A 128,369-nucleotide genomic window follows, 5' to 3' on the forward strand; every position below is an offset into this window, starting at 1 on the left:
CCAAAGGTGTTATAAACCAAACGATAATTTACTCCCTCAAGAGAGGTCGCAAAAAATCTCCATTTATAAGTAAATGACACATCATTAATGCTTAGCCAAGATGTCAATACATCTATTTTGACTAGCCACCTTTTAAATTAGTTTGATCACTCACATCCTTTCGCAGAACCTCAAGGGAGGATTACTAGGGATTGAGCCTAAGTGTGCAACCAACCACTTAGTCCAAAAGATCAACTTTGAAAAACAATCCCCCAAGGGGAGGCCTTGTCATCATCGTCTCACTCTCGGACGTAGCTCATTGAGCAATGATCGAAGCAAGAACGCCTTGGAGTACTCCCATTTAAGTGAGGGTCGCAAGAGCGGCTCTTAGTCCCACGTTAATTGCTTCTTTCATTAGTGTCGGGAATCGCGGGTTACAAACAACAAATATAACCCTCCCACTTAGTTTTTGGAAGTGGTACATCGGCTCTTATAAGTTCGGAAACAGATTTCCTAGTTAGAGAGCGACAGAGCGGACAACTAGAAGAGAATCCTAGATTGTCATGTTCAGAGCAGTATTAGTGCATAAAGGCACAAGGTACATACTCGATCTTTTCCTATTTTCTATTTCGGGAAAGTGCATGAGGGAAGTGTGAACTTCAACTCACTCGAACACTTGAAAGTTTGAGATTACACATCTTTTTATTTTTCGGCTTGTCTACAAGGAGACCTCCCACTCAAATTTTTCAAGAGCATATAGATTTTGAACATATGTGATATAGATATAGTTTTGAAAACATTTTGAAAACTTATTTGATTTGGATGACAAAATATTTTCAAGTTTGAAAGTGAAAACGGTTTTTCAAAATTCAAACTAGTTTTGTAAAAACTCAATTTCAATTAATCTTTCAAAAATCAAAACTTCTTAATCTTACACATCATGTTTATAATCTTATAAAAAACAATTTTGCTCAAGAAAATTTTCTCGTTAGAGTTCTATAACTCATGGTAGTGGGGCTGAAAATCCGGAATTCTAAATTACCATGATGATGAGCGGATCCACTGAATATTATCTATGTTTACCCTTCATGAATGTCATCAGCTAGTCGGGATTTACTAAATTACCATTTTACCCTTCTAGCTGTTATTTCCTCAACTCCTTTGTCGCTTGTGAATAAGTTAGAAACAATGTATTGACGAGGAGCTAACAAGTCACATTGTTTCATCCAAAAGAGTCAGGACTCAATTTGGACACTGGCCAGTTCATTTATTCACACTCCAAGGAACAAAGCATGAGGTGACATACATTGCATTTCAGCAATCTTGTACATGAATTCCATATCTATGAGAACTTCACAAAGTTACTCATGACAGACTCACAACTTAGTACTTCACCAATAGGCCTTGTTCGGAATCACATAGTGAGTCCGAACTTTGACTTTCTCAAATGAGAATACTAAGGTGTGAAATGGCATGTCTCATATCAGGATTAAGGTAAGCATGATGCAATTCATACATAGTGACTTCGAGACATAAGAGGTTAAATGGTTTGTTCTTATATTGTCTCTAGAAGTGCACTGGTCAATTCAGTACATTCGGAAGATACCTAGAAGAACTATAGAGTCTCCAACTCTCAATGCCTCATAACCAGACATCATAGATTCTTCTAACAATCATACTGAGGTCAATAGTCATTTGACCCTAAGATTGCGAATATATCGTTTTAAGCAAACGACGAAGAGTTTGTTCATGCAAATCTACATTTGTCTCTTCGTAAGTTGTTAAGTTTGTTTATGGACTAAAAGACTAAGGTTTTATCATAAAGCTTCAAAAAAAAGAAAGAATGAATGAACGTTTCAACTTTATTAATGAATAGATAGGCAATTACAAGCAAGAGTCTTCATGAGACTTTATTACATCAAATGTACAAAATAAAGACTACAACTCTTCTTGTGGGCACCATTGACAACAAACTCCCACTTGACTCAAAGAAGGTGTGTGTAGTCCTTCATGCCTAATCCCTCACGATGTTGGTCGAAGACCTTGTTCGCTAGGGCCTTGGTGAATGGATCTGCGAGGTTGTCCACCGTTGAGATCTTCTTCACTTCCACGTCTCCACGCTGCACGATCTCTCGAATCAAATGGTGTTTCCTCTCAATATGCTTAGAGCGCTTATGGCTTCTAGGTTCCTTTGAGTTAGCGACAGCCCCACTATTATCACAATAAAGGGTCATGGGCTCGTCGACGTTTGGAACAACTTCCAAATACTTAAGGAATTTTCTAAGCCATACAGCCTCTTTGGATGCTTCACAAGCAGCCACATATTCTGCTTCCATTGTGGAGTCAGCAATGCAAGATTGCTTAATAGTTCTCCACACAACAGCTCCACCATTAAGGATGAACACAGATCCCGAAGTGGATTTCCTGGAATCCTTATCCGCTTGAAAATCGGAGTCGGTATATCCCGTCATAGTCAGGTCAGTACCTGAGTATGTAAGCATCAAGTTCCTAGTTCTTTGAAGATACTTAAGAACATGCTTAACAGCAATCCAGTGCTCGGGTCCAGGGTTGGATTGGAAACGGCTAACTACGCCAACGGCGAAACATATATCAGGTCTAGTGCAAAGCATAGCATACATGAGGCTTCCTACGGCAGAGGCGTAAGGAATCTTCCTCATGTCTTCAATCTCTTGTGCAGTCTTGGGAGACTGGTCCTTAGAGAGTGAAACTCCATGCCTAAAGGGTGTTTGACCCCTCTTGCAGTCTTGCATCGAGAAGCGATCCATCACCTTATCAATATAAGATGCTTGAGAGAGCCACAGGGTCCGTTTTTTCCTATCTCGAAAGATTTGGATCCCCAGAATGTACGCGGCTTCTCCTAGATCCTTCATATCGAATTGCTTTGCCAGCCAGACCTTAACCTTAGATAACTTACCCACGTCATTACCAATGAGCAGTATATCATCGACATATAGTACCAGAAACACAACTTTGCCTTCGTGTATTAACTTGTAAACACAAGGCTCATCTATTGACTGTTCAAAGCCAAAGCTCTTTACAGTTTCATCGAATCTAATATTCCATGACCTAGATGCTTGCTTTAGTCCATAAATGGATTTAAGCAACTCACAAACCTTGGTCTCTTGACCTTTATCCACGAAACCGTCTGGTTGAGCCATGTAAATGCGCTCGTCAAGATTGCCATTCAGAAAGGCTGTCTTGACATCCATTTGCCTGATCTCATAGTCGAGAGCTGCAGCTATGGATAGGAGTATGCGGATGGATTTAAGCATCGCGACTGGCGAGAAGGTTTCTTCATAGTCAATCCCTTCTTGTTGGGTATAACCCTTCGCCACAAGTCGTGCTTTGAACGTCTCGACGTTCCCATCAGGACCCCTTTTCTTCTTGTATATCCACTTACACCCTACGGGTTTAATCCCTTCAGGAAGGTCTACAAGTTTCCAGACTTTGTTGACATACATCGAGTGCATTTCAACTTTCATGGCGTCAAGCCAAAGGTTTGATTCAGAACAAGCCATCGCTTGGCTATAGGAAACAGGGTCATCCATGTTGGAGACGGCTACAAGAGAGTCTCCATAAGACATGTACCTGTCAGGCTGTTGAACAGCCCTCCCACTACGTCTAAGTACTACTTGACGAGATTCTGATGAGTCAGGTTGTGTTTCAGTTGGGGTAAGAACAGTTCTTACAGATGAGGTAGAAGCTTCCTCACCCAACTTTTCTTCAAGCACAATTTTGCTTCTAAGTTTTGCATCTTTCATAAAGTCCTCCTCGAGGAAACGAGCATTCGTGCTAACGAAAGTCTTATCGTCCTCGGGACTATAGAAAGTAAAACCTTTGGTTTCCTTTGGATATCCCACAAACAGGCACAATTCTGACCTACTAGCCAACTTGCTAGTCTTTTGCCTCAGCACGTGTGCAGGGCAACCCCAAATTCGGATGCGGCCAAGATTCACTTTACGGCCAGTCCATCGTTCATAAGGAGTACTAGGAACCGTTTTGGACGGAACTTGGTTCAGAATGTAGGCGGCTGTTTCGAGGGCATATCCCCAAAAGGAAAGCGGGAGTGATGAGTAACTCATCATTGATCTAACCATCTCCATAAGAGTTCGGTTTCTTCTCTCTGACACTCCGTTTTGTTGAGGTGTGCCAGGTGCGGTAAGCTGAGAAGCGATACCTTCTTCTTTAAGAAAGTCATCGAACTCTCCAGACATATACTCACCACCTCGATCAGATCGAAGGGTTTTGATCACTTTGTCAGTTTGCTTTTCCACTAAAGCCCTAAAGACCTTAAATACGTTAAAGGTCTCGGATTTGTGTTTAAGCAAATAGACAAACCCATATCTTGAGTAATCATCAGTGAAGGTAACGAAGTATTCGTATCCTCCACGTGCCTGTTGGTTGAGCGGACCACATACATCAGAATGTATTAGTTCCAGCAACTCAGTGGCTCTTCGACCCTTATCAGAGAAAGGTCGCTTAGTCATTTTTCCTTCTATACAGGATTCACAAGTAGGTAATGAACCTATTGCAGAGGCTTGGAGTGGACCATCCCTCACAAGTCTCTTAATCCTATCTAGACTGATATGACCAAGTCTCAAGTGTCAGAGGTATGTTGATTTTGTTAGATCGGAGGATTCAGAAAGTTTGATCCTCTTTGGCTCCCTAATTAGATCATTATCTATTTCGGTATCTAAAAGAGAAGGTTGAGTGGGATAGATGTAAAAAAGACCATTCTTCATACATGCATCAGTGACGAAAGAATTAGAAAAAGAAATACGAATTCCATTCTTTATAAACTTTAAATAATAATCTTGCTCGAAAAGTTGAGCAACAGATACTAGGTTTTTCCCAAAGGAAGGAACATAATACACATTATTCAAATTTAAAGTTCGATCTTCAAAAGATAGCGTCACGGATCCCACAGCCTTCGCAGACACCACGCTCTCATAACCCCACTTGAAGCAGAAGTCGCCATCCTCTAAGCTTTTTCTTTTCCTAAAACCAGTCAAGGAGCAGCAAATATGGTTAGTAGCAGCGGAGTCAATAATCCACGATGATACATTATCAGCTACTAAACAGGCTTCAATAACAAGTACAATACCTTTTGCTTTGGTTTTGAGGTAGGCAGGACAGTTCCTACGCCAGTGACCAGGCTCGTTGCAGTGGTGGCACTTGTCTTTAGACTTGTCCACCTTCGGAGCCTTTGGCGCCTTCTTCTTCGTTTGAACCTTAGGTTGGTTCTTCCTTTCGGCGTTGCGAGGTCTCTTCTTAGATCCAGAGGTGGAGGCAGTAGCATGTACTTCTCCTTGAGCCCTCTTTTTCTTAGTGAGTGCCTCAGCGGTTTGAAGTTCCTTCATGAGCTCGGTAACAGTGTACTCTAGCTTGTTCATGGAATAATTCAACTTGAAGGTATCAAAGGTTTCGGGGAGAGTTTCCAAGATCATATCTATTTTAGTCTCCCCATCAATCTGAGATCCAAGAATCTCCATTTCGTTTAGATAGCTAATGATCAGCATCATATGATCTCTAACGGGAGTTCCAGCCTTCATACGACAGTTCATGAATTGTCGGACCGCTTGTTGCCTAGCTTGACGTCCTTGCCCTCCAAACATCTCATGGAGATTGTAGAGCATATCGGTGGCAGTTTCGTAATCACGATGTTGTTGTTGCAACACATTGTTCATCGATGCCAAAATATAGCATCTCGCAATCTCATCGGATCGAAGCCAGGCCGCCAGGGCGTCTTTCTCCTCTTGCGTCGAATCTTTATTCGTTTGAGGACAGGGGGTGGTGAGAACCCATTTGTGCTTGTCGACAGTAAGGACTATGTCGAGGTTACGTTTCCAGTCGACGTAATTGTCGCCTTCGAGTTTATTCGAGGAAAGAATTGTAGAGAGAAGGTTGAGAGACATATTGCCTATAAAAGTTGAAACAAGTTTATGATTAGTCTTCGGTTTAGGATTTAAGTTTTATTAAGACTTTTGTAAAATCCAAAGGTGTTATAAACCAAACGATAATTTACTCCCTCAAGAGAAGGCCGCAAAAAATCTCCATTTATAAGTAAATGACACATCATTAATGCTAAGCCAAGATGTCAATACATCTATTTTGACTAGCCACCTTTTAAATTTGTTTGATCACTCACATCCTTTCGCAGAGCCTCAAGGGAGGATACTAGGGATTGAGCCTAAGTGTGCAACCAACCACTTAGTCCAAAAGATCAGCTTTGAAAAACAATCCCCCAAGGGGAGGCCTTGTCATCATTGCATCACTCTCGGACGTAGCTCATTGAGCAATGATCGAAGCAATAACGCCTTGGAGTACTCACATTTAAGTGAGGGTCGCAAGAGCGGCTCTTAGTCCCACGTTATTGCATCTTTCACTAGTGTTGGGGATCGCGGGTTACAAACAACGAATATAACCCTCCCACTTAGTTTTTGGAGATGGTTCATCGACTCTTATAAGTTCGGAAACAAATTTCCTAGTTAGAGAGCGACAAAGCGGACAACTAGAAGAGAATCCTAGATCGACATGTTCAGAGCAGTATTAGTGCATAAAGGCACAAGGTACATACTCGATCTTTTCCTATTTTCTATTTCGGGAAAGTGCGTGAGGGAAGTGTGAACTTCAACTCACTCGAACACTTGAAAGTTTGAGATTACACATCTTTTTATTTTTCGGCTTGTCTACAAGGAGACCTCCCACTCAAATTTTCAAGAGCATATAGATTTTGAACATATGTGATATAGATATAGTTTTGAAAACATTTTGAAAATTTATTTGATTTGGATGACAAAATATTTTCAAGTTTGAAAGTGAAAACGGTTTTTCAAAAATCAAACTAGTTTTGTAAAAATTCAATTTCAATTAAACTTTCAAAAATCAAAACATTTTAATCTTACACATCATGTTTATAATCATATGAAAAACATTTTTGCTCAAGAAAATTTTCTCATTAGAGTTCTATAACTCATGGTAGTGGGGTTTGAAAATCCGGATTTCTAAAAACTGGAGTTTCAGACAGCCGCGTACCTCGGAGTAAAATCGCCATATCTGGCGGCTCCGATGTCCTTTTGAGCCGAAACCGGTGGCATTGGACAGAGGACAGACAGAGCTTTAATTTGATTCAAGAATCATTGAATTTCGATTTCTGAGCAGAGAGTTATGCCACTTTTAATGCGGGTTTACTCCAGCTCGAAGAAAAAGAAATAAATTAAAGCTTGGTCCTATTTAGGTGCGAAAAAGAATCAAGTGTAACGGAACGTTTTAAGATGTTGTTTAAAGCTTTTATTTGTGTTTTATTAGCAGGGTAATAACATAGAATAAAAGAAAAAACAACAAGCATAAAACGAATACGGTAAATAAAAGAAACTAGAAAGACAAAGTAACTAGTTACAAAATTTACCGAAATTTCTCAAACCTTTAAAACACGTTTTTCAATATAAAAAATTAAAAACTTTTAGAACTGATTCTAATGTGTTTTAAAAACATCCCAAACTCATAGAAAATCAACACGCTTTTTAATTTAAAGACAAGAGCATTAAATTAAAAAAAAATCTAAGATTACAATTCTAACTTGTCACAAAATTAGTAAACTTTCGAAAACGATTTTCAAGCTCATAATTTAAAAACATGTACATGCATCTTTCACCATAGCTCTGATACCATTTGTTGGAATCGATCTAGGGTTTGAGAAAATAATTAACGCTTCGGTAAGCGGCGGAATTTTAAAAATTTTCTTTTACAAGTAAAACAGTTTTTACTAACCTAGACAAGTGCAAGTACATGTAATTAAAACCAATATGAGCTAGAAGTTTACTAACCTTTCTTGAAGCTTGAACTTTGAAGAAGCTTGTGGAAAGTTTGCAACGCTCGTCTCCCCTCGCAGCACGTCTCTCTTTCTTTCCTCGGCACCTCGAGCAACCACGAAAGTTTCTATCACTAAATCACTTGAAAAGAAGGAATCAGTGAGTGGGCACTTTTAAACACTACGACTTAAGAACGAGTCTCAAAGTCGCAGAGCTAAACACTAGGTCGAGTGAGGACCTAGGTGCCAAGACAAGAAAAAATCGAAAATAAACTAGAGAGAGAGAGAGGATTTTCCGCCAAAGTTCTAGAGAGAGAGTCTCTCAAATCTCTTAAACTTGGATGAATGAAATGTGAGGAAATGAGGCTCCTATTTATAGGAGAGGTCTCACCTTCAATAAGGTAGTTTCCTCTTCTATAGAATATCACATATTCATGAGCAATTTCCTCTTTTTTTCCCTTTGAGACACTCGGCCAACTCAAGGCTTCTAGAAGCCTTGATTTGTTTCCTATTTTGTTCAAGGCCTTGCCTTGTCTCTCACTTGGCCGATTTCCACTTTCCACTTGGAGGAAATTTGTTTCCTCTTTTTCTTTTGGCAAGTATCTAAATACATTTATGCACAAAATAAACTCTCCTATTTCTCTATTAGGGTAGGCGCCCAAGTCTCTCTAGAAGGAGCTTCTAGAAGCTTCTTCATTTGTTCATGACAACATGAGAAAGGCCCATTAAGAATTTTCAATAAAATTCTTATGAAATGAAATTAAATCACAAGGCCCAATTAATCATATTATGGCCGAGTGACATTAAGTCATCAAATGAACTTGTCAAAATTTATTGACATCCATTTCATCCTTATGTCTCAAAAGACAAAAATACCCTTTCGACAATTTTTGTTCTTGTTTTGACTTAGCTTCCAGTTTAACAATTCCTATCGATGTGATTCGTGACAGTGACCTCATGGACCCAAATGAACAAAGCTTGAGCTAAACACTTGGACTCAAAAGTTCACAAACCTTTTCCAAGTTTAGCTTAATGCCAACTGACTCCACTAAAGAGCTGACACTGAAAATCTCTCGGTTCAAATGAATTTATTTTCTACTCAAGAATTCGACCTAATTATGATGAGCGGATCCACTGAATATTATCTATGTTTACCCTTCATGAATGTCATCAGCTAGTCGGGATTTACTAAATTACCATTTTACCCTTCTAGCTGTTATTTCCTCAACTCCTTTGTCGCTTGTGAATAAGTTAGAAACAATGTATTGACGAGGAGCTAACAAGTCACATTCTTTCATCCAAAAGAGTCAGAACTCAATTTGGACACTGGCCAGTTCATTTATTCACACTCCAAGGAACAAAGCATGAGGTGACATACATTGCATTTCAGCAATCTTGTACATGAATTCCATATCTATGAGAACTTCACAAAGTTACTCATGACAGACTCACAACTTAGTACTTCACCAATAGGCCTTGTTCGGAATCACATAGTGAGTCCGAACTTTGACTTTCTCAAATGAGAATACTAAGGTGTGAAATGGCATGTCTCATATCAGGATTAAGGTAAGCATGATGCAATTCATACATAGTGACTTCGAGACATAAGAGGTTAAATGGTTTGTTCTTATATTGTCTCTAGAAGTGCACTGGTCAATTCAGTACCTTCGGAAGATACCTAGAAGAACTATAGAGTCTCCAACTCTCAATGCCTCATAACCAGACATCATAGATTCTTCTAACAATCATACTGAGGTCAATAGTCCTTTGACCCTAAGATTGCGAATATATCGTTTTAAGCAAACTACGAAGAGTTTGTTCATGCAAATCTACATTTGTCTCTTCGTAAGTTGTTAAGTTTGTTTATGGACTAAAAGACTAAGGTTTTATCATAAAGCTTCAAACAAAGAAAGAATGAATGAACGTTTCAACTTTATTAATGAATAGATAGGCAATTACAAGCAAGAGTCTTCATGAGACTTTATTACATCAAATGTACAAAATAAAGACTACAACTCTTCTTGTGGGCACCATTGACAACACAATGTTTGCATCAAACTTGGGCAATTCAAGTTAGTAGGCAATAAAAGTGCAAGAGTACCACCCTCTTGATATATGTCTGGTTGGACCCACTTACCACTATGCTTAGCATATAGACATATTTCCACCATCCTTGTATACGATTGGTCACATTAGATAAGTAAGGTTGTTAACATCGGTACGATGATTCACATTGAAATTATGTTTAGTTAGAGACAAGAGGTCGAACACAATGTAGAGTCAATATATGCGATAATCTGTTCTGATGCAAGGGATGGATAAATAAAGTAGTGCATAAAAGTAAATAACATGGAGAATGGTAACCCAGTTCGGTGCAGTGTCACCTACTTTGGGGGTAGTGTACCCAGTGGAAAGGAAATTCACTATATGAAAAGTAGTAAATAGTGCAATAATGGAGTTATATGAACGATCCCCGCTTCAAGGCCCTTTTCCTATTACTACTAGTGACTTCTAACTCAGGCTCCCACTAAATCTAAGATCCCATCACTTCTACTCTCAAACACTCTCCCAAGTGTTTGGTGTTCTTCGATGTCAACGCTCGTGAATCTTCAATCATGAAATCACAAAACGCAACAGATTCTCAAACGCTTAATAAGATGAATAGCGCATAGAGTATTACACCACATCCATTACACAATCAATTTCTCAATCCGCTGGTCTTGCACGTCTAAGAACCCTAATTGCGTGAATGAATACATCAAAGACCATTAAGGGCATAGATTATCTTTTATATTGGTCATACATCTCTGGAAGTCGAAATATGATTTTCTTACCCATTCACGTGAAGAAAATATATGAAGACAGTCTTCCTCTGGCAATTTTCGCGAAACAGAAAACTTGGCGAAATTACAATTCTGCGCACAATGGACAAGATATCCCAACACATTCTGGATCATGTTGTAAGACATCTTGCCGTAAAATATTAAGCCCACAACACGCGCAACAACACACATAATTTGCGTGACTGAGGTATCACAAAATGTATGTATTTTGCGACAAATTTGTCATGAAATAATAGTTTCCGTAACACATTAGTCATAAAAAATGCCATTGAGTGACATATCCCACTCTTTTCTAACACATCATTCAAAAACTTATTAGAACCACAATCAAATTGAACAAATCGCAATGTCAGTACTGAAATTGAACCAAATTCCTTACGAATGGAAAACTAACCCAAATCTGGTTGAGGAAAAATCGAATCTTAAACCAAAGTTCAAACTAGGCTTGAGACGATCCACGTGGATCCACGCTAAGATAATGACCAACAAAAAACACGATGAGCAATGCAAACATTGGACCTTACTCAAATTAGGTTCGACATTCAAACCTGAATCTTCGTCGAACAAAGGAGCTGCAACAAGGGTGTGCTAAAATGAGGAGGTCAACAAGTTCTTTTCCCGTTATTATGGTGAGCTTCACGACAGGATTTTAGCACCGTGAAATCGGATCTGAGTCTGAATGGAAAACGTGAAAACTGAAAGAAAAAAGAAACGAAAACATGAAAGAGAAATGAATTAAAGGATCAAATTTGTGTTTTTTGGCCTAAATTCTTCGTTGAGAAAAAAACTAATTTATCATGAATAGGTGTACATTGAAGAATCTATATATGTGTGGGAGAGAGGTTTTTCCCTTTAGTGGAAATTTTTCTCTCTCAAAGAAAGTAAATTTGTAGGTAGTACTTTTTAAGTTTTGGGGTCTTGTTGTTTAGGCTGAATCAAGGTTTTTCGTCTGAGTTTTGGGAAACACATGGTTGAGAGTTTTTCTTCGTGTGGGAAACACTAGAGAAGTCTGAGAGTAAGAAAGGTTAGGACACAGTGACAGGTGTGAGGTTATGTGTGAAGAAGTTATTTAGTTTCACTCTGTTTTATGGGTTTTGGGTTTGGGAGATAAGGAAGAAATGTTGGACGAACTAGCCTAAACGACATCTTTTTCTGGAAACAAACTTGGTTATATCGGAGAAATTTGATGCAGATCGAGAGTGTGAGGAACCACATCTATTGGCTAGGAAACTACTAAGAGAGAGATAAATAAGTGCTCAAAGAGTCTATGGCATGTTTATAGGAGTGTGGAGATGCATGAAGCCGTGGAAGCTGTAGGTGCTGGGAATTAGACATCCTTATAACCGTTGTAAAAAATAAATAACTACGCTAACAGACTAATTATTTATATGATTATAAAAACAATATCTAGATTTGCATATTTGAATAGATAAACTAGAGAGCGATGCAACCAACCGATTAAAAGATGAGTTTTACAAGATTGGCAATCTGCTATTGACTCTTCAATCGAGTTCTTCAAGATACCGTTATGAGCTCCAATAACTCGATCTTCTAGCTTTAGCTGTGCTTCAAGAGAAGATTATAGAAGGAAATAGAAGTATTGAGAGAGTTTGGCGCCGAAGGTCAAGGGAGGTGTGGATCAAGGATGGAGATGCAAATTTCTTTCACATGTTTACGGTGATGAAGCGGAAGCGAAATTACATTTGTCGCATTTTGAGAGATGTTTGAGAACCTTTTCACGAGCTTTATGACTGATCTTGAGGGCCTGATAACCCCGGTTATTGATGAAGAGGATAATGTCGAGTTGGAAATAATGCCAAGCAAAGAAGAGATCAAGAAGACCGTTTGGGAGATGCATGAGCTCAAAGCGCCCGGCCCGGATGGATTACAAGGTATATTCTATAAACAAAATTTGGGATATTTATGGGATATGCCCTCATCAAGAGTATCCATGATTTCTTTGTGATTAGGAGACTTGAGGATAAGATGAGTTATGTCGATTCGTTCTTATTCCAAAAAACGGAGGGGCGGATACTTTTAATAAGTTTAAATCGATTAGCCTTTGCAATTTCCACTTCAAAGTCATCACGAGAATCATCACCGCTAGGTTGATAAAGTATTTGGAAAGGATGATCTCACCTTTCAAATCGGATTTTGTCCCGAGGAGATGGATAGCCAAAAATTCGATCATGGCTAGGGAGGTCATGGCTACTATGAAGAAAAAGAAAGGGCGAGGTAGTCTTATGGAGATCAAGATAGATATGAGGAAGGTGTTGGCATTGCTGCCCACAAGAAGAGTAGTAGTCATAACTTCTATACATTTGATGTAATAAAGTCTTACGAAGACTCTTGCTTGTAACTGCTGAATAATTAATAAAAGTTGAAACTTTCGTTCATTCTTCCTTGTCTGTTTGAAGCTTTATGATAAACCATAGTCTTTAGTCCTTAAACAAACCTAACAACAAATGAAGAGTTAAATATAGATTTGCATGAACAAACTCTTCATGGTTTGCTTAAAACAACATATTCACAATCTAAGGATCAAAGGGCTATTGATCTCAGTATGATTGTTAGGAGAATCTATGATGTCTGGTTATGAGACATAGAGAGTTGGAGACTCTATAGTCATTCCTAAATATCTTATGAAGATACTGAATTGACCAGTGCACCTCTACAGACATAGTAAGAACAAACCATTTAATCTCTTCTCTCTCAGAGCCACTATGTATGAATTGCATCATGCTTACCTCAATCCTGAAATGAGACATGTCATTTCATAGCTTACGTATTCTCATTTGAGAAATTCAGAGTTCTAGATTCACTATTTGATATAGACAAGACTTATTGGTGAAGTACTAAGTTATGAAGATGTCATGAACAACTTTGTGAAGATCTCATATATATGAAATTCATGTACAAGATTGCTGAAATGCAATGTATATCACATCATGCTTTGTTGCTTGGACTGTGAGTAAATGAACTGGCCAGTGTCCAAATTGAGTCATGACACTTTTGGATGAATCATGTGACTTGTTAGCTCCTCGTCAATACATTGTTTCTAACTTATTCACAAGCGACAAAAGAGTCGAGGAAATAACAACTAAAATGGTAAAATGTTAATTTTGTAAATCCCATCTAGTTGATGATATTCATGAAGGGTAAACATAGACAATATTCAATGGATCCACTCATCACAATTAAGAAGAATTCTTGAGTAGAAAATATATTAATTTGAACCTAGAGATTTCCGTGTCAACTCTTTAGTGGAGTCAGTTGACATTAAGCTAGAACTTGGAAAAGGTTTGTGAAATTTTGAGTCCAAGTATGCTAGCTCAAGCTTTGTTCATTTGGATACATGAGGTCACTACCACAAGTCATTAGAGTAGGATTAGTTAAACTAGAAGCTAAGTTAAAACAAGTTCAAATGTTGAACTAGACAAGTTTTACGAAAATTATTTAAAGGGTAATTTTGTCCATTAGGACATAAGATGGTATGAATGTCAATAAATAAGTTTTTTTGACATTGTCATATGATGACAATGAAATAGTCTATACGGCCAACATTATTGAATTTGGGCCTTGAGGATTGAATTTTATTTCATGGAATTTTATGTGAAAATTGTACACGAGCGATACAACCTTTCTAAAATTTTCTCAACGCTCAAGCTTCTAACGAGGTTGGTACCGATTGAAAACTCAAAGTAGTTTTAAAATTTTAAATTATACGTTCATGCACTTTGTCTAGGTAATCGTTTTTCGAGTTTTTAAAGAAATTTTTATATTCCGCCGCTTGCTAGAAGCGATAATATTTTCTTAAATCCTAGATCTATTCCAACAGAAGGCTTATGATCGCATGGAATGGAGCTTCCTTTTTAAAGTCCTTGAAAAGTTCGGGTTCTCCGCTAGAATGAGAGAAATCATATGTGAATGTGTGTGCTCGGCAACAAGTTCCAATATTCTAAATGGGAGCCCTCTTTTTAAACTCAAACTCAAGAGGGGTCTTCGGCAAAGCGATCCTCTCTCTCCCTTCCTCTTTATTATTGCTTCTGAGTTGTTGAGTAGACTTCTTATTCGCGAAGAAAATAAAGGGAGATAGGGAAGGAAGTCACAATTATATCCCTCCTCATGTTCGCCGACGACACCATGTTGTTTTATAGAGCGACGGTTCGAGAATCAAAGGCTATTTGGATGTGTGTCGTGAAGTGGTCCGGGCAAAGGACCAACCTTGAGAAATTCGAGATTATTTTTTTTCAAGATTGCAAGGAAGAGGGTAAGAGAAGACTTATGTCTAGACTTAAAATGAAGGAATATCTCCCGGAAATCCTCTATTTAGGCAACCCTCTAGATTTGGGGAGGAACAAGTCTAGGCTTTGGTTTCTTAAAGAAGAAAATCTATGATCGGATTTAGGGGTGGATGGTGAAGTGTACATCCAAGTCCGGGAGAACTACTTTAGTCAAATCTGTGATTCAATGTATCCCGACCTATGCCATGGCGACTTTCAAGCTTCCCAAAACTTTTTGTAGATCAGTTCTATCCGGAGTTTCTTTCCTGTTTGCGTTGCGGACTTGAAGATCTTTTCTGCTCGTATCTCTTGAAAAAATCACATAAAAGTATTGATGGAGCGGAAAAAGCAAGAAAGGGAACTATCTTGCACTTAGGAAGTGACATCTAATTTGTAAGCCTAAAGGAGATGGTAGTCTTGGGTTCCGAAAATTTGAAGATGCGAACACGGCTCTCATGACTAAATTACTAAAATAGGGTGGCACATGGCTACCAATACAAACTTAATGTAGGTCAAATTCTGAAGGAAAAGTATAGTAAAGAAGTAGAGTTTATGGAAGTACCGCATAGAAGGAAATACTCTGCTGTTTGGCGGGAGATATTGGCCACAAGAAAGCTAATCAGGAATAATTCTTGCTACAATATTGAAAACGGGGAGCATATCAAAGTCATCGAGGATAATTGGGCTTTTAAGGATAAAATCATCGACGAGAGCCTGATTTGTCACTCGGCGTTCAAAAGTCTTCAAAATTTTGGGGGATGATATTTGGAAAAAGGTCACTTCGGTGCGTATTTCCCATATTCTCAACAATGATGAGCTTCACTGGACAGGTACTTTGAATGGAACCTACAGTGTCAAATCAGCGTTCAAGCTCATTCCCGGAGATCCCGTCGATCAAAAAGTCCCGGTGTGGAAGAAAGTTTGGAATCTCACGATCCAAGAGAGGCATCGTCAATTGTTGTGGAGGCTGGCCATGGAGATTTTTCCGATGGGGAACAAACTGAAGAGACGTAAGATGTCTAGCGAAGACACTTACATAATTTTTGGCAGTGCTGAGGAAAACATCTCACACCTGTTTTTCTTTTGCGATTGTTGTGGTTATCTGAAGAAGGTGGGCAAAGATGGACACAAATCAAACCTGGAATAGTGTGGATTGGGTGAAACGTCTGATTCTTCTCAATGAAGAATGGAATTGAAATGGCAATGGTGATGGATTTATCATTAGGGCATGTACAATTCTGGAAGAGGTGTGGAAGTGGAGGAATGATAAAACTTTCAAGGGCGTGACAGTTGGGGGGAGATAAAGTGGTGCTCATAAAAAACAGAGCTAGGGTTCAAGAGCAACTGAACTATAGGTACCGTGGTGAGATCAAAGCAAGTCCTCCGAGGTCGGCTGATCTAGGGAATCCGAGTTCTGTGGAAGGATGGGAACCTTGGACGTAGATGGTGCGTTTAAGATTGGTGAAGCTGCGATAGGGATTGTTGCTAAGAATATAGATGGAAGCATTGTTTGGTTATGGAGAAGCCCGGTCAATGCTCACTCGGTAGTGGAGGCTGAATTGGTTGCGATTTAGATGGCCATTCTTATAGCCAAGTTTAGAAATTTAAAGAAGGTCATCATCCTGGGCGACAACAAATTGTTGTTGGACTTGCTCAGAGACAAGGGTAAATGTCATGTATGGACTCTTGATTCCCTTTACGAGCTTGATCTGTCTTGTTTGGAAGTGTTCGAATTTGTTAGTTTTAAGTGGTGGTCTAGGAACTACAATGTTGTGGCTCATACTGTTTGTAAATGGGCTTGGCATACTAAAAGTTCCGGTTTTTGTGCTCTAATGGATTCTCCGTCCCTTGTGCGTGAGATTTTATCGGCGGAAGCCAAAGTTTCAATGAGATGATTGGGGTACTTTTCCTTATCCGTCGCACCTTTTTAGGAGATGGTAAGGTTTTGAATAGGCTTTTGAAATTTTCAAAAAAAAATGAATAGGAGGACATTCTATATACTACTATAGTAGAGTACATTATCACTGTAGCAACATTTTTTTTTTTTTTTGTGTTTTTATTCATATATACTCTGTGTACGTGTACGTTGAGAGAGAAAAATGGGCTCATTGAATTTCTAACATCTACAAATGCTAGCAAGTTTTCTGCAGTCCCCTTTTTTAGACGGCCTTTGAATCAATTTCGCTCTTAGAATTTGATTTGTCCTATCATATATAAATTTCTTAGCCGTTGGATCACAAATTGATTCTCCTTATATATTTTGTCAACCATACTGAATCAAAGTTAATAGTTTTTCAAAGTTATCTCAATTGTAGTATAGTATAGCTATAATACCTGGGCAAATGTTGTACACTAAACAAACCGACTTCAACCGATAGTTATCTCTAACTCATCATCAATCTAGCAAAATAATAAAAAGAGATTTTTTTAATAAAAATTAATATGATATGCACTAAGTTAAATAAAACTAAATATTAAATGGTTTAACTAATATATTATAGGAAGACAAAGGAAACAAGACAATAAAAATATATTTGACAATTCACCTAATCTTTTGAACATGCAACAGCCAGAAAAATTATAACACCGAAAGAGATAATAATTGTGTACAACAATTATTATCCTCAATATTTATTAATCAAGATTTCTGTTTTTTTGTAACGAATTATTTGAATAAATTCAAAGCTTATCAGATATTTTGAGATTATTTGTAAAAAATTTCTTCCACACAATCTTCGTCTCCGCATGCTTTACAATGTATTTTATAGAGTGTAGTTTAGAATTATGATATTTTAATTTTCCAGCTGATTCTTATTGCAAAAACAAAAAAAGGTTAGTTAATAGCCTATACCACGGAAAGATACGTATAAATTGGCTATATTTACATATGACCAATTAGTTTGTAGTACATTTTTCCGACTGAGATCTTCAAATTTTGTTTATGGATCAGTATTATTTATTTAATTTTTATTTTGGACAAATTTGGATCAATATTTAAAATTTGGGTGTTGATTAAAACTAAGTTATAAAAAATAATCATCATTTTGGTTGATCCAAAACCATAACGCACCACACCACACCATATCCAGATGTCTTATTCACATTTGTTGCTAAATATTTATATTTGTTGCAAGAAAATATATTGTTCACCGCATAATTTGGAAATAAAACTTAGTTATCAGAAACATTAAGGGATATGGTGGTCGATAACCGGCAAAGTAAAACTACACCAATTGTCTGGTGGCAGGTTACCGCGTCAACCTATATCATCGACGTAAACATAATCAACATGGAATTTTTTGAGCTCTTATAAAATTAATTTGATTTCTTTGGTTTCAACATTTTTTTTATTATAGGAGTAGTATCAATTACAATGACTCAAAAATTATTTGTTTCAATGAAATTTCATTATATGTCGTGTCTTCTTTATTGTTTCCTTAATTTTATTTTTATTTAATGTTACTATTGTTGGTTTAAGAAATTAATATATCTGTATTTGGTATTTTCCATGACTGTATTCAGTTCTAAACATGAATTGAAGAGTCATCGTGATCATTTATCTGTGCTACTAGTTTCTTTCTAGATAGTGAGCTCCAATTTGGTCGTTGGTTTTATAGTTCTGCTTACTCTAACACATCTCAGCAAAAATTCGTATGAAATTGTATCAATTAATTGTCTACATATTAAATAATTAAAAATAAATTGTAAATATATTTGCTATTATCAATTATTATATTTCACAGCCCTATTACATTTTAACTTATCTATTGTCATCAATACTTCCCCTAAAATAAAATGTCATCTATATGTTCCCGCGGCAAGGCGTGGGCAGTTCAACTCGTTGTTCTCCAAACATAAGAATCGAATGACGTGTACAAATTTCATAGATTGATTTGTCAATTTAAGAATGCTTATGTATCAAGGATAGTCTCACATCGACTGGGTATTACGATCCTAGGCTTTTTATAAGGCTTGTGGGTTACTCCTCTAATTACCAAGCTTGGTTTTAGATGGAACCCTATACCTTTAAGATGGTATCAGAGCGGGGCTCATTCTCGGTTGTGGGCTACCTGATCGGGCCTATACTTCACGCTTCCAGTGCCAGTGCCAATGTGTGCATGTGCCTGTGCGCGTGAGGGGGTGTATCAAGGATAGTCCCACATCGACTGAGTATTACAATACTGAGCTATTTATAAGGCTTGTGGGTTACTCCTCTAATTACCAAGCTTGATTTTAGATGGAACCCCACACCTTTAAGATAGTATCAGAGCGGGGCCCATTCTCGGTTGTGGGCTATCTGATCGGGCCTATATTTCACGCTTCCAGTGCATGTGCCTGTGTGCGTGAGGGGGTGTATCAAGGATAGTCCCACCTCGACTAGGTATTACGATCCTGGGCTCTTTATAAGGCTTGTGGGTTACTCCTCTAATTACCAAGCTTGGCTTTAGATGGAACCCCACACCTTTAAGATTATGGGATAGTCGGCTTATTTACCAGCATAATCTCAACTCAACTCTATTTATAAGGGTAAATTACAGAAACAATGAATTTTTATTGCTATTTTACAAAAAAAAAACAACGGACTTTTTAAAATTTTATGAAGATTGTCGATTTTACCTTTTTAGGACCAAAATGCCATTTTTTTAACGCGTTTAGTATACAAATCAATTCTATGAGATGCAAAAAATATGCTGAGCGCCGAGCTCAAACGTCCATGGGAGGCCGTCTCCTCTGTCGTCGTGGCTTCAACGCTAACAATATATATTAATTACATTATCAGTATATTGTATACAATATTTCCGCCGTCAACGTAACTCCAACACTCCAATATACAACAATCACATTATTTATATTTTGTATGGAATATCATATAATCAGTATATTGTATACAATAACCAGTATGTGATTGAATATAACATATATGATAGAGATTTATATATATATATATATATATATATATATATACACTACTGATTAAATATGTATCTGTATTGTATGTTAATCGTTTACTGTATACGTTGATTTTATTAAAAAAATGACAGTTAATGCGACAAAAGAAGTCATGACCGGAGCAAAACCTAAAAGCAACTGGAAAAAAAATCAGCGCAAAAATGATCATTCACATTTAAAATAAGTTATTTTATGAAGGTGCCTGCTCGATGGACGGTTGATTTTTCTGAATGTCTTATTTTCAGCTTTAATCATAATACTCGAGAGAGATTCATTCAACTCAACTAAAGGGATAAAATACAGAGTAAAGTCTACGTATACGCTAGGCAATGAAACAGTAAAGGTGATGCCACGTAGGACATAGTTGGATGAAACGAAAAAAAGAAAGAAAGAGCCAATAAGGAGATAATAAAGTGCCACCTCACACGCTATCTTTAACAGTTGGGAAGGTTTTCTCGATCGCCTCGATGGAGTTGAACACCATGAGAGGAAGCTCTAGGATGGCCTCGACCTTTTGTCCTCTTGCCAGACCATTAAAGGCACGGCGGAGGCGACGATCGCAGGAATGACGACTAATCGTTTCTGGTTTGTTTAGGTAAATGGTTTTATGTTTTTGAAAATGGGTTTGATTTTGGGTATCATTTCTATTGAGGTTAGTAGGAAATAAGAAAAAATTAGTCGAACTAAGCCACTTGAAACGTTGAAATTGTAATCTAGCCAACGTTTCGTCCAAATTTTCACTCTAGCAAAAAATGATGATGTGTCTTAATTATGTAAGATGTTAATTACTATAATATCCTCTACTAGAATTTGGCTTAAAAAACTTGTAGCCCACGTTTGATCATTCAAAATTTTCGAAGTTAATATACGTGTATATATTTCGAATTTAAAAAAAAATTATATATTTGGCAAAGTTGGTTATTGATCGTTTATTTCTTTAATGAACATTATAGCCGTGTAAGCAAATACAGTGTAAATGTTTGCAAATTTTTGTTAATCTCGGCTACTTTGTTAATTTCTGTTAATTATGATAAATTTACATATGTGCAGATAGAGCCGATTTATTTTCTTTCCTTTAATACGCATTTAATACGGTATTTTTGTTTTCCAAATTTATTTTCTAATTTTGAACGGGTCATGAGTAATTACGTGTATTCATTATCCTATTTTACTTATTCAATCAATAAATATTTCATTTCCCTTTTAATTATATCACCGAATCTCCTATTATGAATTCAAAAATCTGAAATTAAATTTCTGTATACAATATAAATACGTGTATATATTTCGAATTTAAAAAAAAAATCTATATTTGGAAAAGTTGGTTATTGAGTGTTTATTTCTTTAATGAACATTATAGCCGTGTAAGCAAATACAGTGTAAATGTTTGTAAAAAAATTTTGTTAATCTTCGCTGATTTGTTAATTTCTGTTAATTATAGTAAATTTTTTGTGCATTTATTGCATTACTAGATTCACACGCACAATATCAAATAAACCAATTTTTTTTTCCAAACTTTGAACGGTTCATGACTAATCCCGTGTATTCATTGACGTGTTTGACTTTGACTTATTCAATAAATAAATATTAGCTTTCTCTTTTAATTACATCACCGAATCTCCTATTAAATTAGCTAAATATCCAATTAAATTGCGAAAAATCTGAAATTAATTAGCTGTATACAATTCAAACCGGTCAAACGTGGGCTAGTGCTTTGATCAAGTAAGTATAAGAAAAAAGGGTAAATTAGGTATTTATATCCGTAAATTTCAGTAAATGACTAGATTGTAAAATTTATCAAACGATGGCTAGATTCCAAAAACCATGTTTCAAAATGGCTACGTTGTATATGTTGTTTAAATTGGCTATGTTTAAAATAAAAAAAATAAAACTAAATTATGAGTTATAAATTGAAAGAAAGTAGGTTATTTGGGCTACGTAAGTAACCGGCCCTTTAAAGATTCGATGAGTCGGGTAATTTACACAAAAATAGTTCGTTAGCAATTTCCATTTGCGACTCGAGCCCAAAATCGAAGACAAGGCAAGTATTGGTATTTTGGTAAATTAGCAACAATAGCAAGAAGAAAAGCCTTCGCTCTCACTCAAATATTCGAAAGTCGTACACTTTGCTCTCTTCCTCTCTTTCGGTTACATGCTAAGCAATGAATAGAATATCAGAGGCAGCGAGATCTCGCATACGGGTTTCAACGTCAACACATCCTCGGAAGTTGAGTTTTGCTAAAGGTACCAAAACACCATTCTCATCTTCGCTATAACAATCTTTCGCACGTACTAAAATTTGCTTTTAATATAATCGTAGGCTGTGATGATTCAGAGGACCTTTCTAATATCTCTGACGCCGAGGTATGAATAGTATGTTATTGTTCTTTTTTATTATTATTGATTTGTGTTCCAAATTTGGGTTTTTTGTTTTGTTTTTGTTTCCGTGGTTTAATGCAATATGGATATCGTGCTCTTTGTAAACCAGGTCCTCATTATTCTTAACAAAATTGAGAGACATAATTTTCAATATTTTTTCTTTAAACATATTTTTTGGGGGTTTGGGGAAAGTGCGAATTTTACGTTATTGATTTCTTCCTTTTTATTTTGAGGTTTGTTAGTAGTTTTTATTTTTATTTTTTTATTTTATTTATGCATCTCGGTCTGTTTCTAACCCATTCGAATATTGTAATTGGTTCAGTGATGCTAATTTGTAAACAAATATGTTTTGTTTTTACAGGTTTGGTCTTCACGATACTTTTCTTTATTTATATGTAAAAATTTACTTTTGTTGCAGATTTGTAAGTACATTAACAATAAGAAGGAGGTGCAGTATAAAAGGATCATTTGGGAAGCAATGAACCAAGATTATCTGAAGGTCATTATTTTGTATTTCATGTTTTTAAATGACTCTGATTTAGATATGTTACTACTAGCAAAACCTAAGCTATCTAGATTTGTTGTTTTTTTACAATAAAGATGAAACATTGGCTGAGTAGGTAATCCTAAGTTATTTAATCCGACGGAGTTATCCTCTGTTTCTCTTAGAAATATCAACATGTTTAACCAAAACTGAAGTACAAAGTCATCACTAGCATCAAACCTGACCAATTTTCTCTCGATTACATCTATTTCTTCACATCGGGACTTTTCTAACAGGTGGGAGTATTAATGCGATATAGTTTACCATTTCTAAAACATAATTTGTTATATGAGTTTGTAATGTCTTGCTACCATAATTTTCTTTGAGAAGTTAGTTTTGAAAACTTATCATTCTCATGTAGCAGACCTTGAATTCTAATTTTGTTCCCAGGTTTTAAAATTGTTTGCCAATGCAACACCATTTCTTCGCTCTTTTTTTTTAAGTAATAAAATTAATCAATTAATTAAGTTTCCTAATGGTATAATATAGTGAAATCAAACTCTCGAGGAGGGAATTCTGATTGGATGGACAGAACACATTTGATATAAGGATTGTTTGTTCCAGCTCATTATTGAGGTACCAAAGTACTCCTATCTTGGGATTAAAATTCTTAGTTGATCAAACCTGACACAAAGTCTGTTGCAGATATGAAATTAATCAAACTCCTACTCTTGATGGCGTGATTATCCTCTTCTGTTTGCAATACTTTTACGATGTGTAGGCATCAGCCTCGTGTAGAATATTTAGAAATTAGTTTGCTTATATATGAGATGTATTAGCAGAGAATAGGGGATGGAAATTCTGTTTGAGATTTAGTGAAGGAGAAATTTCTTTTGCATAGCACGGACTTCTAGAATTTCTAATATCAACATATGTAGTCCTTCGTTTATATTCTCAGTATTACAAAATTTATTATTTTGTAACAACTCGTTTTATCTTTTTCATAATCTTGCTGTTTTTTATGAAAGCTGTTTTTGAAGCATCTACTTTTGAGCTCTAGTTTTTGCTTCTACTGTCTTCGTGCTGCTTTAAATGTTTCATCTTTATCCCACCAAATTTTATTTCAAGTCTAGGAGTTCTATGCGCTGACATGTAAAAGTTCACAGGGGAATAAGCAGAAAAGAGCAAAAACAGTCAAGAAAGCTGATTCTACCACAAAAGACGCTAAAAAACATAGAGTTGATAAAGTGAAGGTAAATAACATGTATTTATTTATTTTATACAAGTTTCCATGTTTTCGTAAGTTGGTAAGTACGATCGGAATACAAAGACGATCTTAGAATCGCATAATTTTCCTATGTTGTTTTCTTTTTCTTTTCTTTTTTTTTACTTATTTTTTATGTTGCCCTGGTGTGACAACAATGTGATATGGGCATTTTTCTTTCTGCAGAAATTGAGTTCAAAGGTCAACTATAGTATGTTGAAGATGCAAAATACTGAGGTAGGTTTCCCATAGTTGTCCTTTCCTTTTCGTCTTCATCATAGCTCTAAGATTATACACTACTTATGGCCCCTCGATATTACCTTTATTTATTCTCATACAAGTCTTAAGTTCGATCTCCTACATCGTAATGCTGGCTTAAGTAATTCTCGTAGAACAGGATTGAAGGAGTAAATAAACATGCAGATACAAGTATAATTATGTTAATGTCTGAAAAAGTTCTATAAAAAAGTGTCTCACAAATTTGTAAAAGACTTTAAACAATGGAAGAGAGATTTTGAGAGGAAACCCTTAATTGAAGGCCGTGAATTTCTTAAGCAGCCTGTTAGGATCTAAGTATTAAATATTGTTAGTAGAAAGTGAGGGGTTGGATATAAAGCTGTTAGAATTTAGCCTATAAATGAGAGCGCTACGATGGTAGAGAGCGGACCTCACAGCATCTATCTTTGTATTTCGTTAATTGTATGTTCTATAAATGAAATGATGAGATTTTAACCCATGCATTCGCTGAGTGGCTGAATTTATTGTTCGTAGGATGATGAAGTTGACAAAATTTCCAGTGCTGAAGAATTGAACTCGCATCTTATTGATATCCGATCAAAGAATGAGGGTTTGAATTCTGAAGATAATAGCTCAGGAGACGACACTGAGGACGAGTTTGGGAATGAAGATACAGTTAGTAACAAGAATATCAATGCTATTCAAGATTGCCACGGAATTACAGATTTTGGACTTGATGATGATTACACGGGGTATGAAGAAGACCATGGTTTCGAGGAATACTAATAGCAGTACCTGTATAACTTATTAACAGCCAGGACTAAAATTTTGTTTAGTGTTTTCTTTTTAGTTCTCTTTGGGCGAGTCGTGAAATTTTTTACTTGAATGAAGAAGAAATGAAGTGCATGAGATGATAGTTCAATTAGAAAAATATCTCAATAATAAAAATTGAGAAAAGCAGATTTTAAATTATAAAACCCCTAAAGAGAAATATGAATATCAAATAAGTTTAACTCAACCTCAAATAACTTTTACGGAACTACAGACTATAGTACTTGTCATTATGGATGTGTTTGGTTTACATTTTATCAAAGTATTCACTAATTAACTTACCTCATACCAAAGAGTCTTTTTTTTTTGCCAAAGTGGAAATACTGTATTTTTAACTTTTTACCACTCAATGCTACTTGCATGAGATTGAATTTTGTTTTCTTATACACGTCTGTCTTAACGGCCGTTAGTTTGTGTGCATCTTAACTCCTCTACAAAATTGGATTACCCTTTATTTATAGTAAAAGTATTCACATATTACATTGCTTGAAGAGAAAATAAGTATATTGCGTCTCGAATGGTGTGTATGTCAGTGAAGAGTGAGTTTCTTAGGGCATGTTTGTTTCTTCATTTGAAAACTGTTTTTGACTTTTCTAACTTGAACAGTTTTTTGAAAAAACTGAATTGACTGTTTGTTTGATGATTCTCAGAATATAACTTAAAAAGTTTTCAAACTGTTTTCTGTTTTAATGAAGAAAATCAGAAAATTGTTTTTAGGTGTTTTCTAATTTTTTCACTCAACTTTTTGTAACCTTTTTTTTTTTTTTTTAATATATCCTATTGACATTTCTTTCTCTCCTATCAACATCATTTCATTTTCCTCACTTTTGATTATCAAATTTGTTTTCGTTCACTGGAAAACTTAAGTTTTACAATTATGACAAACTTTAAACAATCGGAACTCCATTTTACAAACTATTAATTGGTCGTGATCCTCTCGTCGAACACATGAGTTTTCACTATTTTTAGTCAACATTAGGTATCAAAATTTGATATTTGTTGTATTGACTACAAAGACAAACGGTGGTTTCCGATGAACTTGTGAACAATCATTATTATTAAAGGTACGACCATTATATTCGCAGCAAAGACTTTCAATTAGTATATATCTCGACGCCTGATTCTTATGTGAATTATTACACTACAATTACAAAAAACTAAAAAAAAAACTGAAATCCTTACCAAACAGTTATTTGAAAACAACTGCAAAAAAATTTTAGACTACAACTATATGAAAACAAAAACAGAAAACAAAAACAGTTTGAGTGAACTAACAAACAGGCCCTTAGTTGTCCCACATGGACAAGTAAGCTAAAATGATTTATCCCGCATGGACAAGAAAGCTAAAATGTGAAAGAAAAACAAGCATATAATGAAACCAAATAAGCCAAACACTTCATACCTTATTTTATTTCATAACTCGTGCATAATATATTCCTGTATAATTACATATTCCGATTTTATTTCATAAATAAGATGATATTCACACTAATCACATCTGATTATATAGACATGAGACATAATAGATCACTTAGGGACTGTATTAACCTAATCATTATTCTATAAATCAGAAAGGGACGATAAGGACAATTCAACACAAACTAAACCCAATCAGATGGTATAAACCTAATCAAATAAGGTGATTGCATTAACCTAATTAGACATGTGTTATGAAAAATTAAACTACTCGTATTGAATTACGCGAAGTAAATTGTAATTTTATTATGTTTACATGAGTTTATGCATAATTATCTTAGGAAACATGAAAACTACTAATTTATTGTTTGGAATTTGTCCTGGTGGAGAGACCTCGGTCTCATCGTGCTCGTGGGCTGGGCTGGATAACACTAGTGAGTTATGGTTTGGGCCCAATTGGAAAGTCTGGGTAATGAGATAGAACTTTACCCCCACAACTAGTTCGAACGTTCGATTTATAATGAAATTGCTAATTAAGATGGTGTGCCAGCAGACCTTTTGTTTTAAGGAAATAGACCTTTGTAATTCTGTTGCCCACGGGCTTGCGAAAAAAGCTATCCATCTTTTGTCCAATGAGGTTTGGGAGGAGGCTGTTCCTCCTGAACTCTCCAAAACTGTTTTGGCTGATATGCCTTAATGCCATCTTCCCTGGTGTACCAGGTTTTTTTCAAAAAAAAAAAAAATGAAGAAACACTAAAATATTGACACTAATATTGATGGACATGTCGCAATATAATGATATAATACATATAAAAGACCAATTAAATGAATAACACGATATTAGAAACAACCAAATGTGAGAAATCAAATGTGATAAATGAAGGAATATATATATATATATATATATATATATATATATATATATATATTCAATATGATCGCGATAATAGAGAGAAGACATTTGATTGAACTCAATGTATGTGTGTATATAAAAAAATGGGATTGATATCACTAGAATTTTGCAGGTCTACTTATCTACTAACTTACCAAAAAGAGCCTAAAATCAAAGGAGAAAAAATGTTTCGCCATCAGGATATTTGACACGTGGTCCTCCAATAACTTGATAGCTCGCAACATCTTTTTTTTTTTTTTTAATTCTCTCTCCTTGCATACTTTATAAGTGAGTGTCATCTCTCTCTCTCTCGCGACATTTTTTTCCCTCAAAATATTATTTCATATACATACTCTCTCACTCTCACACACACACGCGCGCACACACACAGACTTAATTATAAATGTGTTTTTTTTTGCAAGCTGAGTAATTATAAGTAATTGTTGCAATTAACCAATCTTCGACCTTCTTTTAAGGAGCTATCTTAAGTTTCATTTTATTAGAGAAATAGCCCATCAGACCTAATTTAATTAAATTAATAGTTCAGTTAATTAACTAACTTCGGCCTAGTGGACTATTTTCTTAATAAAATGAAACTTGGACTATTTTTTTAAAAAAGAGGATGAGCTATCGAGCACTAGGTTGATTGCCCTGAGTAATTATTCGCCTCATATTTTTGGGTATTGATTTATTTTAAAACATTATTTGGATGTAATTGAGATTTTATCACCAGAATTTGCTGATATAGAACCCCTCAAAGGGCCGAGTGCTACAAAAGACAGGGCCCATGGCCAGCTCGCAAAAAGAAAGAAAGACGGGCTTGAGTCGAGTTAGAAAATAGCCGAGGGAGAGAACCATACTAACAAGGCAAGTGTGGATGGAAGCATCGGTTATGTTGGCACGAAGGTGATACAGGAACTGGAGCTGATAGGGGCTAATACTTGTGTGCCAGGTTCGACGAAAGGAAAGGAAAAATTTGGGTCCGAGAAGACGCATAGTCAATCCTAAAAGAAAATAGGGAGAAAAGGCGGGGAAAGGAAAGAAAAGGAAAGGTGTGGACATAGGTGATGGTACTCTCCACACTCTCCACAATGTTGTTATCTCATCTAACATGGCTAAGGAGGCAGGCCTTAATAACCGCTTACCTCGTCAATGCTACTTCTCTCTTGAAATTTTCGGGGTCTCTATGGAGACACGGCGGGGGAGACTCTTCGAAGACTCAAAAGAGGGTAAGACCGGACATCATGATTCTTATGGAGACTAAAATGGAATATGGAAAGATGCAACAATTATAGTAGAGGTTGGGTTTTTGCGGAGGAGTCGCGTTGGCCACGGTCGGTTCGGCCGGTGGTATGTGCATTTGGCCGAGGAAGCGTATTGTGATTGACATTTGGAAAACGTCGAGTAACTTTATTTGGGCTATTGTTAAGAGCGATGAAGAAGCCGTAGATTGGGACTTGTTCGCGGTGTATGGTACCCCTGATAAAGAATAGATAGATGAGTTTCGGAGGAAGATGGAAGGGGTGGTTAGCCATTCTGGAAGACCTCGGTGACTTATTGGTGATCTTAACTCATCTTGTCGAAGCATGAGAAGCAACAGGACGCCCCGGCTAAGTGAAATTGTTGTAAGATACTACTGGGTTTTCTTGGAAACTCTGGGGAAATGGATCTTGGGGCGTATGGAGGGACCCTCACTTGGTCGAATAGCCAATCGGAGAATGAGATGATTTTTGAAAGGTTGGATAGGGTGTTTATGAGACGGATTGGCTTCATCGTTTTGGTAAAGTAGGGGTGAAACACTTTCTTATTGTGGATTCGGACCATGCTCCGATTATTTTGGTAAAGTATATTAATAATTTGTTGCAACCAGCCAATCATCTAACTTCTTCTAATATTATAAATCAAAGTTTTATTTTATTAAAAAAAGGGCAGTGTAGATTTATAGCCAATCTAAAACTATAGATTTTGTTTTTAGCCTATGTTTCACATTTTTTAGGGAAATAGCCAATAAGCTTAGGTGGCAATATTTATTAGACTAATTTGCCCTTTTATTTATACAAACAGAAATAATGAAAATATAAGGAAATTATAAAAAAAAACTGCATATTTTAAAAAAGAAACATGGTAATTAGAATTTGTCAATTTTGGAAACTTCCTCCCTAAATCACGTATATTAATTTCTGAAAAAATGATATTGAAAATATACGAGTTTAAAAAAAAATATAAAGAACATGATGAAGCTTGTCGAAGAAGATGAAGACGTCTTCATATTAACAATAATTAACAACTATTAACGAAGATTAACGTTAATTTACGTTAATTGTAAAAAAAAACGTTAATTTACGTTAATTTACGAAGATTAACGTTAATTTACGTTAATTTACGAAGATTAACGAAGATTAATGTTGAAGGTTAAAAAAAAAACTCAGATCTGGTTTTGTGGAGAGAGAAAGAGAAAGGCAGCGGCTGGAGTCGCAGGTGGAGTCGCATCCGGCAGGCGGAGGAGAACCGCACGACGCTACTGTGGGCCCACCGACAGCGGTGCGCCTCCCTCGGGGAGCAGTCGTCCCAGACGCTCCTGCGCAAGGCCGCCCGCGAGACCAAGTACAGGGAGCGCGTGCGCCCCGCCATCCACCAGAAGCGCGCCGCCGCCATCCACCAGAAGCGCGCCGCCGCCGACAAGAAGTGCCTCGCCCTCCTCGACATCGACCGCCGCCGCGCCCGCGTCTCCCGCGTCCTCCGCGTCGCCAAGTCCGTCTCCTCCCAGAGGGACCGCGACGCCCGCCGCTTGCGCGACCGCCTCGAGGACCGCCTTCAGCGAGCCCGCAGGACCAGGGCCGACTATTTGCACCGCAGAGGACCAGGGCCGACTATTTATTTTTCAAATTCCTATTTTGTAGAGAGAGAGAGAGAGAGAGAGAGAGAGAGAGATAACGTGGATACAAAAATCTGGTAACTACCTTCTACAAAATAGGAATTTAACATGCACAAAAAAAAGAAAAAAAAAACTTGATTCTAAAAAACTAAATTAATTATTGAATGACAAAAAAGTAAAAAATATTAGGCCACCTAATACGTTTGGCTATTTCCCTAAAAATCTCAAAACATAGGTTAGATCTCAAACCAAACGTTTTAGGTGGCCTAGTTAGTTATAAATCCCTTAAAAAAATAACCCACCAAATCTGCAGTAAATTAATTAACTAGAGAGTAAATTTAATTTACTATTTAAGTTAATTTAATTTACTTTTTAGTTAAGTAATTTACTGGAAGCCTGATGAATTATTATTTTAATAAAATGATACTTTTGCTGCCCTATATATATATATATATATATATATTATAAACAGTAGATTAATTTTGTGTTATTAATTAATTTATAATATCAACGTCAGTTTTAGTTTTTGAAAATTGTGCATATATAATATTTTATTAGAATAGTGAAGTTGACATGATAATACTCATGGGACGCGCACCTCGAAGGAGGAGGCGCGCTCCTCAAAAGGAGTGCGCGCAGAAGACTTGGTGCGCCGCGCGTGCTCGAAGCCCACGCGCGGTACGCTCCCCGAGGTGCATCTAAAGGCATTCCTAGGCCTCCACATCCACTATAAATATCCTCTCTCAGTGAGGGAGAGAGACACACTCATTCTTCCTCAAGATTCCACATCCACTATAAATATCCTCTCTCGGTGAGGGAGAGAGACATATTCATTCTTCCTCAAGATTACTCGTGCTCAGAGTTCTGAAACGCTGCCAGAGACTTTCTGAGCACAATTTCCTCAGATCGAGCGCTTAATCTAGGTACAAGCTGCGCCTGGGATTTTTTCTACTGAAAATTCCCTACGTCTCTAGCGCACAAGCTGAGCCCGAGATTTTATATAAAAAATCCCCTACGTGTCAAACGCACAAAGCTGATCCCGGAATTCTCCACTAAGAATCTCCTTCTCTCCAAAGAGAGAAAATACACATTCTCTCTCAGGTCACCTGATCCTAGAGTCCTGAGACATCGCCGAGGACTCCTCCGCGCTCTGTCTCATCTGTCGAGCACACTCTCTAGGCTTCGCGCCTCACACAGCGTTTACACACGCCTTGAACTACGTTTTGACTTGATCCCGCAACGCGGGTACGAAGGCAGCTCACAAGAAGCATAGTCACACCCCCCATTCAACCCCTTCTATCCTCAGGGAACGCCTCCGACTGGAGAGACCTCAACTCAAGACTTTCGAGTTCACACCCTCAACTCGGGTGCGGCCACTTGATCCGGCCTTGGGTTGAACCGCCCGAAGCTTTAAATCGTTGTTCATTTTTATACGAGAACATACACTATGCCGGGTTCACCCACTATGATCGGTGTCGTTGAAAGACAAAACATAATGCTTAAGCACATGGTAAAAAGTATGATTTGTCATTTTATTTTACTTGAATTGCTCAAGGAGAAGCACTTAAGACTGCAACATATATCTTTAATAGGGTTCCAACTAAGGCAGCAAATAAAACCCCTTACGAACTTTAGGCGGGCAAGAAATCTAGTTTGAAACATATGCACGTGTGGTGATGTCCAACTGCGGCAATTCCCTATAAACCTAATGAAAACAATTGGATTCAAAGACCGTGACTTGTTATTTTTTTGGATACTTTGAGAAGTCGCGGGGGTACAAGTTTTATGATTCCATAACTAGGTCAATTTTTTAGATGGGAAATAATCGGTCTTTAAGGATGTCGAGTTTCGGGGGGGAGGGGGGATGGAGTAAGACAATTTGTCTTGGAAGATGAATATGTTGATATTCCCGTAAGTATAATGATCAAGACTTAACTCTTCACATTGTTCAAGACAATATTAGAGAACTCATCACTTAATAAATTGTTTTAGAAGAACAAACTCCACCACCTCAATAACATACGCCATTAAGAAGATCCAGTAGAGAAAGAAGAAGTGCAATACCATATTATTATATTGAATTTCTTCAAGAATATAATGATGATATTGGAGGGAAGGAAGATAATCCTATCAACTTTCGTCAACCCATGAAAAGTTCATACTCTCAAATGTGGATTTACGTCATGAATGAAGAGATGAAATCTATGAAAGCCAATGACGTTTGGGACCTTGTTTCATTACCAAAAGGTGCGAAACCCATTTGTTGTAAATGGATATTTAAGACCAAAAATGATTCAAAAAGTGATGTGAAAATGTACAAACCTAGTCTTGTTGCAAAGGGTTCACACAAAAAGAAGGCCTCAACTATAAAGAAACTTTCTCCCTAGTTTTAACAAAAGTCTCTTTTAGAATCATAATGGAATTAGTGATGCATTTTGATCTTGAGCTACATCAGATGGATGTGAATATCACGTTCCACAATCGAGGAAATGATCTATATGGTGCAATCATAAAATTATGTGTCCAAAGACGCATTTGGTGTGCAAACTTAAGAAATATATCTACAGTCTTAAAGAAGCATCTCAACCAATGGTATTCCAAATTTCACCAAGTGATTATTTTTCGGTTTTGAAATGAACTTGGTAGATGAATGTATATGACCATAATTTCGGTGAGAGTAAGTGTAAGTTTATGTTTTTATATGTCGATGACATTTTACATTTAAACAACGATAGAGGCTTATTGTACAAAATCAATAGATTTCTAGCTAAGAATTTTGAGATGAAAGATCTTGGTGACACCTCTTTTGTATTAGAAATCCAGATACTCAGCTATCACTCTTGGGACATTCTTGGATTATCACAAAAGAGCTATATCAAAAATGTTCTCAAGAGATATGACATCCGTGAATGTCAGCCATGTGATAACCATGTTGCTAAGGGAGACAAATTCAGTCTCAATCAGTGCTCTAATAACGATTTGGCAAAAAATGAAATGTAAAAGACTCTCTATCAGTAGTACGAAGTCTAAAGTATGCTCAGGTTTGTATGTGTCTATATATTTGGTAAATTACAAGAATGTTGGACAGATATTTAAGCAACCGGGGAATGGACCATTGGTAATCAGCTAAACGGGTCGGGTCATGTGGTACTTACAAAGAACAAAGGACTACATGCTAGCATATAAGAGGTCAAATTGAGATCATCGGGTATACTGACATGCCAAGACAACATGAAATCTACATCAGTCCATATTTATTTGATAGCTAGAGGTAATACTGGAAGAATGCTAAACAAAATTGGTAGCTTGTTATGAGGGATCCAACCAGGGGATATAGTTGCAGACTTTTGTCATCAGACAGCGTGTAGTAGATGGTATTGAAAGACCATTCATGTTATTTCGTGACAATAAATATGTCGTACTATACTCCAACAACAGGAGCTCTATGAAGTGAAACACATCGACATCAAGTTTTTGGTTGTGAAAGAAAAAATTCAGAATAAACACTTGGCTATCGAGATCATCAAAACAAGATCCATGATGCAGATCCGTTTACTAAGGGACTACCACCCAAAAGTATTTCACGAGCATACTGCCCATATGAGTGTTATTTCAGCTCAGAACATTCAGTTCGAGTGGGAGTTTGTTGTTTTACTTTTATGTTATATATATATATATATGTGTGTGTGTGTGTGTGTGTGTGTGTGTGTGTGTGTGTGTGTGTGTGTGTGTGTTTCGATTATCTATGATTATTGAGGTTTTCTACATAAATAAAATTTTTGGTTTGTTTATACTCTATTTTCTAGTATGTTATTTTATCTTACTATGGTTTAAGGAGGACCAATTGGAACTAGGCATGTGTTGAGGTCACGTAACTTGAAATTTCTATACCACACATCAACTCCATGATTCATATCGTGTTGTTGAATCGATACGTGACCATTGATGGGTAAAGTTACGATAGATTAATGATTACTTTGATCATTATATGTTGGCGTAACCGATGGACCGGATTGGTTATGAGATACATTTTGGTAATGTAATTGTTAGAACTATATGTTAAATTATTATGTGTTGTGGATTGTCAAATAATATTGCTCGTTAAAAGTTATCTAATATGATTTACGGATATTAAGCTTTAATGTATCTAATAGGTTGTGGGCCTTTAATGTTTAGACTACAACGGGCTTCTATTTCTTTGATGGGCTTAAATAGAAAGCCTACTGGGTAAATATAATGATTGCCTATAAATACGACTGGTCCTCAAGTCATACGTATCACTTGTCATTTTTCGATATCTCATCGTCAGAGTGAAACAAGAGAGAAACAAAAGGGCTCTCTAGGGTATACGTGTTGATCTAGAAGATCAACTGTCATGGATTTATATTCCGTTATTGATATATGTTTTCTTAATTATTCAACGTGATTCGGTCATGAAATCAGGTGATAGTTTTCACCCGTGATATTCAGAGCTAACACGTGATTTGCTACCTCCTTCAAAAGGATTGTATAGCAAACGAGTTTAGTTGATGAACACCATGAGTGTTAAAATGAACTCATAAACAAATCCGAGCAATTTGATAAAACTCATACTGAATCGTGTTGTAGATTGTTGTGCGCCATCAAAATTTGTGGACATCATAAAATTAAACTTAAAACCTAGATTCTTGGAGATTATTTTTGTAAAACAACATGAAATCAATAGCTATATTCTACAATGTTTCAAACCTTAAAATACAATGTATATAGAAAGATTGCACGAGATAAATACTTGTCATTGACATGCACTACCAGAAATTTGGCCTCTAACTACTGCCGAACGTCGTAGTCATTTTAAGTCGACTACAGTTTACCGACTGTCATCTATTGCACTGGAGTCTTATCTCTTTGATTATGACTCCAGTTTTTGGCCGTAGTGTATCAGTTTTATAAGACTGTAGTTAAAATATATAACTACATTTTATAGATGTAGTCTTACTAGTCTCATCTATAAATACTACATCGTTATGATGTAGTTATATATAACTCAATTACATAAGAAAAAAACACTACAGTTTTAACAAGTAGTCTTAATTGATTTAATTAGACAGACTACGGCGTTTTTGTGTCATCTATTGCACTGGAGTCTTATCTCTTTGCCTATAACTCATGTCTTTTCTGTTGAAGACTACATTGTTTAGCTGTAGTTGTTCAAGTTGAGAGTCTATAAACACTACAGCTTTAAAGAGTAGTTATAATTAATTGATTTGAACAGACTACTGTGTTTTTGTGTCATCTATTGCATTGGAGTCTTATCTATTTGCCTATGACTCCAGTCTTTTATGTTGAAGACTACATTTTTTAATTGTAGTTTATATGTATGAAATTATATTTTAACAATATAGACTCCATCTTATTTGTGTAGAGCAATTTTTTAATAAAAATATATATTTATATAAATATAAAATAAAAAACATTTATAATAAAAAATAAAAAATAAAAAAAAAATAAAAAAACAACATATAATATCGCACCGATTTTAATTATTTATAATTTAATATAGCAAATAAAAAATATTAAATACAATCTTATACCCAAATCTTAAACCAATGCCATAAAAAAAATACCAAGTCATGAATTACAATGAAAATTATACTTAAACCTATGACACTACAAAATCATTACAAGAAATAAATCATATAATGATAACAAAGTTCTTGTTTGCTACCTCAAGAGACCCGAGCGATCTGTCCAAGGCTGATCACAAGAGCCCGACACCAAGCGATCGAGGCGTGCCTGCAAACTTTGGCGCAGTTGCTATTGGACAACTTTGGATTCTTGAAGCGCTTACGAAGCTTATCATTCATTGCTTCAAGTGCTTCCAGTTTTCCGTTTCTCTCAAAATATGTGATGTGCTCATGGAGATATCTGCATATTTTATAAAGTTTGATCATCATGACTTTAATTTGTATCAGTTATACACAGTATAACAGTTTCATTTACCTGTCTTTCCTCATAATCGGACAATGTCAAAGCCTTTGCCTCAAACACAAGGACAAGATAGCATTTACCATCTTCCACCCACACATTATCCTTGTTTCTCATCAGCAGCCCATCGACAAGACTTTCCAATGAGAACCCCAGCCTGCAATAACAGTTTCAGAAAATAAAGACAAAAAAAAACATGCCGAGTCGGTGTCGTCGCTGCGTAACTCACTATGCCTCAACACGCCGAGGTTTCGCAGCCCGTGTCCGCACCGTCGCTGCGAGCTGTCGCAGCCTCAAGACATCTCGCCGAGCCGTTGACTTGTCGCTGGAACTGAACAGCCCCTATTTGCCTCGTCGCTGAACCCGAACAGCCCTCGCTGCTCGCCCGCGACTCGCCGGAACCGTCCTCGCTGCACCCCCGTACCTGCGGTACGAGCTCGGAGAGGCACGCAACACCAACAAGAGAGCATGGTTAGAAGAAAAAGAAATCATGGGGCTCAAAAATAGGACCGAAATTAGGAGGCAAATCTTATAAGATGAAAAGAATTCAAAAAGTTTCATTGTTACCATCGTCGGAGACAAAGTTTCATTGTTACGAAAGTTAAAATGCTAAAATTTCACAAGATACAAAGCTTGAGTTATGAACTGTAGTTTTTTAAAACTAATTAATCCTTGCGAGAAATGAGATCATTTAGCACGAATTTAAAATAAATTATTAAAAAGGCTAATTACCCCTCTTCTAGACATTCAAATTCGAGAGTAGCTTTGTCGGTTTCGATTTCGCATAATATATCACCCACTTCAATCTGAGACCAAAGACAATAATCAGGAGAGCTGGTTACACAACATTGCAATCTTTGCCCGTCAGTCCAAAGTATCTAAAGTTCAATCGAGTCAACAACTCTTGGTGATCTAAAGACTTAACAGCTAACCTTATCTCCTTTCTTTTTCCACTTTGCAATATTTCCTTGATTCTGCAGAATATATATCGATAGACACGTTTGCTTATTTGAATCAAAAGAAAATAAAGCTCAAAATGTCCATTATGGTATCTAGGCACCGTTTCCTTACCATTGTAGGTGATAAAGCTGGCATCCCAATTACTTGATGTGAATCTGCACTAGCAATCAACTTCCTAAATCTGAAGTTGAGTAGGACTTGACACCAATCCATGGCTGAAAATTAAGACAAGGTCAGAGAACAAAATTTGCGCATGAATGATCTTGAAACTATATATGATTTAACATACTAACCTTGTAATCTGGAATATTATCATGAACTCTACCAAGTATAGGCAAAGATGAGGGCCTGAAAATATATCCATTAATTAACTTCTAAAAGATGCGAGACAATGAGAAGGAAAAAAATAAAGTACACAAGCTGCATTAGTAAAGATGTTGGGCTACACTACTGGGAGCTTATATGGGTTCCATCGTATATGTTTTCACCGGCACCTATGTGTGCATAAAAAAATTCTGGAAAGTAAAATCAAGATGGCAAGAGATCATCAATAATAATAAATACTAAATAATATATAAAAATAAATAAATGTAACTTTCACACCATAAGCTGATCCTGAAGCAAAGATGATTTCATGCTTTTACATCTCTGATAACTGGATCCGTTATAACAAAGTGTGAGTTAATAAAGAGAATAACAACTCTAAAAGGGTTTTTTTTCGGTTCAAGATTCAAGTACACTAGAGGGTTTTTTTTTATTTATATAAAATTTATTACTTTCTTTGATGGTGAACTTGTTTATGGCATCAATGATTACAAATAGTCAATCTGAATTCAAAGCACTAGAAATTTAATACACAAACCTCGTCACTGCGTCCAGGTCACGCACAGTTAGACATGCTGCATTAAAGTTGATACAAAATAAAAACAAAAGGTTATTGTAGTAGCAAGGATGAAAATAAACCATATTTTTTTTATATCAGAAAAAGCATGAAACCATTCTCGGTAATAGCAAGTATGAAGGTGATGACTCATCCTCAATAATACAAAAAAAAAAAGATCGAGGAATTATTGACGCAACAATGTTGTGTTCGTGATCTATAAAAGTATATCCTCTGTTACAATGCTGAAAATGACAACTGAGAGTACATAAGTTCAACTATATAACTTGCAGATTTTTTGTTCTTGTGTCTAATCCAAAATCAGTCATGTGATGATTATATGTAAATATGCTACCATGAATGCTAGCTATCACTGCAGTTGCTCGACTATCCAGATTTCTTACGCGAAATCAGAGATTCAGCTTTCCATTTTATTTCCTTGGAATTATAAGATTCAGCTATACTTAAAAAAGAGAAATGAAAAAGAACTACAAAGCCAATATACATAAATGGTCAAATACGTCAGAACTTTTTATTCACTTCTCTATACCGACCATGTTAGTTAATGTATATAGATGCTCAAATTGCCTATATCGGTATCGATTCGAAGCCCCTAGAATCAGTAATCGCACACCTATTTATGGCAAACAAAGAGATCTGAAATATTTACCAAATTTTTGAGCCCCATGGAATAAACCACTATTTGTTTACCTGAAATGAAGAGGAGCACAATCCTTCACTTTAAAATCAGTTTCTAAGGTAAGAGTCAAAACCTCCCAGAGATATATCGGCATACAAAAATTACATACACACATACATTTATCACATACAAAAATTAGAGAGAAATAGAGGGAGAGAACCTGAAAGAGTGGCAAACAGTGGGCCTTATGAACGGAGGGAGAGATAGAGCTATGGCTGTACATAGTACAAACACACAAACAAATTTAATCAAATCTTATTTCTGCTCTATTTCTACAGATTTGAACTACAAATTTAATCAAATCCTATTTCTGCTCTATCAAAAAAATTTATTCTAGGTTTGACAACCAGAAAAAAAAAAACAAAAAGCTTCTTTCTAGTACAGATAATGCCTAATTCTCTCGGGCTTCCTTCTCCAGTTATTGTCGCCGTTGAGGGGCTTCATCAAAACCCGCTGATCTTTCCCCGTTTCGGAGCGAAGCAGCGACTGAAGCCTCTTCAAATGGCCGTGGCACTGCTTGTGGCCAAAAGGGTTAGCTCGGGCATCGAAGCCGTCCTCGTCCGGGCACATCACTCTTTGGTACGGCGACTGCCATTTGGCTTGCAGATACGCGAGAGACCTCCATGGCGGGAGAGGCATCGAGTTCTGCTTCAGAGAGAATCGGGCTGCCTCGGCCATCACTTGGAGGTACTGGCTCAGCCTCACCGACAAACCCACAAACACCACCGGCAGAGAATTCAGAATCCTGTCGTACGAATCGATCGCTCGGGCGTCTCGAAATGGCTTCTGAAGTCTATATCGATGAGGAAGCGATCCGAATTTCCAGCGTTGGAGTTCTTCGCCAAATTTGGGGCTTTTCACATCGTGGTGGGTTTAGCGGTGGTCGGATGAATTTAGGGGTGCTGGAATTTCTATGTTTTAGCAGTGGTGGTGGTCTGGTGAATTTGGGTTAATTTATCGGTGGTGGTTGTCTGGTGGCTGTGGTGGAGCGCATCGCGGTGGTGGAGCAGTGGTAGTGATGGTCGTGGATTTGGCGGTGGTCGTGGATTTAGAGTGGCGATTTTTAAGGGAGAGAGAGAGAGAGTCGGCGAAAAAAAATAATGGGTTTAGAGTGATGGTCGTGGGTTTAGAGTGATGGTCGTGGATTTTTAAGGTAGTGATGGTCGTGGATTTGGCGGTGGTCGTGGATTTAGAGCGGCGATTTGAAGTATGTCTCCGAGTAATATTTGAGGAAGATAGTAAAAGAGTTGTGTACGTGTGAATATTGGTGTATTTCCAATACTTAGTCATTTTTACTTTATTTTCATATTGGTGGGAATATGAAAATTTCCAATACTTAATCTAATTTGTGAGTGGGAAATTTCCCTCCCACACTCAAATAGTAAAATTTTGTTAATTTTTTATATTTTCAGTATTATAACTCCTTCTTTACTTTTGACTGTAGTGTAAATGTACCAAAATTTTGTGGGAAATTTCCCTCCATTTAAAAATGGTGAAATTTTTATCATTTTTAATTTTTTGAGTATTACCACTACTTTTTTATATTAGCTGTAGAGAAAAATAGACCATTATCTACAGCTTTATATTCGACTGGAGTCTAATATAAACCTAAAAAAAGGTTACCGTAGTCTGTATTCAAAGACTCTATTAAAAGGCTAAACTGGAGTTAAAAAAAAAAAACTGTAGTTGTATCCCATATTTCTGGTAGTGATGGAAAAAAAACTTATCTTTGGCCCCGAGAAGAAAACAATGGTGTTGGAGGACTAACGTACGTTGTCATCGAGCATCCTCTGATGTTGCACACTTTGTTTCAGTATCACATTTTATCATCAGTGGGCGGCAGGGCCGAATGCAAGTAGAGAGGGGAAGAGTATAATTTTTGTTTCTAGAGTGGGAGTATTAATTTATTTTGCCTTATCTGATAATAAATGTAATTTTGTCCAAAAAATTTAGCTATGATTTTATGACAATGTGGTGCCTTTTCAAAATTATTGTGTCATTAAGGCTACATTATATGAAATTTGATTTTTTATTTATCACATCTCAATTAGCTACTCCAAAAATTTAGGTGGGTGACATTACCTACGGAGGTCTTTTTTTTGTTTTTTTGTTTGGCGAGAGCGTGAGTTCAATCTCTAATTTTGATGAAATTATCTTGAAAGTTTAAAGATTCCCTATCATTTGTTCTTCATGTCCCATGTAATAATTCTCATACACTATTATATGACATGAAAGAAGGTGAAAATAGTATTGAAAAAGATAATATAAATTAGGTTAATCACATTTTCATTACATTTGTTTTTTGAAAAAATGGCGGCATAAAGACCCAATGTTTTCGAGTTCTCTCACTTAAGTACCCTATGTCTAAAAGTGGCGGCTAAAGTTCCCAATGTCACTAAACTCTCCCTCCGTTGCAACCCAGGACGTTAAAATGGATGTCAAATACACGTGACTAAATCTTGAGCAACTGATACAAAAATAATAACAAAAGAATTCGGCTATACAAATAAAACAAGCAAATGGAAGAGCTGGCTATCGCCGACTGTCCTCTTCATGCTCCTCAACCTCATGATCGGCACTATCGCCATTTCTTCAAGTCTCGCCAAGTCGCAGAACAACAAGCAGCAGAAAATTTCTTCACAGGCTCAAATCCATCGGCCGCCACAACGCCGTCGAGGCTTCTCCGTCGGAGACTGAGCCAGCGCCAGAGCCGGATCAAGAACAAACGAGCTTCTTCAGTTCTCCCTCGGTGCTTCACAGGCTCAAATCCATCGGCCGCTATAGCTCCGCGGCCTCTCCGCCGGAGACTGAGCCAGAGATGGAGAAGGAACAAACGAGCTTCTTCAAATCTCCCTCGGTGCTTCAGAGGCTTAAATCCATTGGCCGGTACAACACGACGGAGCCGGAGTCGGAGCCGGAGCCTGAGCCGGAGGCGAAAGACGACATCGACGCTGACGAGGAAGCCGACGAGCTACGCAGCATCGACGAGATCTACAGCCAGCTGAAGTCCGACGGTGGCGGCCACGTCATCTGGAGCAATTCCAACACCGTGCCGAACGCCGGAAGTAAGGTGAAGCCGGTGAAGCTCGCGAAGAAGATGAAGAAATCGGCGGGCGCAAAGTCGGCGTTCGCGCACTTCGAGGAGGTGGAGACGGTTGAGGCGCGGCGTCCGGCGACGGTGAGAGAAGTTAGGACTCCGGCGAAGGACCAGGACGACGACGAAGAAGTTGACTCGAAGGCCGACGCCCGTACAATGGAGATCGTCTCCATGGTCTTGGGCGGGAAAGTGAACAAAGGGCTGGTCTCGCTCATCGACCGCGCCGGGGCCCGCGCGGTGGGGCTCTCCGGCGTGGACGGCCGCCTCATCACCGCCCCTCCCCTCGCCAACGCCCTGGGATTAATATTTCTGTTCAAATATTTCTTCTATTATACTGTATAATATTTCTTCTATTATACTGTAATAGATATTGGCCATCCATTTTAGTTGACATCCATTTTAACGCCCTGGGTTGTAACGGAGGGAGAGTTTAGTGACATTGGGAACTTTAGCCGCCACTTTTAGACATTGGGTACTTAAGTGGGAGAACCCGAAAACATTGGGTCTTTATGCCGCCATTTTTTTTTTTTTTTTTGTCTTTTTAGACCAACTAGAGAATTGAGTCATTTTAAATAAATGGCAATTTCATGAGCAATCCCATCCTCTATCTATCGAGCGAATGATCTCTGCCTTAAAAGTCAACTAGCTAGCCTCAATAAATAAAAAGGTACAAGGGTGCTCTTTCTATATTTACACGACATGCTAAGAAAGGATAAAGAAAAAGAAGGCTCACAGGTTAAGGATATGAAGCCTCCATTTCCTTGTTGCTTCTTTTTCGTCATCATCTTTTCACTTCTGAAATATTCTGCTGCTCAAAACGCAACAACAGATCCTTCAGAAGGTAATTCATTGGTTCTGTTCTATCAACATGATACGTACAAGCTCTACCCAAAAAAAAAAAAAAATTAATGTTTTATTAATGCTCATCAAGTAGCTTTATTTTCGTTTCTGCCTCCCAAATTGGATTCCCTGTATTTTTTGTTTGAAGCGTTTTCTTTTTATCAAAGAGAGAAGACTACAGACTCTTAAGTTTCGGGACATACATACAAATGACTTTCTTCCTCGCAATAATTTAAACCTTTTGTGTTCAGTGTACGGCTTCTCTGTTTATTCTTCCTATTTTTAGCAAACGCATGTGATATCCATAGCCGATATATATGTTGTGCTTCATTTCTTGAGTTTGATTTCCATGAAACTGGCCGACATTCATTCATCACAATACAATATAAAAAATATAAAGGTAAATGATAGCTGATAATTTATTTTATAATATGCCTTAGTAACGTATGTGTTCATGTGTGCACTATATGTTTATTTGGTATTAGTGGGAATGCGACATTGTTGGTAATATCATATATACACAAGATCACTTTCCGATAGGAAAAATAGAAGTTATTGTCGAGTGTGTGTGTGTATATATAATTCGTATTTGGTGTGATTTCTAATCACAATGCATTGACTTCAAATGAAAGATGTTAATAGTCTTTGTGATATAATATTTTTTTGGAAGAATTCGTTGCCAATCCGCACGTACGGTGGCTTGTTCCATTGATAGAAATATATGTCTTGGTCAACTTTTAATTATACTTATATAGGAGTCTATTTTGAGTGGTTAGTAGTGTTCTTTCTCTTTCAAAAGTTGACAATCCACCTACCCTCAACCAATTTTCAAATTCTAAAGCTCAATTTTTCTCCTATATATTTTTAAAAACAATTAAATTGACTCTTCTGTCACGAAATGAAAAATATAGCTCTTGAACAAGTCGTCCTTTTGCAATAGGTATTTAATTTACCATCACGAGTGACGTCTTTACCTGTTACATGCCATAGCTATATAAACTTAAATTATATCACCGCAAAGGACCAAGCTAATAATCTTCTTTTTGAGCAGTCGTCTTAAGTTATATAGAATCTTTGAGCAAAAAAAAAATATATATATATATATATATATATAATCCAATGAGTTATATATCTTTAATTTTTACACCCTTAAAGTTGGAATCTCCCCTCAAGTTGACCAAAGAGTGCACAACTTAGGTGAATGTTCTCATTAGTGTTTGAAAATTTCTTAACATTTTATTAATTGAAAAACTAAAATATTTTGAAGATATTTGCAAAAAATTTGGATTTCAATCATTACTAAACAGATAGCTTATTTAGACTCTTTATGTTAAGATTATATATAGCATTATTATCTAAAAATTGAGAAAATAACTCAACATAAGACAAGACGCATACGCCATATTATAAGTTAGACATGAGTTGAGTTATGATTTCAGTCGTATTTGAATAATTAAGCTATAATTTTAACTGAGGGCAATCATTTGGCTATTTCATATAATTTTGTTTGATTATAATTATGTTTTCAAGAAAATAACTGACCAACTTTATTAGTATTCTAAACTTAAAAATGATTTTTTGTTTTTTATTTTTTTAGATTTCTTACACACTCTTATAATTCGTGGTATTGTAAATAAAAATGAAGTTTGTTAATTATGTATAAAAAAAATTATAAATATGTCTTTTTCTCAATTTTAATAAATATGGAGGAATATATATATATATATATATATATATATATATATATATATATATATATATATATATTAACCCAATATATGCACGAAGCCAAATGAAGCTGGGCTATAACAGTCCTCACTTTTCTTAATTTATTTTTTATTTTTTTTCGCCCTAACAATTTATAAATCAGCCCTTCCTAATGTATTTTGCATATTAGCCCCTCTAGTTTATAAATCAGCCCTACCGTATTTTTGTTTTAGAGAATTGGCTCATTAACTTCTTTTTTTTTTTTTTTTTTTTTTGCAAACAAATCTAAAAATGGTAAATATTTATTAATATTTGGAGGTAAAACATGTGCTAATCTTGTGGCCTAACAAACTTTTCCTGTATTTCTAGGAGATTAGACTTGGTTAGTTAGTCAACTTTAAGAAATCAAGGAGTTGAGCCAAACTTGCCATCGTGATATAGGATTCTTGGAATAATATATGCATTTTTACTATTGCTATTATTACTTCGTCGTATGAGTAACTATATTATGAAACTACTCCACATAATTGCTGAGATATTTTAACATAATATATATAGCTTTTTTTTTAAAAAAAAAAAAAAAAAACGCTTTTAGATTCAGTTTTTGGAAAAAAACTGTTTTTTTTTTAACTGACAAGTGTTTGGTAAGTTGTTTATAAAACAGTTATTGCTGATAACAAAAGCTGATTTTGCGTTTGGCGTAAAATAAATATATTATAGTAACGCTTTTTCTAAAAGCTAAGATTCTTAGCTTTTGTGACTCATGTACAATTTTTAAAATCGTTTTTGAATTTTTTTATAAAAACTGTTTTACCAAACAGTAAAATTGCAGTTTGGTTTTTGGTAACAGCAAAAACAGACTTAAAAAAGCTATGTCAAACACGTCCATTACCCATTCTCTTTGTAATTACGATATTAAAATAAAAGAATGTTTACTTTTGACAGTGAGTGCATTAAGATCAATATTCAAAGAGTGGAACGCAGAAGCGGTGAAGTCATTGTGGAACATTAGTGGAGAGCCGTGCAGTGGATCTGCCATTGATGGCTCTGAGTTTGAGCGCTCTGAGAACAATCCTGCCATCGCTTGTGATTGTTCCTTTGACAACTTCACCACTTGCCACATCACCAAATTGTACGTACTTATTGCTTTCTCACATGCATGCATGCACGACACACACGCATATATATATATATATATATATATATATATATATATATATATATATTTGAGCATCTTATGATCTATCTGAATGCAATTAAAAAAGTTACATAACATTAAGTATTATCATCTAATGTTAGTTGTTTGTTTTTTTCCAGGAGGGTATTTGGCTTGAACAAAAGAGGAGTATTTCCACAAGAAATAACCAAATTAAAATTCCTCACTTTCATGTATAGCATTATTTCTTCTCGTTATTTTTTTAATAGTATATATTTATATTTTTGATCTTTGAAACGAGAAGGATAACTTCAACTTTTTGTCAATTATTATTATTATTTTTTTTTTTTTGGCAGCAAGATAGACCAGAACTTCTTTACTGGCCCTTTGCCTTCATTTATTGGTAATATGTCAGCGCTTCAGCTATTGTAAGTAGTAATTAATATATTAATTACCTTTCAAAATATAATAATTATAATATTTTATTAAATCAGTAAGCAGTGGTACAATAGCTCACATTTCGATCTCTTAAAAAAAGAGGAGTTACACAGCTCATTCAAATAATCTCCTACGTTAAAATTATAGTCAAACTATTTAAAAACTAAAAAAGTATTCAAAACTAAAACACGACGCATGCGTTATATAATGGAGATATAGACATACGTTGGGCTATTTCTTTAATTATTTAAATAATTTAGCTATAATTTTAACAGAGAATAACTATTTAGCTATTTGATATAGTTTTTTTTAAATAACCCAAATTTTATTTTATTAAAATATAACTCATCAGAGACCGAAATAAATTAATTAATTAAAAAGTAAATTAAATTTACTCTTTAATTAATTAATTTATTGCGGACTTAGTAGATTATTTTTTTAATAAAATAAACTTCGACAAAGATCTTAAAAATAATCAGGAAAATGACTTATTATAACAAATTCTTGTAACTAAAAATTATAATTATAATTCTAATTATTCCCTTTGGGAGTATATAATACTAGTTATAAGATAGCACAAAACTTACATTTGTTACTTATAGAGAAAATCACACAATTATTATCTTATTTAATTTTATAACGTACTTCGAATTATAATTTTATTTAGGGATTGAATCATGTCTACATTATACTCAAATTTAAAAATTATATATATATATATATATATATATATATATATATCAAACTTATAAGAACGACTATTCAGTGGATGATAATAAGGTCATTTAATATGTATTTTCTTTTAGGTCTATTGCTCATAATATGTTCTCTGGACCCATTCCAAAGGAGCTTGGAAACCTTAAGGACCTCAATCTGCTGTAAGCCATGACATTACAATTCATTAATTTAGACGATATGATAGACTGATCTCATCTTTGACCTGTCTTGAAGTAATACAACACTTAGACGTTATATCTTATATGTATGTATATTATATATAGGGACAATTAAACTAGTAACTCAATAATTTACCAAACTTTTAAAAATAGTCAAAATTTCATTTTATAAAAAATATATCTCAACAGGCCAAAGTAAATTAATTAAATAGTTAAGTTTGTGAAAGTATTATGGAATTACAGCTCAAAACCAATTGGTAATGAGAAGAGTAACTCATGACATTTATAAGTTCTTATTAGTTCTCATTCACTTTAAATGTGAGATTCCTAACAAAGTTAATTTAATTTACTTCGAAAAATAGACCATCAGACCAAAGTTAATTAAATTAACCTAATTAGTTAATTAATTTATTTCGGTCTACTTTGCTATTTTTTTAATAAATGAAACTTTGTCTAGAATTATAAACGAAACTAAAAAATTGACTAGTTGCAACAAATTCTTCATAATATATATATATATATATATATATATATATATATATATATATATATATATATATATATATATATACTCGCGCGCGCAGCAGTTTTTTTTGTAATTATATTATTTGATGTGGCAGCTCAATTTCATCAAATAGCTTCTCTGGAACTCTGCCACCAGAACTTGGTAATTTAGTCAAGCTGGAGCAAGTGTAAGTTATGCCACTTAGTATATTTATTGCATATTTGTTAATTTACAACAAGATACCACTAAAATAGCTTGTCAAAAACATATTAAGTCACGCTCAATTTTTTGTATTCGTCTCCTACTGCCAAAACATATACTTTTAAATGTCCAAAGAATGATTATTTTTTTTAATATTGTTTCCTATATTGCTTCCATAATTTTGCATTACCAAACTAACTAGAAACGTGATTTGCCTTTGTTTTTATGGGCAGGTACATGAATAGTTGTGGACTTAGGGGTGGAATTCCCTCCACATTTGCCAACTTTCAAAACATGAGAACCTGGTCAAACACACTTTCTTCTACGTGTTATTAAAAAAAAGGCCTACAAAATTACCTTATAAAAATACACACACTTGGTGAATTTTCAGGCGGTCATCGGATAATCAATTTACGGGCAAGATTCCTGGTTTTATTGGGAATTGGACAAAGCTGACTTCTCTGTAAGATCAACTTTACTGAAATTGTGTTCATGCGTTTTATTATGTTGTTACAAAGGAGGTCCATATTAAGAAACCTCAAATTAATTAAAAAGGTTTTATACAGAAGATTTCAAGGGAACAATTTTGAAGGTCCAATACCATCAAGTCTTTCTCAACTCACATCATTGAAATCTCTGTGAGTAACGAGTGTTATCCAAATTCGTCAAAATTTAGCTTCAAACACTCAACGTATCTGTATGTCTTTTATGCAGCCGAATAAGTGATATTTACAATGGAAGCTCTTCTCTTGATTTCATACAGAATATGAAGAACTTGACCGATTTGTGAGTTGCTAAATAATTTTTCTTTATTTTTTTGTTGTTTTGTTTTGGGAAGTGTGATGATCATAAACCATTTGTTATTGTCTTCCAACAGAACTCTAAGAAACGCATTGATATCAGGAAGCATTCCAACTTATATCAGGGAACTCACTAGTCTAGAAACGCTGTACGTACGCCCAAAATAAAATAAAAAATAAATAAAACTCGTCCTAATTTCATTTTATCTCTATATAATTTACAGTCTCTTATTTTCATAACTATGATTGCAGAGATCTGAGTTTCAATAACTTAGCAGGGCAATTACCATCTTCACTGTTTACGTTGAGCTCTCTCGCATCCTTGTAAGTGTTTCCGTTTAATTATCTTCCCATTTCCTTGTCCTTGAAGAATTTTTTTTTTTTCTTTATGTTATTTGGATTTGAGGGAAAGTAATTTAATTTCCTTCGGAAAAAATGAGTGGAAAACTAAAATATAAGAAAATTTTTCCAGTAGGAACTATAGGTGTGTCTCAATTATGTTCCTTCCAAACACAAAATTTTCTGAGATTTTCCTTTCAATTTTCACTTTCCTGCAAATGTTCATTTTCCATCATAAAATACGTGTTTAAAAAATAATGAATTATAATTGATTAACAGCTCCAAAATCTATCGAATTTTAAGTTTCAATATGTGTGCTATGCCTTCAAATTCCAAGGTTTCTTGGAAACAACAGCTTTCACGGAAACCTTCCAACCCAAAAGAGTGATAAGCTTCAGACCATGTAAGTCACAACATTGCGTTGAACATAGAAATGGAAACAATTGCCAAAAAAAACCTAGAAATTGAACAAATGAAAAATAGTAATGCCTTTACACTCACTATGCAGAGACTTGTCTTACAACTTTTTGTCCGGAAGTTTCCCTTCATGGGTTTCCTCAGCATCGCAACTGTATGTCTTTATTCACCCTTGTGTTCTCTCGAAGCTTGTATTACACGTTACTCATAATCATAGAGATAGGCTTGTGTGACGAAAGCGAAACATGTGCAGGAACTTAGTGGCCAACAACTTCACATTTGGCGCCACTAACACAACGTGAGTTTCAAAATCAAAGAATTAAAACTACATGATCTATCTGAATAACACCGACTCTTCACTTAAATGCCTCGCAGAGACTCTCGTGGATTAGACTGTCTTCAAAGAAACTTCCCGTGCAACAGAAACACCCCACGATGTAAGTCGATCTCTTCTTCAAACGTTGCAGTACTCAGGCTGTTTGGAATTCGTATATTACAATGGAAAAATAATTAGATTGAAGGAAATTTTTAGCAAAATTAACATTCTCTACTGCGTTTCAAAGTCAAGCAAAGAAAAGAGATAATGCATATGGGCCTTATTCTCAAAGTTAATTGAAACAATAAGATACAATTAGTTATCATTTTCTTTCCATTGTAAAATTCAGATGCAAATTTCTCAATTAAGTGCGGAGGGAGAGAGATGATAGGAAGTAACGGCATAGTGTACGAGGCAGAGAACTCAAGTCTTGGGCCGGCAACGTTCCACGTGACCGGCACCAAGAAATGGGCGGTCAGCAACGTCGGGATGTTCAACGAAAGACTAGGGCCAAGCTATGTCCAAAATACCCTTGCCCAAGCCCTTGGCACCAACTCACCCGAGCTCTTTCAAACCTCCAGAATGTCCCCCGGCTCGCTCAGGTACTACGGCCTCGGACTTGAGAACGGAGCGTACACAGTGACATTACAGTTCTCCGAGACCGGTTACGAGGACCCAAGCTCGCAAGTCTGGCAGAGCATAGGAAGGCGAGTGTTCAACATCTATATGCAGGTGATTGTTACCTATATATTTAGCCATTTTTAGTTATGGAATCAAACTAGTATTTTTAATCATGCGTTTTTGTTATTAATTTAGGATTTTGATTGGACAATTAGGGTTAATTATCTTATTGTCCCTAGACCTTATAACGTAATCGCTCTCAAAACGAGAAGAGGTTAGGTTCCGGTGGAGCTTTGCGTTCTAAGTATTCTTGTTAAGGACAACTAAGCCCAATGATTCCTCCCAGCACGAGATCGAAATCCCAAGTTCATAGCAATTTGGTATCGGAGCCACTCCTGTTGACGACTCAAACGAAGGAAAACTAATGAAGATGAAGAGCGTTTCTGGTGGGATTTAACAGTGAGGTTGAAGCTCATTTCTCATCTATGGACCAACGAGATGAGGAGCTAAGGGGCGCTGTGAGCCCGACAAGGCTAGCGGCGGGCGAAACGATCAGCAGAGACGAGCTGGGATCATCATGTGCCCCATTAGACTAGCTGACTGGGGAAACTTCCGGTTTGAGGTGCATTGAGATTACTGCTGCAGAGACGAGCTCGATGATCATTTGGGCGAAGATGTGTGGAACGGACCAACATGCTGAGACTATGACCGGGGAAGGATAGGCTTCCGAGGAATGTGGAAAGACCCGGTAGAGAGACGACAGACCTGAGGTGATACCATGGGAGCAAGAGGAAAAAAAGGGACGTCCCTCGATTCTGGAAGATGGATTTTCCGTCTTATGATGGAAAATGGGACTTGATCAGGCTGCACCAATGTGCGGAATATTTTTAGAATCAACGGACGCATGTCGAATCTAAACTGTGCCTCGCACCTTTTAGCTTGACTAGGCGAGCTCAACATACGCTCCGACACAAGGTCAGCGTAGAACTCTGACAAACTATTGTGATTAGTTTGTGTTCTTGTTGGGCTGTACCTCTTTCTTCCTGTGGAAATCGAGGTGTGACACTTTTTTGCCGATTTGTTTCCAACACTTGTCCTCAAACGGAGGTGCAGTGACCAGTTGATTTTGACATGAGATGAAACCTCGTTCGACAATACGAGCAGGCACCTTTGGAGTTTTGCCACAACATGCAGATAGGCCAAACGAATTAATGTCGAAGAACAATTCAAGAGGAGGACCAACGGCACCACGGAAACCTGGGCGTCGAAAAGCTGTTATGGAGAAGCTCATGAGTCACGAAAAGCTGTGATTTTAGAAACTGTTCTTGGCTTTCAATTTTGCTGGCTCCTATCAGTGACAAACTTGTGGTTTTTTAGCAAAAGAATGATACTAGAACACAACAAAACAGTTAAATAATGATCACAATGAACTAGCTACTCGATAAACACAACTTGATATTGCGGTTTAATTGATACGGCTTCTTTGGTTTTGAAGGGGCGTCTTGAGAGGAAGGACTTTGACATAGCAAAGGAGGCTGGTGGGGTCCAGAGGGCGATAGCTCGGAGGTTCAACGTGACGGTGTCGGAGAACTATCTCGAAGTTCATCTCTTCTGGGCCGGCAAAGGCACGTGTTGTGTGCCCGTCCAGGGCTATTATGGCCCCTTGATAGCCACACTCCATGCTGTTTCAGGTAATCCATTAACAAAGAGCAATTTCATTATAAATGTGTAATAATAAATCAAATTCTCAGAGTTGCCTAAATTCTAAAACTCTGCGCGGTTTTTTCCAAATTACTCTTAGAAACATTGTTGTATAATAAATCCTGATGGCACCGCAGGGCACCTCAAGCAACTTTTTTTTTTCAAAGAGTATTGTGCGGTACCGTGCGGTACAATAAGAAAATTTATTAGTTTTAACGGTAATTTAGTAAAAATGTGCGTAGTTTTAAAATTTGTACTGAATTTGGCTTTAAAATGAAATTTCTCATTAGCATTTATATTCCCATATTTTGGTCATATTTTTTTTCTTCTTCACATTGTTGTGATTCATGTCTCAGACTTTCCACCTACTGTTTCTGGGATTCCGCCGAGCACTAGAGGAGATGATAAGAAGGCACGAACAGGGTTGATCGTCGGGGTCGCAGTTCCTATTGCGGTTGTGTTCCTGATATTGGTCTCACTTGCAGCGTTTTATATGCGAAGAAAATCCGACGGTGATGAGGATGAGGAAGGTATGGAAATGCATGTGTTACTAAATTTCTGTTGAATTGCTTGACTTTCCTAAAATGACATGTAAAAACACTTCTGTTTATGCTTTTGTGAAATGCATAGAGATTCTCGAGTTAGACTCTCGGGTTGCTACGTTCAGTTACGCGGAACTAATAGCCGCCACTGATGATTTTAATCCTTCAAATAAGCTTGGAGAAGGCGGCTTCGGTTCAGTTTACAAGGTAAAGTGACTCGATGAAGATAATATATATTTCAATTCAAGTCCAAGCTGATCATTTTGTTTTCACTTTTGTAGGGAAAGGTTGCCGATGGTAGAGACGTGGCTGTCAAGAAACTTTCGAAAAGTTCCAATCAAGGAAAGAATCAATTTGTCAACGAGATCGCCGCAATATCTGCTGTGAGGCATCGCAACCTTGTGAGATTGTATGGTTGCTGTATCGAAGGAAATAGACGCGCTCTCGTTTACGAGTATCTCGAAAACAGAAGCCTTGATAAAGCACTCTTCGGTATCTTTTTTTTTTTTTTTTTTTTTTTGAAGTTTTTTCAAATTTCCGTCTCTGCTCTACTTTCTTTGTCGTGATGCTTTGTAACAACATTCATTCAGGTAACAGCAATTTGCGCTTAGACTGGCCTACTCGGTTCAACATATGCTCGGAGACAGCTAAAGTACTCTCTTACCTTCATGAAGAAATAAGTCCGAGGATCGTGCACCGAGACGTTAAAGCCAGCAATATTTTGCTCGACGCGTCGCTTGGTGCCAAGATATCAGATTTCGGATTGGCAAAACTCTATGATACCGACAAAACCCACATAAGTACCAGAGTCGCCGGCACAATGTGAGCAATAAAAAAAAAACAATCGATGCTTGAATAGGGACAATAATGATAACAATTTCAAAATAAACTACGTGACACTGGCTCATGCAGCGGCTATTTGGCACCAGAGTATGCGATGCGAGGACACCTCACGGAAAAAGTCGACGTCTTTAGCTTCGGTGTCGTCGCTTTAGAGATTATCAGCGGGAGACCAAATTCCAACGACAGCCTGGAAGATGAAAAGGCTTATCTTCTCGAATGGGTACTAAACGGAACATTAAATAGAACAAGAGAACGAGCACAACATTAAAGTACTTCATCGATCTCGGACTGTTTTGCAGGCTTGGAACTTGCACGAAAAGAGCAAAAGTCTTGAGTTGGTTGATCCGACTCTGACCAGCTTCGACGAACACGAGGCCTCGAGAGTGATCAAAGTGGCTCTTCTGTGCACTCAAGCTGCACCGATGGCCAGGCCTCCTATGTCACGGGTCGTGGCAATGCTCGCGGGTGATGCAGAGATCAGATGTGTTGTATCAAAGCCGAGCTATTTGACAGACTTAGATTTTAAGGACGTGACGAGCTGTTTCTCCACTGAGAATCTCGACACTCATTCAATTGCATCAAATATCGAAGACAAGAACGATAAACCCAATGAAGCGGATGAAAGCATGATAATAAGTCTTGGCTCGGGGGTCCTTCCGTTGTTGCCTTCTCCTGAACACGTGTCCGATTCAATGATATGTGAAGTACTCGGAGCTGGGAGATGAGAAGTGACATCTGGCGATCATATCCTTTTTGGTTTTGTTTCTTGAATCTCGAATATAGAAAGATACTCTATGAACAATGGAAACACAGATCCTCAAGACTCACACGGTTGATGTAATCATTTACTGGTTGGATGCCCTAGTTCAGTCAATAACTTCAACGTTGATTTCTAAAATACGAGAAGTTATAGAAAATGACCATTTCAAGCTAATAAAAAATTTGATTTTTTTATTGAAAAAAAAAAAAAACAAACAAACAAAACAAAAAAAAAACCTAATCGAAAATTGTAAATATCAGCGTTTTTATAAACTCAATACATAAACCCATTTCAGAACTCATTACTGATAAATAATAGTAGTAGTAATAATTTTATTATTAATATCTAACTAAAGTACTGTTATTAAACTTGTAAAGAGCAATCAAAATTACTAAAACTTACAGATCCTGAGACATTATTTGAGTTCACAAATACGAGCGCAAAAAAAATAAAAAAATTCCATGGAACACCAACTGCTTTTAGTCGTGCTTTAGTAGCGTAATCGAAGTTCGATTAGATGATTTCTACCACAGACATCTGACAGGTATCAATCTAATATCGACTTCAACGTTGTCTAACCCTGTCAAAATTCGCCGTTTTGTTTGTTAAGTTTTTCTTTCTTTCTTTTTTTTGACAAAGCGTAGTTTTTACATAGAAATCTATGTAGCTTAAGTCTAACATTTTATATCTACACAAGTAAATGATTTCCTCTTTTATGGCCAACCAAACATGCACAGTGTGTAAAATAGTTATTAACCATTGCTGTTAAGGATGCGTAACACTAGCGTTTCCAAAATTATTGTAAAAAAATTATAACACTATCTTTATCCATATTAAGAAGACACAAAATTTGCTGGCAAGCATCAATGCATGAACATCGCGTAGATTTCCGCATATGAAACTAGTCTTAGTATATAACCTCAGCCATAACTAACCAGCCAAAATATTGTGACTCTTTACAAACGTATTCAAGTTATTTTGACACTATCCACAAGAACACTGTCACCATTGGCTAACAAACAATGACAGCCTATCATAGACCACAGACGAAAGAGAGCACGAAAACTTCACCAGTAGCGCCGGGCTGTCTGCTTACTTGCTCAACCAGTAGATAAACATAAGGAACGTGCACACTGACGCAATTAGGGAAAGAATGATTGTATCCATTGACTTTTTCCTCTTTATCGCCGAAAGGATATGGTTTACCTGCATAGTATATAAAGGGCAGTAACACTGATTGGGACCTGTACCCTGACGAGCTAAATAGTTTGACAATGAAAGGAATTCTATGCTTTTGTCAAGAAGCTTCTTGAATATACTTCACCCTGGCTAGAGATATATCCCCGGTCTGGGCCTTAAAAATTACTGTCATGTTGTTTTATCAACTTCCACTCTATTCTAAGCAATTAGGAACTTGAAATTTCATTTTAGGAAATATGAGTAACCGAGTAAGTTCAATGTTATTTTGGGAATAAAATAAAAAAGCATATTAAAAAAAATAAAAAAATAAAAATAAAATAAATTATATACCGTTGGAAGGCGGCTGCCTACGTTGCTGAGCTTGAAATTGATGCCACCAAAAGTTGATCGTTGAAGGACAAGAGAACCAAGCGTTGCTTGGGCTTGTGAAATAACAGAATCCATCTGCAAACATTTGCAATTGAGCAACTCAAAAGCAGGCCAAACTGGAATTTGACAATTCTCCGTCTACAAAGGATTCGGTGACCGCTCGAGTACGATAGATTTTGAAACAAAAATGTTTCTAATTTTTTGTATTTAGTAAGCTGGTCACTCATAATTCATTACTAGAGAAATTAAAAAAAAATGTTAAAAAACAATTAATGGCAAAAGGCATAAAAAGTTATTAAAAATAGGATCCTTTGAACCTAGTATCAATTGGTGAATAAGCTAACATCATATGGATTCTGAGCCTAAGCTAGTGATAAGTATCCATGTGGTAACAAGATAAGAATACAAATATATTTACAATTTGATTTTAACAGTAACCATCCAACATTTGTCCCTTAGGCCTCCGAGATAGGATGCCATTGTTCAGTTAAAACTTAAAAGTGGGATAAAAGCACCACCAGTAAAAGGTATAAAAGATTTCAGATTGGTTTTACGTAAAAATTCATCCTTTATCCCTGCAAATACTCTTGCAGGAAAAAGTGCAAATAGACTTTTACTTGATGCCTCAACCACAATAAAAAATAAATTATCGTAATACAGCGGCAAAAATATAATTTTCAGCTCTGCTCCTTTTTTTTAACATACCTGTCCAGCACTACGGCTAATAGTTGCATTCTCTTTAAGTAGAACTTGCTCGGCAGAACCGCCACCCTCTTCTACGTCTAATCTTGTGCGATCAAACTCTCTGAAATCCTCAAGGAGTGAAGCGTGTTCTGTTTTTGCTCTAAGGCTCGAGCGGAGACGATAAAACTCCTGCACTTCGATGTTGTATGAGAACAGCTTAATATGTGGAATTTAACTGAAATAACAAATATAACCAGCCTATAGCATAAAATCAGAACTACGTCTCTTCTTCTTGATACATTAAGTTTATATATAACATAACAACAACGGCAACATTGAGGATATTACGTGGGTAAATTCAGTTCAAACTAGTACGTAGAGAAACATTCTAACTTAACCAAAACAAGGTTCTAAAACAAAGTACCTGAGTGATATCTTGAAGAATTTCTTGATGCCTAGTCAAGGTATGAGAAACCATTTCTGATCCACCAGATGAAACCCAAGCCTGCATCTGGGAGTTTACTTGTTGAAGGTGCTTCAATAATCGGTCTATCCCAGATTCAACACCATTCTCTGACGAGTCGAGTTTTGCAGAATCCTTTGATGAAACCAATTTACGATAAGAATTCATAAGATCGTCCAACTCAGCTTCGAGTTTCCTTGCCTAAAATAAGAGGGCGTGAGGAGGGGAATAATTAAATCACCATAGGTAAAACAATTAAAAGATTATAAGAGTCTTGAAAATATTCCAATATGTTCTACATCCATCTACAATTATCGAACTTGCACGTGATCAAACCCATTAGACTAACTCATCCAAAAAAGAACACAAGTAACCTTTGATGATGTTCCACAACCCATAAACACTTTCTAATTACATCGCCGTCGGATCAAACAATATATACCTTATTCTTCCAACTCTACGCAGATAAAGCCAAACGATGTGTAGCCTCATATTTCAGTTAATCAATACTACCGACAATAACCCCTTCAATAACATTATTCTGGTTTTTTTTTTTGTCACACTCCAGATCAATCAGACGGGCATGTAAAATCCTGCAACTTTGACGATTTTATGAACACGATTTAAGCTATGGCTTATAAATGTCGGAGGACGATTCAATCCCATAGATCAATTCGAAAACCTAACCAAAGAGAACTTCCCAACTTGCCTTATCTTCTCAAATTGACCATTGACCCAAAGAAAATGCAAAAAACATAAAATGACCTGTTTGCGAAGAGCGTCCCATGAGGTTGTAACTTCCATGGCGGTCAAGAAGAAGGAAAATTATGAAAAGACAGAGTTAAATTGATTGTTCTTCCTCTCCGGGAAATTGAGGAGTTGTTTGGCGACAGAGACGGTCGGTCCGATCTAACGCCCAATTCCGTTTACTTGGCTTTTACACTTTCTTCTTTTTTTATTTTTTTTATTTTTCTTTTCTGCGGACCAGAATTTCTATTGCCGACTAAGACATGTCGTTTATCACGGGCCTCGCACGACCAGAATTACTTAGCAGGAGTATTCTGGCTAATAAATTTACAAAGTTGTAAAATGTATATATTATTTATTTCGGTTGACTCAAAATTTATCTTTAGCTAGTTCAAATTAAAATTTTCTTCACATAAAAATATCAAGAAAATCTATATTTAAAGCTTAATTTTTGTTGATGTCGATTTCGGGATCGTCAACAATCACAAATAATTATACGATATATATTTGTCTTATTTAATAATAGGTCTCAAAAGACTTCGTATAAAAAACAAAATAAAACTCGATAAGTGCCGAGCTCAAGCAGGTGAACTCAACAAAAGACCAAAAGGATTTGAATAAAAATGCGAGACAAAGTGAAAACTTGTGTGTGCGAAAATAAATACAACAGTCGTTATTTATAAGCGAAGAAATGATCATCTCTTGGACACGTCTTGATCAGCTCGTCCTCGCCACGTCGCAAACTGGTCAAGTCTTAGATCCGGTCTTCTCGGTGAGGTTACAGCTTGACTACAACTTTGTTCCTTGATTGGACCAACGCGGGTGATCTGTTCACCTTTCAGTGAGCTGGGCTTGGGCTTTTCGCTTGGAGTCGCACTTAATCACTTATTGGGCTTTGACCGAACTTAAGCCCAATAAATAAAGAAAAATTTATTTTTATACTCCCACAATTAGCCCCCAAATATTTCCAAAATATTTCGAATATTTTGAAAATATTTAGCGCGAAGAATTCAAATTGTCTTGAATTTAAAGAAGGAACTTGGAAATTTTTTGACACGTGACTTCGTGTGAAGACGCGTTCCTTAGCACGTGGCGGGATTTAAGTACATTCCAGAAGTCGGAGTTGAAGAGAGTCGCGGCGAGCGCCTATTGATATCTTTCAAGATATCAAGAGTATATTCTTGATTTGATTTCATTTAATTTGAAATCATTAGATTTTCTCGGAATTCGGTTAAATGTAAATGTGTATAAATAAGTGCGCTGAAAAGGCACTCCTTTTCATTTATATTCTCGGCATTACAATGAAAATGTAACTTTTTTTTTACTTACTTCGAACTGGAATTTTCTCTCTGTATTCTTTGTTTCATATTAGACTTCGGCTAGTTTTTGTTCTTAGTTCGACCAACAAACTCAAACAAGTTTATATTTTTAGTCATTTCGTCCTCTACAAATTTTAGTTTTGATGTCGAACTCAGGAGTTCGTCCGTCAGGATCTGGCTTTCCAGGAAATGAAGATATTCTTATGCCTTCTGTTATAAATTCCATAGAATTGAGGGCAATTCGTAATAAATACCAGATAGGTCCAGATTCCAATCCTTCTTCCCCCTCCCGGAGCCACAACCGACACGATTATAGATGGTTTTTGTTGTTTCTATGAAATTTGGCTAGAGAAGTGTGGGTTAAGGTTTCCGATTCACCCCCTTTTATTTTATTTCATCGAAGCGCTAGGGTTAACCCTTCCTCAAATGTGCCCTAATTTCGTCAGGATGATGTTGGGTCTGTTAGTTGTCGCCCATGAGCAGGAGGTCGTCCTCACTCTGATGGGCTTAGTTCATCTCTGTGTTTTCAAGGCAAACTCGAAACACGATCCGAAGTGTTTTTATCTTTCGAAGGCCGCGGGTAGAGGAATGATCTCGGGCATCCCTTTGAAAGACAAGTATTGGGAGAGGCGATATTTTTACTTCGCCATTAATGAGCATTCTCTCGGGAACCGAGCTCAATCCTTCTCATCCAAGTATGCTTAGATTATATATCTTTTTTTTTAAATAGTTAGCGAGATGTGCTAAAAATTTATTATTATTATTTTTTAGGAAAGATCGGGGCGCCACCTCCAGGAGACGAGTTCGCCAAGAAACTTTCAAAGCTTCAAGAGGGTTCGGGCGAGTGGTCGAGCTTCATGCCGTACCGGTTCATTTCAGCCAAATTATGACCGCCTGCTCTGGACGTCCCAGATGATTTTGGAGAGGGTTAGTTCGATAAAATCGAGTTCGTCCTCGTGACTTTTATCATTATTATTTCTTGACCATTTTTTTATATTGTTTAGTCGTAGGAGATAACATGAACACTCAGGTAAGTGCTCGCGAAGCGAGGAAGAATAAGAAGGGGGCGCTGCCTCACTTCGACTCCGGCGCCATCGATGCCTACTGTTTACCCCGACGTCAAAGTGACTGGGGTTAGACTAGCATCTTCGATCCCGGTCGTCCCGGTGAATTCGGGCGCAGTGCTCGAGACGGTCGAGACCACGCAGATGGTCATTTCAGGAGCCGAAGCCCCCGAGTCCGCTGCTCCCGTGGTCGAGGGGGAGCGCGCCGCTGAGGGCGCCGGGATCGTGGCGGCGCCTAAGAAAATAAAGACGTCGGCGGGTCGAACTACTGAGGGCGGAGCGCCCGAGTAAGGAGAGAAGAAGAAGAAGAATAATAAGAAAAAGATTAACCAAGGCCCGAATCTTGCTGAAGGGGGCAAGAAAGAGCCAACTACCGAAGTCCCCGTGACCGCAGTGGTCCGGGCCGACAAGGGTAAGGCTGTTGCCGAGGGGAGCAAAGCCTCGTCGAAGTCCAGGAGTAGCGGTCGAGCCGACTCCGCCCCGTCTGCATCCCGGCGGAAGAAACATGTCATCAACTTCCACTACGCTCAAGATCACATGATGTGCGATGACATCTACTCTTCGGCGAAATTTCTCCGTCAGCTGACGTGCCCCGACATGGGCCTCCCGAAAGTACCCGAGCTCGCCGAGGCGGACTAGTACAGGATTATGGCTTCGGCCATCACCGGGGTAAGCATCTTATTTTTGTATTATTTTTTAGTAGTCGACTTGTTATACTTGGTAAAATTTTAGTTAGGAATTTTGTCAAGAAGTCGAACTTGATATTTTTAGTTAATTTTTTATGTTGTCGAGCTCTTATACTTGGTGAAATTTTGGGATTATCTAGTAGTCGAGCTGACATGATTTTTATTATTTTCAGTTGTCGACCCAACTGAACCGGGGTGTGTTTCGTTATGAGAAACACATCCTCGATGCTAAGGCCGAGCGGGACCAGCTGGCCGAGGTTCAGAAGGGGACGGAGTCCCTTCAAGCCGAGATCAGGGCGATGAACGACAAGTTCACCGTCCTTCAAGATGATCTCCTCGCCAAGGATACACTTTTGGAGAGGGCAAAGGAATATGATTGATAAGCTCGCCGGCGAGGCTCAATTCCTGCCCGTCAACCTCGATCACAAGAAGAATAAGATCAAAAAGTGGAGGGGTTTACGTTGATGGCTTGAAGAGGGACAATGAGGCTGCCAAGGCCAGTCTGGCTGATCGTGACAAAGAGCTGAAAGATGCTCTTGACAAGATCGCCTGGTTGAAGAAGACAGCCAAGGCAGATCGGGACCGGGCTGTTTTCGCGGCAAAGAAGGCGACTTTGCTGCGATATCGGGAGCAGATACTTAAGTATCGAGCGTAGAAGGACAAAACGGACAAGGCCACCCTCATCCTAAAAAGTTCGAGCAGTGTCAGGGAAACAAGGAATTGATCTTGGAGGCCCTAAGGGCGAGATCACAGACTGGGCGAGCGAAATGAAGGATACTGAGGATGACATCGCTCAATACGAGGCAGACTACGCGGCCATCGCTATCCCCGAGGTCGAGGACATCCCATTCACTCCATACTCGGACCGATTTCTTGCCGACGCCCCCGCGACCAAAGTCAAGACCACCGTCATTGATGAGCACGGCTCAATGCTTGGTCAGACTGACGAGGTCCTCAACTCGATCCCGGAGGAGAACGAGAACATGGCGGCGTTCACGCCAACTACTGAGCGAAGAGACGTCGAGGTCGAGCCTCGAGACCAAGCCTAAGCATTTCTTCACTTTGCCAGCATGAAGTTTATTTTTTATTTTATTTTATTTTATTTTATTTGGGCCCGTTTGTTTTGGGTGAAGTTTATATATATTTTTTGAGACAATTATAGGGGCTTTGGTACCCCTATTTTATTTTAATATTATTTTATTTTAATAATTTTATATGAATTCTGGTTATTAGTATTTCATGCTATTTATTGCCGAATTTTTCCAAGTCTTTTAGCTCGCCAAACTCTTTATGAATGCATGAATGTTTATGGATTTGACTAAGTCATTCAGGTCGCCCAATTGATCTGAGAATTTTCACTTATTCTTATTTAGTCAGAGTCTTAACAATTTAGACTTATAAAATCTGCTAAGTCTTTTAGATCGCCAAGATCCAAAATGTTTTCCTTAAGATTTTAGGCCGAAGTCATATGGAAGTGCTTTTTAAAAATTCGCTACGTCTTTTAGATCGTCGAAAATCTAAATTATTTCCCTTAGGCCGAAGTCGTAGAGGTATTTTTGAATTCGCTAAGTCTTTTAGATCGTCGAAAATCTAAAACGTTTCCCTTAGGCCGAAGTCGTAGAGTGGCTTAAATTTTATTTAAAATCTGACAAGTCTTTCGAACCACTTGTGATCCGAAATGTTTCCCTTAAGATTTTAAGCCGAGGTGAACAAATTAATTTTACCAAGATTTTGCTAAGTCTTTTAGATCGTCGGAGGTCTAAAAAATTTCCCTTAAGGCTTTTGGGTGAGGTCAAGCTTGTCGAAGTGTGAGCTCTAATTCAGATGTTTTCTAGAGATGACGTGGTGAGATGACGGATCTTGTCATAGGCGTCGTGAGGTGTTTGCACTGCCGGCCTAGTCCGAGGTTGAGATTGTTGGCCGAGGTGTGAGCTCCGAGGCTCTGATTGTGGTGGTTTTTTTACGTTTGTTGTCAAAATGGAGGATTAGAAATTCTAAGAGGGAAGGGGACTACGCCTTTGTAAAGAAAGGCTGCCTACGTACCCTTATGTAGGGATCAAGTCGGACGTAGTTCAATTCTTACTGGGTTAGCAGTAGTATTTTTTAGGTTTATCACGTTCCATGATCTCAAAACGTGGACTCCATTGAGTGTTTCGAGTTCATAGACACCAGCGTGTGCGACTTTGGTGACCCTCTTCCCAGTTCGCACCTAGTTTTCCGGCATTTGACTCGGCGGTGTTTTGAAAGACTTTTCGGAGAACTAGATCTCCTACCTCAAACTTTCTTGGATTGACGTTCTTATTATAAAATCTGGCGATAGACTGTTGTACTGGGTAGTCGTGTTAACGCTAGCTCCTGTTTTTTGTCTATGAAATCCAAGGCGTCATATAATGACTGTTCATTCTTTTGTTCATCTTCATGGGCGTGCATTGTCCTAAGAGTCTGCACTTGGTATTCGATCGGGATGACTAATTCGACTCTATGTGTTAGGGAGAATGGGGTTTCTCCGGTCAACCTCTGTGGGCTAGTCTGATAGGCCCAGAGTATACCTGGTAGCTCTTCCTCCCATCGTCCTTTTTTGGCCGTAAGCTTTTTCTTGATGGAGTTCACGATGGTCTTGTTTTCTTCTTCAGCGTGTCCGTTTCCCTGAGGATATCGTGGTGTCGACATCCTTAGTTCAACGTTGTTGTTGTAGCAAAACTTTCTTAGTCTTTTGGATAAGAATTGTGAGCCATTGTCCGTCACGATTTCGAGAGGTGTCCCGTGCCGACAGATTATATTTTGCCAGATAAAGGCCTCCACGTCGACGTCTTTAACTAAGACAAAAGCGCCTGCTTCAACCCATTTTGAAAAATAATCTGTCAAGATTAAGAGGAATCTTAATCCGCCTGAGGTGGCTGGCATTGGTCCCATAATGTCTATAGACCACTTCATGAAGGTGTATGGGGCCGAAATAGAGGACAACTCTTCTGCGGGTCTTTTTATGTTAGGGGCGTATCGTTCGCACCGGTCACAATGACGCGAGTATGCCTCACAATCAGCTAACATTGTAGGCCAGAAGTAGCCTTGTCGTTTTATTTTTATGGCGAGTGCTCTTCCACCTGCATGGCTTCTGCATTCTCCCTCGTATACGTCTTCAGAGATTTGCTTGGATTCAGCCAATCCGATGCATCTGAGGTACAGTCCTGCGAAGCTTCTTTTGAACAGGCTTCCACTTATTATGCAAAATCTCGCACTTCTCAGTATGACTTTGCGTTTAGCCATTTTTCAGTTAGGATTGTACCAGTGGTGATGTAGTTTATGATTTCATCTCTCCAATCCCCCCTTATATAGTTATTACTGCAGTAACAGTAGTGGCTATAGAATGTTGTTTGATTGTCTCGACTAGTATAATTCTTTTAAAGTCTGGATCCGAAGTGGATGCTAACGTGGAAAGAGCGTCTGCGGAGGTATTTTTGCCTCGAGGGATTCGTGTCAGAGTGAATTGTTTGAACTGCGCCATGAGGTCTTTTACGACCTTCAAATAGGCTTCCATTCGCTCGTCTCGCGTTTTGTATTCACCGGAGTATTGATTTGCTACGAGTTGCGAGTCGCAGAAATCTTGGACTTGCTTTGCTCCGACAGCTATAACTAATCGTAACCCGGCTATTAGCGCTTCGTACTCGGCTTCGTTGTTAGATGCGACGAAATCAAGTCTAAATGATTGTTCAATTATTTCGTCATGGGGGGATGTTAGGTGTATTCCTACCCCTGCCCCTTGTTTTGAGGACTCCCCCATCTACTTTCAGTATACAAGCGCCCTCAATTTATGTCACGACGGGATCTTCTCTAGGGAGTTCAACCAGGAAATCCGCCAAAACTTGCAATTTGGCGCATGTCTTAATTCGATACTCGATGTCGTATTCGCTTAGTTCTATAGCTCACTTGGTCGATCTCCCCGATTGGTTGGGACTATGCAGAAAACCTCTTAGCGGCTGGATCGTCATCACTATTATGGTGTCAGATTGGAAGTATGGTCGAAGTTTCCGTGCAGTGAAAACGACAGCCAATGCCAATTTTTCCATAATGGGATATCGTGTTTCGGCGTTGACTAACGATTTACTTACGTAAAATATTGTTAGTTGGTCCCCTTGATCTTCTCTGACGTGCACTCCGCTAACCGCCGCTTGGGATACAACGACATATAGATAGAGTGGTTCTCCCTTAACGGGTTTTACGAGAATGAGGGGTGTCGACAAGTATGTTTTTAATTATTTGAACGCTTCTTCGCACTTTTCGTCCCATTCGATCTTTTTATTTTATTTAAGGAGTCGATAGAATGGGAGGCATTTGTCCGTAGATCGAGAAATGAAGCGGTTGAGAGCGGCGATTCGGCCTGTCAATCTTTGCACCTCGCGCCTGTTACGAGGTGAGGGCATTTATCGTAGGGCATGCAATTGATCCGGGTTTGCTTCGATTCCTCGCTGGGTCACTAAGTATCCGAGGAACTTGCCGGATAATACCCCGAATGAACATTTGGTTGGGTTAAGCTTCATTTGGTATTTGTTGAGTACTTTGAAACATTCTTCCAAATGTTCGATGTGGTCGTTTTCCCTTTGGGATTATATGAGCATATCGTTGATATGCACTTCCATGGTTTTTCCTATTTTTTCAGCAAACATCTCGTTGACTAGCCTTTGATAGGTGACGCCAGCGTTTTTCAATCCGAACGGCATGACCTTATAGCAGTATGTGCCTCGGTCTGTTATGAATGTCGTTTTCTCTTGGTCGTCGGGATGTATTAGGATTTGGTTATATCATGAGAACGCATCCATGAACGACATGATATTGTGTCATGCGGTTACCTCGACTAGCCTGTCGATGTGCGGCAGCAAGAAACTTTCTTTTGGGCATGCTTTGTTTAGATCGGTGAAGTCGATGTACACCCTCCATTTTCCGTTTTTCTTTTTGACGACGATGGTGTTAGCCAGCTTATCCGGATATTTTACTTCACGGATGGAGCCGGCGGCTAGGAGTCTATCTACCTCGTCATTGACTACTCTTGCCCTATCGGAGCCAAGCTTGCGTCTTTTTTGTTTTACGAGTTTGAAACTAGGATCGACGTTGAGTTAGTGGGACATAACGTCGATGCTAATTCCCGGCATATCCTCCGTCGTCCATGCGAACGTAGATTTGTTTCATTTTATGAAGCAAATCAACTCTCGCCGTATATTTTCTTTGAGCTCGGCTCTGATCCCCATACACTTGGCGGGATCGAGGTCATCGAGCTGTATTTGTACTATCATTTCGGTACTCGGGGAGTCCAACCCTTCAGATTTTGGGTATTCTCCGTGAGTCGGCTCAATATTCATTAATTGCTAGTGTTTCTCATCGGATGCCTTAGTTTTCAACCTGTGGCTCGTGAGGTAATAACTACGAGAGATCGCCTGGTTTCCTCTAATCTCCCATATCCCTCCAGGCGTAGGAAAGTGGATACACTGAAGAAAGGTTGAAGGTACCGCCCTCATCCTGTGTATCCATAGTCTTCCTAGTATAATGTTGTAAAGGGAGAGACATTCCAGAACCTGGAATTCCACTATCTTGTTTATTCCTTCCATCTTCACAGGTAGCTTAATGGTTCCTATCGAATGAGTGGTTACCCCGTTGAAGCCTTTGAGTTGGGTTTTCTCCCTTTCGATCTCCGACTCTTCTATCCCCATTCTTGTTAGGGTGTCTTTGAAGATGAGATCCATAGAACTTCCACCGTCGATCAGGACTCTGGCGACTTAACAGTTGGACACGTCTTTCATGATAACGAGCGCGTCGTCGTGTGGGTCTGTTGCCCCGGAGGCTTCACTTTCCGAGAATGAGATTTGGACATCCTATTCTACTTCAGGCCTGGTGGTCTTGTTCATCAGCTGTCGCTGATGAGCTTTGATCGAGTTTACTGAGTTGCTACAAAATTTTGAGCCCCCTATTATGAAATCTACTCGATGCTTTACTACGGTCGGCGGGGAGTTGGGTTCGCCTTCTTCTGTTGGTCTTGACCTTTTAGGCGAATGATTACCTCTCTCTCGATTGTTAAAGACCTTCTTTTTAGGTGGAGAACCTAAGTCGACATTGTTTAGTTCCCCATTTGCATATTTTTCGGCCAAGACTTTCTGCATAGTCTCGCAGTTCACTGTGGCATGGCCGTTAGTTTGATGGAATTCACAATACGCGTTCGGATCTTCATCCATTTCTTCATTTGGGGTCCTCCCTCCTTGATTTCATCTTCAATGTTGAAAGCGAAACCCGGAGGGGCATGTTGTTTCCTAGCTAGCGGTCCAGCGTCTTGGGGATTGACCTTTCGGGGGTTGTTTCCACCATTTTCAGGTCGTACCCAGGTGTTTGAGTGTGGGTTCTTTTTTACCGTATGCTTTTTGGCCAAAGAGGTGAATTCCTCTTCAGCTCTAGCATAGTTTGCGGCCCTATGGATGGCGTCTTCTAGAGTTGGGGGTCTGTTGACGATCATCTCTAACCTGAATCTTGATTCATGCCATAGTTCGTTCTTCAGAGCGATCATGGAAGATTCAGGGTCGATGTTCGATATTTTGGATAGTACATCCTTGTAACGGACCATAAATCCTTCAAGAGTTAACTTTCTTTTTGATGGACTCCTCAGAGGTCGGCCATCGTCAGTTCGTCCTCGACGAACATCGAGTAGTGTTTCAGGAATGCTGCAGATAGTTTTGCGAAACTATCAATAGAGTTGTGCTCTAATATGGAAAACCACTCTTAAGCGGATCCAAATAGCCTTTCTGCGAACAATTGGCAATAACCTGCCTCTCGCTCTCTCTCTGTCAGCATGGCTCGTCTCATAGCTATTCTAAAGGATATAATATAGGCCTTCGGGTTCGAGGTGCCATTGTAGTGCAGGAGGCGAACTTTTCCGGCATCACCAATGAACACGTCGGTAATTTTTTAGCGAACGGAGTCCTTCTTGTTTCGGAGACGATTCGGTCTATTTCAGGGGCCGAACTGGTTGCACTGTGAAACTTTGAATGGACAGCCCTCAGCTCGGCTACCATAGACTCCTTAAATTTCTCAAACTCAGTCATGTTGGGTTTGCCATTCTGAGGATAGCGAAGTCATGTGTGCAGTAGTGTGATGATTGTGAGGTCATCGAGGGACGAGGTCCGGAGTTCGGTGGGAAGGACCCAAAGGGTGCTCCTGCCGGCGGGGGCGAGGGCAGCCCGATCAGATCATTTTGAGCCTCTGGGGTAACCTCATCTGAAGTCCCACCGAGCTGAAAGCTCGGACATGGGGTCTGGTCTAACACTCGGGAGACATGAATCTCACTAAAGTCCAGTTGGATGCCTGGAGGAAGAGATCGGCTAGTCTGTGCAGCTGACGCCGCATTCCGAGCCGACTCAGAGGTGGTCATTTCGTCGGATCCAGATTGTGGATCCGGAGTGTTCTAAGGGGTCGTGAGGGAGTCCAGCCGAGCGTTGAGAGCTTAGTTGGTTTCTTCCTGCTTTTCCAATCTCTTATCCAGCATATCCAGGATTGCCCTGATCCCTAGAGGGATTTCCTCTCCTAATTCATAATGAGTCGGTGGAAGACATGATATTTCTTTTTGGGAGAGTTGTTTCTTTCGATGTTGGTCTTTCTGAAGTTTCCCACAAACGGCGTCAAATTGTTGATGTCGATTTCGGGATCGTCAACAATCAAAAATAAAAAGTGAATTCCATGAGCGCTTTCATTCGATTGTATCTAAAGGTGTGATTGAGATTGAGATCGAATCTTTGTATCGAAGTTGTTAAAATTTTTTATTTAAAAAAAAAAAAGTGGATATGTTAGTATTAAATTATAAGTGTGCATTATTATTTTCTTAAACCTCCTTATTGTCTTGTCCTTTTTGGCTGTCTGAAAGCAATGTTTTAAATTCTAGCGAAATTCGTCGAAAATCGGCGACGACGCCGCTGTCGGCGTAAAAACGGCCGGTGAAAAGCATATTTTCTTTTTTGTCGTTGTTTTTCGTCGAAATCTATCGTTTTCGTTTTTCGCCGATTTTCGTTGATGGATTGTCGTTTTTTATACAAAAATTAAAAAAAAAATGCAATGGAGCTAAGTGGGAATGGATCCCGAGTCATCCAACACCAAAGCCTTTACCAATTAAACCAAGGACCAATTTTGTAATAGTATTGCTTACTTTTAATCATATATTATATTTATTTTATGATTTTAGACAAATACTATATATGAGATAAAAATTCATATATAAATGTAACAAATAAAACTTTACTAATAAAAATGATATATTTTCCATTAATTCTGCATTTTCAATAACGTATTTAATTATATTACTCGGTATAAAAAAATAAATGCATAAAAACAAAATAAAATGATGAAAACGGATGTTTATAGAAGATAAAGAATTTATACGTTATCATTGAATATTTATTACCCATTTTTAGTACATATATAAACACGGGTATTTTAAATTATATACTGGATATATAGAATATGTATTAAATAAAATAAAATTAGGATAAACATATATTAAATAATATGTACTAAATGTATTGCTATTACTATAACTTGTTGTATATATTACAATTTTAATAATTGAAAGATACGTGTGTGTGTGTGTATATATATATATATATATATATATATATATATATATATATATAAACATATTTTGCAACATTATTTCCATCGAAAACGGTATTTTAAAATGGTATATCAGTTGTATTTTTCCACAATTTTTCCGTTCGGTTTTCCGTTGGCGTGTCGATTTTCCGTAAATCAAAGGGCTCGAAACGGCATTTCGAACCTTGTCTGAAAGTGACCAAAACCAAACTGGTCTTATGAATTTCATCTTTATTAATAATTTTTTTTTTAAAAAGTAAAAACATTACAACAAAATTATGAGTAAAACATTAAAAGAAGACTATGTTTCATTAATAGTTATGTTTTTTGTTTTAAGTTTATATCAAAATTATCAACTTTTTTTAGATGATAACTATATACTTGTAGACAATATTGTAGAGATATATTTGTTGAGAATATAGTAAAGTAATGTTGTAGAATTGAAATGTGAGTTGTGAAAAATGAATTAAAATGAGGTCTATATATAGTGAATGTGTGGAAATAGGCTGAAAGTGTAAATAAAAGAATTATCAGCCAATGTCCAAAATTTTGTAACGGCCTTATAGAAGCAAATGCCCTGCCACTATCACCTTCTGCCACTGCCATTTCTGTAAGTGTATTGGAAAAAAAAAAATTTCTACTTTTAAGGCATACGAAAATTATTCATTTCTAGACATATAATAGTATACGAAAGACCTTCCTTTCAAGTGATTTTGTATTTTATATCACTATCATTTGGGAAGTGTGGAATCACAGGAACAATGTCGTCTCTGGGAAGAAAACATGGAATCATACTGAGCTTGTTCAGTGGACGGGGAGCTTCCTTGAAGAGTATAGAGGCGCGAATAAGGGAGTCGTACGGGTCAAAGAGAAAGAGAAGACCAAGCCAGGCGGACCCCTCCGACGCGAGGAACAATCTCGGTTACTTTGGATGCTGCTCTAGATTGGGACCATGGAGGTGTTTGCGGTCCTCCAAGGCATAAGTCAGGCTAGCAACATCGGAGGAACAAGATTGGAGCTTCATTCGGATTGCTCGGAGGTGGTGAATGCGGTGACCGGGGGACAATTCCCACGACTGAGCTCGGGACGATCTTACGTCATATCAAGAGAGAGGTAAGCAATCTAGATGAGTTTAAAATTATGTTTATCCCTCGTCTCTGTAACATTGCGGCTCACAACTTAGCCCGTTTTGCTGTTACCCAAAATTCTAACTCGAGATGGATGGGGCTTGTCCCTCCATGCTCCAATGAGGTTATAAGGGCCGATGACAGAGAGATTCATTCCCGTGCGTCGGGTTAGGGCCTTTTTAGCTGTTGTGTTTCTATTTTTGTTTGCGTGGTTTTTGTTTGTGCTTGTTCATCTCTTGTAACCACGGTTTTCTTCCGTCGTATGTGAAGGTTGTTATGCTATTTTTCCACGTTTCAATATATATATACACGCCAGCCACCGCCTTGTACATTTATTAAATAAATAATCAAACATCTGCTTGCTGACATATGTACATATTCGGAATGTATAGTATATTATTTTGGATGCACTTTGTTCTAGACCTTACCTCTTCGAGTACTTTTTAACCAAAGAAGCGGTGTACCTTACTCACCAACTCGTAATTTGTCTATACCTTGTTATGAAGATGTCAATGACAGAAGCAAGTTGCTCGGGGATTAGTGCGAAGACCCATAAACGTTCTATCATAAAAACCACAACCTAGTCTTCTCTCTCTCTCTCTCTGTCTCTCTCTCTCTCTCTCTCTCTCTCTCTCTTTATTTATTAATATTATGAGGTTTGACAAATTATAGCCATGAACATAACTGAAATGAATAAGAGGAAATAACTCATCCAAAATCTCTTTTCTTCTCTAGTGTTTTTCCTCTCTCTCGCGTGTTTTCTGGAAAAAGAGCAGAACATAAAAGAGCCCAAGTGAAATTGCTATATATGTAATTCAATTCTCTCTTTCCCTTTCACTCCCTGATTAAAAAGTTGAGAGATTTACAGCAAAAAAAAAAAAAAAAAAGAGAAGAAAAAACAGAAGAAGGGGTATGAATTGTGCTACAGATTGGAGATTCTTGTGCTTCTTCGTCTTCCAAGCAGGATCGTCGCTATTGCTCTATGAATCCATGGCCCAAAACGCCACTACAGACCCATCTGAAGGTATGTAAAAATACTCGTCTTTTTATACATTATTTAAAATAATATATCAATACAGCTACTACTCTAACCATCTTGTTTTCTTTTGGGTTTCTCGACCTGGAAATGAAAATCTGGGCAACGTTCTGTACCTTGTTACAAAATATTGAAATCCTATGCTTTCCCTTTTTTTTTTTTATTACTAACAACTGTAGTTTGGGTGTAGTTGGCTAAAGTATAATTGTTTATTTACTTCTTTACTTGCGTAAAAGCTAAGCTTACCGTGGAGGACAGGACTAACGTTTAGTCTTCCGCTTTTAGTTGGTGGAATCTTATCTGATGCCTGTCACAGTCTTAGACAAAGTTCGTAAGAAAAACAATAATAAACATATAACGAAAGCTTATCATATATCGTTCAATCTTAATGAAAATTTACTTTAAATGATATAGTTGCTGCTGTTAAACTGTAATTTTAAAATAAATAAAAAATCAAATTGTCCAATATGTGCTTTTTTGTGTTGATAATCTAACATTTTGGGTTAACTAAAAATTAAGTTGAAGAGTTAATTTAGATTAATTTTGTCCGATTGAAAAACAATTGAAAATAAATTAAAATTCTTAATTCAACCCAATCAACGCAGTTAAACAGCATCTTCGAAGTAATACATCTTACAGTTACATCTTCTCTAAAGTGGTTTAAAATTTTGTTCCATTCATAAAATATCATTACACAATTGAAAGTCTAATTCGTATACTATTGTATCACATTATAAAAAAAATATCTTAAAAGAATGTATTATATAGGTCTTATAATTAATATTAATATTAAAATGTATATTATATATTATATCGTCTTTTATGTATGCAAAATAAATAAATAAAAATATCTATTTTTAGATTATTCAATAAATACGGCACATCAGTCATTAAAATACACAATTAAAAAAAAAAACAGAAAATATGTGCTAAATTTTCAGTTCTATTTTTACCACAAAATTTAAGTTAGAATAAAACGAAGTTACTATTTAATCACTAATATTTGAATTCTATTCGATAACATATATATTTAGGTTAAATTAAAATAGCGTGACAAATTTTTTTAGAAGGATATATCATTGATAAAACAAATAAATACAACTACTCATTTTGATAAGCTATGTCACTTAAATAAGATAAAATACATAAAATTACATGGATATTCGGTGAGAGTTATCATAACTTCACATTAATTATTGTATTAAATGCGTCACATACCTATGTGTCGACCACAATGTACTCAATTTGAGCTAATGTTAACCATTTGATGAAGTATAGGTCGATATATCTAACTTGTCGATGGTCACGACGACTTAAAAATCGAGAAATTCCGTGTCACGACTCATTTGGTTTCGATCTTGCTCTCTCTCCCTTTGTCCTGCCAGGCCACCGCCGACCCACCTTTTTTTTCCTCTTCGCCGAAATGTTCGAGGCCCGACCTCCACCACAACCCGGCCAAACCCCCACCCTGATTCTCGACCATTATCAACACTGCCACGGCCCGGCCTCCACCACGGCCCTCCTAACTCAATCTGTTTGATGAAAATGTTGTTCGAAATGATACTTAAGGGTTATAAAAATGTTTGACATGACACATTAAGGAGAAATTAAAAAAAAAATCGTACTTCTTAAACAACATTTTAAAAAACCTAAGCAATGTGCATCATAATAATAAGTATATTGACCCATACCGAAGTTCAAGATTGAAGTATTGAACTCAAGAGTTCACAAATTTTTTCCAATCTTCTTTTCGAATGTGCCCCAATAAAATATTGATACTGAAAATCTCACGGTTCGTATGTTTAATGTTTTCTACTGTACGCACTACTTCTTAAATACAATGACCATTAAATATCTTTCAATGTTTAACATTCATTGTTGGAATTAAAAAAATTACAAGTTATCTTTTTAGTAGTTATTTCATTCAATTCTAAAATAAACAATATGCATGATAATATATCAATTGACACATATAAATAAAGTTTAAGATTGAAACATTGGACTCAAAAGTTTACAAACTTTTTTCAATCTTCATTTTTAATGTAAATTGGCTCCACTAAAAAATTAACATTGAAAATCTCTTGGTTCGTATCTTTTATGATTTCTACTATATGCACTACTTTAGCTACATTGGGTCCATTGATAATCTTTCAATGTTTAACTTTTAAAATTTACATTTTACCCGTTTAGTTATTATATCTACTAGCTTTTTTGTTGTTTGTGAATAAGTACAAGTATCTTAAGGAGATATAGTTAACATGTCACAATAATTGATTCAATAAGATCACTCAAGTAAAGGATTGACAATTTTACTCGTGTACCCGTTAGACCTTACCTGTTATAATAGGGTTTAACCAAAATAAATGGATAAAGAATGGATATAACCCGTTAAAAATTTATAAGTGCTCCACCTAAAACCCTACATATACTTTATCCATTTAAAATTATTGCTCATTGTATATATGTATCTTCGAGATTTCAAATATATTGTCCCTATAATAAACTTTTTACAAAAAGAATATGTACTATATATAATAATTTTTTTAGCAATATCACTCATTGTTTCAATTAAAAAAAACAATGCTATTAGAAACAAAAATACTATTCAATCTTCTAACTAAATTTAATCGTATTTTAACAGTACTTATATATATATATATATATATATATATATATATATTACTACATATTCGTGCTGTTAAAAAGGAAAAAGTACGAATACAGCGTGTTAAAAAAATTATTTTTAATTGGGTGATAATTATATTGTTATAATACACCTTAAAAATTATTTATAAGCTCGAAAATGTAATGTAAATTGAGAATATAAAGTAGGTGCTTATTAGGGCTAAACAAAACTCTAAAATTAAACATGTAGGGTCAATGAAAAAATATAAATAATCTAAAGTTGAAGTACATTACAAGATCTGATACAGAGATAAAATAATCTTTTCTTGAACGCCGTACTTATTATGCCAACGAACGTTTTTAATAAGTAGAAGACAAATAGGCATATTTGGCAAAAAAAAAAAAAGTATTTTATTCAATTACTTGAAATCCTCTAAAATTCTTAAATCAATGATGGGTATATTTGAATTTTCTTTTTAAACTCTTGCAAGAGGGGAAAAAATATGACATATTTGAATTTTGATATATTTCCCTATTTCATATCGGAATAAATTAGTTGGGATAATCGTTAAAAATGATAATAAGTTGTCAATGATAAAGATTCCCCAACAAATGTCTCCGGCTACTTGCTTTTGGCACTTGGGGACCAAAATGGTTCCAAAATGTCAAAAGTCGTTTCTCATTAATTGCGTAGAAAATCATAAAGTCGTAGTTAAACAGGTCAAAACAATTACACGCACGCCGTTTAAAAGTGTCTCACCTCAACAATTCTAGGTTGGCGAATCCTGAAGTTACATTGATCAGATTCATATTAGACTAAAAAACATTAAAAAAAATGCATTTTGTTTTTGTTGCGTCAAGCACAGTGAGGGCTCTGAATGCGATATTCCAAAGATGGGACGTAAGCTTATCAGAAAATGCCACGTGGAATATAAGCGGCGAGCCATGCAGTGGTTCTGCCCTTAGCAAGATGAGAGATGAGGATGACGTCATCGATCTGGGGATCAAATGTGACTGCTCATACGACGACAACAAGACTTGCCACATCACCCACTTGTATGTTCTCATTATTTCCCCCACACTTTTAACCTTATCCTCACATAATAATAATTTCTGATGTAATTGCCAGAAAATGGAATGGGAAGGAAAAAAAAAAAAAGCGGGGGAGTAGAAATAAACTTTAATTTAGTTACTCGATTGGGATTGGAGAAAAATGTAAAATTATTAATAAAAAAAATTCTCTCTTTTTTTTTTTTAGATATAGATTATGTATAGATCACAGTATACTAATTAATCATTTTCCATGTTTTCTTACATCCAAATAAGATTCTTTTTTCCCCTTGAAACCACGGAACAAAACGTTGACTAGAATTAATAAATGGGTGCTAAACAGTATTTGGTCGACACCGCTTAAACATCACGAGTTTTAGTAACGTTGAACTCTTTTTATTTTATATCAATTTATAGTATGAAAGCATCTTCTTTGACTTTAAATCTATTTTTGTAGTAAAGTGAAGTCTATGGACAAGCAAGGAGAAATTCCTGTTGAAGTTACAGCTTTTAAACATCTGACGTACTTGTAAGGCATTCCTTCATGTTTTTCCATTTGTTTGTTTTTACCTTTTCCCTTTCTCATTTTCCTACCCTTGGTTTAATTTGAGTTAAGCTTTGAGCATATAACTAATTATTCAAATCCGTGTAGCAAGATCCTGTTGAATTACTTCAGCGGCACTCTACCAGCATTTCTTGGAAATTTATCTGCACTGCAATATTTGTACGTATTTACTCAATATAAGACTCATTATTATTATTATTGAAATGGTCTGATCACACGTATATTATTGAAACCGCATTTTAAACCAGATCGGAACAGTTCCATTTTTATTTATTTTGAATCGTAGGACATTTAAGCTTTCCAAGGTGAAAAAAAACAAAAAAAAAACAAAAAACAAAACCTATTTGAGCCATTTCATCAAGTTAGATTTGTCAAAAGAATGGAGTGATAAAAAAATGTCCACAAAAGTTTGCTGCTGTGGTGGCAATTCAAACAATAAATCCTGCAAATGCAATACATTCCATGGGACTCAATATAAAAGCAATATATTGTGTGTTTCAGGGATGTTGGACACAATACATTCCATGGGACCATTCCAAAGGAGATTGGAGGCCTCAAAAACCTTATTATGTTGTAAGTCACTCGAGATCAGAACATAAATCATGTCTTATATTGTGTAAATGTCAAGTTTCGAGTGCTCGTAAACCTTTTCCATGTGGTTTCCAGGGCAGTGGGATCGAATAATTTCTCAGGATCGCTTCCCCCAGAACTCGGTAACCTTCTCAATCTCGAGCTAATGTAAGTTTAGTCATCTTTAATTCAAGGCAAATTTATGGGTCTTCAGTCTTAACATACATAGAACTCAGTTGCATAGGCAAAAATTCGCTTAAAATTGTTCTCTTTTAGTATTTCTCACTCCTAGTCCAACTCAACCTAACCATGGAAGAAGTTACACATTCTTTTAGTTATTTATTTATCAAGTATTTACTTATGTTAATTTTGACAGATACATTGATAGCTCTGGAATTAGCGGTGAAATACCGTCCACCTTTGCTAAACTTCGAAAAGTTCGAGTCATGTGAGAATATGATCTGAAAATCAAGCGTCGTTCTTCTTTTTCATTAAGATTGGTTTTTGTTATGCTTCTTAGCTACACTAAAGAATGATGTTTTCACTTCAGGAACGCTTTAGACACTCCTCTCTCTGGGAAAATACCAGACTTCATTGGGAATTGGACCCGCCTGACTAATTTGTAAGGATTCAATTTAATTTACTTATTTTCATATAGTGTTACTAAATATCAACACCAATGCGCATTTACTACATTGTTACATTTTATGATCAAATATGCTTCTGAAATGATTTTGCAGAACTTTAGTTGGAAACTCTCTTGAAGGTCCAATACCATCTAGTTTCTCCCAATTGACATCATTGGAATCCCTGTGAGTATATAAAATAATTTATAATGGAGATTCACATGGTTCTCTTTTCGTCATACGATTCAATATATTTTATCTATCAACAACTCTGTAGGAAGATCGGCGGTTTAGAAAATGGGACTAGCTCACTTGATTTTATTAAAAATCTGAAGAACTTGACCGAGTTGTAAGTGTTCTTCTTATTAATTTCTTTAGACTATTCCTTGATTCAGATTCTTATTTCATGGTGTCAGAATTCCAACAGAATTTTTCTTGCTGAAAGTGCAATCTCTTGTTTTCCTATCTCCCACAGAATTCTTAGAAATGTGCAACTTTCTGGCCCGATTCCAGCTGATATTGCCGAGCTTCATCCGCGTCTGTTCACATTGTATGTTCAAGCAAAGCAACTAACATAGATTAGGATTTTTTTTTTCTCAAATCAATATATTTGATGCTATTCGTTTCTATAATTGAATTTTTTTCTTGGGGTGGATTTTTGTTTTTTGCAGGGACTTGAGTTTCAACAATTTAACAGGCACAATCCCAAGCTCGCTGTTTAACATGAGCAATCTTGTATTCTTGTACATAACTGACCTATACTGTGCTCTTAGTTTTATTTAACTCTTTCAGTCAATAGGATTGAAACCTAAAACTTCATATCTTGGTCAATCTCAGCCTTATATTTATTTTATTTTATTATATTTTTAAATCTTCCTCTGCCACACTCCAATTTGACCAGATTCCTCGGAAACAATAGTCTGACTGGAACAATGCCTGATGACTGGACAAAAACGCTGAAAAACATGTAATCTCTTCTTTTATGAAAACTTATCAAATACAAATACTATATCTGTTTTTTTCCTTTTCGTGACAAATTGAACAAACACAGCTTATGTATCGATCTATTTTGCAGAGATCTATCTTACAATTTTCTATCTGGGAGTTTGCCAGCATGGGTATCCTTAATTAATCAACTGTACGTCATCTTCAATTTCACGGATTAAAGTGGAATTCATCTGCAATATTTTCCGTTCATTCTATGAAAGAAACATATTTGTGCAGGAACTTGGCAGCTAACAATTATACATCTATCGGCACAAACTCGTGAGTCAAATACCCACTTGCATAGCGCGATTATCTAACTTGACGTCCCTATTTTTATACAATCTTGCTTTTTTTTCTCAAGAGTTCTTCGCGGACTACATTGTCTTCAAAGAGACTTCCCATGCAATAGAAACAAAAACACCCCGCTTGGTAAATCCATTACATTTGAGTACTTACTTCATGGACAAGTTACATTTTAATTGTTACAGATTATTCGTTTGAATGATTCAGATACAAGCTTTGCAATCAAATGCGGTGGGCCTCGGATGAAGGGCAGCGATGATGTAGTGTATGAAAGTGAAGAGGACTTCTATCTTGGCCCAGCCATTTTTCACGTGGCCGGATCTGAGAAGTGGGCAGTGAGCAAAGTGGGTTTGTACGCCGACCAAACAGGTGATCTCGACATCGAAGGTACCAAAGCAGAGGTCACAGGAAGTAAGGAGGATCCAAAGTTTTTCCAGTCGTCAAGGATGTCGCCGGGATCGTTGAGGTACTACGGTTTCGGTCTTGAGAACGGGCCTTACACGGTGACACTGCATTTCGCAGAGATTGGTTTTCCGAATCGAGACTCTCACCTGTGGGATAGTCTAGCGAAACGCGTATTCGACATTTATATTCAGGTAGGTCGGCAATAAGAAAGGCAAATAAGTAGTTGTCCTCTGTCATTGGTGTACCTTAGAAGTGATCGACAATCTTCCACCTCAGAGCTAGCTTTTGGTGTGAGTTAGGCCCACAGTTCTAGCATGGTATCAGAGTCATACCCAGTTTCGATGTTGGAGTTGGACTACCCGTAGTTGTTAATTCCTCGATAACAAACCAATATGGGACTTTCTAATATCATTCATTTATTTTTTTTGGCTTTCAAGGGACATCGTGTAGAAAAGGACTTTGACATAGCTAAAGAAGCTGGTGGAGTGTTGAGAGCGATCCCGAAGAAATTCAATGCCACAGTGACCGATCACTATCTCGAGATTCATCTCTTCTGGGCCGGAAAAGGGACATGTTGCATACCTAAAGCGGGTTACTATGGTCCATTGATAGCGGGCCTTCATGCTTCTGCAAGTAATGTCTCTGCACACACTCGTGTTTCATATCAACTTCTTTAGTTCTGTAATACACTGACAAATCACCGCCTTTCGTGCCTCAGATTTCAAGCCCAGCCGTGAACTGAAGAATGACAACACTGGGTTGATTGCAGGCATTGTAGTCCCTGTCGTTGTTTTGGGTCTTTTAGCGTTGCTAATTGTGTTATACCTAAGAAGAAAATCGAAAAATGAAGACGAAGAAGGTAAATGGCACGCGTGACTAGGGTTGAATATAAATGAATAGTTTTTCTTGTTCATGTTATTATCATGATTTCAAATGAATTATGCAGATTTTCTTGGAATGACACGTCGACCAGATACTTTTAGCTACGCTGAACTAAAGGCTGCCACTGGAGACTTCAATTCTTCAAATAAGATTGGAGAAGGAGGATTCGGACATGTTTACAAGGTAATGAAGTCTATTACTTACTTAAACTCTCTATGGCTGACCAAAATGTATCGAACTTCGGCTTGACATTATTCGTAAGCGAGGAAAAATGAAATCCCCCGCTTTTTAAAAATCTTGTTTGTGTTGAAGAAAACTCGAGGGATAAAATATTTGAGGGATGCCAAGAACTCCACATTTTTCCCCCTCAAATTTTCGTTGATTCCCAAGCTCAATAAAGAATTTTGATTTTCACTCGACCTTTACTCACTATTTTCATTTTTTCAATAAATCTGGGTCCCAATTGGCACCTTAATTGGACTTGAGATTGTGAGACTGAAATTCATTCCTCGTGTCTATCAGGGTACGCTTTCTGACGGGAAGGTCGTGGCTGTTAAAGAACTTTCGGTGCCATCTCGACATGGGAAGGAACAATTCATAACCGAAATCTCCACCATATCTGTTGTGCAACATCGCAACCTGGTGAAGTTGTATGGATGTTGCATCGAAGGAAATCGCCGCATCCTTGTTTACGAATATCTTGAGAACAAAAGTCTTGATCAGGCACTATTCGGTACAGCACGGCTACTCTGTAAACCTATCGTTCAAATTCCTGCTGTACATATATAGTCATCCGTCTTTCACATTATATCACAGGGAAAAATGACTTGCACTTGGATTGGCCAACACGATTCAACATATGCTTGGGAACCGGTAGAGGGCTAGCTTATCTTCACGAAGAATCGAGACCGAGGATTGTACACCGAGATGTCAAAGCCAGCAATATTCTGCTCGATGAAACACTTTGTCCTAAAATATCAGATTTCGGACTGGCAAAGCTCTACGACGATAATAAAACTCACATGAGCACGCGAATCGCGGGAACATTGTAAGCTCTTTGAAAAACAATAAATAAGCAATACAAGAGTCTTAAAACTCCCATTATGATGTCTGCAGAGGCTACTTAGCTCCGGAATACGCATTGCGCGGCCACTTGACAGAAAAGGCCGATGTCTTTGGGTTCGGTATCGTCGCTTTGGAGATTGTCAGCGGTCGGCCAAACTTCTACACAGTCGACAACGAAAGGATTTATCTCCTTGACCGGGTATGCACAGAAAATCCTGTCACGCGACTTTGCTTGTTTACTGTTTCCCAGTCATAACCTTATAACTGTTTTCAGGCATGGAATTTACATGAAAACAACTTATGCCTGGAATTGGTGGATTCGATGCTGACAGAGTTTGACGAAAAGGAAGTTTTCCGGTTGATAAAAGTTGCGTTTCTATGTACTCAAGGGTCTCCGGCGATGCGACCCTCAATGTCGCGTGTGGTTGGAATGCTTGCGGGCGATATCGAGATAGAGGCTGCAGTGTCGAAGCCGAGTTACCTCACAGATTTGGAACTGAAAGACTCGAGTTTTGCGAGCTTTTCGACTGGAAATTATAACACTTCGTCCACTCTATCCAAGGAGAGTAGCTTTCAGTTCTCTGGCACTAGGTGATTCCTCACGTGTTTCTTCTGTAGACAATGTATTTCATTTCGGATTTTCAGCATACGTAATCGACCTTCAAAAATGAGAGAAGAAATATTTGAGTTCAATTCATTCTATACTGCTTCAAACTGTGTAAATAATTAGTAGAGTGTATAAAATACTAATACCATTACTCTTCCTTGCAGATTTGACAAGCCATTTGATTGATTCTAGGCCCTGTTTGATTATATTTTTGTTTGATTAATAAAAATGAGAGATGGTGTTAGAAACATGTTTAGAGTTACGTTTTTTTTTTTTTTTTTTTTTTAATTGTATCAAACATCTAATAAACTGAAAAAGAAATGAAAGAACGTCATGAAATGAATTAAAATTATAGTTACCACCAATATTAAATATATAGCACAGTTCGCCCCTAACTCTCTCATAGTAGGACACATTTGTATGGTCTTAAATGACCTATTTTCTTTATTATTAGATAGATAAACTAGAAATTTGATATAACTATTCCACATTAACCATATGACTAGCTTAGTAATTTGGTTCAGACACACGAAACATGAAACGGTCGCAACATGACTTTAAGCGACTTTAGATCTTAATATATGTTGATTCTTAATTGGATCGAAAATGCTAACACAATTAAATAATGGGTCAAAGCAAAGCAACACAATAATAGTAAAATGACTAAAATTTAATATGATTAGTAAATGATCGACATGAATCACGATTACGATCTGCAGGACCCAATTAAAATTATTACAGTTAATACGATCCAATGAAACACAACTATTATTAAAACATTGTACCCTTTTTTAAAAAGAATTAAAACATTGTACGTAAAAGTAGTTATTAAAGTTTAAAAAAAAAGTCTATAATTCTAACTCACTACTGCAAAAAAAAGGCCTTTAGAAGCGACAAAAGTTGCTTCTAAAAGTCAGTTGCTTCTAAAGTCACTTATAAAAACTAAAAGCGACATGCCGTCTCTAGGGTCGCTTCTAAATCCAAAAAATTGACACCGGAATTGGCTCCCGTGAAATGGCGGATAATATTTAGAAGCCATATTAGAAGCGGAATGTCGCTTCTAATGTTACTGTTTTATATTCTTTTAATATTATATTTTTTCTTATTCTAATTGAAATTTGCATATTTCACTTAATTTAATTTTTAAAAACAAGAAATTGTTATAAAGTAAAGAGCAAGAGAGCTTGAGAGAGGGAAATGGAGAATGTTATTGCTTGAGTGTATTTACAATGAGTCTTTTCATCCTCTATTTATAGGGTTTATAAGAATACAATTAGGGCAAGAATAAATCAAAAGAAGATTACAAGGAGATGATTGATATCAGTCATAAAGCCAATAGTTGACTAACACAATTGACATCCACAAATCTTGGTATTTATAACACTCCCCCTTGGATGTCATTGTCATCATAACACACATTTGAGTTTAAGCTGCCTCGTTAAAACCTTTCCAGGAAAACCCAACATGGGATAAAACCTTGGTAAAGGAAAAAGAGTACAACGCGTGTTACTCCCCCTGAAGACAACATCACTTAACTTCTCGGAGTCGTCGCATTCCAATCTTGTGAACCAGCTTCTCAAATGATGATGTGGGTAATGCCTTTGTGAACACGTCCACCAGATTATCGGTTGATCGAATCTGTTGAACATCGATATCACCGTTTTGTTGAAGATCGTGTGTGTAGAATAACTTTGGAGAAATGTGTTTCGTCTGGTCTCCTTTGATGTATCCTCGCTTCAGTTGCTCAATGCATGCATTGTTGTCTTCATACACCAAATTCGGTGTCTTCTTTGTCGAAGATAATCCACATGTCTCTTGGATGTGCTGAGTGACCAATCAAATCCAAACACATTCTCGACTTGCTTCATGAATCCCTATGATCTCTGAATGATTTGATGAAGTAGCTGCGTCGGTTTTGTAGAGCGCCATGAAATCGCAGTACCACCACTAGTAAACAAATTGCTGTCTGAGATCTACATTTGTGTGGATCGGGTAAATATCATGCGTCTGCATAACCAATTAACTGATGACCAGAATTGTTAGCATATAAACCTTTATCTATAGATCTTTGAAGATATCGAAATACATGTTTAACACTGTTCCAATGTCTACGTGTTGGAGACGAACTAAACCTTGCCAATAAACTTACTGAAAAAGAAATATCTGGTCTTTTATTGTTAGCAAGATATATCAATGCTCCAATTGCACTTAAATATGGTACTTCAGGACCAAGAAGTTCCTCTTCAATTTCATGAGGTCGAAATGGATCTTTCATAGGATCAAGCGATCTACAACCAGTGGGGTACTCAAAGGATGTTCTTTGTCCATATAAAATTTCTTCAATATTTTCTCGGTGTAAGCTGATTGATGAATAAATATTCCATCCTTCAAGGGTTCGATTTGAAGTCCAAGACAAAACTTTGTTTTCCCAAGATCCTTCATCTCAAATTCCTTTTTCAAATAATTCGATGTTTCCATAATCTCTTTAAGAGATCCAATGATATTTAAATCATCTACATATACGGCAATTATGATAAATTTAGATCCAAATCTTTTAATGAAAACACATGGACATATACGATCATTTTTATACACATCTTCTAAAAGGTATTGACTGAGGCGATTATACCACATTCGCCTTGATTGTTTTAAGCCATATAAAGACTTTTCCTTATCGAGCACATATTTTGGAAGTGTCTATATTCTTCAGGCACTTTTAATCCTTCAGGGATTTTCATGTAAATTTCATTATCTAATAAGCCGTATAGGTATGCTGTAACAACATCCATTAGGAGCATATCTAAACTTTGATGAACTGCCAAACTCATAAGATACCGTAAGGTAATCGAATCCACCACGGGGTAATACGTTTCCATATAGTCAATTCCAGGTCTTTGGGAAAAACCTTGTGCGACAAGTCGTGCCTTGTATCTCACTACTTCATTATTTTCACTTCGTTTTCGCACAAAAACCCACTTGTACCCCACTGGCTTTATACCCGTAGGTGTTTTACCTATAGGTCCAAAAACTTCACGTTTGGAAAGTGAATTCAATTCAACTTCTATTGCCTCTTTCCATTACTTCCAATCGCTTCTTTGTTTGCATTCTTCGATAGATCTTGGTTCCAATTCATCATCTAGAGCAGTTATCTCTACTGCAATATTGTATGAAAAAACGTTGTCGACGAAAAGTATTTTTACGGTCCCATATTTTTCTCGATGTGGTAAAGCTCATTGAGATTTCATCATTTTCAACATTTTCAGGTCCTTTATCCTCTACCGAGATTTCTTCAACTATCACATATTCGGGTTCTTTGTTTGCCTCCATATTTTGGTCATTTTGATCAAAAGCTTCTTTTCTTTTTCTAGGATTCTTATCCTTTGAACCCATTGGCCTACCACGCTTTAATTGTGGCTTACTATTATTTGCACTAATTTGTTCTTTAGGAACTTCAATTCGAATAGGAGCATTTGCAGTTGGTATATAAGACTTTGTAACTCATATTGTATCAGTAAATGCATCCGGCAATTGATTGGCAATATTTTGCAAATGAACGATCTTCTGAACTTCAAGTTCACATTGCTTTGTTGGAGGATCGAAATGAGTTAATGACGAGTTTTTCCATGGTATTTCTTTTAACAGCTTTGTACTTTCTCCCCCTAATGTTGGAAACATTGCTTCATCAAAATGACAATCAGCGAATCTTGCTGTAAATAAATCTCCTGTCATTGGTTCAAGATATTTAATAATAGAAGCTGAATTATACCCAACATATATTCTCAATCTTCTTTGAGGTCCCATTTTAGTAAGGTGTGACGGAGCAATTGGGACATAAACCGCACATCCAAAAACTTTAAGATGGGAAATATTTGGTTCCTAGCCCAAAGCCAACTGATATGGGGAGAATTTGTGACAAGATATGACCTGATGCGTACAAGTGCTACTGCGTGTAAGATAGCATGTCCCCATGCTGAAACAGGAAGTTTTGTTCTCATAAGTAATGGTCTAGCTATTAACTGGAGGTGTTTTATAAAGGATTCTGCTAGACCATTTTGTGTATGCACATGAGCAACTGGCTCTTCAACTGTTATTCCACTAGCCATACAATAATTTATAAATGACTGAGACCTAAATTCACCAGCATTATCAAGGCGTATCGTCTTAATTGCAGAATCTGGAAAATGTGCTCTCAACTTTATAATTTGAGCAAGTAGTCTTGCAAATGCCAGATTACGAGTTGATAATAAACATACATGTGACCATCTGCTTGATGCATCAATCAAAATCATAAAATATCTAAATGGTCCACATAGAGGCTGAATAGGCCCACATATATCTCCTTGAATACGTTCTACAAACAACGGTGATTCAATCATAATTTTAACTGGTGATGGTCTCGTAATTAGTTTTCCTTGAGAACAAGCAGCACATGAGAATTCTTTAAATTGAAGAATCTCTTTTGTCTTTAATGAATGCCCAAATGAGTTTTCAATTATTTTACGCATCATATTTGATCCGGGGTGGCCTAACCGGTCATGCCATATACAAAAAGGGTTTGGGCTTGTTGACTCTTTGTTTACAACAACATGAGTCTCAAATGTGTTAATGTTTGAGTAATATAAGCCAGAAGAAAAAGAAGGTAGTTTCTCCAATACACATTTCTCACCTTCTACAATGATTAAAATGTATAGATATTCAACATTATCCATACTTATAGTCTCAACGTGATATCCATTTTTACGGATGTTTTTAAAGCTCAACAAATTTCTTTGAGACTTACTTGAGAATAGTGCATTCTCTATAACAAATTTTGTTCCTCTTTGTAAAACAATATTGGCTCTCCCAGACCTTCAATCAAATTTGCACAGCCAGAAATTGTATTAACATTGACCTTTTTCATAATGAGGGATACAAAATATTTTCGATCTTGTAGGATTGTATGTGTTGTAGCACAATCTATGAGGCATATATCATGGCTATTAAACTTGGACCCAAGTGACTGCTGGGAAAAATCCATATTCTTTATTGAAAAACACGCAGAAAAAAAGTTACATCAATAACTAATAAAAATAAAAATTAATGTCTGATACTGCAAAATGAGAGATGATTGAGAACTACAAGACTGAATAAAAGAAAACATTAAAATGATGATCCCCAGTAAATGGAAGCTTCAAATATGCTCTACGTGAAAATCAGATGCATCCAAGTGTCCATCTCCATCCTTGCCTCCTATCTCCAAAATATTTTCAAGATCGCCAAAAAAATCCTCATTGGATGCAATTTTTCCTTCAGTGTGATTAGCTTCAATATCATCAGTGGCGAGAGTCATATTGGTGTCCACATTTTTTGTCTTTATTCTTGATTGAAGCTTGATATAACTCGACGAGATGTTTCAGGGTGCGACATGTACGCGCAAAATGCCCTTTCGCTCCACAACGATGATAAAGAATGACCATATGCATTGGAGGATTTGCAACACCACTTTCTTTTCCTTGCTTATTGTTGTTCCATTTTTGGGGATGAGAAAAATTCTAATTATAAGGACCTCGGAGATAATTATTGTGACCTCGACCACGACCACCACTATGGCCACGACCATAACTTTGTCCCCTCTCATATTTCCCGTGATTTGCCCAATTCACTTCAGGTGATGGGGCGGAACCAGTTGGCCGAGCCTCATGGTTTTTCAAAAGTAGCTCACTGTTTCGCTCAGCCACAAGAAGGCATGAAATTAATTCTGAATACTTTTTAAAGCCTTTTTCACGGTATTGTTGTTGCAAAAGTACATTCGTTGCATGAAAGGTCGAAAATGTTTTTTTTCTAGCATATCATCATCCGTGATTTTTTCACCACTCATTTTCAATTCTGAAACGATCTTAAAGATTGCTGAGTTATAATCACTCATACCTTTAAAATCTTGCAATCTCAAATAAATCCAATCGTATCTAGCTTTTGGCAGCATAATTATTTTCAAGTGATCAAACCTGTCTTTCAAATTGATCCATAATTAATTCATGAGGCTCTTTCCCAGTTAAATACTACGCCTTTAGACTTTCATGGAGGTGGTGGCGCAGAAAAATCATGGCCTTGGCCTTATCTTGGATTGATGCCTTATTCCCCTCTTTAATTGTATCTCCAAGCCCTTTGGCATCCAAATGGATCTCAACATCTAGTTTCCACGAGGGATAATTCTTCCCCGAGATATCGAGTGCCACAAACTCGAGTTTCGCGATATTTGCCATAACTATAATAATGAACATTATAATGAGTAATGGAAATAAATTCCTATTATTAATGAACATTAAAAAGAAGAGAGAACATATTGCTATAATTATCACATATATATATTATTGATAGGTACTGAGATATAAAAGACATATCAATTATATTCGTATAAAAAGAAAATGATACTGCATGCATATTTTTATAATGCGTACATATATAACTGACGTGTATATACTTATATATAAGGCATGTGCAATAAAAAAAATTATTATTATAATGAGTATAATATCATGCATATAAAGTAATCATCATGTGTTAAAAAAAATCAGATGATGACGATTCTTACAGAATATATATATATATATATATATATATATATATATATATTATAGTATAATCAGGAAAATAGAAAAATAATTATGGTAAAAGTTATAGAAAATAATTGTGAAAATGATAGAAAAATATAGATATGACAAACATGTGTATAGAAAATAGGGCAGTGTAGCAAAATAGCCAAAATGAAACTATGAAATTTGTTTTTAACCTACGTTTCACAACTTTTAGGGAAATAGCCAACAAGTTTATGTGGCAATAATTAAGGTCTGATTTGCCCTTATTTATTAACAAATTCGTCATTTTCTCTCTTCTATTTTTTTTCCTACACTTTTTTTACATAAAAACTTCAAAAAACCATATCTATCTCATATGAACTCGATATTGAGTGATTCCAAATCCTACGGATTCGTGACGCTGAGATCTACAAAAATAGATCCATTGTGTTTGATGAAATATCATGTTTAATACCATAGATGTAGAAAAATCACGTTAATACCTTAAATATGGAAATAACTGATATTTTTTGAAATTATCAAAAAAATAAATGGAAACGTAAATATGATACATTAAACATAATTTTTCATTAAACACAATGAGTCTATTTTTGAAGATCTCGATGCCACGAATTGGTAGGATCTGAAATCACTCAATTTTGAGTTCGTATGAAAAAAATACGAATTGTTGAAGTTTTGATGCAAAAAAAAAAATATTTGAAAAAAATATGAGAGAGAAAGTGACGAATTTGTTAATAAATAAGGACGAATCAGACCTTAATTATTGCCACATAAGCCATTTGGCTATATCCCCAAAAATTGTCAAACGCAGGCTAGATCCAAAATCACATGTTTAAAGTGACCTAATTAGTTACAAATCTTTATTTTATATTTAGAGAGTGTCTGAGTTGAAATTCACTGATAATATTGAGAGAAAAAAATTACTCCGAATACGTGATGATTCAGATGAGACCGACGTGTGCTATTTACTATTTATTGATTGATTAATTTCATTTTCATCAGGATAAAACTCCCCAAACATAAATGACATTGCATCAAATTGGGATAACCATTTTTTGTGTCTTTCTTTTGACGCATCGTTTATTTTTCTTCATTTAATATTATGTGTGCATCTTGTCACTGTACAAACATTATGGATCTAACTAAATAGAAATTCAGGTAGGAAATGAAAACCGCTCTTCTCGTATAGCTGAATTGAATTATTTTTTTTAAGGAAAATAAGAAAAATGTAAACTAGAATTTAGATTATATTTTCATTAGAGAACCTTGTAGAAAATGAAAAGAGACCCAAATTGATACACGTGTGTCTCTATTCTCACTACCTATTTTTGCCCTACAACTATGTTTTGACCTTCAAACACAATATATAATTCCCAAAAAAAAAAAAACCAACAAGCTCGATAAATAATTTTGACTCTCTTATATTTTTCCTTATAGTTTGTAGGAGACGTGCATGAATGGTGATGCAGATCAAAAGAGTCTGGAAAGTTGGGATCGCAGAAACGGACAAAAGAAGAGTGTTTTCTGAGTAGAAACGTCCTAGTAAACAAGACCTACATAGTGGGATCTCAGCATTTAAGCCTAATTCGGACGTTTAGGCTTTCAAAATGACGTTTTGTGTTCTGTCCGTTTTGTTTCATTATTAGTTTTTTTAATTTCGTTTATTAATGTTTGTTAAGAGTCTTTATTAATTTTTAATTATTCAGTTTTAGGGATGTGAATGGTCACAAGATGCATCTATAAATCTTGATGACTTGTTTTGTAAAAAAAAATAGATTATGAATGAAAAAAAAAAATTAAAACCTTTGTGTTTTTATCCCCAAATTCGTGTGTTGTTGTGAGGACCCGATTTGATGCCCGAGACCTAGTATTCATGAGCGAATCAATAGATGGAGGAAGATTCTTCGATTGAATATTCGTGCGTCGAATCAACAATCGTAGTCCATTTATCTCATTAGCAAAATTTCTGCTGCATCAAATGGGAGAAGGGCCTTGCCTTTGCCCCTCCTAACTTTTTATTATATTGTGTTTTTGTCCTTCTATTTTATGTTTGTCCATTATAATTTAATAATTAGTACTTAATGTTTTAGTTAATATTTTTTGTAACCATTAATTCTTTAATATTTTTAAAAGTAAACATTTATTGTTCTTATTTTTTATGGTTACAAATTATATTCAAAATTTGTAGAAGCTTATTTTGAATTAAATTATTTTTTTGACTCTTTACAAATTCTTTTTTAACTTTTACCCAAATTTGTTTTTAGTTCAGACAGTTTGCCCCCTCTTAAATTTGAATGTTCGCTTAGTGGTAATTTATCCTTATGAAAGGTCGATTCATTTTAGGAAATTTCACCTTTGATTGGAATAGAAAAATCATCAAGTTACAGTTTGGTAAGTAGAACTAAAAAAAATATGACTAATATAGATGTCATTTGCGTATATTGATTATAAATTATCACAGGCAGAATTAAAGAGGTTGCAAGATGATTGAGTATTTGCGATAGATAACGTTATCAACATCATTGTTAAAAACACTCAAATTGTATAACTTCCACAGGTTATCAAAGCCGAAGAGGTAGAAATGGCAGAAGTACCTCAACTAGTCTATAAAAGACTCCATAAAAATGAAAAGAATGTACAGGTTCCACCTCTGGTCAATGATTGGCCAAATAGAGTTTATCGTTAATCCGCCACAATAAAAATACCATACATACACCACCGAAAAGAAGGCCAAGAAAACACCGACGTCACGTAAAGCAGCCATCCTTTGTTTTCATTAGGCATTGACGATTAAGACTCATTAGATGATTTTTGGTTTATCAAACTTATTAATATTTGGTTTATATATTAGTTTTTTCTTTATCAAACTTATTATTATTTGGTTTAGCTATTGTCAAAGCATATGTGTTATTACATGTGCTCATATTGATGACGAGCACATGTATATATTTGTGATTTTTGAATACTGTGTTAGCCCTTATTCAATAACCACCCTTATTTCAGGTCCAATATTAAAACCAGTTGAAAATATTAATTTGTGTAAATGGTTAATAAAATTTACAGCATCCCGTAGACAAGAACGAATTAGAAACTAAAACTATTTGTGTTATTTACATATTTTAGTCCAATAAAATACACTGTCAAACTGTGCAAATGAGTTATTTACATAATTTCATAAATAATTGTTATATGTATTAGTGACATAGAAATTTGTAAATGTAGTGACCGAACATCAATTTTTTTAAATAACTGAATAACAAGTACAAATGAGAAAGGTAATGGCGCATAACTTTAAAAAAATGATCAACAATAAAAGCCAAACAATATTTTTTTTTGTTATGAATTACGTAAATGAAAAATATAAGCTAGAAAAAAAAAACAATATTCTAAACTTTGCATCCTGTTTTATTATGACTCATCTGACCACATTTGTAATAACGGTGATGGTATGGGTGAAATAATTCGGCCTTGGACCGATACCTCATCTCTTTGGGCCTCTGTGCTTGACGTTTAAGAATACACGACTTTATCACTTCAGCTTCAGGTGGCAACTCCCAGTCACCTTCGTGATAAATTAAAAAGAAATCTTGAGCATATGTGGCAATGTAGCTTTCTTTTCTGTAGTATGTCGGTACAAAGTCAATATGCCTCATATTCCTACGCTATAGAGCAGCACACATGTGATCATGAGAATTCTTCTAGTTTCCAATTACAACATGTGCAAATCCAATTATCAATATCAACAGTCCTTTGTATTGCTCTAGCAACAACTTCAAACTGGTTCATAACAGTAAATATGTCATGTATTGACATATATTAACTGATGTAAATAGCCATTAACATAATTTTACATAAATTAAAACAATATTGTGTAAACTTACATTCATAGTTCAAGCGTCTTGTTGAGAATAAAAAAAACATCTTGAATCCAATTGCGGTAAAATCATAATGCATCTTTGGAATAAGCTCCTTTTTTTGTTGATCCAATCTTGAAAAAGATTTTGATAACTCAAAACCAAACATGCCACTGACCAACATCTATCTTCTCGCAAGAAATCATTTAAACACTCATAAATATTTGTTGTTATCACATCAAACCTCCTACCCCCAGAAATTTTCTCCGTGACTACAACTCAAGATTTTTTCTTCACATTTCCCCACAAAATGTTGCATACATATATCAAATTTGCCTTCCGGGAATACCTTGTAGACCGCCTTAGGAATAGTCGAGTTCTTATCCAAAACAATGACCAAGTCTTTTCTCACACTGTATACAGCTCTAATATGCATCATAAACTAGGGGTGAAATTAGATCGGTTCGGTTCGGTTTTTGACAGTTTTAGTATCCAAATCCGAATTTTCGATTTTTAAAAACTCGGTCCAGTATCCGGTCCAATTTAGTCTAAAACCGAAATTCGGTTCCGAATATTCGGTTATCCGGTTTCTTAAATCCAGTATCCAGTCCAGTATCCAATTTTTAAAATTCGGTTATCCAGTTTGTAAAATTTCAGATCCAGTTTAATATCCAGTTTTATAAAATGGATATCCAGTTTCTAAAATCCAAATCCGGTTTGTAAAAATTCAAAAAACGAATACAAACGACTCTTATAAAGCTCCAAAATGACAATACATAATCTAAAACTGAGTAAAAAAAATAAAATTCAAAAGGACACTCGTCTCCAACTACCTGCACATGTAAATATCATAATATAAAATTAAAATTACTACCCTAATGATCATAATAAACCATACAACAATTGAATTTGTATGTTACCTTTATAGATCACATAATCAAGTTATAGTAGCAGTATGAGTTGATATATGAGAAGTTTGTTCTTCTATGACAACTTGACCATCATGTGTTAATAATAGTGACATAAATTTGTTTTAATATATATATTTATTTTTAATTAAAAAAAAATCGGTTAAATATCCGATATCCAGATTTTCCCAAAATCAAATCCGATATCCGGTCCAGTTTTGTAAACCGGATCGGTTATCCGAATCCGAATTTCGGTTAGCTGACGTGGCTCCAAATTTCGGTTCGGTTTTGTACAACCCTATCATAAACTACTTCCAATATTTTTCCTTCTCGGAGTCAACAATACCAAAAGCTAAGGGAAACAAAGGATTGACCCCATCTTGAGCGGTATCCAAGAGTAACGTACCGAGCGACTTTTCTTATAAGAAAAGTCCGGTCTATGGAAATACCGGCCTACAGAATTGAAATCCATGAACTGAAGCCCCAAATGCTAGGAAAAAATACTTAAAAATTCCATCATCGTCAATTTCAGTAACCGTGTATGAACCTGAACAGTTAATAATTGTACATATCACTTAATGTATATTGTAAAAAAAAGATTTACAAATATTTACGAAAATTTACGTAAACATAAAATGTTTGCTTGGGTTTCTCTCTTTTATCATTTCATAAACTATGGGTAAATGACTCTATGACTTCTCAAATTCTCCACGCAGTTTCTTCAGCACATCTGCACGAGCCTTCCATGATTTGAAATAACTTATTTCAGCAACACCCATGAGAGTGATTTGATTGGCCTTTGAACCCCTAAAATAATCTTTAATAAATTTGCCAATTACCGAGAGATGCTTGCTTATGTTTATGAACTATGGATTTTTCATACCAAGTATGCTCTTTCAAAATTGTCCTTATGACCCACAATCCCGATTTTGAACAAACTGAGACGTTCATCTTCCATGAATTCAAGATTCAAACAAACAATGCAATAGCGTGTTTTACTAGATCTTTGGACCATGAATTGAAAATTATTTCTAATTGCAATTATACTCATGACAGAAACAAGAACATATTTACGCACAAAAACGTTATTGACATTAACGTCAAAATTCATAGGAATGTTTTTCAAATTATGAACATCATATAAAAAAAAATTAGAAATCAAAATTGTTTTCATCCTGATTTATAAGTGACGATGATGCTATACTAGATACAAATCATTGACACTCAAAACAATTTCACTACAGAAAAAATCATTAATGGATGTTAATAATTGTAAATTTGTGAAAGCAGGATGTAATCAAACTTTGTTAATGATGAAGAAAATACATACCGACCCGATTCAACAAGTGAAAACGATGATCCAACAGTTGTGACAAACTGTACATTTCGAAATTAGAATGTCAGTATAACAAGATAAGGCACAAATTATAACGTTAGTAAAACAAGAACATGAACAAAAAAGAAAGAAAATATGTACCAAAATCACAAGACAATTCAATTTTGACCGCCCTTTCAATTTGAATATATTCTACACCAATATAGAATAAATCCACGTAATTCCATAACTAATTACTAATCAATAGGGAAATATTCTTATTAATATTATGATTTAGATTTTTAACAAAATTTTTCGAAAATAATACTCAAATTTTAAACAAAGAGTGTTGAATATAAAATTCAATTTTTTTTAAATTGCCTAAACAAAAATTGCCGAATATAATATTTAAATTAAAAATTGCCTAAAAATACATATTATTAACATGAAAACAAAATGAAAATTCTGGAAATCAGAAACCTACCAAAATATGTCACGTCATGCCATGTCACCATAATGGTTATTTACTTAAAATTTACTAAATATTGACTATTTAACAAATCTCTTAGTCTAGGTCACTGAATTAGTTAATTTTTTGAAAAATCTTTGAATAAAAATCCTTAACTTTTGAATTAGTTGCTTTCAATTACTATATCAAATGAATTTAGTGCAATTTTTTTTCAATTATTAAAATAAATTAATGTCTTTATATTAATAGCATTATCGAATACAATTTTTTACGTCAGAAAAATACGTTAGTCCTAAATTTTATCTATATGAGCTCATATATATATATATAAATATGCCCAAAACAAATAGGGTGAATGAGCTGGGAGAGGTTACGTCGTTGCAAGATTATCGCAGACTCGAGATGGATCATGGAATATCATGTTTAAGCGATTATTATTATTTTTTTTTTCGATCGAAGCGATTATTAATTTAGCTGCAATATCTTAAAATATATATATGAAAAAATTAGTTATTTATTTATTTATTTTTTTTGAATTTTGGGACCAAAAACAAAAATTATTGCTAAGATTTGAGGGTCCCATAGATTTTGCATTTATCTCCTTCATTTTGTCTTTTTATTTACTAGGAGTCCCTACAGTAGTTTATGAAGGGTCGATCGGAGTCCCTCTCCCTACAACTTGTACCTGCCTTGTCTTCTTTGCAATTGAGCAATAACTCTGCATAAGAGAGGAGCAATGTATATAATTGAAGGAAATAGAAAGAGAGTGACGACAAAGATTATTGTGTGGTTCGCACGCAGAAAAATACAATATCATATCACCAGTTGACAACTCGTTCAATAATCAAATACTAATAATTTGGAAGTTACAAAAATATGTCTTGAAAAGAATGCCTCCATAAAAATAAATGACCAAGACTGATTGAATATAATATACCAGAGGAGTAATTACCATTATTTATAAAACCCTTCCACAATTTCCATAAACTTTAGTTGCTATCAACGATCTTGATATCGACCTCACTTAGTCTATTAAAGAAAACAAACGAGCGAGAAGCTTCGCCCCAAAGCCCTCACAGCAAAGGATCCAAAGACTAAACAAACACCATGTTCCTCTAAATTTGCTGCCATTGCTGCCAAAGAGAATAGAACAATCAGGGTCGAATATACAAGGATCAGAATGGTGAATAAGCAAAGATTTGCAAATGGGTTTTCGTGGAATTGTTGTTCTCGTCTCTTCTTCCTCTTCTTCTCACTGGCCTTGTTTCCTCAGAAATGCAAAGCTCAGAACGCCACCACAGACCCTCTTGAAGGTATTTACCTCAATTACCCTCTTCGCTCCTTAATTTCACCACGTAATCCTATTTGAGGTCGTTGTCAATGTAATTTTTTTTTTTTTTTTTAAGGTGTGAATATACAGCTGGGGTTTGCGGTTTTAAATATTAGTTTGGTTGGTGAAGAGAGTTTAGTGTTATAATTATACTATACAATACATGAAAAACCCACACTTCATAACCATAAATAGGAAGAGAGTAGATCTACTCAAGTACTCATAAATAAAAACTGTGATAAAAATAGAGATTTTTATACGAATACAAATAAAGTACCAGTTCACAATTTCAAAAATAAAAACTGTTTTATGTATCTCCGTTTTTATCTCCGAATAATAACTATTTTGCCCTTTTGTGTCTCGTCAAAACTTAAGGGCATGTTTGGTTCTCCTCTCAAAAACTGTTTTTGAGTTGAAAAATTTGAAAACAAAAAACGAAAATGTGTTTGGTTTAATTTTCCGGAAAAAATTTTCAAAAAATTTTGAAGTTGTTTTGTAAAAAAATAAATAAAACTGAAAACAAATAAAAGATGTTTTTAGAAAGAAAAAAAATTTATTCTCTTCTCTTCTCCTTCTTCTCATCTTCTCTTTTCATTCTTTCAAAAACAAAAATGAAAACTATACCAAACACTTTTTTCAGTTTTTTCACTTTCTCAAAAACAAAAATGAAAACTGTATCAAACAACTTTTTGAAAACAACTGCAAAATAATTTTTCAATATAACTACAAAAATTAGAAAATAGAAAACAAAAACTTTTTGAGTTAACTACCAAACACAACCTAAAAGTTTGTTTTCTTGACCATCATATAGTTTTTTTAAGGGAAAATATCAACAGTATCCCTTCAGTTTAGTCGAAATGCGCGATTTATACCCCCAGTTTTTAGAAATATCAGACATATCATTTCAGTTTAATATAAATGACATATATCTCCCCTAAAAATATGTTATATTTCAAATACCACCTCTTTCGTTTATTTTTTTTACAAAAAATAATTTGAATTCTTCAAAATACCCCTAATAGAATAAATATTTATTTACTATTTTATTAAAAAAAAATTAAAACTTCTCTTATAAATAAAAATCCTTAACTTTTTATAAAGGAAATTTTTAATTTAAATTTTTTTTATATATAATATAGAAAATAAAAAAATTATTTCATTAAGGCTATTTAGGAGAATTCAAATTATTTTTGTAAAAAAATAAACGAAAAGGGTGGTATTTGAAATATAACATATTTTTAGGAGAGACATATGTCATTTATATTAAACTGAAAGGATATGTCTGATATTTCTAAAAACTGAGAGTATAAATCGTGCATTTCGATTAAACTGATGGGATTATGTTGATATTTTCCCTTTTTTTAAACCAGATTAATGTAAGAGGTCTCTCTCTTATAGAGACATCATTGGCTAGGGGAAGAGGTTATGGTATTAAATAATAAAATATTAAAGATGTAATGATGGCGTTGAATTGGGTTGTCTATTTGGAATTTGGATATATCATATACCCACCCACCGCTTCACTGCTGGTTTTATGGCTTTTATTTAATATTTTTTAAATTAAGATTCCAAGTGTAGCGTTGTCAAACAAACCCCACATGGGCTTCGTTACCAACACGGTGTTATTGTTAGGGTCCACTTATTGAAAACTTTTTTTTTTTTTTTTGAGTAGGACTTATTGAAAACTAGTCGTGCACACTTTTCTTTTTCCGTTTACTTTTTTTAATACAGATCAGTGTGAATCTATGGTCCAGAATCCAGATATAGATTTCTGAAAAGTATAGTTTGAAGTTTGACTAGTTGAATTGGAACAAACTCAGGCAAACATGGTCAGTATATTAAACATAGCGGAGAAGTATATTAAACTTTGTAAGATCATCTGCTCGGTTAACAAATTCAACGTTTTATTTAAATGCTATTGCGACATTCAACTGAAAAAGTCAAAGCTAATCAACCACATTGTGCACAACATGAATGCAGAGTAATTCATATTCCATTTTCTAAGTATAATATATTTGCACGAAAACCACAACTTACACGTGATCTTCCGTGCAAACCCGCTTCCTGTTGCGCAAAACGTTAAAACTGTTCTAGTTCTCAGTAGCTCGCAGCAAAAAAAACCGTAAAAACCGTAAACTGGATCAAACTAGTGATTTTTAGACCGCCGTTCAGTTTAAAACTGTTTTTTTTTTTCATCTGGTCCGGTCTACCATTACAAACGATCCGGTTCGATTTTTTGGTTAAACCGGACCGGATAGGTTTATTTAAAAAAAATGAAAAAAATAAATTAATATACAACTAGTCAAATTAGGCATTTGTTCATGTGTTTCCCTCCCGTACATGATTATATGTTTTTTGTTTTTGTGGAAAATTAATGGTTTTTTTTAATTATGTAAAAGGGTTCAAACGGTACAAAACAGTCCTAACAGTTCAAAACGGTTTAAACCGGACCGGACCGTTCAAAACGGTCCGATCCGGTCCGGTTTTCACAGTTTTTTTGTTTGGTCTGGTTTGGATTTTTTGGACCGTTTTGAGCGGTCCGGTCTGGTTTTTTTGACCGGTTTTGGACCGGACCGTGCACGCCCTAGGTCAAATCTCTGTGACAAAAAAGACGCTCTGAATGAATACATTGCACGACAGAAATTCCGTCGTGCAATCTCTTCATGCGATATTGCTGGTAGCTTTGTGCAATAGTGTTGTTTCTTTCTAGTGTTATAACTTTGTGATGGAATGTCAGTTAAGATATATATTATATTTGTGGCGCAAAGTGCTTTCTTTTGTAGTGTCATAACTTTGTGATGGAATGCCAAACAACGTACTTATGCATATGCAGTTAGAGCGTTGAATATAATATTCGAGAAATGGAATGTAAAAGCAAACCCGAAGTGGAACATCAGCGGAGAGCCGTGCAGTGGATCGGCCATAGACGACACAATAGACGTTGAACACAAAGACAACAATCCGAGCATTAAATGTAACTGCACTTACAACAACAACACCACTTGCCACATTACCCACCTGTATATATGCTCTCTATCCATCTATTCAATTTACTTATATTATGTCACACACACTGTCTGTAATTTGTTTTTTGTAATACAGGAGAGTTCAGTCTTTGGACGCTCATGGAGAGATTCCTGAGGAGGTTACAGCTTTCAAGTACCTTTTTTACTTGTACGGATTTTCTCAGTCTTTTTTCCTTGGTATCTCAATTTTGAGATTATCTAGTCTGGTGGTGATCTTCTTATTTACTTTTCACTAAGAGTTTTCAGTGATGTTCGTTTGTGTGTAGCAAGATTGACTTAAACTATTTTACTGGCACCTTGCCAGCATTCCTTGGGAATTTATCTGCTTTGGGGATATTGTAAGTGAAGAATTTTATTTTATTATATTTTATTTTTTTATTATTTTTTTTCTCTCGCATTCTAAACTCTATTCACTTTAACCATGAAACAATGCTAGTGATTCTGAAATATCGATCATGGTTGACTTGAAACAATATTTGACCACTGGAAATCGTTGTATTTCAAATTTCTTTTCTATACAGCAAACATGTTTCCGAATAAACAAAGTGTGTGTTGGAAGATTTTTTACACTACCGTTGATTTCTTCCAGGTCTGTTTCTCACAATGATTTCTATGGAACCATTCCAAAGGAGCTTGGAAACCTTAAGAATCTGTTTATGATGTAAGGCATTTTGCAACTTGTATACAGGATAATGAAATGTATCGACATTGCATTGACGGTCACTTTACTGACATGCGAATTATTATCAATGTGTTACAGTGCCTTGGGGTCAAATAACTTCACTGGAACACTCCCTCCAGAACTTGGTAATCTGCCAAATCTTGCGCTTGTGTAAGTATTTTTCAGAAGAGTGTTCTATATACTTAAAAGTTATATTTTCATTCTTTTCCTGCCTAAACCATGAAAAGTAATCGTTGGAATCATCCAAATATGTCCACTAATAATCAATTCTGATTTCGACAGATACATAGACAGTTGTGGACTCAGTGGAGAAATCCCTCAAACATTCGCAAAGCTTCGGAACATGAGAGCCTTGTAAGAATAAGACCCAACTGAGCATTTTTAAATTTTGCTTTTCAGTTTTTTAAAATTCTATTACCTGATGTGATTGAAAATCAGCTACACAACAGACAGTCCCTTTTCAGGGAAGATACCGGACTTCATTGGGAACTGGAAAGACTTGTCGGAGTTGTGAGTACAATAGTTTATTGCACACGATGATGATACAAAAATGTAACAAACAACCGTATGATGAGTTTTCGTATGATATTGTAGGAGATTGCAAGGAAACTCTTTTGAAGGTCCTATACCATCGAGTTTTTCTCAGTTAACCTCACTGACATCCTTGTGAGTATATATTTACTTGACCTCTCACTTGTTATCTCTGTATCTTTTCTAGAAAACTTAAATTTTACATTTACTTGGCAGGCGGATCAGTGACGTATATATTGGCAGCAGCTCTAGTCTTGGTTTTGTCAGAAACTTGACGAATTTAAAAGAGTTGTAAGATAATAAAATACTCATCCATTGACTTGCTGTATATAATTTTTTATTTAAAATTTTCGGTTTGTGTGTGTGTGTGTCTGCCTTTTTATTTTCTACCTTTTTTTTTTTTTTTTTTTTGCATTCTGCAGAATTATCAGAAATGCCATGATAAGCGACAAGCTTCCATCTTATTATATAAAAGAACTTCAACATCTAGAAAAATTGTAAGTTGGAAGTCCAAGGAAACCGATTGGGAAAAGTGTTTCTCACTCTCATTGTTTCTCAGGCTTGGTTTGAATATATGTGCAGGGACTTGAGTTTCAACAATTTAACAGGGGACGTCCCAAGCTCGTTTTTCATGATGCCTAACCTCACTTACTTGTAAATAAAACAGTACTAATTCTGGTTATTTGTATCTTTGTTTTTTCCTTGTGAATTTAAGTATTCTTAACCTATATAATCCAACTCTCAAAGCCCACCTGAATCTTATATGGAATTTTTCTTTTTGTGTAGGATTCTAGGAAACAATAGTCTTACTGGTACACTTCCGAATCAATTGAATGACAAGCTTCAGAATATGTAAGTTCTCTTATCACGACCTTGTACTAACGAGAAGTTGATCCTCGAGAATGTTCCAGCATGAGTAACAACAGCCTGGCAGGAGATAATATTAGAACTATTTAACTGTCCATTTTATTTAATATGTGATTTATCTGATAACGTATGCTTACTTTTGGTATCTGTGTGCAGAGATTTTTCTTACAATTACCTATCGGGTCGCTTACCCTCATGGGTTTCCTCACTCTCCCAACTGTACGCCTCGTTCTTTTTTCTTTACCGTCGCTAATTTAATCACAAATCACAAATCCTGATCAGATGAGTTCATGCAGGAACTTGGTAGCCAACAACTTCATTTTAGATGGCTCAAACAACTCGTGAGTTCAAAAATCTCAACACATCACGATCAATGTTATCCTGATCAGGTTTAACCCTTGTATTATCTTGCAGAATTCTTCATGGGCTTGAGTGTCTCCAAAGAAACTTTCCTTGCAACAGAGACAAGCCACTCTGTAAGTAAAAATTCACCCAAAAACTATTGTCTGATACATTTAGGATCCTCTATTTATTTACACATAGAGACACAGCTGCCAGTTTAATTCAAATGAATCCCACAGATTCAAGCTTCTCGATTAAATGTGGGGGACCAGAAATGAAAGGGAAAACCGGGATAGTGTATGAAGGGGAAGAGATGTATTTAGGGCCAGCTAAGTTTTACGTGACCGACAAGAGGTGGGCAGTGAGCAAGGTGGGATTGTTTGCGGACAGAACGGGGAAGCTTGACATCGAAGGCACAAGGGCAGAAGTGACCGGAAGCAGAGAAGGCCCCGAGCTTTTCCGCACCGCGAGGATGTGCCCAGGATCGCTGCGTTACTACGGACTCGGTCTCGTGAATGGGAATTACACCGTGACCTTGCACTTCGCCGAAATAGGATTTCCGAATCGGAACTCGCAGAAGTGGGCCGGCCTTGCACGCCGTATATTTGATATCTATATTCAGGTAATAGTCCTCACTACAATGCTTCATAGAGAACACATTGTCTTAAGGTCGTTGACGCTTTTTTTTTTTTTTCTTTTGCAGGGAATTTTGAGGCAAAGGGACTTTGAGATTGCAGCGGAGGCGGGCGGGGTAGAGAAAGCAATCGTGAAGAAATTCAACATTACTGTGACGGAAAATTATCTCGAAATCCATCTGTTTTGGGCCGGTAAAGGAACTTGTTGTATACCCAAGGAAGGTTACTATGGCCCCTTGATAGCAGCTCTCCATGCAGCTTCTGGTACTCAATATTAATATTATTATTATTATTATTATTATTATTATTATTATTATTATTATTTTTAGTAGTTAATGTAAGTTATAATGCTGTGATGTTTACTCAGAAAAATTCTTTGTTTTGTGGGTCAGATTTCACGCCAACATTTTCGAAGTTAGAGAGGAATAAGACAGGTCTGATTGTTGGCGTTACGATTTCTGTCACGGCTGTTTTCCTCGTGCTTTTAGCTGCATTGTATTACTACTACATAAGAAGAAAATCTGATAACAGTGACGAAGGTAAAATCGTGTCTCAAAATTCAATTCTTGTTTTTTTTCAGTCAATTTGTTTCAAATTTTTTAATGGAGTGTTATACTAATGCCTCGACGTGCAGTGATTCTTGGTTTAGGCTCCCAAGTAAAAGTATATACATTGTCTGAAATAAAAGCTGCCACAGATGACTTCAAATCTTCAAACAAAATCGGGGAAGGGGGGTTTGGGAGTGTTTACAAGGTGAACCTGCGCATTTGCGGAAAAAGTTTTGAAACTTTAATGAGAATTAAACCGGGCTAAAGATTTAAATTTGTACTTTATTTCACAGGGTACGCTTCAAGACGGGAATGTCGTGGCTGTCAAACAACTCTCGGTAGCGTCTAATCATGGAAGGAGTCAATTTGTAGCGGAAATTGCGACGATATCTGTTGTGCAACACAGAAATCTAGTGAAACTGAACGGGTGTTGTGTAGAAGGAGATAGACGAATCCTGGCTTACGAATATCTCGAAAATAGTAGTCTTGATCGAGCACTGTTTGGTAAGCAATGAATTCCCTCACAGTTTGAAATGTTGTTAATATTATGACAAGTTCCATTGCAAAAAAAATGCGTTTTCAGGAGAGAGTGAGCTACACCTGGACTGGGCTACGCGTTTCAATATATGCCTGGGAACGGCAAGAGGACTAGCATATCTCCATGAAGAATCGAGTCCGAAAATCGTGCACCGTGACGTCAAAGCTAGTAATATTCTGCTCGACGCTGCTCTGTGCCCAAAAATATCAGATTTCGGATTGGCAAAGCTCTGCGACGACACGAAGACACATGTCAGCACACGAGTTGCTGGGACCATGTAAGCCTGCGTTTATCGCTATTCTGTGAAATAAGTTGTAATGAGGTACTCACTTTTTGTGATTGATTAATTGGGCAGAGGCTATTTGGCGCCAGAATACGCATTACGAGGGCACTTGACCGAAAAGGCTGATGTTTTCGGCTTTGGTGTCGTTACTCTAGAGATTGTCAGCGGCCGGCCCAATTTCTGTAGTAGTTTCGATGATGAGAAGATCTATATCCTTGAATGGGTAAAAAAAAAAGAAATATCTTTAGCATCAAAGCTACATTCCATCTCTAGCCATGCTAACTGTTTTTTTTCTTCTTTTATGTATATACATTAGGCATGGACGCTGCACGAAAACGACAAGGAGTTGGATTTAGTCGATCCAAAACTATCGGGATTTGATGAAAGCGAAGCAATCCGATTGATAAGAATCGCGCTTCTGTGCACTCAAGCGTCGCCGTGGGCGAGGCCGCCAATGTCGCGCGTGATTGGGATGGTCTCTGGAGATATCGAAGTTGACACTGCTTGTTCAAAGCCTAGTTACCTCACCGACTTGCATTTCCAGGACACTTCTAGTCTCTTTACCACTGAAACCGCAGATACTTCTGTTGACTCATCCAATCCCAGTAGCCATCAACGTGACTGAGAGACTTCATCCTGCTCTTCCCTATGCTAATATGATCCGAGTCTCTTTTTTTTCTTTCCTTTTTGGTGTGTGTGTGTGTGTTATGTAGATCATGATGTATGAATTTTGTTCTAGCCAGTTTTTTTGTGTTATGTAGATCATGATGTATGAATTTTGCCTTGCCCCTCAATGCTGACCCAGTAATTGTATTCTTAAATTATATGTTGTTTAATCACGAATTGTCAAATCTGAAAGGACCCGGACCCAATTCGTCGGAAAAGTATTGATGGTAATGGGAAAGTGGTCGGAAACCTCGTGGACGTGCGATTCTTGGTGGCAAAATGAGAACAAGACGTGCCAACCTTATGAGAAGAGGAATAGCTCAATCTAGGAGCAAGCCAACCACGTGTAGCGGCCATTTTAGAGAGAAGGGTCGTTGAGTTCTAATTTGTGTAGCGGCCAAATCTTCATCAAAGAGTTTCATTAAAATCTCCACCAATACCCCAATTTCGGTAGCCTCGCTTTCCTTAAACTCTTGAAACCATTTAATCGCCTTCGCCTTAATCTGATTTTGGTTGACCTTCTATCTACCATAATGTTCCTACACTTTCAAATTACACAGCCACACGTACTATATAAGTCTATCTTCTATAGAAAAAGAAGGCCACATGACCACCACTAATTCTAAAGCCTCTAAGCCCAACTGCCTATGAATGTGGTTGTGTAAAATTGTTAGAGAAGACTCGGTCTCAATTACGTGTCGTTCACCCTTGTGCATGTTATGTGGCGTTTACGCTTATACACAATAGAATATATTGTCGTTTATATCTAGTGTGTCATAAATACTGTTGTATTCAGCTACAACTGTAGCGTGCTGAACAAGTTACAAAGGAAAACGGGCCTTAAAGCTACATCAGAATCTTTGCCAGGTGTGAAGTCGTGCTCAGTGACGTGGACAAGTGAATGGCGAGGATTAGAAGATCTTCAACGGCTGGGATTGATGCTGAGGATGAAGGCAGTTACAAGTCTGTTATGAAGTTATTTAAGTTCTGGTTTTCGTTGGAATGTGAATGTAACAAACAATTGAAAGTTTTAGATCTGAAAAACACTAGAGAGAGAAAGAGGCAAGCTCTGAGTGAGATTCTTAGGGAGAGAAAAGCCGAGCTCGAATGTGTGTTTGCATTAGATCGAACTCAGAGGAAGTGTGGATTGTACGGTTGTATTTGTTCTTGGTGATTAGTGCAAATCGGACTACCTTTGCCTGAAGGAGTTCGCGGGGACGTAGGCTTGTTAACGACGAACCTCGTCAACAATCCGGTGTTCTTCTTTCTTTATTGTTTATCTTGTGTTTTGGTTCATCTGTGTTGCGTGTAGATCAAGCTAGGTGCAAATACTGCCTAATTGGTGTTGATCTTATTTCTAACAGTGGTATCAGAGCGAGGCTCACCTTTGGCGTTCGTGTTTGACGATCTTCGTGGATCGAGGATCGCTGCTTGATTCGCAACACTGGAGGGAACGCATAACCAGAATCCGGACAGGGACAACGACGGCGTAGCTCAATTGCCATCGGGCGCAAGGCTTGAACAAGAAGACTCGTCGACCTCAATGCAACCAGAGAGATCTACAGGGAATCCCCTGCAGTGGAACAATTTCTCGGCAATGAGGATCGATATCGACAAATTCGACGGCACCGGCGATTTCCGCATCTGGAGACGCAAGATCTCTGCTCTCCTCGCGCAACAAAAATTTCTGCGAGTCATCACAGATCTGGTGACGTGGCCACCTGATTTTCCAGAAGATCAGAAGGATGAGATGCTTGAAACAGCCACAGGTACTATAATCTTTCATCTGTCAGACTCGATCATAAGGCTCGTGGATAAAGAAGACACACCATCCAAGATCTGGAGGAAACTGGATGAACTTTTCCAGTCAAAGTCTTTATCCAACAAGATTTACCTGAAGGAAAGGCTGTTTGGCTTCAAGATGGACACAGCTAAGTCCCTGGAACAAAATCTTGATGAGTTCCTTAAAATGAACATCGAGCTGGCTAACTCAAGAGATAAAGAAGAGTTGAGTGATGACAATCAGGCCATCATCATCCTGAATTCTCTCCCTGACATGTATAAAGAAGTCAAGCTAGCCATCAAGTATGGAAGATCCTCTATCACTTTGGAGGAGGTGATCTCTGCTCTCAAATCCAGAGCCCTAGAGATCAAAGCTGACAAGCATGGTGATGGTGAGAATCACATGGCCAGGGGCAGAGGCCAATCAAGATCCACTAACAAAGAGAGGGGCAAGAACAAGTCCAGTAACAAGTCAGCTAACTCCACCAAGGCACCAAACCCCAATGCTGACAAGAAATGCTATCACTGCAACAAGATTGGCCATATAAAAAAGGAATGCTACTTCTGGATCAAGAAGAATCTGAATGCTTCTAAACCCATCACATCAAACCAAGAAACCACTGACTCTGCCAACCTTGGAGAAGGCTATGACAATGGCGAAGTCCTCTCAGTGGTAAATGAAAGATCTGATTCTGAGTGGATCTTGACTCAGGCTGTACTTTCCATATGAGCAACAACAAGGCATGGCTAAGAGACTTCAAGGAACAAGGAAGAGACAAGGTGGTGATGGGGAATAATGAGACTTGTCACGTCACAGGTGTAGGCTCAGTCAGCTTCAAGATGCATGATGGTGCAATAAGGATCCTTACTGATGTGGGATTGGTGCCTGAGCTGTAAAGAAACCTGATCGCCATCGGAGTTTTGGATGACTTAGGCTACACCAACATCATCAAGAATGGCTCCATGAAGATATGTAAGGGGTCACTTGTGGCTATAAGGGGCCAGAAAATATCAGGGCTCTACTACCTGATTGGAGAAGCTCTCACTGGTCAAACTGCCTTAGCAGCAAGCACTGAAGACAAAAATGCCATGCTATGGCACAACAGGCTTGGGCATATCAGTGACAGGGGTCTTCAAGTGACGTGTGATCAACATCTCCTAGGCAAATGGAAGGTCAGCAAGGTGGAGTTCTGTGAGCACTGCATACTGGGAAAGCAACACAAACTCAAGTTCACCATTGGCAAACATCAGTCTAAGCACCCACTGGAGTATGTTCATTATGATCTATGGGGTCCTGCCAAGGTGTCCACACATGAAGGTAACTCTTATTTCCTTTCTATCATTGATGATTTTACTAGAAAAGTTTGGATATATTTGTTGAAACATAAGAGCCAAGCCTTTAGTAAGTTCAGAGAGTGGCAAACCCTTTTAGAAAACCTCACTGATAGAAAGGTAAAAACCCTTAGAACTGATAATGGTCTTGAGTTTTGTAGTGAGGAGTTCAATAGTTATTGTGCTAGCCAAGGTATCCAAAGACATAGGACTGTTAGGTTGACTCCTCAACAGAATGGGGAAGCTGAGAGAATGAATAGAACCCTCTTGAATAAGGCCAGATGCATGCTTTTTAGCTCAGGGTTGTCTAAGAGTTTCTGGGGTGAAGCCATAGTTACTGCTGCTTACCTTGTCAATAGATGTCCCTCTAGTGCCCTAGACTTCAAGACACCTGAAGAAATCTGGACCAACAAGCCACCAGACCTCAGTAACCTTAGAACATTTGGCTGTGCTGCATATGCACATCAGAGTATAGGGAAGCTTGAACCTAGATCCCTTAAGTGTATCTTTCTAGGTTATCATCAGGGAGTGAAAGGGTACAAGCTTTGGGTTAGGGATGGCTCTGGGTTCAAGACCATTATCAGTAGGGATGTGGTATTTAATGATTTGAGTTTCCATGTTTCAGAAATGTTGAGACAAGAACAAGTTCTGAAGACACTGCCACAAGCTCCATTGAGACCACCATTGAACTCCAGGCTGGGAGTGAAGTGCCTCATCAGGTAGAGCAAAATGAAGGAAACTTGGACCAGGTGGAGCTGGGGTCAAATGCAAATAGGTCTTCCTCAGCAAGTGAACAGTTGAGTCCTACAAGGAACTCTGATTTTCAAGCTCAAGACAGCCAAGGGTCTGATATGCATAATGAAGACCAAGCCTCATCACAGTCATATAAGCTGGTCAGAGACAGGAGCAAGAGAGTTCCTAAGCCCACTCAGAGATATAGTTATAATGTATACTCAGAAATGCGTACTTATGCCTTCACATCTGCATTGAAGATAGAAATGAAGGAACCCATGACCTACAAGGAAGCAGTGAGCAGTGCTGAATCTGAGAAATGGTTCAAGGCCATGAAAGATGAAATGGAATCTCTCTACAGAAATCACACTTGGATTACTGTAAAGAGACCTCAAAATCACAGACCAGTTGCTTGTAGATGGCTCTACAAAATCAAGGAAGGTGCTGACTCCAGTGATCCTGTTAGGTACAAGGCCCGTTTGGTAGCAAAGGGCTTTACTCAGGCGGAGGGAATTGACTACACAGAGATCTTCTCCCCTGTGGTGAAGTACAAGACTATAAGGATCATGCTTGCTGTGGTAGCTCAATTCAATTTGGAGCTGCACCAAATGGACGTCAAGACAGCTTTCTTGCATGGGGATCTAGAAGAAACCATCTACATGGAGCAGCCAGAGGGCTTTGAGGTTCACAAAGACCATGACCATGTGTGCTTATTGAAGAAGGCACTGTATGGTCTTAAACAGTTTCCAAGACAGTGGTACAATAGATTTGATGCCTTCATGATGAAGCAAGGGTTCAGTAGAAGTTCTTATGATCCCTGCATGTACTTCAAGGGCACAGATGTGTTAAGTTGTGTGTTTCTTCTCCTCTATGTTGATGACATGCTCTTGATCAGCCAGTCTATGAACAAGATTTTGGCACTGAAGAAACAGTTGAGTACTGAGTTTGACATGAAAGATCTTGGAGAAGCTAAGAAGATTCTTGGAATAAGTATTCTGAGGGACAGGGACAAGAACAGATTGATGATGTCCCAGCAAGGTTACTTGGAGAAACTTATTGACCGGTTCTCCATGAGGGGCTCAAAACCAGTCAGACTTCCTCTTGGTACTCACTTTCAGCTTTCAAGTGATCAAAGTCCAAGCACTCAGTCTGACAAGGAGTACATGGGAAGTGTGCCTTATTCCAGTGATGTGGGGTCAGTTATGTACTCAATGATTTGCACTAGACCTGACTTGGCTCATGCTATTAGTACTCTCAGCAGATTCATGTCAAACCCTGGAAGAGAGCATTGGCTAGCTATGAAGTGGCTACTAAGATACATTGCCATGTCCACAGATGTTGGACTGGTCGATACGAAAACAGACTCAGTAGTTGAGGTAAAAGGATATGTTGACTCTGACTTTGCTGGAAATAGAGACACAAGGAAGTCCACCACTGCCTTTTACTTTCTGCTATGTGAAAACTGCATCAGTTGGAAGTCACAGCTGCAACCCATTGTGACTTTGTCCACAGCAGAGGCTGAGTACATTGCACCCACTGAGGCAGTGAATGAGGCTATATGGCTCAAGGGAGTGCTGAGAGAGTTGAACCTGTATGAAGGCCCGGTGACAATCTACTCAGATAGCCAAAGGTCACTACATCTGTGCAAGAACCCGGTCTTTCATGACAGGACCAAACATGTGGATATCAAGTATCACTTTATCAGGGAACGGATTTCAGATGGTGATATCAACATGGAGAAGGTCAGCACTGATGACAATCCTGCTGACATAGGCACCAAAGTTGTAACACTTAGTAAGTTTAAGCACTGTCTTAAACTGCTAAGAGTTATGACAGGTTGGTGAAGGTGAAGGTCGAACGATGAATTCAGGTATGAGGTTATGGTTTGCACTAAGAGGAAGGAACATGGATGAAGTTGAAGCTGAAGGTGGAGATGTTGTATTCAGCTACAACTGTAGCGTGCTGAACAAGTTACAAAGGAAAACGGGCCTTAAAGCTACATCAGAATCTTTGCCAGGTGTGAAGTCGTGCTCAGTGACGTGGACAAGTGAATGGCGAGGATTAGAAGATCTTTGTCACGACCCGCGAGCGTCGTCACCTCGCCCGCAAGCCGCGACTCGACGGAACCAACATCACGTAGCGGGAGCATATCATATATGAATAATATAATGTAAACAAAACATTTAAAGTAAATACATAATTTACAAGACATATAATATACGAAATACGATATTATTAAAAGTGCGGAAACGTTTACAACAAAAGTGGTTATCGGAAATCTCGGGAAATTTTTCGTTTTTCTTTAGAACTAGAAGTCGTATATCGACCCTTATACATATATATATATGTACATAAAAGCTCCCGACTTTACATATATACACGGGATATTATTTAAGAAAGAGTCGATATTATTCAAAACATTATATATATAGAGATCTACTTCCCGAGCCAGAACCCATAGCCCGTAGGTCAAGAGATACGCGTTCCGTCTCAGTTTCCTTCTCGGTCGTCTACATTGCCGCCTTGCCCTTATCTACATTACCAAGGGACATAAAACTATGAGTCGAAAGACTCAGCAAGCGGGAGTCTAGCCTATGAAAGAAAAGCAGCTATGCAAAACATATGACGTGCGAATAAGCAAACAAGAATGCAGGATGCAGCTATCACCTAAAAGTGACTAATGAGCGCGCATCCTAGAATACTAGCCGTCCCGCAAGGTTATACACTCCACACTGCTATAACCTCTGGTCCGACTAGAGACCAGTTTTCAACTTCGAGCAGCAGTCGTCAACTGATCTAAGTTTTAACACATGTCTGGGATCCACTAGTGGTACTTCCTTCATCATGACGTCAGCGCCACTGGTCTCTGGCATAGTGAGCTCGCGAACCGCGACCATCACCCACTACGCCCCGGTGTGCTCAAGGCAGCTTCCGGTGAGTCTTCCAGCAAGCAATGAGCTCGCGATGCGCGACCTTCACCCATTGCTTCGAGTACTCGGCGCACGGACCGACATGGCCCGCCAAGCACAAGTCAGGGACTTGTGAGTACCACCGACACGAGTTTAAAGTTTGGGTACACTGCAGCTAGCAGCGTACACGTTAAACTTATATACGGAAGAGCGTGACGGGATAAACCCCGAAAGAAATTATTGTTTCCCTTTGAAGCTCGTTTAGTGTTTTAAGTTGAAAGCTCGAAATGTGACTTTCGAACTCTCTACTCTCGATTGAATTTGAGAGTTTATCGCTCTTCCGTCCTCTCGATTCTAACCTACTTCCTAGAGTTAGAAGAGAAGTCTAACCACACACAAAGCAAACAAGGCTGGTTCAAGTTAGCGTTTGAACCTAACGGGCGAACCCGAGCTAAGTTTTTAAGCAAGAGTGGCCGAAGCCTTAACTTTCGAGTTTATTCATTTTTTAGGCTTTTACCTACTCTTGTTTACTAGCAAGCATATGCACAAACAAACAGGATTATACCCTTGGTAAGTAGTTGACTTATGTCTCCACACTTACCCGGAATTGTTCGATAGAACGCTTGACAAGTCCTGAAGACGTCTTGCTTCACACGTTCTTTGAGGCACCTGGCGCTTGTCGAAACGTCGGAAGAACTAGCATCCGGAGTTGAACATCCATTAGTTATTGGATTCGAGTTTACTTAAAGAGAGTAGGGTTCGTTGTCGGGATTAGAGTCGGTTCGGAATTCGAGAATTTAATTTATTATTCCCCGGTTTTTCGGAGGTTTATTCAAGACTCGCGTATCCCATATCGAGAGTGATACGAGATAATGTTCAACGAGTAATCACGAGTCTTAAATAAATCGAATAATCCGAAATTAAAAATAACCGAGAATTCCAAACGAATAATTAAATTAAATTCATAAACATTATTAAATAAATAATTCTAAATTATTTATTTAAATACTGAAAGTACATATATAAGAGTATTTAAACGCTGTAAGCGATTTAAAACTCACGAGTTAATCGAGCTTTATTTCGATAACTCTATCAACTTGAGATCTTCAGAGGCTAATCTCGACGCTCTCGACTCGTCTGGTTCCCGTCCGTTCGTCAATGTCTGCAAATCAAACCTGGAACCCAACGACGAGTTAACATCTTAAAATCAAATTCCGATATCACATAACTCAAAACCCGAACCCATAACCCAATCAAGCGAACTCAACATAAATCCAACTGACCGGAAACGTCCTAACACAACAACGATCACAAACTCAACAACCCGAGGCTCAGAAATAATCACCCATAACAAACAGACCGAATCAGCCAATGATAAAGTCCACGGTCAAGCATATCTTCATCAAAGCCAAACAAACAAATGACCAAACCAAACAAACCACGGTCAAAACACATAACCAAACCAAAACTCAATACCAAAATCCAGAGCCAACGAGTTACATCATCACAGCCTCCTATGAACAACCATAAACAGAATCCTTAACAATCCAAAAAAAATTCACACGGCCAAGATAGCAACATAACCAAAAATTCGTCCATAAACCAAGTAAAAATTCCAACAGCCATATTCATCAAAACCCAAGCTTCAAACAGGTTTAAAAACGTCTCAGAAACATCAATTGAAACGCAGGAACTCAAAAACCCCAAATCAAACCCTAGCTCACCACATTTTCGGCCAAATCCATACCAAACCAAAGAAATTCAAATCCAATCCTTAAACTCGAACCATAAACATCAACAATCGAGTACAAACATCGATTAAAAACAAACAATTTCACTGAATTCAATCCGGATCCAAAATCCCCAATTTTGAATCTAAGAACCCTAGCTCATGAGATTTTCATTCAAGGAAACGAAATTCTCACCTTAACCCGTGAGATTAGCTTCCTCGGAGGGTTCTCGCGTCCTTCCCGGTGTTTTTCCCTTGCTCCGGCGTCACGGCGGTCCTCGGCGGCGTCGTTCTTCTTCGACCCGGAGCGCGCGCGATGGCTCAGCGATCGGTGACGCGCGAAGGCGAGAGAGAGAGAGAGACGAGTGGGAGGTGGCGGTGGCGACGTCGGGGGCTCGGCGGTGCTGTGCTTCCTCGGGCCGGAGCGCGCGGTGGAGCTCGGTGCTGGGTGATGGCGCGCGAAGGAGAAGAAGAAGAAGAGAAGGAGAAGAACGAGGGTGATGGCGGTGATGATGGTTGTCGGCGATGAGCAGAGGAGCGGCCGAGAGTTTTTTTCCTTTCTTTCTTCTTTTTTTTTTTTCTCTGGTTCGCTCGTTGGTGTGGGTGTTGGCCGAGTGAAGCGTGAGGAAGAAGAAGAAAATAGAGAAGAGAGAGAGAAGGGTGAGGTGGCAAGGATTTGAGGAGGAAGTGGCCATGTGGCACCCTCATACATTGCCACGCGTGCATACGTGGACCAATCCCATTCTGCCACAACTCTCTCAAATCAACCCCAGCTTCTCTTTTTCTTTCACTTTCGTCCTTCAAAATATTGCATATAAGTCCTTTCAAAATAAACTCTCACAATCCTGTCCTTAATTAATTACAAATAATCTTGAAAAATAAACGAGAAAATTATTATTATTTCTCGTTATTTTGAATTTATTTAAGGGATTTCGGAATTCATTCTTTACTCTTGAGATTTTTAAATCTCCGAGTATGTTTCGAATAATAATATTGGATTACTCGAATATTCTCATTCCGAAATTTCATCGACCTTAAATATTATCATATTCCAAGATATTTAAAATTTAAGGACGTCTCATATGCAACAAGAATTTGAATTAAAACTCATCCATTTTATTCAAATTCACAAGTCGAGCGGTTACAAAAGTTTATACATTACAATCCCTACCCCCTTAAAAGAGTTTCGTCCTCGAAACTTAGAACAAGGAAGGGTATTTCTTTTGCATTTCGCTCTCAAGCTCCCAAGTAGCTTCTTCTGTAGAGTGACTCTTCCAAAGTACTTTGACCAAAGGTATAGTCTTATTCCTTAAGACTTTCTCCTTGCGATCTAGGATTGCGACGGCTGATTCTTCATACCTGATGTCAGGAGAAACTTCAACCTCTTGATCTTGCAGTACATGTGAAGGATCAGACATGTATTTCCGTAGCATCGATACGTGAAATACATCATGGAGGTTGGACATCGACGGTGGTAGAGCTAGGCGATACGCTGCCTTGCCCACTCGCTCCAGAATCTCGAAAGGTCCAACATACCTCGGGCTGAGCTTCCTTTTCTTCCCGAATCTCATGACACCACGCATCGGGGAAACCTTTAAAAAAAACTTTCTCTCCTGCTTCGAATTCTAACGGTCTTCTCCGCTTGTCTGCATAGCTCTTTTGGCGACTCTGAGATGTTTTCATTCGGGCTCGAATCGTCTTGATTGCCTCTGTAGTCTGCTCCACCAATTCAGGTCCGAACAGCTTGCTCTCGCCAGCTTCATCCCAATGAATTGGAGAGCGACACTTCCGTCCGTAGAGGGCTTCATAAGGCGCCATTCCGATTGTCGCTTGGTAGCTGTTGTTGTAGGAGAATTCGACCAAAGGGAGATAACGACTCCATGAGCCTGGGAAGTCTAAGACACACGCCCGAAGCATATCCTCCAACACTTGTATCGTGCGTTCACTCTGACCATCTGTTTGGAGATGAAAAGCAGTACTGAACTTCAATCGTGTTCCCAAATTCTCTTGTAGACTCTTCCAGAATTTGGAAGTGAACCGAGTATCTCGGTCGGATACGATTGAATTAGGGATTCCATGGAGACGTACAATCTCCTTGATATACAATTCAGCAAGCTTATCCATCGTGTGAGTGGTTTTGATAGGTAGAAAGTGAGCTGATTTGGTTAATCTATCAACAATAACCCAGACAGAGTCATGACCAGCAGTGGTTTTTGGCAAACCTGACACGAAATCCATCGTTATCTGCTCCCATTTCCATTGCGGAACCTCTAGGGGTTGAAGCATTCCTGCTGGTTTCTGATGTTCTGCCTTGATTTGTTGACAAGTTAAGCACCTTTGAACAAATGCAGCTACATCTTTCTTCATTCCTGGCCACCAATAGACCTTTTTCAGGTCCTGGTACATCTTAGTCACACCAGGATGCACGGAATACGGCGTTCTGTGAGCTTCTTCCATCAATTGTCTCTTGATTCCTTCGTCGGACGGTACACAGACTCTCCCGTTACACCTTAGAACATCTTTCTCGTCCAGTGTAAACTTACCTTCTGCGTCATTCTGAGCATCAAACATCTTGCTGAGAAGATACTCATCTGCGTACTGACCGTCTTTAATCTGTTCCAGCAACATTGGTCGCACACTGAGCGCAGCTATCCTTCCCGTGATTAGCTGAAGCTCTAGCTGTTGAACATCCTTCTTTAGCTTGAGGGACGTCTTAACTAGACTTGCTAGTGAAACTACTGACTTACGACTGAGCGCATCTGCGACCTTATTAGCTTTACCAGAGTGATAATGTAGCTCGAAGTCGTAGTCATTCAGAAGTTCCAACCAGCGTCCTTGTCGCATGTTCAGTTCTTTCTGGGTGAAGAGATACTTCAGCGTCTTATGGTCCGTATAAATGTCGCAATGAACCCCATACAAGTAGTGTCGCCATATTTTAAGCGCAAAAACAACTGCTGCGAGTTCCAGATCATGCGTAGGGTACCGGGTTTCATAATCCTTCAGCTGTCGCGAGGCATAAGCAATAACCTTACCATGCTGCATTAGAACCGCGCCTAATCCTTGCTTAGAGGCATCACAGTAGATCGCGAATCCGTCGGCTCCCTGAGGAATAGTGAGCACTGGAGCCGTGGTCAGACGATTCTTCAGCTCCTGGAAGCTTTCTTCACACTTCTCAGACCAGACAAACTTCTGTCCTTTACGGGTCAGCTGGGTTAACGGCATGGCTAATTTAGAAAATCCTTCTACGAACTTCCTGTAGTAGCCTGCAAGACCCAAGAAGCTTCTTATCTCGGTTACCGTCTTCGGCTGATTCCACTGCTTCACTGCTTCCACTTTGGTCGGATCTACCATGATTCCTGTGCTACTGACTACGTGACCAAGGAAAACAACGTGCTCCAGCCAAAATTCACACTTTGAGAACTTGGCGTACAGTTGTTTTTCTCGTAGTCTTGTCAGAGCCATCTCTAGATGTTGCGCGTGTTCTTCCTTGGTTTTCGAGTAAATCAGGATGTCATCAATAAACACGATGATGAACTTGTCCAAGAAATCCTCAAATACTCGATTCATCAAGTTCATAAACGCTGCAGGTGCATTGGTTAGTCCAAAAGACATAACTAGGAACTCGTAATGACCATAACGAGTTCTAAAAGCCGTCTTTGGAATGTCCTCGTCCCGAACCTTCAGCTGATGGTACCCTGATCGCAGATCAATCTTCGAAAACACAGTTGCTCCAACAAGTTGGTCGAACAGATCATCAATGCGCGGCAACGGATACTTGTTTTTTATTGTCACCTGATTCAGGCCACGGTAATCGATACATAACCGTAACGAACCATCCGCCTTCTTGACAAACAAGACTGGCGCTCCCCATGGCGAATGGCTCGGTCTAATGAATCCCTTATCCAATAACTCTTGGAGTTGCATCTTAAGTTCCTTCAATTCCGCCGGAGCCATCCGATACGGGGTCTTTGATATTGGTGCTGTTCCTGGAAGGAGTTCTACATTAAACTCGACTTCACGGTCAGGAGGTAGACCTGGAAGATCTTCTGGGAAAACATCCAGAAAGTTCCTCACAACAGGAATATCTTGCGGTTGTGGCTTGGTCGCCTTCGCAGTATCCACAACGCTCGCGAGATATCCGGCACATCCCTGCTGCATCATCTTCAACGCTTTAAGTGCCGATATCACGGGAAATTCCAACTTCCGAGAGGAACCTTGGAACTGGAATGGTTCAAGCCCCGGTTCTTGAAACAAAACCGACTTCTTTCTACAATCAATGACTGCATAATGCTTGCTTAACCAATCCATTCCAAGTATTACATCATAGTCAACCATTTCTAGTTCAATCAGGTCCGCTTCAAGGACCCGATCCTGAACTTGAATAGGCACATCTTTATACCAGTATAGCGACTGATATCTCTCTCCCGAGGGTGTAACCGTAACAAACGGATACGAGAAGGTCTCTTTGTTTCTACTCAACTGATCAGATCTTCTAGATGCAATGAAAGAATTCGTGGCTCCTGAGTCTATCAATGCATATGCGGAGAAAGAGGCTACAGAAATCTGACCTGAAACGGCAGTAGAGGACCCTGCACGAACCTCATCCTCGTAGATAGAGTAGACTCGAGCATTAGCCTTTGGTTGTTCCTTTGGTGCAGGAGCCTTTCTTTCTGAACTCTGGCAGACTTTCGACAAATGACCTACTTTTCCACATCGGAAACATGTCAACGTGCGAGCAAAGCAGTCGCCATCATGCACTTCGCCACATCTCCAGCACTGGGACGACGGCTGGTTCCCGAAGTTTCTGGGCTTCTTGTTGGACGGCCCTGGGCGTCTATTGTCTGCCTTATTCTTCTTCTGGCTCACAGACTGCGAGCGATTGTTAGAACTCGCCTGAGATCGGTTATTTGATCCTTGCTGAAACCTATTGCCAGACCTCTGCTGCTGCCGATTCTCCCATCGCGATAGAGATCGGGTTCTTCCTTGTGAATTACCTTGCCCCGTTTTAGCAGGTTCAGAAGACGGTGCTGCAACCGGCTTTGACTCAGGAATTCGTTCACTTTCACGCCAACCAGCAATGCGTAATGCTCTCTGCACAGCGTTGGCATAAGTACGGGGTCCGGTGTCGCCACTATCCACTTGGCTCACAATTTCCACGTTCAGACCGTGCATGTATTTCATCTTGCGAGCTTGATCAGTGGGAACCAAGGAAGGAGCAAACCTGGCCAACGTATCGAACTTCGCCGTATATTCGGAAACAGACAGGGTGCCCTGTCGCAAGTTCATAAACTCGCGTACCTTGTTCGATAGGTTTGCCTCGCTTAGATACTTTCTGTGAAACAAGTTGAGGAAGTGAATCCACGTCATCGTGTGGATATCCTCATATGACGCTACGACCTCCCACCAACCTCTCGCCTCGTCTTCCAGCTGGTGCACGGCACACGCTACCCTCTCCTGATCTGACAGCTGCATATAGTTGCAAATCTGCTGAATCCTCTTGATCCAGTTCTCGGCTGTCGCGGGGTCAACGTTACCGCCAAACTGCGGAGGCTTCTGCTTCCGAAATCTTTCATACACCGGTTCACCTACCGGGGGAACGACATCAGGGATCCGGAAGTTCAGCTCTTCCAGGGGATCCATGCGCGCTGGCGGTGGATGTTCACGTCGTTCATCTTGAGCAGGAGGCTCCGGGTTTGGTGGAGGTGGCGCATTTAATCTCGTCAAAAGTTCAGTGATCGTGCGATTCTGGGCTTCAAGTTGCTGTGCAACTATCTGATCTCGTTGTGCTGCGCTAGCAGCCTGTCTCTCCAAGGCGTGTCGCATTTCTGCGAGGTCTGCCGCCGTAGCATTTCCGGTAGGAGACGGGTCTTGTCCGGACATATTTCCTCAGTTCTACACATGAGAACAAACAAGGTTACTCATATATCCATACCGGAATGCGAGAGACATACAATCAACACATGTTCAACTGAACTAAAGCGCGATTTTATATATATACAACCATATCTACATCCATATATATACATATCAAAAGATACAACCAGCTTTTCAACATCAAGTTCGCACGTACACATGCTAAACAAAAGAACTACAGGTAGACTAGCTCTCACAAGGCTTAGTCTACTAGATCAAAAAAACATGTACAACAACCATCAACCTCTCGAAACCAACCTCTCAAAAAAACTAACCACCACTATCTACAACAAGCCTAAACACACCCTCACATGAGAGGATAATCCTCAACGGGATCCTCATCCTCATCGTCATCCACCTCGCTCTCCTCGTCGTCAGAGATCACAATAACAAGAGGAGCTGCAGGTGGCTGTGCGGGTGGTGGCGGTGGCGGTGGCGCGTGCGGCGGCGATGCTGGTGGTGCCGGCGCCTGAGGTGGCTGGGCTGGTGGTACTGGTGCATAAGCTGGGTGCGGGGCAGGCTCGTAACCTGGAGGAATCCAACATCCTACCTGGGACTGAATCATAAACGCCAAACGCGCTCGGAGAACTCCCATAGACGGGCAGCAACACAACAGCATCGGATACCTGTACTCAGGTCGTAACCCCTGGTGAAAGATAAACTGCTGTCGGCGGTCCTCCAAAGCAAAGGGGCAAGATGTCACGATCTCCTCCTCAAATCGATCCTCGTACTGAGCGATCGACTCGAAGTCGAGCTGAAAGAAACCATGAGCGAACTCGTTCCACTCATCCGTGCGCCCCTGGGCTGAAAAAGTGGCCCCCATAATGGCCTGGAACATGTCCCATGATCGATACAGACTACCCAGCGCTACATGCCGGGTCCAGCGAGTCCAGGCTGGTCCCTGCAAGAGCGTCGTGGCAATACTAGTACGGAACATCTCAGGGATAGCAAGGGCGTCCATCCACTCGATGGTAGTACCAATCCATCGCACCCACGTAAGTGTACCCCTCACCCCGCTGAAAGTCGGAGCGGTAGGAGGAACAGATGCGAGAGCCTCCGGGTAGGATAGTATCGTCACTTGAGCCATTCCACCTGCCAAAACGACAGGCCAACGGTCAGCACAAGTTCCAACACTTTCCCATAACCAGAACATGTATCTCAGGTCTACAGAAACGGCTAAACCTGGGCGCTGATACCACAAAATCTGGCACGACCCGCGAGCGTCGTCACCTCGCCCGCAAGCCGCGACTCGACGGAACCAACATCACGTAGCGGGAGCATATCATATATGAATAATATAATGTAAACAAAACATTTAAAGTAAATACATAATTTACAAGACATATAATATACGAAATACGATATTATTAAAAGTGCGGAAACGTTTACAACAAAAGTGGTTATCGGAAATCTCGGGAAATTTTTCGTTTTTCTTTAGAACTAGAAGTCGTATATCGACCCTTATACATATATATATATGTACATAAAAGCTCCCGACTTTACATATATACACGGGATATTATTTAAGAAAGAGTCGATATTATTCAAAACATTATATATATAGAGATCTACTTCCCGAGCCAGAACCCATAGCCCGTAGGTCAAGAGATACGCGTTCCGTCTCAGTTTCCTTCTCGGTCGTCTACATTGCCGCCTTGCCCTTATCTACATTACCAAGGGACATAAAACTATGAGTCGAAAGACTCAGCAAGCGGGAGTCTAGCCTATGAAAGAAAAGCAGCTATGCAAAACATATGACGTGCGAACAAGCAAACAAGAATGCAGGATGCAGCTATCACCTAAAAGTGACTAATGAGCGCGCATCCTAGAATACTAGCCGTCCCGCAAGGTTATACACTCCACACTGCTATAACCTCTGGTCCGACTAGAGACCAGTTTTCAACTTCGAGCAGCAGTCGTCAACTGATCTAAGTTTTAACACATGTCTGGGATCCACTAGTGGTACTTCCTTCATCATGACGTCAGCGCCACTGGTCTCTGGCATAGTGAGCTCGCGAACCGCGACCATCACCCACTACGCCCCGGTGTGCTCAAGGCAGCTTCCGGTGAGTCTTCCAGCAAGCAATGAGCTCGCGATGCGCGACCTTCACCCATTGCTTCGAGTACTCGGCGCACGGACCGACATGGCCCGCCAAGCACAAGTCAGGGACTTGTGAGTACCACCGACACGAGTTTAAAGTTTGGGTACACTGCAGCTAGCAGCGTACACGTTAAACTTATATACGGAAGAGCGTGACGGGATAAACCCCGAAAGAAATTATTGTTTCCCTTTGAAGCTCGTTTAGTGTTTTAAGTTGAAAGCTCGAAATGTGACTTTCGAACTCTCTACTCTCGATTGAATTTGAGAGTTTATCGCTCTTCCGTCCTCTCGATTCTAACCTACTTCCTAGAGTTAGAAGAGAAGTCTAACCACACACAAAGCAAACAAGGCTGGTTCAAGTTAGCGTTTGAACCTAACGGGCGAACCCGAGCTAAGTTTTTAAGCAAGAGTGGCCGAAGCCTTAACTTTCGAGTTTATTCATTTTTTAGGCTTTTACCTACTCTTGTTTACTAGCAAGCATATGCACAAACAAACAGGATTATACCCTTGGTAAGTAGTTGACTTATGTCTCCACACTTACCCGGAATTGTTCGATAGAACGCTTGACAAGTCCTGAAGACGTCTTGCTTCACACGTTCTTTGAGGCACCTGGCGCTTGTCGAAACGTCGGAAGAACTAGCATCCGGAGTTGAACATCCATTAGTTATTGGATTCGAGTTTACTTAAAGAGAGTAGGGTTCGTTGTCGGGATTAGAGTCGGTTCGGAATTCGAGAATTTAATTTATTATTCCCCGGTTTTTCGGAGGTTTATTCAAGACTCGCGTATCCCATATCGAGAGTGATACGAGATAATGTTCAACGAGTAATCACGAGTCTTAAATAAATCGAATAATCCGAAATTAAAAATAACCGAGAATTCCAAACGAATAATTAAATTAAATTCATAAACATTATTAAATAAATAATTCTAAATTATTTATTTAAATACTGAAAGTACATATATAAGAGTATTTAAACGCTGTAAGCGATTTAAAACTCACGAGTTAATCGAGCTTTATTTCGATAACTCTATCAACTTGAGATCTTCAGAGGCTAATCTCGACGCTCTCGACTCGTCTGGTTCCCGTCCGTTCGTCAATGTCTGCAAATCAAACCTGGAACCCAACGACGAGTTAACATCTTAAAATCAAATTCCGATATCACATAACTCAAAACCCGAACCCATAACCCAATCAAGCGAACTCAACATAAATCCAACTGACCGGAAACGTCCTAACACAACAACGATCACAAACTCAACAACCCGAGGCTCAGAAATAATCACCCATAACAAACAGACCGAATCAGCCAATGATAAAGTCCACGGTCAAGCATATCTTCATCAAAGCCAAACAAACAAATGACCAAACCAAACAAACCACGGTCAAAACACATAACCAAACCAAAACTCAATACCAAAATCCAGAGCCAACGAGTTACATCATCACAGCCTCCTATGAACAACCATAAACAGAATCCTTAACAATCCAAAAAAAATTCACACGGCCAAGATAGCAACATAACCAAAAATTCGTCCATAAACCAAGTAAAAATTCCAACAGCCATATTCATCAAAACCCAAGCTTCAAACAGGTTTAAAAACGTCTCAGAAACATCAATTGAAACGCAGGAACTCAAAAACCCCAAATCAAACCCTAGCTCACCACATTTTCGGCCAAATCCATACCAAACCAAAGAAATTCAAATCCAATCCTTAAACTCGAACCATAAACATCAACAATCGAGTACAAACATCGATTAAAAACAAACAATTTCACTGAATTCAATCCGGATCCAAAATCCCCAATTTTGAATCTAAGAACCCTAGCTCATGAGATTTTCATTCAAGGAAACGAAATTCTCACCTTAACCCGTGAGATTAGCTTCCTCGGAGGGTTCTCGCGTCCTTCCCGGTGTTTTTCCCTTGCTCCGGCGTCACGGCGGTCCTCGGCGGCGTCGTTCTTCTTCGACCCGGAGCGCGCGCGATGGCTCAGCGATCGGTGACGCGCGAAGGCAAGAGAGAGAGAGAGACGAGTGGGAGGTGGCGGTGGCGACGTCGGGGGCTCGGCGGTGCTGTGCTTCCTCGGGCCGGAGCGCGCGGTGGAGCTCGGTGCTGGGTGATGGCGCGCGAAGGAGAAGAAGAAGAAGAGAAGGAGAAGAACGAGGGTGATGGCGGTGATGATGGTTGTCGGCGATGAGCAGAGGAGCGGCCGAGAGTTTTTTTCCTTTCTTTCTTCTTCTTTTTTTTTTCTCTGGTTCGCTCGTTGGTGTGGGTGTCGGCCGAGTGAAGCGTGAGGAAGAAGAAGAAAATAGAGAAGAGAGAGAGAAGGGTGAGGTGGCAAGGATTTGAGGAGGAAGTGGCCATGTGGCACCCTCATACATTGCCACGCGTGCATACGTGGACCAATCCCATTCTGCCACAACTCTCTCAAATCAACCCCAGCTTCTCTTTTTCTTTCACTTTCGTCCTTCAAAATATTGCATATAAGTCCTTTCAAAATAAACTCTCACAATCCTGTCCTTAATTAATTACAAATAATCTTGAAAAATAACCGAGAAAATTATTATTATTTCTCGTTATTTTGAATTTATTTAAGGGATTTCGGAATTCATTCTTTACTCTTGAGATTTTTAAATCTCCGAGTATGTTTCGAATAATAATATTGGATTACTCGAATATTCTCATTCCGAAATTTCATCGACCTTAAATATTATCATATTCCAAGATATTTAAAATTTAAGGACGTCTCATATGCAACAAGAATTTGAATTAAAACTCATCCATTTTATTCAAATTCACAAGTCGAGCGGTTACAAAAGTTTATACATTACAATCTTCAACGGCTGGGATTGACGCTGAGGATGAAGGCGGTTACAAGTCTGTTATGAAGTTATTTAAGTTCTGGTTTTCGTTGGAATGTGAATGTAACAAACAATTGAAAGTTTTAGATCTGAAAAACACTAGAGAGAGAAAGAGGCAAGCTCTGAGTGAGATTCTTAGGGAGAGAAAAGCCGAGCTCGAATGTGTGTTTGCATTAGATCGAACTCAGAGGAAGTGTGGATTGTACTGTTGTATTTGTTCTTGGTGATTAGTGCAAATCGGACTACCTTTGCCTGAAGGAGTTCGCGGGGACGTAGGCTTGTTAACGACGAACCTCGTCAACAATCCGGTGTTCTTCTTTCTTTATTGTTTATCTTGTGTTTTGGTTCATCTGTGTTGCGTGTAGATCAAGCTAGGTGCAAATATTGCCTAATTGGTGTTGATCTTATTTCTAAAATATACGTAACTAACCATGCTGACAACATGTGCCATGCTGATAGTTCGTTACACCTGACTGAGGGTACTAATACCCAATCAGTCTCATTGTAATCAATTGAGATGATTCAATAAAATTATCCTCTCTCTGTTCAGAATTCTCTCTGAACGTAATATTGTATCAGAGCTACATTCATTTATGACTTAGATCTGAGTTCATCAATGGTGTCTACAAAACTTTGCCTAACTCTCTCTACCCAAAGTCCTTCCCAACCCCCATGTCAGCAAAACCCAATCAGTATGTTCCTTCTCCTACACCACATGTGCCAATGCTGCAGCTTGTTTCATTGGCTGAGCCTGTATTACCATTAGCGCTTGTGCCAAGCCAACCTCAACCATTGCCTAACACTCACTCTATGGTCACACGAGCCAAGGTTGGTGTCTTCAAGCCTAAGGTTCTTATTGCTGATAACTTAGCTGAGAGCTTGCCTCTTGAGCCTTAAACAACTGCTGAAGCATTGACTAGATATGAGTGGAAAACTGATATGCAATCGAAATATGATGCCTTGCATAGAAATAACATATAGGAGCTAGTCCCTCCAACTATTGATATGAATCACTAATAAATGGGTTTTCAGAACCAAAGTCAAGAGTGATGGCTCACTTGACAAACACAAAGCTCATCTTGTGCTCATGGATTTCAGCAGAATGCAGAGATTGATTTCTTCAACACCTCCAGTCCCGTAGCTAAGCATTCAACAATCAGAGTGCTACTCACCATTGCTATTTCCAATGGCTGGCCTATACAGCAAGTTGATGTTAATAACGCTTTTCTGTATGGAGTCCTCAATGAGAAAGTTTTCATGGCGCTACCTCCAGGCTTTTTCAATGCCGTATTGTCTGATCATGTTCACTTGTTGAAGGAGGCTTTGTACGGACTACATCAAGCCCCTCGTGCATGGTTTGATCAACTCAAACTGGCTCTTGCTTCTTATGGTTTTCACAGCTCTGTTTCTGACAACTCACTTTTCTTCAGAGGGCCTGGTGAGCATCTCGTACTTCTTCTAGTGCACGTTGATGACATCTTGATCACACGGGAATCAAGGTGTGATAAGTTATGTAGTTTCCAGGCTCAACAGCTAATTCGCACTGAAATATCTTTGTGCTGTGTATTGGGAATTATCGGGACTCACTAATGCGGAATAAAGAATCCTAAACAATTTAGATTCTATGGAAACATGAACAACAGATTTAGTTTCTACTTTAGCTATTGATGAGCTACTATACAAAAACTAATAAGAACATATAAATAGTAGAGATTCGAATAACTCACATTCAATCTGGCTATTTGAATTTTTATGCTGGTTGACAGTCTTCGAGATCATTGTATTCTTTGTTGTGGATCGACACCAAGTCTTCTGAGCCATTCTCCGGATGCACAAGAACAAAGGCGTAGGTCAACATTATTGCCTCACAATTACTCCGACAAGGTGTCGGAATAATATTCACTATTTCGAGGTGTAATGGACGAATTCTCTCAAACCGGGAGATAAGAATTTCGACCACGCTTATGGGGAGGGGCTGCACGTTTTACAAGAGTGTAAAAGTGTGTGTTGGGTTTTTTCCCTCTACCTTAGTTCCCTTATTTATAGTTTTCCAACTTACTATGTTTAAGTTTGACCAAAATAATCACTTTCCCAATCTGGTTTATCTCACTCTCCTGACTGGTAACCGTAATATTTTGTCTATGAATAGAACAAATCAAATATCTCCAATATATTCTAACAGATAAAATATTCATATCATATCTAATATTTATTTACTTCTCATATTAGAATATATCATTCATTGGACGATATAGAATATCTCCTAGATATTTTCATTAAATAATATAAAAGAATATATTATTTGTTTCTCACAATAAGATATATTGTTCTATAAATAGAATAATAGATAATATCTTCATTATAATCTCGTAAATAATTAGCATATTAAATACTCACCGAATCAGATCATGTTTAATACGTAATTTTTATTTCCTATTTGAGAAAATCTTCAATCCTATAGGACTATTAGGTGAGCTAACATTGACCCTCTTTATTGAGAGCTGGATTCCACTTTTGATGTTTCTCTTCCTTCATTTATCATACCTCGTTATCCCAAAACATGTATATAAGCAACTTTTGTAGCTGTGAACGAATGAATTAAAGAGCCGAGTATATGACAATGAATTCTAGGAGCACCTCATGATTTAGGTTGATCTATATTGTGGCCATCGGTTGTGATTGCAATACGTCTCATCGTAACAGTCTTAAACGATGTACTTAACCGCAACATGTCTAGGTCATGTACAGACCAACCGTGTAGAGTGCTCCCACTCACTGAAAACCTATCCACTGGTGAACCGCATTTGTGATCTCAAATCTAGCTACCCATGTATGTATTGATCATTTACCAGTTTATGCGCATGACTCATGATTTATACTTCTCACATCAATTGCAGATGTATAATCACAGTTAATGCAGAGAACCAAGGGGTTGACGAATTTTTTTTTATACAATATCATGTACTAACCCATCTATACAATTATTGATTGTTTTTATTTCATTTAGTTGACAACCTAACGTAATTAAAATTATACCATTAAGAGTGAATTACCATAATACCCTTATATGGGGGAATAATTCCTTACACTATATGAACTTCTTTCTGGATTTTGAAGCAGTGAAGTCAAGTGATGGCTATCACTTAACTCAACAGAAGTACATAATTGACTTGCTAACAAAGACAAGCTTGATCACCGCCAATTCCAATCCATCTCCCATGTGCTAGAGCAAGAAGCTCACGTCTGAAGGTACTCTCTTTGAGAGTCCTCACCTTTATAAGAGTAAAATCGGAGCTTTGCAATGCTTGACACTCATGCGACCGGATATAGCTTACCCTGTCAACAAGCTAAACCAGTTTCTCAAAGCTTCCACAATAGAACACTAGTGTGCCTGCAAACGAATCCTCATATATATGAAGGGCTCTATGGATAGAGGAGTTCTGTTTCATAAGGCCAAAGTACCAACTTAGTTTGATGTTGTCTGTTACTCAGACGCTTACTGTGAAAGCTCTGTGATTATTGTCGTTCTACTACTGGGTGTTGTGAGTATCTATGAGGTTGCTTGGTGAGTTGCTGCTTAAAGAAACAAAAAGTGGTCGCGAGGTCAAGTTGTGAGGTACATTATCGTTCCATTGCTGAGGCTACACCCGAACTAGTTTGGATTCAAAGCTTGCTCAAGAAACTCGGAGTATAGATTTCAAAAACTCCAATTCTCTGGTGCGATTACATTGAAGCAACGTCCTTAGCCTTCATTCCAGTGTTTCACGTCTGCACAAAGCATATCAAAATCGACATGAACTTTGTACAAAAAAAAGTGTTAGCTATAGATCTTGATATTCGCTTTGCTCCAACTAAATATCAAGTAGCAGACATCTTCACTAAAGCCTTCTCCATTACACGCTTCACTGAGCTCTGCAACAAGCTAACCATCATCGTCCCCACCGTCGAGCTTGATGGGGGCTGTTAGAGAAGGCTCAATCTCAGCTATGTGTCGTTTACACTTATGCGTATTATGTGTCGCTTACTCTTATACACAATAGTATGTACACTCGTTTATACCTTGTGTGTCGTATATACGTAACTACCTGACTGAGGGTACTAATACCCAATCAATCTCTTTATAACCAGTTAAGATGATTCAATAAAATCATCCTCTCTATGTTCATAATTATTTATGAATTTAAAAAAAATATATAGATGATCCCCATGTTTTCCAAATCTGAAGGTGGAGAAGAAAAACATGCACCGTGGTTTCAAAATCCCCACAAGAAAGACAATAAGATGAACATTTAATTATATTAGAGAGAGAGAGAGAGAGAGACTAAAGTAGGTAACAAGCAATGAAAAAAAATGAAAAAAACGCCACGTGTATACCTTAATCTTGGGAGGGACTTAGTGACCAAATAGACTTCCAAAGCTCTCCAAGTTGATCATGGATAGGGACGAAGCTTGGAATTTGGGTTAGAGGAGGCTAATGTGCAAAATATTATTCAAGGGGGCTAATTTATTAATTTTTAGGAAAAAAAATTGTAAAATTTTATAATAAAAAAATGAGCAAAAAGTGCAAAAATATTTTTTTGAGGAAGGGCTAAAGCCCTCCTTGGGTTGGGAGTAGCTTCGTCCTTAATCATAGGCATTGTCTCTTAGCACGGCGCGACTCTATATCATGATTTCGCTTTACGTACCTAACTTATCAAAGTGCCAGAAGCAATAATAGTAGGGCCGATTCAAGCTATTATGTGGTCTTAGGCAAGAGTAAAAAAAAATTGGAAATTTTAAATATATATTAAAAAAAATAGGTATAGTAGCTTATTTTTCCAAAAGTTGAAGCATTTTCCCTAAAATTTGAGGCTTTTTTTTTGTTTTTTTCAATAGAAAATTTGTGGCCGGGCCATTGTCTAAATGGCTTAAACTTCGGGTTGGCCCTGAACAATTGTCCATGGGATTGAGACCTAATGGAATAATATGAACATCGGAAACATCTTCCTCCAAAATATCTCCTAAACTTTTTTCATTCCACCTGCATGAACCTGGAATGATGAAAGCATAAACTTTGACAACTCGGCACTCTCTATAGGGACGATTATAGGTTTCCATTATGGTGTCTGCCCGATCCACTAGTCCTTTAAAAGCCCGACTTGTTCGCGGTTCCCTATCCACCATCATAACCACGTGTATATATTGTAATGTATATATAAGTGATTTATATTTAAAAAAATATATCAAATGGTCTCCATGAAAACATTTCCTGTTTTCATCGATATTATACATTGATATTAATAAATATATTAAAATTAAGGTTCAATTTATAATTATTACGTTGGAAATAGTCACCCATATTTCAAACAGTGATGAAAATTTTTTAAACAGTTGTTATGGTAGTTATTAATATTAATAAATATATATTGATATTAATAAATATATTAAAATCAAGGTTCAATTTATAATTATTACGTTGGAAAATATTTATATATAATGAAAAAAATTATACAAA

The 128,369-nt window shown here is 37.6% G+C and overlaps 6 protein-coding genes, 2 long non-coding RNA genes and 3 pseudogenes across 9 annotated transcripts; 5 read left to right on the forward strand and 6 right to left on the reverse strand.

Moving 5' to 3' along the window:
• Positions 1–22,004: 22,004 nt before the first annotated feature.
• On the forward strand, positions 22,005–25,103 carry LOC149384965 (uncharacterized). Of its 2 annotated transcripts, none has more exons than XM_089626975.1 (6): positions 22,005–22,130; positions 22,207–22,250; positions 22,627–22,764; positions 23,916–24,002; positions 24,200–24,250; positions 24,785–25,103. In XM_089626975.1, exons 1-6 carry the CDS (start codon positions 22,049–22,051, stop codon positions 25,034–25,036), a joined length of 654 nt encoding a protein of 217 aa, XP_089483101.1. In that variant the 5' UTR covers positions 22,005–22,048; the 3' UTR covers positions 25,037–25,103. The 2 variants fall into 2 exon arrangements, with proteins under 2 accessions (XP_089483101.1, XP_089483102.1); XM_089626976.1 differs by having other exon boundaries at positions 22,684–22,764.
• Positions 25,104–38,431: 13,328 nt separating this feature from the next.
• LOC149384966 (uncharacterized) lies at positions 38,432–42,210 on the forward strand (annotated as a pseudogene).
• A 356-nt stretch (positions 42,211–42,566) lies between these two features.
• Positions 42,567–54,054, forward strand: LOC149384967 (putative LRR receptor-like serine/threonine-protein kinase At1g56140). Its single transcript, XM_089625700.1, has 24 exons — positions 42,567–42,709; positions 45,361–45,547; positions 45,733–45,804; positions 45,928–45,999; positions 46,816–46,887; positions 47,526–47,597; positions 47,845–47,916; positions 48,003–48,074; positions 48,178–48,249; positions 48,326–48,397; positions 48,489–48,560; positions 48,664–48,735; positions 49,088–49,153; positions 49,259–49,321; positions 49,421–49,465; positions 49,543–49,604; positions 49,833–50,215; positions 51,600–51,795; positions 52,162–52,335; positions 52,436–52,554; positions 52,629–52,839; positions 52,938–53,169; positions 53,260–53,410; positions 53,490–54,054. The coding sequence occupies exons 1-24, from the start codon at positions 42,568–42,570 to the stop codon at positions 53,913–53,915; spliced, it is 3,177 nt and encodes a 1,058-aa protein (XP_089481826.1). The 5' UTR covers position 42,567; the 3' UTR covers positions 53,916–54,054.
• Positions 54,055–54,722: 668 nt separating this feature from the next.
• On the reverse strand, positions 54,723–57,659 carry GOS11 (golgi snare 11). Its single transcript, XM_089625699.1, has 5 exons — positions 57,432–57,659; positions 56,628–56,867; positions 56,225–56,392; positions 55,481–55,594; positions 54,723–55,156 (listed from the first exon to the last, which is right to left on the reverse strand). The coding sequence occupies exons 1-5, from the start codon at positions 57,468–57,470 to the stop codon at positions 55,043–55,045; spliced, it is 675 nt and encodes a 224-aa protein (XP_089481825.1). The 5' UTR covers positions 57,471–57,659; the 3' UTR covers positions 54,723–55,042.
• Positions 57,660–70,666: 13,007 nt separating this feature from the next.
• Positions 70,667–81,196, forward strand: LOC149384969 (putative LRR receptor-like serine/threonine-protein kinase At1g56140). Its single transcript, XM_089625697.1, has 25 exons — positions 70,667–71,249; positions 74,753–74,942; positions 75,394–75,465; positions 75,589–75,660; positions 76,003–76,074; positions 76,168–76,239; positions 76,448–76,519; positions 76,622–76,693; positions 76,812–76,883; positions 76,975–77,046; positions 77,173–77,247; positions 77,369–77,440; positions 77,599–77,664; positions 77,773–77,835; positions 77,922–77,963; positions 78,046–78,113; positions 78,195–78,583; positions 78,830–79,025; positions 79,111–79,251; positions 79,339–79,457; positions 79,797–80,007; positions 80,091–80,322; positions 80,391–80,538; positions 80,614–80,930; positions 81,111–81,196. The coding sequence occupies exons 1-25, from the start codon at positions 71,138–71,140 to the stop codon at positions 81,130–81,132; spliced, it is 3,039 nt and encodes a 1,012-aa protein (XP_089481823.1). The 5' UTR covers positions 70,667–71,137; the 3' UTR covers positions 81,133–81,196.
• Positions 81,197–82,473: 1,277 nt separating this feature from the next.
• On the reverse strand, positions 82,474–84,273 carry LOC149384970 (uncharacterized). The gene is made up of 3 exons (XM_089626212.1): positions 84,147–84,273; positions 83,242–83,459; positions 82,474–82,770 (listed from the first exon to the last, which is right to left on the reverse strand). Exons 1-3 carry the CDS (start codon positions 84,271–84,273, stop codon positions 82,474–82,476), a joined length of 642 nt encoding a protein of 213 aa, XP_089482338.1.
• A 2,204-nt stretch (positions 84,274–86,477) lies between these two features.
• LOC149384971 (uncharacterized) lies at positions 86,478–87,188 on the reverse strand (annotated as a pseudogene).
• A 7,744-nt stretch (positions 87,189–94,932) lies between these two features.
• LOC149384972 (putative LRR receptor-like serine/threonine-protein kinase At1g56130) lies at positions 94,933–103,549 on the forward strand. Its single transcript, XM_089625698.1, has 24 exons — positions 94,933–95,380; positions 98,231–98,417; positions 98,500–98,571; positions 98,690–98,761; positions 99,013–99,084; positions 99,184–99,255; positions 99,388–99,459; positions 99,544–99,615; positions 99,700–99,771; positions 99,853–99,927; positions 100,059–100,133; positions 100,219–100,290; positions 100,423–100,488; positions 100,660–100,722; positions 100,800–100,844; positions 100,918–100,979; positions 101,085–101,467; positions 101,549–101,744; positions 101,873–102,019; positions 102,115–102,233; positions 102,322–102,532; positions 102,612–102,843; positions 102,922–103,072; positions 103,166–103,549. Exons 1-24 carry the CDS (start codon positions 95,248–95,250, stop codon positions 103,472–103,474), a joined length of 3,030 nt encoding a protein of 1,009 aa, XP_089481824.1. The 5' UTR covers positions 94,933–95,247; the 3' UTR covers positions 103,475–103,549.
• A 6,059-nt stretch (positions 103,550–109,608) lies between these two features.
• On the reverse strand, positions 109,609–111,388 carry LOC149384973 (uncharacterized). Its single transcript, XR_016301470.1, has 3 exons — positions 111,332–111,388; positions 110,872–110,966; positions 109,609–109,894 (listed from the first exon to the last, which is right to left on the reverse strand). It is a non-coding gene; the product is annotated as an uncharacterized LOC149384973 (long non-coding RNA).
• Positions 111,389–113,198: 1,810 nt separating this feature from the next.
• LOC149384974 (uncharacterized) lies at positions 113,199–113,682 on the reverse strand (annotated as a pseudogene).
• Positions 113,683–119,291: 5,609 nt separating this feature from the next.
• Positions 119,292–121,071, reverse strand: LOC149384975 (uncharacterized). The gene is made up of 3 exons (XR_016301469.1): positions 121,015–121,071; positions 120,555–120,649; positions 119,292–119,577 (listed from the first exon to the last, which is right to left on the reverse strand). It is a non-coding gene; the product is annotated as an uncharacterized LOC149384975 (long non-coding RNA).
• Between the last annotated feature and the right edge of the window lie 7,298 nt (positions 121,072–128,369).

The sequence above is a fragment of the Urtica dioica genome, chromosome 9, assembly GCF_054948205.1.
Source record: "Urtica dioica subsp. dioica isolate 48M chromosome 9, U.dioica_male_clone48M_v1_H2, whole genome shotgun sequence".
Lineage (NCBI taxonomy): Eukaryota > Viridiplantae > Streptophyta > Magnoliopsida > Rosales > Urticaceae > Urtica > Urtica dioica.

Bases quoted from the DNA above. Each gene is read 5' to 3' on its own strand.
- LOC149384965 (XM_089626975.1), top strand. From the start codon at position 22,049: ATGAATAGAATATCAGAGGCAGCGAGATCTCGCATACGGGTTTCAACG. The intron at 22,765-23,915 runs GTCATTATTTTG...AAAAGTTCACAG, and splicing joins TGAACCAAGATTATCTGAAG to GGGAATAAGCAGAAAAGAGC. The intron at 24,003-24,199 runs GTAAATAACATG...TTCTTTCTGCAG, and splicing joins ATAGAGTTGATAAAGTGAAG to AAATTGAGTTCAAAGGTCAA.
- LOC149384967 (XM_089625700.1), top strand. From the start codon at position 42,568: ATGCTAAGAAAGGATAAAGAAAAAGAAGGCTCACAGGTTAAGGATATG. The intron at 47,598-47,844 runs GTAAGTTATGCC...TTTTATGGGCAG, and splicing joins TTAGTCAAGCTGGAGCAAGT to GTACATGAATAGTTGTGGAC. The intron at 50,216-51,599 runs GTGATTGTTACC...TTGGTTTTGAAG, and splicing joins TGTTCAACATCTATATGCAG to GGGCGTCTTGAGAGGAAGGA.
- GOS11 (XM_089625699.1), bottom strand. From the start codon at position 57,470: ATGGAAGTTACAACCTCATGGGACGCTCTTCGCAAACAG. The intron at 56,868-57,431 runs GTCATTTTATGT...CTCTTATTTTAG, and splicing joins GGGACGCTCTTCGCAAACAG to GCAAGGAAACTCGAAGCTGA. The intron at 56,393-56,627 runs GTACTTTGTTTT...ATCGAAGTGCAG, and splicing joins TTCTTCAAGATATCACTCAG to GAGTTTTATCGTCTCCGCTC.
- LOC149384969 (XM_089625697.1), top strand. From the start codon at position 71,138: ATGAATTGTGCTACAGATTGGAGATTCTTGTGCTTCTTCGTCTTCCAA. The intron at 71,250-74,752 runs GTATGTAAAAAT...CGTCAAGCACAG, and splicing joins CACTACAGACCCATCTGAAG to TGAGGGCTCTGAATGCGATA. The intron at 80,539-80,613 runs GTATGCACAGAA...AACTGTTTTCAG, and splicing joins GGATTTATCTCCTTGACCGG to GCATGGAATTTACATGAAAA.
- LOC149384970 (XM_089626212.1), bottom strand. From the start codon at position 84,273: ATGGAGGCAAACAAAGAACCCGAATATGTGATAGTTGAAGAAATCTCG. The intron at 83,460-84,146 runs GTAAAAATACTT...CCGTATATGTAG, and splicing joins ATCGAGAAAAATATGGGACC to ATGATTTAAATATCATTGGA. The intron at 82,771-83,241 runs GTTGTAGATCGC...TTGGTCACTCAG, and splicing joins ATCCTTTGAGTACCCCACTG to CACATCCAAGAGACATGTGG.
- LOC149384972 (XM_089625698.1), top strand. From the start codon at position 95,248: ATGGTGAATAAGCAAAGATTTGCAAATGGGTTTTCGTGGAATTGTTGT. The intron at 100,134-100,218 runs GTAAGTTGGAAG...ATATATGTGCAG, and splicing joins CTTCAACATCTAGAAAAATT to GGACTTGAGTTTCAACAATT. The intron at 102,020-102,114 runs GTAAAATCGTGT...CTCGACGTGCAG, and splicing joins ATCTGATAACAGTGACGAAG to TGATTCTTGGTTTAGGCTCC.